The following is a 140,325-nucleotide window of genomic DNA, read 5'->3' as shown; positions in this document are numbered from 1 at the left end:
AAAAAAAAAGGATAAAAATTTATAGAAAAAGAAGGATGGAAATGAAATTGCATTGTTAACTGCAAAAAAAATTATAAGTTGCACTACTTAAGATGTAAACTGCAGCTTTAAGATGAAAATTACACTTTTTAAACGAAAATTACACTATTTGGGAGATATTTACACTGTTTCTCCTCTTATTGCACTCTTTTAGATATAAATTGTATCCATTAAGATGAAAGTTATACTCTTTAAACGAAAGACATACCACCGCACCAATCGTAAAGCAGATGGTGGTTGCGTGATCTTATTTACATACTTGTATGTTTTGAAATTAGTAACATTGTAATGCTTACAAAGCAATTTCCTATAATTTTATAACTTATGTAATGTAATGGCCAATTTGCATAAAAAATCCACTTATTTTGGACTTTTGCAAAACTGGACCACCTTTTTCGATTTTGCAGATTCGGTCCGCTTTTTCAGCAAACTGACCAAAATACCCTTATACCTTTTTCTCTTTCCTCTTTCTCTGCCCTCTTCGTTTCTCTCGTTCTTTTTTCTTTCTCTTCCCAGAGAGCGGCGGAGACGGAGCGGAGGCACCCTTATACCTTTTTCTCTCTCCTCTTTTTCTCTTGTTCTTTTTTCCTTTCTCTTCCCAGAGAGCTGCAGAGACAGAGCGGAGGCGGCCTGCTTCGATTTTGTCTGGCGCATCCTTACTCTTACCCGCACACCCCCATCTTCCTCCCCTCCGATCCCGCCAAGGTCGCGCCGCGACTCTTTTTTTTTTTTTTTTTTTTTACCTCTCCGACTCTCCTACACTGTCTCCGACGACGACGCCTCTCTTGCCCTTCTCTGCCCTTCTCGTCCTCTCCCTCTCTCTCCTCCTTTGCCGCCTCCGACGATGATGCATCTTCGCCGGCGCCGACGCCGACACCGTGGAGGTCACTGCGGCACTGCAGCCTCGGAGCGGGGGTCCTTAGCGACATCGTCGCCAGCGCTGTAACCATTGGCAGAGAGGGGTGACCAAAAAAATAATAAAAGAAGCAAGAAAAAAAAATAAAGATAAAAACTTATAGAAAAAAAAAGGATAAAGATGAAATTCCACCGTTAACTGTAAAAAAAATTATAAGTTGCATTACTTAAAATGTAAACTACAGTTTTAAGATGAAAAATTACACTCTTTAGAAAATATTTACACTATTTTTTTCTTATTGCACTCTTTCAGATGTAAACTGCATCCATTAAGATGAAAGTTACACTCTTTAAACGAAAGTTGCAATGTTTCTCCTCTTGTTGCACCATTTTTTCTCTTGTTATACTATTTTTATCTTAAACTGCACCCCTTTAAGAGATATTTATACTGTTTCTCCTCTTGTTGCACTGTTTCTCCTCTTGTTGCACCATTTCTCCTCCTGTTACACTATTTTTATCTTAAACTGCACCTTTTAAGAGATATTTATACTGTTTCTCCTCTTGTTGCACTATTTTTTCTCTTGTTGCACTATTTCTCCTCTTGTGTAACAAGGGAAACAGTATAACAAGAGAAAAAACAGTGCAACAAGAGTAGAAACAGTATAAATATCTCTTAAAGGGGTGCAATTTAAGATAAAAAATAGTGTAACAGGAGGAGAAATAATGCAACAAGAGAAAAAATAGTGCAACAAGAGGAGAAAGAGTATAAATATCTCTTAAAGGGTTGCAGTTTAAGATAAAAAATAATATAACAAGAGAAGAAATTGTGCAACAAGAGGAGAAACAGTATAATTTTCGTTTAAAAAGTGTAACTTTCATCTTAATGGATGCAGTTTACATCTGAAAGAGTGCAATAAGAAGAGAAATAGTGTAAATATCTCTCAAAAAGTATAATTTTTATTTAAAGAGTGTAATTTTTATCTTAAAGCTGCAGTTTACATCTTAAGTAGTGCAACTTATAATTTTTTTTGCAGATACAATTTCATCTTCATCATTTTTTTTATATAATTTTTTATCTTTATTTTTTTTTCTGTTTTTTCTATAATTTTTTTTTGTTACCCTCTTTGCCAACAGCCACAGCGCCGGCGACGACGCCACTAAGGACCCCCCGTTTCGAGGCTGCAGTGCCGCAGTGACCTCCACGGTGTCGGTGTCAGCGCCGGCAAAAATGTATCGTCGTCGGAGGCGACAGAGAAGGAGGAAGAGGGAGAGGCGAGAAGGGCAGGGAAGAGCGAGACTCATAACCATAAGTTCCTCACCATCGTGTCTCATGCGCCTGACCTCGACGCTTGAGGCGTGCGGATTGAGTCGCGGGAGCGAAACGCGTGGGAGGCGAGACGCTCGGCTATACTCATAGGGGACAAGTTGGGGAGAACTTGTAATGTCCTTGCGGCTAGTGATAGAGGCAATAAGGCATTCGGTTATGAAGCACTCTCGAGGAGAGATCGGTTGGCAAGACGGGATGCACCTAGCTTGGTGGCCAACCTCGATATTGGGGTTGCTCGTTGGGAACTCGAGGAGTCCGACGAGGGGTTCGATTACAGGCAAATGGTCGGCTGTAAGTCTCGCGGAGAAGCAAGCTTTGCAAAATGCTTGGATTGGTATTCCGTTGTTAAGTCTGGGAGACTTGTCCGTGGAGAGGACTCAAGAAGGCTGGCTCGAGTGTGCGACACTTGAGCGCCGTGCGGGAATTTTCAAGGCGAAAAAGTTAACCCCGTGGCATTGTCGTCGGAGACGGTGGAGGAGAGTCGGGGAAGAAAAGAAAAGAAAAAAATAAAAAAAAAGTCGCGGCGCGGCCTTGGCGGGGTCGGAGGCGAGGAAGGTAGGGGGGTGCGTGGACGAGGGCAAGGGCGAGAGCATGAGGGTGAGAGGCGAGTCGGACTGTTTTCGCCTCCGCCTCTGCCTTCGTTATTTTTTTCGGCAAGAAAAAAAAAAAGAACGAGAGAAACAAAGAGGAGAGAGAAAGATGAAAGAGAACAAAAATAAGGGTATTTTGTCAGTTTACTGAAAAAACGGACCGAATCTGTAAAAATAAAAAAGATGGCCAGTTTTGTAAAAGCCCAAAATAAGTGGATTTTTTATGCAAATTGGCCCAAAAAAAAATAAAACCGATTCGCTAAAATCCCGGGTACCAAACCCCTTCGTCTTTGTTCCTCGTTTCTCTCCGCATTAAACCCTAAAACCCCCTCCCCGCTCCCAAAACCCTAGCCACCACCTCGCTCGGCGTCCACCACCATCTCCTCCCGGCGCGGCGGCGGCCTCGGCGGCGGCGGCGGTGGCGGCGGCGCTCCTTTATCCCGGCTACTTCCTCTTCGATCCGTTTCAACGCGAGGAAATGGGCTAGAGAGGAAGAGGAAGCTCGATGGAAGGAGAGAGATAAGACGTAGGAGGTCGCATCGATCGGGACGAGCCCTAATTTGATCTCTGAAGCTTCGAAATTAAGGTAATTTATGTTTTAAATTTATGGAAACATACATCTCCGTTATGTAGTAGAATCCATTCCACAAGTAGGGAGGGTTTCAATTAGGGTTTAAACTTGTTTTTTGTATATATTAAATTTCTCTATTTTTTTTTTGTGTCTTGTGTATGCCATACAATGCATTGGAAGAGAATAATCACACTATGTTGGTTTGAAACGTGTTGCTGTTTTTTGTTGATATGTTCATATTTTGCGCTAATTTGATCTCCGAAGCTTCGGAATTAAGGTAATTTAGGGTTCAAATTTATAGAAACATACATCTCTGTTATGTAGAATTCATTCCACAAGTAGTGAGGGATTCAATTAGGGTTTAAATTTGTTTTCTTTTTTATATTAAAATTCTCCCTTTTTTTCTGGTGTCTTGTGTATGCCATACAATGCATTGGAAGAGAATAATCAGACTATGTTGGTTTGAAACTGGAAAATTTTATGTTTCTGTTGATATATTCGGATTTCGCAGCAATGCACCTTATATCTTTAGTTTTCTTTGCAGGTTTTGGCTTAGTGTTCCTTTTGAGCATCATGCAGGTTGGAAATGTCAGTTGTATTGGGCAAAGATTTGCTCCTGCTAGATGCAGTAGTTCGCAAGAAAAGAAGCCTCGCCGTCGGCGGACGAAAGAGGAGAGACGAGCAATGGTCGAGTCTTTTATAACCAAGTAATCAACTCTCTGAAAATTAAGCTCAGCTTGGTTTCAGCAGTTGCTTTTTCCATGCTTATCTTCCTTTTTGTATCTCCTTGATGTTGAGTTTTGTTCCTTGAATCTAGAAATTTGAACAAGCTTATGAGTTCAGTTTTACACGCCTTAGGTTAAGCGAAGAACTTTTCGGCAATCCTGATAAATCATGATAGTTTGGGAAAACTAATTTTCACATTGTTCAAGAATCTAATGTGACGCCCCAACTTCCCCGGGAGTCACCCATCCTGGGACTACTTCCGTCCTAGCACGCTTAATTCTCTTAACCTCTTAGGCCTAGCCACCACCCAAAATGCTTAAGCCTAGTTAAGAGTTTTTAGCCTTATTATATCTTATATCTTATATATAGGAATATCTGGGATCTCACATTCTCCTCCCCCTTAAGCTCTGACGTCCTTATCAGGCTCAAACTCATAGGTATCAGGCAATGTGATACTCATCTCGTTAGCCTAAACCGACATTGTGGTGAGCTGCGCTCACCCACAACAGTCAATAGTATGAGAGTCTTGCTCTCTCCATTGTATAACCCTGGCTCAACCGAGACTCATCTCACACTTTCGGCTGATAATTGGCTTTGATACTAAATGTGACGCCCAAACTTCCCAAGAGGTCACCCATCCTAGGACTACTCTTGTCCTAACACGCTTAATTAAAAAGGTCCCTCTTGAAAAATGGGAATTTCTTTACGGACCGTGCTGGAAAGTGGAAACCAACTAAAGATCTGACATAAAGCACAATGCATCAGTAGACGTTAAGTATCCAATGACCGAATACCTTTTTTCGGCACAATAAATTTGAATCATATCCACTTCTTAATTTCTCTCTGTACACTTGTTGAACCCAATCACGAGAACACTTTAGATCATGACTTAATGTTGACATTATTCTATTATCATTTCATATTCTAGAGATTTCTGTAGGATTTATTGTGCATAGGAACTTTGTTCAGGTACCGCGGCTTAAACAATGGGAATTTTCCTTCACTTAACCTCACGCATAAGGAAGTTGGTGGGTCCTTTTACACAATTCGCGAGATCGTGAGAGATATTATTCAGGAAAATAAAGTGCTGGGCCCTGGCAGTTTGAGTTTAAAAACACTGAATCTGGAAGATTGCGAAGATCCTCCAGTTTCATTATCTGAATTTTCCAGTGTGGGGGAAATATATCATAACAACGTGGAAGTCTCACCAGTGGCCGGCCAGCATCAAAATGAAGACAGCTATGAACTAGTAGATTTCAATAGCCAGAAAAAAATTGCATTGTATCCAAATGTTTTAACCCTTGCGCAAGTTTCTTTTGGTAAATCATCCGATCAATTACAGATGGGCATTACTAAGCATGCAGACCAATACGGTAGTTTAGCGGATGCAGTGTGTAAGGACACAAACCTTGGAAAACCAACTGTGTGGACCGATGACAATTTGGGAGCGCTTGAATTAAATAATTTTGAAACTCAGGGTTGTTTGCAGAACGACAAAACAGACAAGGCCGAGCAGAAACTTCCTTCGGTTTATTCCACATGTGATGCCCACCAAAAAAGAGCAACGGTTCTGAATGATGATGACCTTGGAAATGGAATTCACATGATGGTGGAAGGAGCAAAGCTCTCTGCAAAAAGCAGTGATGTATCTCAGACTAATAGAAGAGACGATGACATGATTGCTGTAGCGAATGCATCCGATCCGTTGATCAACGATTCGTCCTCTCAGTTTTCTTTTCCTGCCTCTTCTACTGAGACTAGTAGCCCAGACTTACGTCTCAGGGAAACTGAAAGTTTTTGCAGCTCAAAGAAAGTATTTGAAATGCAAGAATCAGCAGAGAAGGTTGAAGTACCCTCCATGTCTGCCAATGGGGATGCCATCATAAATAGATTCGAGTCTAGCGGCATTCGTTCTTCCAGTTTAGCCGATGAGGAAGCAAAAGAACAAACAGCTTCGTTGTCACAACAATTTGTACCTCCATCTGGAGCAACGATGACTAAGGTGAAACGAGATTTAGTTTCCACATATTTTTCTGTAGTTGGTATTGGTATCAAGAAGGGGTAATGAAGTTTTTACTATTACAATGCCATTCCTGTGTATGTTGTCACAGTAATTTCCTTTCTCTATAAATAGGCAGCTGAGTGTAAGTTGGCCAAATCAAGTTCGTCTACTTTAAAGGACGCACATGTGACAGAAGGCAAAGCCGGGCATGAAGATATTTCCAGCAGTACATCTGAGATTAGCAGGTAAGAACTTGTTTTCACAATCCGTGCGACAAGATTTATATAACTAATACTTTATAGCCGAATGCTGACTAAAAATTAGACGGTTAATAGCTTTGACATGTTATCATAAATTGATGGAGAATGAGCAGGCGATATTGTACTTTGAGAAGCACCAGAAGCTTTGTGCTTCCAACTTTTCACGTTGATCTGTGTTTTGAGACGGTTCCGTGCCGCGTGTCTGTATTACTTATGGTTCGGTTTGGTTTTATTTATTTATTTTTTTTTTTACGAAAATCCAAATTAACCAGATTTATTTGCCAACATCAGACTTTAGATAGACTAAATAAAACCCAACCTGGGCTGGGCACCGACTGGCCAAAGTTCTTCTTTATTTAAGATGTTGATCCTACCCAGGTTTTGCTTAGGCCTAATCTGACTTATATACCGGTATTAACACCCATTGATTGCATATCCAATGTCGGAGTCCCTTTGCTGCTATTGTATCAAAAGTACCTTATTTGACCGTCATTTTTGTTCAGAATAAAACTTTTTTAGTCCATGAACCCCATGATCTTCGAGAATTCTGCGTAATCGGTTGATCAATCTCAGTGAAAGTTGCACTCTTTGCACCTTAGGGCCCGTTTGTTTTGGTGTAAGTGGAGTGATGGAACTCAAGTTCCATCACTTCCGTTATTTGTTTTGGTGTAAGTGAAAAATATAATGTAACTCAAGTTACGTTAGAACTCCACTTCACCTACTCTCGACTTCCGGCTCTAAAGTACCGAACTCGACTTCCACCACACTCAACCTTCTCTAAACAATTTATTAAACAGTAAAACCTAAACTCTACTTTCTTTATAATGGGTTAGAATTATCTTATTTATAATAAATTAAGATTATCTTTAAATAATAATAAAAAATTTAATTATATAACAGGTTAAATTTTATAGTGATAAATTTATTACTATATTTAGGAGATAATGGATCCACTTACTTATATCAAAACAAACAACAGAACTCAAAAAACTAATTTTACCAGCACCAAGTTACATCAAAACAAACAGTAGAAGTGATTGAATTTAACTTTTAGTGGTACGAGTTACGTCAAAACAAACAACAGAAAAATAATCACACTTTAGGGAAACTCAAACACCACTATACTTGACTTACGTTGAATCTACAAATTCGTCAATCCAAACGCCCCCTTATTGTTTGAAAAATGTCACCTTAAATCACCTTTGCTGCTATTGTATCAAAAGTACCTTATTTGACCTGCTTTTTTGCTCGGAATAAAACTTTTTTGGTCCATAAACCCCATGATCTTCGAGAACTCTGCGTAATCGGTCGATCAATCTCAGTGAAAGTTGCACTCTTTGCGCCTTATTGTTTGAGAAATGTCGCCTTATTGTTTGAGAAATGTCACCTTGAATCACGAAGTAGGAACTTGGTTTATTGCGGTAAAATTCCGGTTTTGAATTGTTCTGACTCGTGAAGTTTTATATTACCGTTGCAGGAGTAAAATAGCCGACAAAGAACGGAGCGAAGCGAACCCTTTTTGGGCTGCAATGAAGGCAGTGGTCGACGCTTTCGTCAAATTTTGGACGGAGTGAGCAAATCTTCTCGAGAAACAATCACGCGGCTGACGGTGAAGCTCTCGCCGAACTATGTCCAACCGACAACCTATCGAGAATGTGATTAAAAACTTTAAGCTGTGTATTTTAATCTCTGTTATTCGCAGTTTAATGCCGCGTCTATTTCTTCGTATGTTTACTTCCTGTTGTAATTAATCGGTGTTTCGGACTGTTTTTGTTACTGTGCTTCATCTTTGGACTGTGTTTGAGAATGAAATGTATTGTGTTCATGAAAGGATATGTTGATTTTTCACCAGATCTGAGAAGCTTGGATTTCCATAAATTGTGGCCCCTTGATATTGTGCAATGGATTCTCATTTTTACTGCTTCAAAAAAGATAAAAAATGCATAGAGACCCCCTCAACTATGGGTCTTTCCAAACTGACACCTCAACCCTTTTATTTTTATAATTAATTTAGAGATTTTTTCAAATACATTGGGGTTCTCTGGTCTCATTAAATTTAAGGGTAAACTTTAAATATCATTCATGTGGTTTTGCATTTTTTCATTTTAGTACCTTGTGATTTAAACTGTATTAAGTTAGTGTTTCGTGGTTTTATTTTTATCTTTTCGTCAGCTTTTTTATTAATATTTTATTAAATTATATACAAAATACTTTAGATATTCTACTTAGATTTATCGAATATTCATTTTAGTACTTTTTAGTTTTAACTTTATCATTGATTTAACGAAAAAAAATTAGCGAAATCGATAATAAAAAGATAAAAATGAAATCATAGAGCACTAAATTGATACACTTTAAAGTGAGAAAGTGTGAAACCATTGTAGTGGTATTTGAAGGTTTTTTCAAATTTAATGACTTTAATTATTTTTTAGCAAATAAAATTAAATCAATTAACGGTTAATAATTAAGAGTCGTCACATTTGATAGAACATTTAGCCTAATTAGGCATAAAAATGCAATTTTTTTTTTAAAAAAAAAAAAAAAAAACCGGTGAGAGGTCACAATCAAAAGGAAAAAATAAAAGCTGAGGGGTTTTTTTCAGAATAGTCTATGGTCGAGGAGTCTCCATGCATTTTAACCAGGTTTAGATAACCCTTTCATTTTTGTACTCGTATTTGTAAATAATATATAGTTAAAGGGGTTCCTGTAAATTTTGTCCAATATCCGTGCTTCCCTGTGATACAGTACTTCATTGTACTACTACTCTGTCCCGGGAAAGCTTCAAAACCCTAAACCCTCGTCGCCCTAAATCCTCTGCATCTTCGCGACGATGCACGCGGGAGCCACGGCGGCGGAGCGCCTCCTGGGGGTAGCGCCGCCGCCGACGAGGCCTGGCGCTCGGGCCGCCGAACCGCCTCTCGTTCCCAGGGGTGGAGGCGGCGGTGGGAAGGGGGAGGACGAGAAGGATGCGGAGGTTGAGCATCGCGTGCTCTAATGGCGGAGGAGGAGGAGGAGGAGGAGGTAAGGGGTTGACGTATAAGGACGCCGGAGTTGACATCGACGCCGGGGCGGAGCTGGTGAAGAGGATCGCCAAGATGGCGCCGGGGATCGGAGGGTTCGGTGGCCTCTACCCTTGGGGTATTGCTCCATCTCTCTATTTGTTTGAAATCTTTTTATTTTTGTTGTCTTTTCCGTAGTAAATTTGGAATTTTGAAGTGTCTCCTACATGTTTTGTGGCCAAAAGAAGGATTTTTAGGGTTTTTTTTGGGGTAAGAAAGTATAAAACGTATGTAAGTTTAAGCGAGATTTGAAAAAATTTGATTTTGCAGTGTAGCCTTGTAGTATTTTTGAATCAGGTTAAGTTACAACATTGAAAACTAAATTAACGATGAAGTTTCATTCTATTGAGGCCCTAAATCTCTCTTCTTCTTTTTTTTCAATTGGGTTAGTTTGTGAAACTCAGTGTTGTTTTCGTAACAAAAGGACGAGGAGAGGTCAATTGATTACTAATTTATGTTTTGGAGATGACATGAAAGATGAATTGTGATTTTATATATTTAATTTTGGTTCTTTTATTGTTGATGTAATCAAAGTTTATGTTATGAAATGCAATTTACAGTTGAAATGACATACAATAAAGTAATGAAATTTTACTATCATTACAGTTATTTCTCCTTGAACAGGTGATGATTACCTTGTTGCCGGCACCGACGGTGTCGGTACAAAACTAAAGCTTGCATTTGAAACCGGAATCCACGATACCATCGGGATTGATCTGGTATAAACCGCAACTTTCTAAGTTAATTATTTTGTCATATTTTCTCAGATAATCATTAGTTTCTTATGCTTCTTGAAAGGTCGCTATGAGTGTTAACGACATTGTTACATCCGGAGCAAGACCCTTGTTCTTTCTCGATTACTTCGCTACTAGTCGTCTCGATGTTGATCTTGCTGAGAAGGTATTAGAAAATATTAGTTGTTTTTTTTTTTTTCATTACTGTATCTGCGATGGTTTTGGAATGTAGGTTTGGTTATTTTGAATTAATGGATTTCCAACGTAATCTTTTAGGTGATAAAGGGGATTGTTGATGGATGCCAACAGTCCGATTGCGTTCTTCTTGGAGGGGAGGTAATGCTTATAATCCTTTTGACCGAATAATTACGCTTGGTTTGACGATAGTCTATGATTACGTTGAAGAGACTATTGCCCTTGCAAAGCACTTAAGGGCCGCTAGGCTATATATTAGTTGTTTTTTTTTTCTTTGAGGTATGAAAAGATGTCAGTAATCTCAATTTGTAAGGATGTAATGAATCACCCCGTAGGTGGAAATATACATTCTCTTTAATACTGTGATTATAAGATTCTTGTAGTGCACAAAATGCTAAACTCTTACGCTATAATCAACATCGAAAACCCCCATTAAGCACAAAGACTTATGAAACTGCAATGCAACTTGTTCTGACATCTAGACAGGTCCTTAGGGTTGGTTTTGCTTTGCCAAGTTGAAATAGTTCCACAACACTAAACGCCAGATTGTGTTCTTAAAGATGCCGAGTTTGAAGCCAATACTATTGGAATATGCAAGTTCTCCGTCTCCTTCCTCGCAGAATCAAGAGAAATAGAAGTTTCCCCCTTACGAATTCAAATTTGGCATTCTTACTATTGAAAAGTCCATTCAGCCTAATGAATATGACCAAATGATTAGCAAGGCTGAACGAAATCATCAATGAGAATGCTGAGCATCAATAAACCCTAATCCAGCAGCTCTCATCTCCAAGTATGTTTCACTTTGATTACGAGTTGATGGCTTCTGCCGAGAACCGACCAGGATGCTTTTGATCCTGTCTTACATTTTTGCATCGAGTCCGAAAAGAAGAAAGAATCTTTCTACTAGGGCTTTGTATGATGGGATTTGGTTTAGCCTAAAACGCCTTTTATATGGCGGAACTTATCTTGCCAATAGATTGCATGAAATAAATGTTTTTTTTTTTTCTTTTAAGAGTTCTCTTGTTTTCCTATTCTTAAACATTTGCTTTCTACAGACAGCAGAGATGCCTGATTTCTACGCTGAGGGTGAGTACGACCTCAGCGGTTTTGCTGTTGGTGCTGTGAAGAAGGACGCAGTCATTGATGGGAAGAACATCGTGGCTGGAGATGCCCTCATTGGCCTTCCATCCAGCGGCGTCCATTCTAATGGATTCTCTCTTGTCAGAAGGTTGTTACTTCTTTATTCGCTCGCAGCTTTATATTTTGTTGAATCTATTGAACAATCTGGCATTCAGACATAAATTAGTCAAAACGCTTTGTTTTAACAAACAGAAGTTAATTTCTCTCTTTAGTTGGTACCAAGTACATTAATATTTGTTCATTCCTCCCTGCAAAGTCATCTGTTTCAACATTTTAAGTGTCCGTCGGCACGGGCCGTATCCACCGTGCTATACTGTGCCAACAAGATATCGGCACGATACAGACCCCGTGCCGATGGTACAACTCAAAACTCTCTATTCTTTAAATTAATAAGTAATTTTTTCAATAAAGCTCAAAAGATGTGATAAAAAGACATAATAAATAGTTAGAATATTTTGTTGCTAAAGAAAATAAATATTTCATGCTATTATATGTCGGCACACAAGAATTTTTTTTGACCGGCACGCATCGGCACGGCTCAGCACGCACCGTGCTGTACCGTGCCGGCAAGTTTCCGGCACGACCCCGTGCCACGGCACCTAAATCTTTGATCTGTTTACATGTATACCCCTGTAAAATCTTCATTTTCATACATACCCTCGAAATTGCATTCTTTTTTTTTCTCCAGTTCAAAAGAGGAAGCTGGTTGTATAGTAGACTTTTTTTTTTGTGCGTATTAATTATGTGAGAAATGGACTTTTGAAGGGCATGAGGAAAATTCCTTACTTGCAGGGGTAGGGGTATATATTTTATTTATTTATATTCATCAATAAATCACTTATATCTGGGGTGTTACATACATAGCTGAATTTTATAAAACGTATTATATCTTTTCCAACTGTGCTTGCCTTTACAGGGTTTTGGCAAAGAGTGGTCTATCTTTGCATGATCAACTTCCTGGAAACAATGGAAAACCATTAACAGTAGGCGAAGCTTTAATGGCGCCGACCGTCATCTATGTTAAGCAGGTTGGACTTTGTATTTATTGTTTATTTTCTTTGGATTTTGGTGAGGTGCTTTGACTTTGTTGGATAACATAAATTATAGGTGCTTGACATCATTAGCAAGGGTGGTGTTAAAGGAATAGCCCACATTACCGGTGGTGGTTTTACAGATAATATTCCGAGAGTATTTCCTTCGGGCCTTGGAGCGAAGATCTTTACAAATTCTTGGGAAGTCCCTTTAGTCTTCAAATGGATACAGGAGGTAATAACCAGCTCAAGTAATCACCTGGGAAGTTATTATCCCTAAAATTAAGTGCACTTGCGCAACTTTCCATCTTATTAGTTAGGCAAAAATGTAAACAACAGAAAAAAAAAAACCTATAGGTCATTTCGAAGCAGGTCCCATACTACTACTATTGTTTTGTTTTTGATTTTCTATTTAAATCCCTCGGCTAAGTTGTTCTTCAATTAAGAAATTCCATCGGGTGCTGCCAGAACACAGCAATTGCCATCAAAGAATTGAGAAATATATCATAAATCAACAAAATTTTCTATTTAGTGTATGAAATATTCCAAAAAAAATGGTGAGTCACAACAATTTTTTTTCTGAAATCAAATGTTGTATTATTTTGGGGAGATTAAATTCAAAACCCAATGTTCATGGACATGTTGGATAGTTAATATCTTTAAGGGACAGAGGTGGTTGTGACATTTCGCATAATTGTTTATCCCTGAAGCCATATACAATTACATATACATATGCATGTTGCCGATTTATACTTCCTAGCTAAAAACGTGCAAAACTTATCGGAACTGTGGCCTGTTTTGTGACAAATCAAACTTTTGAAAGTTTTGATTTTGCTTCCTAATCTTTTAATTTATTAAACTAGAGCCATTTGATAGCTTTTCCACTGGCGTGCCGTCATTGATAAAGTCACATCAAAATCTTTTCAAATTTATTTCATGGATGATGATTTAAAATCCTAGGTAGCAAAATGAGAAATTTTAATGTTTTTATATATTGCGGATCAGTTCCGGTATGAATAATTTGCTCGACTAACCACAACAAGTTACTCAGGCTGGAGGAATTGACGATTCCGAGATGCGGCGAACCTTTAACATGGGCATCGGGATGGTTCTCGTCGTCAGTCCCGAGGCTGCAACTAGAATACTTGCAGAGCACCAGGGATCTAATTCCACATATAAAATCGGTGAGATCATAGCTGGGGAGGGAGTCGTATATGCGTAAGAAGCATATGCATAATACTTAGTCATGTATGAGTTTTGTGTGATTGAGGCCATTTCCTGATATTAATGTCAGAGTTGAGTGTTCTGCTAACATTGTGAAAATAAGAAATTAAAAGTTATCTATAACATCGAAATAAAAAATTCGCGCTTTATATTTATTATAGTTAATGGTTTGAGGCTTCTCTTTTCAACTTGTAATGAAAATTTGGGGTGCTTGCAGTTATTTACAATGTCTCTTTCCATGTGCTTGTATTCAATTGAAGGGCTGCTGATTTGTGATTGTGTATTCTGATCCACTTCCTCACTGCATTCACAACATGTATGAGTTAGGGATTCTCTGTTGTATCATATTATTGCATCTTTGTTATAAATATATTTTATTTACATGGTTTCTCTTGTAACTTTTGCTTAAGCTTGATTTCCAATGTTTGCTTGTTAAAAAATCATTGTTTGATTGTTTTCTGATGCTTAGTAAATGAGCATCATTAATTTGTTGCCACCATTTCTTTTGAACATTAAAATCCAGCACATCTGATCTGTGACGGCCCTACCCGTTAGTAATATTAACTCGTTGGGTTCAAATCACTGGCCCAAAAGTCTTAAGTCTAGTTATTATTACTATTGTGTTCATTATTTATAAATTCATCACATTCTTTCATATTATTTGATGCGGGACTATTGAGATGTCGCATGCTTCTTTCATTTAAGCCCTGACGTCCTCGTCTGTCCGGCCTAATCACACACATAGCCTCATATTTATCAGACGATATGAGATCTATCTCACACTTCTGACTGGAGAGGGAAGACGAGGTGGCACCATAAAATTGCAGAGTAAAAGACTTTGAAAATAACTCTGAAAATGGGATCCATTTTCTGAAAATATAAGGAAGGTGTGAACACATTATTATTATTAGGGAAAACTTCAAAAAAACACCCCTGTGGTTTCATAGTTTCTCACTTTGCCCCCCCTGTGGTTTAAAATATATCAACTTGCCCCCCTATGGTTTCTTTTTTCTCTTTTTCTTATCAATTACATTATTCTTTTTTTTCTTAAATCAGTGAAAAAGTTAAAATTAAAGGGTACTAAAGTAAATATTTGATAAATCTAGATGGGTATCTGAAGTTTTTTTTGTATATAATTTAATAAAATATTAACGAAAAAGCTACCGAAAAGATAAAAACGAAACCACAGGAGGGTAATTTGATACATTTTAAACCACAGGAGGGCAAAGTGAGAACTACGTAACCACAGGGGGGGTTTTTGAAGTAGTTTTTTATTATTATTATTATAAGATGGTGGATGGAAAGGCGAGGAGGTGGCGACGCATAACAACAGAATAAAAACTCTGAAAGTGAAACGTGTTTCTTCAAAATAAGAAGAGCACGTCATGTCAACTCAGGATTGAGTTTTAATATAGTTTTATTATTATAGAGTTTTATAGATTAAATATAGTTTTATTATAGAGTTTTATAGATTAAAGGGCTTTTTTTGCAAATAGCCCCCTTACAAAAAAAAATTTTAAATTTGGCCCCGTCAAAAATTTATTTGCAAAAATGGCCCTGGCCCCGCCACGCAAGCGCCACGTCAGCGCCACGCGGGCGGGCTGGGCCAGATGGTTAAGTTGAACACGATGAACCATTCACCGTGTTCAATACAAAGTTTTTGTATTGGACACGGTGAATGATTCACCGTGTCCAATCAAAATAGTTAAGATCGAAATATTTGTATTGGACACCGTGAACCATTCACCGTGTCCAATACAAATAATTGCACACGGTGAATGATTCACCATGTCTAATACAAATACCTTCAACTTAGCCATTGTTGGAATATTTGTATTGGACACGGTGAACCATTCACCGTGTTCAATACAAAAATCCTGTATTGAACACGGTGAATGGTTCGCCGTGTTCAACTTAAACACCTGGGCCCGCCCTGCCCGCGTGGCGCTGACGTGGCGCTGACGTGGCAGGGGCAGGGCCATTTTTGCAAATAATTTTTGAACGGGGCTAGTTTTGCAAATAAAATTTGTCAGGGGGCTATTTGCAAAAAAAGCCCTAGATTAAAAGTGAAACTTATTTTTCCAAAATAAGGAGGGCATGTCATGTCATCTCAACATTGACCTTTAATATAGTTTTATTTTATTATTGGGTCAATTTCATTTGTGCCCCTCTAAACTTTAAAAATATCATAGATACCCCTATAAATTTAATTATATCACAATTACCCCTACAAATACTTATTATTTTTCAAATATACCCTTACCCTTACTATTCATCTCTTTATAGATTCATCTCTCTATAGAATGAAAAAATATTTAGATTATCATAAATATAGTCAAAATGTCCATTTTGCTCTTAACTTTTAAAATTTTTTACAAAAGTATTTTAGCATGATATATTTATTTTAAAATATTAAAATAAACAGTAAAATATATCATTTTACCGCTGTGTGGTTTATAAAATAAGATATTAAAATAAGATACTTTATATCATTTATTTTAAAATTCGAGATGCCAAAGCACATAAATTTGTACTAGTTCAAATAACTTAATTCACATCATGTATATATATTTAAGGTATATTTTGAATAAATTGTTTAACCTTATTTTAAGGAGTCAATTGATACTTTAAACAATTTTTTGCTAAATTTTTTTCAATTGATTTTTTTATTTTTTAGCTTAACTTGTCAGGATTGTATATTTTTTTTTAATTGACAAAAAACTTATCTCTAAATGTAGGTTATTTATAAATTTAAAAGAGTGTTTATAAAAGTATAAATGATTTTATAGTCAATTAAATATTTTAAGATGGTAATGACAATAAGGGCAAAGTTGGAATTTTATTTGTTGTTTATTCAAAATTGATAATAAATTAGTGTAAAGATTATTTTTGGAAGTTTCTCTCTTTTTAAAGGTTATTTATGATATTTCAATTTTTATAGGGGCATTCATAATATTAGACTTATTTGGAAGGGTTTTTTTTGCAAATAGCCCCTTCACAAAATTTTATTTTAAAATTGGCCCTGTCAAAAATTTATTTACAAAAATAGTCCTGCCCCTGCCACGCAAGCACCACGTCAGCGCCACGCGAGCGGGGCAGGAGTTTAAGTTGAACACGGTGAATGGTTTACAGTGTCCAATACAAATATCATATTGGACACGGTGAACCATTCACCGTGTTCAATACTAATACACCCTTAGCCAAAAAATGACTAAGTCCGAGTTAATTGTATTGGACACGGTGTCGGTGAATGACACGTCAGCGCCACGCGGGCGAGGTAGGAGTTTAAGTTGAACACGGTGAATGATTCACAGTGTCCAATACAAATATCATATTGGACACGGTGAACCATTCACCGTGTTCAATACTAATACACCCTTAGCCAAAAAATGACTAAGTCCGAGTTAATTGTATTGAACACGGTGAATGACATGTCAGCGCCACGCGGGCGAGGCAGGAGTTTAAGTTGAACACGGTGAATGATTCACAGTGTCCAATACAAATATCATATTGGACACGGTGAACCATTCACCGTGAACCATTCACCATGTTCATATTGGACACGATGAATCATTCACCGTGTCCAATACAATTAACTCGGACTTAGTCATTTTTTAGCTAAGGGTGTATAGTATTGAACACGGTGAATGGTTCACCGTGTCCAATATGATATTTGTATTGGACACGGTAAACCATTCACCGTGTTCAACTTAAACTCCTGCCCCGCCCGTGTGGCGCTGACGTGGCGCTTGCTTGGCAGGAGGATGGCCATTTTTACAAATAAATTTTTGACAAGGCCAATTTTAAAATAAAATTTTATCAGGGGGCTATTTGCAAAAAAAAGTCCTATTTGGAAGGATAGTGATGAAATTTTCCCTTTATTATTTATAGAAGATTTATAAATGATATTTGTCATGCATCAAACTTTGCCACATGTAGTATCTGGACTTAAAAATTTTGCAAGATAAAATAATGTAAAAAAAGATTTGCTGGTGACTCTGAAATTTGCATCTTTCAGACTTTGACATGATGGAAAGTGAATGAGACAATCTGAGGTTGCAACTTGGAACTGTTCTCATCAAATAACTTTAATGAGTTTTGTATCAATTTGTTTACTTCAGCAAAGCTACAACTTGGGGGTAGTACTTTATCCTTGAGACATTTTATAAAACATAGATGCTTTGTATTGCATATATATTCAATTGCTTTGATCTAATATATTAATAAATAGGGGCAATTACTTATATATTCCTGAAAAATTTTTGATTTTTCGATTTACCCCTCTTAAAAGGCTAATATTGAAATATCCTTTCTACGTTCCAATCTATTTCTAATATACTCCTAAAGTTAAAATCTGTTAATTAATTATGTTATTTCTGTAAAATTATTATTTTGCCCTTTCAAATATCTCTTCCATTATCATTGATTTTTTTATTTGGCCTTAAAGTCAGGGGCACAAAAAGTATTTTAACTTTTGGTCTTTTCCAATATACCCCTCTACCGTCACCAATATTTCTTATTTGCCCTAAGTTAAGGACAACATTGGCATTTTAATTTTTTTTAACTGTGGTAGATATTTAACTCACGTTTAACCTAAGTTAACTTAATAGAAGATAACTGCAGGGGTATTTTGCAATAACGGTGGAACATATGAGGGGTATTTTAGAAAAAAAAAAAAAGTAGGAGTAAATCGAATATTTTCAAATATATGAGGAGTATATAAGTAATTATCCCTAATAAATATATATATATAAGGTTTAGGAATACCATTCTCTAGGAATTTAAAAATTGAAAAAAAAGGGTTTTAATTCGTGGCCTCTCATGGTGGCAGAATCTAATCTAATATTTTATTCAGGTATCAAAACAGTTGAGACCGAATATAATATTTTATTCTTGATATTTAATTATGATTATGCATCAAAATAGAAAAAAAAAAAGAAAGAAAAACTACACTGAACTAGGTGATTAAAACTTACAATCATGATTAATTGTATAAAGCATTCTATAAACATATCGAACAGCAGATATCTTTTTATAAAGTTCGACTTTTTATATTTATTTATGTAAAAATTTTAACTATTTCAAATATACCCTCTACTGTTATGATCCGTTTGAAAAATATTGTTAACTAGAGATAAAATGACTAACCATAGTTGGGAATTTTTCGAAGGACATCTCTGTATAATTCTAATAGTTGCGGCTTTTGGATAGATATATTTATGATGATAGAAATATCATTTCACTTATCTTTTATTAAAAAATAAATAATATTCTAACTGTAATAAATTAGAGAGGCAAATATGAATATCGCTGAACTTTTGCAGAAATAAATATGAAAAATTAAACTTTGTAGGGATATATTTGCTATACGATACTGTATGAAATTAACGCTACAATCAAATATAGGGAGTAAGGTTCAATGTGGGGATAATATAGGGACTATGAATACATTTTTCCTTACCCTAATATAATGTAATTTAATATAATACTGGGATAATATAGGGACTATTCATGCTTTTTTACGTTGCCCTAACGTAGGGACTTCATTGTAATATGGTGATAGTACAGGGACTATGCATACATATTTTAACCAAATAAATCGTGATTCGTGCCCGCGGAGGATCCTCTCAATCGATTCCCCGAATCCCCCCCCCCATTTTTGTTCTCTTCTCGCCTCCTCTCCCCCTCACCCTTTGCGCCTCCCCAACGCTGGAGAGAGAGAGAGAGAGAGAGAGAGAGAGAGAGAGAGGAATTGAGCGAGGAGGAGGAGGAGAAGGGGGTGGTGAGAGGAGGAGGAGGAGGAGGACGAGGGGGACGAGGACGATGAAGTACGTGTTGATCACGGGCGGGGTGGTGAGCGGGCTCGGGAAGGGCGTCACCGCGAGCAGCATCGGCGTCGTCCTCAAATCCTGTGGCCTCCGCGTCACCTCCATCAAAATCGGTTTCCCTCTCCCCCTCCCTCTTCCTCCGCCCCAACCCCCCTCTCTGATCGGTTGCGTGTTGGGTTTTTCTTTTTCCCCCTTGTGGAGATGTTTCGTCGGGTTTTGGAAGTAGTAGTTGTTTTTTGATTCCGTGGTTTTGTTTGGTTTGTATTTGTGGGTTCTTTCCTAAATGTGAAAGATTGGTTTTTGTGGTTGATTCCGAGCGGAGATGTTTCGTGGGGTTTTGGAAGCAGTAGTTGTGTGCTTCCATGGTTTTGTTCAGTTTGGATTAATGGGTTCTTTCCCAAATGTGTTATTGGCTCCTTTTATTTGAGAAAGATTGGTTTTTGTTGGTTTATCTCTGTGTGGAGATGTTTAGTCGGGTTTTGGAAGTAGGAGCTGTGTGATTCCATGGTTTTGTTCAGTTTGGATTAATGGGTTCTTTCCTCAATGTGTTATTGCCTGATTTTATTTGAGAAAGATTGGTTTTTGTTGGTTTATTCCTGTGTGGTGATGTTTAGTGGGGTTTTGGAAGTATGAGTTGTGTGATTCCATGGTTTTGTTCTGTTCGGATTAATGGGTTCTTTCCCAAATGTGTTATTGGTTCCTTTTCTCTGAGAAAGATTGGTTTTTGTTGGTTTATTCCGGTGTGGAGATGTTTAGTATGGTTTTGGTAGTAGTAGTAGTTGTTGTTTTTGATTCCATGGTTTTGTTTAGTTTGGACCTTTTTCCTTGAGAAAGATTGGTTTTTATGGTTGCTGTTTCGGCGCAGGGATGTTTTATGGGATTTGGAATTATGAATAGCAATGCTTAGTGGTAATTTTTGGGTTCCATTTTATTTGGATTAGTAAGCTGTAATCTAGTACTAGTTTGCTTGATGGGTGTTGGTATTGAATAGGGAAGAACTAGTTATGCTTGGGGTTGTCATCTGGTAATCTTTATTGAGACTTTGGTTCCAATTTTATTTGTGTTTATGAGTTGTGCCCCCACTGTGTTATCTTGTGACTTTATTCTATGTGTGTGGGTTCATGATATTTCTTCTGAATTTGCTTCACTAGATGCTTGATGGGTTCTGATATTGACTGGGACAAAAAGTAAATTTGCTGCTTAATTGTACTCTGTTCATGCTATTGGGGTTTTGGTCTCATTTTATCAGGGATTCTATTTGGGTTTATGAGTTGTGTTCACTAGATAAGAAATGGGCTTTTGATTGAATGGGGGAAGTAGTTTTGCTTAGTTGTGATATACACCTACTACTGATATACACCTACTACTGGGGTCTTGGTAGTTTGTTTACAAGTGAAACTTTTTTGACCTCAATTTATTTGGGTGAATGAGTTGCATCCCAGTGTGATTTTCCTGGTTTTCCTTAATCTGTGTTTTTTAAACTTTCATTACCAATTGTTTTTAATGTGTTTTTTTTTTTGTTAGGATTGTGAATAAGCTTCTTTCTTGCTCATATTTTGTTGAGTTTTGTCTAATGGCCAATATTTTGGGAAAAAGGGCAACAATTTGTGCTTTTCTTTCTATTGATGGGTGGGTGTTTCTCAATTATTTTCTTTTTATTGCTTCTTCTTGAGTAACAGCTTCTTCCATGTATCTTTGATAGTTTCTGAAAGGTGTCCATTCTTGTGGTTATCCTGTGATTTGTATTTTGTTTTTGTTTTTTTGATAACAACAAAAAAATATATTTGTTTTTACCTTCTTGTCTCTTAGAGCTCTTTGTGTCTTCTTCAATATCTGCTATTGTTCTTGTCTTGTCTAGGAAGCTGAAGCATTTTTACCTGTTCACTGGTACTTTTCATTTCCTTTTCACAGAGAGATTTTTTAATTGCCTGTTCTTTGTAGTGTCTGGTCTTTTTGAGGCTTCTGATATGCTTGTGTCTAGATGGTTTTTATTGTTTCTTTATACCTTTTTTTTGGTTTTACCTTGGAGAATTTTCTGAAAGTGACTTATTTGGCTGTTTCCTTAAGGTCTTTTAGTCCTTTTGGAATTTATCTTTTTTTTTTTAGCTTTAATAGGGATAGTGACATTGTTTACATTTTTCTCCTTACTAAAGTTTTTAAATAGGAGATGACTAATACTCCTTAAGCTAGTAAGTTATCATCTTTTCTTGTGCAGAGAAACCCTTGGACAATTGTCATGAAGCTCCTAAAATTCTATTCCAACTTATATTTGGTTTTGTGGTATATCTGCTTACAATTACCATGGAGTTCTTAAATTTTTGTACTATTCCAACTCGAATCTCTTTAAGGTATAAAACATTTAGTTTTGTAAATTGAATAAAAAACAAGCCCAAAGAAAAACTTCAGACGGTAAATATAGAGATGCATGGCACCTGTAGCATCTATTTTGCAGAGATCTCTTAGTATTGCCTCTTTTTTCGCTTCCTCTTGTTTCTCTCTCTTTTTTAGTAATGAGAGCATGATTGTTTTTTACCTTTTAATTTGTTCTAACATTTTTTGTAGCCTTTTCTCCTATGCACTGCATTCACACTTTTGAATTTGGAGTTTGATATTTGCTGATATGAATATCTTTGCCTACTGTTGCAGACCCATACTTAAACACGGATGCTGGAACGATGTCTCCTTTTGAGCATGGGGAGGTTTTTGTTCTTGATGACGGCGGAGAGGTTCTCCATTCATCCTTCATTTTTGGTCAAATTTAGTTTCCATTATATTTTGAGCCTTAATTTGTCTTGTAGCTTCTCTTAATATACACATTTGTTATATTTATAGTTATTTTGTACCTACTCTCTAAATTCAGGATTGAGCCCGTTCCCCTCTTTTTTGATTGATGATTTTGCTTAAAAAATACTATATAACTCTACCCTTATTAGATCAAGTTTATAATTGTTCTATTTCTATAATTTTGTTCCTATACTGAGTACATATGCACGTGCTCGCGTATTAATGCTAGAACATATGAGATATGCATGCCCACACATAGTGACAGAAGTACATACATGCATGCATGGATATTGATTAGTGAGTAAGTCTAGGCTACACTTGAAAGGACTTGGATCTGAATCCTCTCAAGTTGAAAGCAATTTATATATACCGCCAACTGTCGTCTAGAGTATTCGAGCCTACTAGAAAACAAAATTCATGTCTTTGGGGATGCTTTTTACATACATCACATGGTCTCAAAATTGACAAATTAAATAGCTCATATTAGGTTCAATGGTTAATAATTCAATTCGTCAAAAAATTGACAGAAATATTCTAGAATGTCTACATCAGGATAGTGTCTCATTTCAGTTAAGATGCTTGCTTGTATTTACATTCTCTTTTCCCATTTTTATTACTTTTTTTTTCCACTTTATGTGGTGTCTACATTTGCTGATGACTTATGGGAATTCGTACAGGTTGACTTGGATTTAGGAAATTACGAGCGCTTCTTAGATGTCACACTTACTAGAGAAAACAACATTACCACTGGAAAGATATATCAGGCAAGTAGTGTAATCTACTCTCAAGCACTCCCTCTGTAGTAAATTATATATTTATATCTGACTTAGAGAAATGTATGTTGTATTTTTTTTTTCTTCAGTCTGTTATTGAGAAGGAGAGGAGGGGCGATTATCTTGGAAAAACCGTGCAGGTAATATTATCTATATATTTATGTATGCCTAGAAGCTCTGAATATTGTCATCTAGCCAGTTGTTTTCCTTAGACAAAATCAATGTTCTAATTTTCTTTTGTTGACTGTTTATAATATTAGTCATGGTATCTTTTGAAATTTCATGTATTTTGCCTGTTTATTGAGGGATCAAATATTTTACCTAACAAGCAAGCATGCTAAAATATTGTAACGTATAATCTTTTTCTGAGAATCATAGGTATCAAACGTGATTTAAATGCTACTGATTTCAGCTCACATGAGTAATTAGTATTTAGTAACTAAAAGTCAAACAAGTCCTATACATTGATGAATAGTTTTTCGTTCTGTCCCGATAATTGTAAAGTATCCAAGCTTTCATGACCTTTTGTTTGGTTTCTGTGTCGATTTATGCTACATGTAATGTTAAAAGGTACTGATTTTCAGTGTAAAGTTCACATTGTTGAGTTTAAATTTTAAGAATATGAAGGCTATGAAATTAATTTTGTATGTCTATGGACATATTGACCAAAGATTTACTCGAAATTCTGTTTATTTGATCTTTAATTGGCTTTTGCTAATAGTAATCTATCTCAGGTTGTTCCTCACATAACAGATGCCATAAAGAATTGGATTGAGTCAGTATCTTCTATTCCAGTGGATGGAGGAACTGGGCCAGCTGATGTGTGTGTAATTGAGTTGGGTGGAACTGTAGGTATGTTTAATTTAACATCTTTATCTGATTTGTATACTTCTGCCAGGGTTTGATTTGTCTGTAATATTCTTCCAAGTTACAATAACTTGTTTTTGTAATTTCAGGTGATATTGAATCAATGCCATTCATTGAAGCTTTACGTCAGCTGTCATTTTCTGTTGGTAAGCTAGGTGCATGCTAACATGAGCAGTCATCTTGCTTTCCCCTGCCCCCGAGCCAATTAACAGAAAAATAACGACACAGAAGATGGCAATTGAGCTTTCTCATTATGTGTTTTCCTAGATTCTGACAAAGACTTAAAATTCGTAAGCTTATAGAATATAAATAGGATAGCTCATGTTTTATTATCGCACTAATTTCACTACTAAAGACAGCTTTACATATATTCTGCTATTGACTGAGGTTTAATTGTCGCATAAGCAGTGGACAGCATTGGCTAACATTTGAAAGCTCGTTGTAGCTATACTTGTTTGCGTATCTAATAAGTGCTTGTATTACTTTCACAGGTAAGGAGAACTTTTGCCTGATACATGTGAGCCTTGTCCCAGTGCTTGGTGTTGTTGGTGAGCAAGTAAATATTCCTTCTTTAACTTTGGTTGATGAATAAATAGTGAATATGACCTTAGCTATGTGATCAATTTCCCTTAAATTGATGGAAAGTTAATTTATTTCCCCTCAGAGTATTCTCCCTAGAAAACGTAGTCCTGTACTATTGGGTATTTCAATTTAATGCCTGTATTTTTCACTTAAACACTTCAGTCCCTGAACTTTGTCGTATATTGTTGTTTCACTCTAGTCCACGAAAAGAATCGGACCACACTTTTTTTTTTGTTAAACTTTGATTAAAAGCGTACTGAAACTAGAAAAATCATTCTACAAGAGAAGAGGTAAAATCGTCATTTTACAGGAAAATTTTATTTTTGATTGTCAAGGATGTAATTGCAATACATGAGAAGGTTCGGGGACTAAAGAATTCAAGTGAAATGTTCAGAGGGTAAACTACAACATTGGGATGGTACAGAGACTATTTGTGCATCTTATCTAGCAAAAGAAATCTAAATTCAGTTCAATGCAAAAATTATAACTCGCATTAGGATCAAGAATTTGGCTTAACTATATTTAGTGCTCAAGTGTTTGTTCTTCTTTCCTTTTGCAGAAAACGAAGCCAACACAGCATAGTGTGCGAGAACTGAGGGCATTAGGTTTGACTCCTGATCTGCTGGCATGCCGGTCTGCACAGGTATGCACTTTGGTTTGGCTAAGAAAATGGCTTGCCTGTTGTTTGGGACTTTGATTTTGCTAATGCTTGTTGATTTTTCTTATATCTCTACATGTAAGGTCTCGCCAAGTTATGTGCTTACTGTTAAGTATATGTTGAAGCCTTTTCTATTTGTTTAATTTAAACTGGATCAGATCATCAGGAAATTTTTCTTTTCTTGCGTTTACTTGTACTCTGAACTTCGATAGCTTTCATCAGATCAACCAGAAATTCTACCATAAAATGCAAGCTAGTATACAATTCATTCCTTTTCTTTTGGGTTGTGATTATCGTCAATATATCTTTTTGCATACATGAAAAGAATTACTCCTCTGGGAGTTCTCTTTTTTTTGTTTTCTGCAGATTATGATCTTCACAAAAAGTATTCTCTTGTTAAGAATCAAGAATTACTCCTCTTATATGAAATTACTCGAAAGTCAAAAGTTTTCTCCAGTTGCTAATCCCTTTTTAGTGCTCTTTCCTTAATTACTTGGAAAATCTACGGAGGCTTATCCAGTGCCCTTTTTAGTGCTCTTTCCTTAATTACTTGGAAAATCCTTTAAAAGATGAGTTTAATATTTCATCAAATTTTCAGCCTTTAATCGGAAGCACTAAGGAGAAACTTTCGCAATTTTGCCATGTCCCGGTAAGCTTTCGTGCTTAATTTTTGAATATTTATTTGAACACATTTCTTTATTGAATGCAATTTTTTACTATAAATAAATTATCCTACTTGTATCTTACAGGTTGCTAATATTCTAAACATTCACGATGTTCCAAACATCTGGCACGTCCCGCTTCAGCTTCAAGTAAGCTCAAAATTTTTGGCTCAAACCTCAATCTAGGATTTTCATCGACTAATGTGTAGATGTTGATTGACTTGCATTTTTTGCAGAAACAAAATGCTCATGAGGCTATACTGAAGCAGTTGAATCTTGTCAGGCAAGATATACAATTTAGATGTAGTCCATTTTATCTGTTGACGTGTTCTTAAAACCTACGGGGGCTTTTGCATGTATTTTCTTGCAAAAGCATCTATTTACATGTGCAAACCCTCCGTAATCCAAATATTTATGTATTCTCGTTGCAAGTTTAGTTTCTTACGGAAAGAAAATAAAATCTTTATCTTAGGGAATAATCCAATTTATAGAGGTAAGTTTGTTGAGTTAGAGGAGGTTTTCTAAAGAGGGCTATTTTTAGTTCAAGGGCATACACGAGAGCAAATACGCTTTTGAAGAGGTAGAATGCTACTACCTTGATGATGGGGCATTCATATTGACGATGTTGATTTTGTTTTTATTTTTTATTTTTTCCTCACATGTAAATGTTTTGACACTATAAAGCAATGTAGGCACACTAATTAATATTCTTTCTCTTCTTTTTTTTTTTTTCCAGCAAGGCTTCTCCACCTGAGTTGAGAGAGTGGACGGAGATGGCCGAGTCATATGAGAATCTCACAACCTCAGTTGGTCTTCTTATCTACACCTCATGCCGTCAAATGGCTTGATTTTCCTATAATTAAATTATGTAAACAAAGGCGCTTAAATTGTGTGCAGGTTAAAATTGCTTTGGTTGGAAAGTATACTGGTCTAACAGATTCTTATTTATCTGTAGTCAAGGTACTTTTGCTGTCTAAATTCATGCTTTGATTTATCCTGTGGTAATTTGTTATCTCATCTTATTTTACTACGTGAATATTTATCTCTTTCTCTTTGCACAATAGACCTGATATTCATAATACTGAACGTCGTATATAAGCACAGTTTATCTTATCTGTTAATATTTGATCTGACAATTGTTGTGGTTAACAACTTCAAGCATTTGATTATCATCTAAGTTCTGGTATGTACCAAATTACCGTAAATTTAGTTCATTCGGGTCCCTTGGGTTTGTAGCTTCTCAAAAAATGAAAGCTGAACCCAACCAAATCACTATTAAAACCAAACCAGATCAAGTGAAATGAGCCAGTGGTGTTTTGGATCAAGTACTGCTCGGTACTCACCTCTTGGTAACATTATGAATTCGGCCTATCTATTTTTTTCAAGTTGACTCTGTTCAGACACATTTTAAGCTTTACGAAAATGCAATTAGTTATATCTCAAATTCAAAAGCTATTTGGTGTTTCACCAGCTGTTTAACTCCACTGAGATACATTTGCTACTTTTCTGTACTTACATTCGCAACTTTTTTGTAACTATTAATACACTTACCTTTGTTTGACTTTATGTATGTATACTTTTGTCCTATTATACATCAATTTGGTGTTTGAAGCTTCTTTTTTTTTTTTTTTTGTTGCAATGAAGTTTTTTTGTATACTTTGCTACAGGCCCTTCTGCATGCATGTGTAGCCTGCTCAATGCGGCCATCAATCCAGTGGATCGCTGCTTCAGACCTTGAAGATGAAAGTGCAAGAACGGTAAAGTAATTTCTATCTTCGGGAAAGAGTTTTGAGGGTAAATGTATGAACTGTAATTTGGTCCCACCTGAACAGATGTAACTCCTGAAGTGATCTAAGTTACTTGCAATGCAATCCTCGTCTTGTGTTAATTCACCATCTCCTATTATTTGTTTACTTACACGCACGTATCTGGCACATGTTAGAGATTGTGTGGAAACACAGAGCATGAAAGACGTTGTGAGAAGTTAGGCAGGTTCAGAGACTTTTCTGTTTACGTGAAAAATTGTGGACCAAATTACTGGTTGAAAGTTCGGCGATTATCATGCATTTCACCTCTCGGTTGTTTTAATGTTGCTTATGAATTGTGGCTTACCTGGTACAATATTTTCTCATACAGACACCAGAGGCACATGCTGTGGCTTGGGAAACCCTTAGAGTAAGAAATCATGGATAGATTTCTTTGGTTGAAGCAGTTTGAATAGAAGTTCTTCTAATTTTAAATTTTGGCTTCTAAGAGGAATTTCAGTCTGACTATTAATGATTTAAATTGTCAGAGTTCCTCATGCATTTTGATACCTGGTGGGTTTGGTGACCGTGGAGTGCCTGGAATGATATTGGCTGCGAAATATGCTAGAGAGAATAAAGTCCCTTATCTTGGCATTTGCTTGGGAATGCAGATATCTGTGATTGAAATAGCTCGATCTGTATGTACGCTTCCTTTTGTACCATATGTCCGCTTTTAAGTCCTCTCTCTCTCTCTCTCTCTCTCTCTCTCTCTCATTTATGTGACACTTTATCAGATCTTGGGTGTGGAAAGAGCTAATAGCGAAGAGTTCGACTCTGAAGCGCCAGAACTTGTCATTATGTACATGCCTGAGGTTTGTTTTCTGAGCATCTCCATGTGAGATAAGGATTATGGAAACTTCAGTCCCGTGGTTTTATTTATGTTCTCTTTCAGGTTTCGAAAACGCACATGGGAAGCACAATGAGATTAGGATGTCGGAGAACCTTTTTTCGCCATCCTCGTTGTCTTACTTCGAAACTGTATGGAACTCGAGAACCCTCTCTTATGTATTTGATTCACGTAGTTCATCATTCGAAGATGTTGATGGATTGCGTCTGTTTTGCTTAATCGTCATGAATACTTGTTGGTATCTTAGTTTTTCTAATCCTGAGGAACTTGTACTATTGCTAGATATGGAAATGCTAAATTTGTGGATGAGCGCCATCGTCACAGATATGAGGTTAGTAAGAAATGTCAAGTTGGCTGCAAAAATAGTATATGTAATTTCCGTTCATTTTGATTCATCTGTGTGGATGTAATTTTCTTCTTTTTTTTTTTCATACAATATATCAGAGAGCCACCAAATTGATAGTAGCATCTTCATAAGTTGGAAAAAAATTAAGCAATAGATTCTAGAAGTCCTATTAAATTCACTTACGGATGCGTCATCTCTGACTTAAAAGTTGAAGATGAACTTGTTACCTCACCCTCCTTTCCTAAGTTCTCCTTTTAACTATCGTAGCTATTTTTTGGAGTGATTTGCCTTTTTTTTTTGGCAATAGGTGAATCCTGATTTTGTTGAGAAGTTGGAAACTTCAGGCCTACAGTTTGTAGGAAGTGATGAAAGTGGAGATAGAATGGAGGTATTGTGCTTGTAATTTAGTGGCAGTTAATACCATTTGAAAATTCTGTTCATCTCATTCTATGTTACCATCTTCGAGTAGGTTATAGAGCTACTGAGTCATCCTTATTACATCGGTGTTCAGTTCCACCCTGAATTCAAATCAAGACCTCGGAAGCCTTCTGCTTTGTTCTTGGGTAACTTTTTTGCAATGATTTTTCGTGCTATTTAGTCCTCTAGTAAGCCCTGTTATATTCTGTCCTTTTCTTTTATTAACGTGCTTAAAGTAATCTTTTGCTATTCTTTTTTTTTTTTAATCGAAATTTCAACGGATTTAACAATTGAATTGGTTCTTGTGTAGTGGTACTCTTTTTTGAGTTTTTTTGGGCAACAGATATATATCTCAACAAGTTTATAGTTTTTAAAAATTAGCTTCTGTTGCCGCTTGTGAAAACTCGTCGATTTCGAGCTATCTTATTGCCTCACCAGTTCATCTCTAAGAAGCATATATTTTAAATATGAATGATCGAGTATCTGTTGATCGCGGCTTCTCTAACAACTTTTCTACTTCAGAAGCAGAAGCACGCGAAGCGTACATTATATTATTCCTAATTTCCTATATCACAATGCAGATAAACGAAGATTAATTACCATTTCTATTATGTGATAAGAACAATGAGATCTATTTTCCGACTTTGCACTGCAGGTCTGATATTGGCGGCAACAGGTCAACTGGAAGCCTATCTAAAAAGTCACTCCGATGCTAATTCGTACGCTCCTCAATGACTTCTGGTTGCCCTTCTTTTTTCAGATAAAGTAGTTATTGCATTTCAAGGTTCTCTCTACGTTCACCGAAGTGTGATTGTTAGTCCTCTCAGTTTTGACGAAAATTCTGACGGGCACCTAATTCTTCAAGATCGATGTTTCATTTGAACTCCACTATATTTTCATTTTAAAAGTAATAATTATTGTCAACTTTTTGAACAGAACCTGACAGAAGTTGATCAGGGATGCGTTAGTCGAGGGGCTTCAACACGAAAGCTTAATTCCGGTTTGTTCCTGAAGTAGTAAGAGATATCTACGACGAGTGTCCGCCGCTCGAAGTACCAATTTTGTTTAGCCGTTGTCTTTACGGGATCTAATTTCATCTTTTTCTCGGAGTGGTTCCTGAACTGGAAATGCTTTTTTTCGACATTTGAGATCTCCATTTGTTGGCTAAGATTTTTTTTTTTGGCTCGACTGCGGATACTTTGTTGTATCCGTGATCTGCAGTATACGATACATGCTTTATCAACTAAAGCATCAGCTGAAAACAGCATCAGATGGTATTCCGATTTCCGAATGCGAATTGGAATTGTAATGCTTTTATTCAAATTATTATTCAGATGTGAAAGACATTCACATACTTTGAGGATTTTTTTTCCTTGTTTCTTCATTTTGATGCTTTTTATTACAGCAATTCAGAAAACCACTTGTCACTTTGTGCTTCCCCATCATCAATCTATCGAAATGAAAAGCAATGTTTGTAGTGTACTGTTAATAGCTTATTCGAACCAATTCCCTCGTAGTTTTGTACTACAGGAGAAGTAAAAGTTAGATGCTGATTTATTCTTAGATCTGCGAAACTCTTTCGTCTTTTCTTTTGTGGCAGCGAAATTCTGTTGGTGTTTTTAAGAGCAGATACAAAGCCAAAAAAAATTGTTGCTATTGAATGAGTGCTTACATTATTGGCTATAATCTGGGAATTTCTTACAGAGTAATTTGCTTTTATGAGCAGAGTTTATGCATTTGAACATATATATTGTAACATATGAGAAAATTGCAAATAATTGGTACAGTTTGTAGATCTCCTCATGTACATCAAGTTTTGGAATTGGTGCACCAAAAAAAAAACAAAATCAAAGAATATGGTTTTATAATTTTTGTGCTTGTGTAATAGAACAGATAGCAAAACCTAATAAAACTAACCATTGTTTCTTAGCTAAGATTACTCCGTTTTTTTCGCGTTGTTTTGTTGTCTTTTCTGCATCGAAAGCTCGCGCTGCAGCCTGACCTGCAGATAGAACTTGGCTATGAATTCATCCGCCTTCCGATCGACGCTGCCATCTTCGTGTTTCGATTGGCATTCGTAGTTTTCTTTGTCATACTCCAAATACAATGCGTCGCTGTTCTTATCGTCGTCGTCGTCGTCGTCATCGTATTTGTACTCAAAATGTTCTTCGTCGTCAGAATCAACTGCTGGATTGATGCAACGAAACTTGGACTTAAACATCTTGAGCTGAAAGGTGGGGGTCTCGGCAAACGATAACTCGCACTCCCTGTAATGCAGCTCATCGTATCGGAGCATCGAGGAACTGCGGCCGCCTTGAAGGCTCCTAAGCCGGTTACAAACAACGCGGAGATCGGCCACAAGCCTACGGTTCAAGGCACCGCCTTTTCGCGCCCACAGCAATGCCTTGCGCAGCAAACACCACAACCGCTGCGCCAACATCGTCGTCGCCGTCGTCGTTGTGGCCGCCATTTCTAGTAGTGATAGAGAATGGAGAAGTAATGTGTAATGAAAGAGTTGGGGTGTGAAATGTAGTTGTGTAGAGATAGAGAACAAAGTTTGCAGTTTGTGAGTGTGGAGATGCAGGAAAAAGATGTGGGCATTTTATAGGGAGTAAGTTGAGACTTTGTCTTTGAGAGAGAATGATGGGTTGGATTTTATGTAGTTAGGGTTGTCATTTATGTTTTTTTTTAAAAAATAATCAAATGGTGTGTGTACTGTGATGGGAGAGGTGTACACGGTTTGTAGAGAGAGAGAGAGAGAGAGAAAGAGAGAGAGAGAGAGAGAAGGGAGCATCACATGTGCTTTGAGAGAAGGAAAAGAAAAGGAAAAGAAATAAAAAAATTTGCCCTTCAACTTGGAGGAGTTTTACACATAACTAATCTTATTTTTATTGAAAGCAAAAAATATTATTAAAGAATTAATTGTAACTAGCACAGCTAGTTAAAAACTTAGTGATTGACATCTGAGATCTCAAATTTGAAATTTACTTGCTTCACATTTCTAACAAGGTCTATGAATGAAGCAGGTAGCTTGCTCTCTCTCTCTCTCTCCCTCTCTATCTCTCTATCTCTCTATCTCTATAAAAAAGAATTATAGAAAACCTCCCAACTGTAGGATATTTTGAAATGTGCTTTTGAACTTTATTTCTTTCGATTGACATTTGTTCAATCTGTATTTATATTAAATTTAAATTATTTTATTCGGTTGTGTTGAGAATTTTGTCAAATGTGTTGGTATTTTTGTCAAATTTTACGATTGTATCTACTTGTCAGTATGAATATTGTTGATAATTAAAATCAATATCTCATTTAATAGACTAAAACTACTCAAATCAAAACATATTAAAGTTAGGAGTTTATTCTTGTTATTTTCTTAATAATGTTTGTGAATGCATCTAATAGTATTTCACTTGTGTTAATGCTGGTTTTGCATTATTTACCTAATCTAATCTAATTAGGAAGTGTAGTGTAAATAATCCAAGGGCATTTTGGGAAATGAAATGTACTAGTGCACATGGGTAGTCACACTAGAGGTTCCTTTTTTCTTTTTTTTTTTCCTTCCTTTTGTGAACTACTTGGTGCTTTCCTCTTAAGAAAGCAGCCCTAGAGAGAGAGAGAGAGAGAGAGAGAGAGAGAGAGAGAGGATCCAATGTTTTCTTCATTGCTATGGGTACCTTAAAATGTAGCCCAAAAATGCACTTGATGTACTGACTGTTTCTAGCGCAAGTGGCAAAAGACTTGATGGCTGGTACCTGAGGTTCCATGTTCAAATCCTAAATGATTCTTATTTCCAGCTAAATTTATTTCTAAATAAAATAAACGAAACGGGTAGCGTATTACCTATCTCAAAAAAGAAGAAGCAAATTCACACGTTCTCCCGCAGAGTGGCACTTCTGCGCACGAACGAGTTTTAATATTTCACCTCGTATGATTTTTCTTCAAGCTGACTGATCAACTGTACTCTATGGTACATTTTAGGGCATCCATAGTGTTGGACCAAATCATTCATCTAACATCTTCCAGCTGTTTGTGGGGTTGGGGATCTTTAACTTGGGAGCTTCCAAATAAAACCGCGTTGAGGTACACAGATTCAACTTTTACTGCTCTACACACAAACTCATTATTTGTTATAGTACCAAAAAAAAAAAAAAGTGGGGGAGAATTTCAAATACCATTCATATGATTAACCACTTTCTCGCTTTAGTATTTTATAATTTAAAACGTATCAATTTAGTACTCTATAGTTTTATTTTTTTATTTTTATTTTTTCTTCCATTAATTTTTTTTTTATTAAATTAGTGACAAAGTTAAAATTAAAAAGTACTAAAGTGAATATTCGATAAACCTAGGTGGGGTATCTGAAGTTTTTTTTGTATATAATTTAACGAAATGTTAATGCACGAGCTGACAAAAAGAGAAAAATAAAACCACAGAGTACTAAAGTGAGAAAATATGAAACCACAGGAATGGTATAGAAGTTTACCTTAAAAAGAAAAAAGAAAAAAGAAAAAAAAAAGAGTGCTTGGTAGTGATATTAAGCTGTGTTTTCTCTGTCAAATGGAGTGCTTGGTTGTAATCCTAACCAGCTGTAGTAAGATAGTAATGAGAAAATTCCCCCCCAAAAAAACAAAAAAAAAAGAAGAAGAAAAAAGTTGGACCCGCAATCAAAATTGAGCTAAGATGGAACCTTCCTTGCGTTGATTTTAGAAAAAACTTCAAAAACCCCTCTTGTGGTTTCAATTTTTTTCACTTTAGTACCCTGTGATTTAAAATGTATCAAGTTAGTACCCTGTGGTTTCTCACTTTATCGCTTTAATACCCTGTGGTTTAAAGTGTATCAAGTTAGTACCCTGTGGTTTTGCACTTTATCACTTTAGTACCCTATGATTTTAATTTTGCATCAAGTTAGTATCCTGTGGTTTTTTAAATCACAGGATACTAAAGTGATAAAGTGTGAAACCACAGGGTACTAACTTGATACACTTTAGACCATAAGGTACTAAAGTGATAAAGTGAAAAACCACAGGGTACTAACTTGATACACTTTAAACCACAGGGTACTAAAATAAAAAAGTGTGAAACCACAGGGGGGGTTTTGAAGTTTTCCTTTGATTTTATGGATCAATGGGCCTTTCATCGCTTATGTATTCTATGCGCAATGCAATTGCATTCGAAGTGTAATTTTGTTTAAAAAAGATTTATTCTTAGGGGTACATTTGATTCAATATAAATATAAAATTAGTGCAATTAAACATGTATATGAGAGTGAGGTTGGTATGCTTCTGGAAGCACGGAGCCCTCCGTGCTTTCAAGTCGTTTTCGATGTTGGGATTTTCGAATCGACGATCGGCTCTGTTAGACTTGATCTAGAGTATTTAAAGTACCTGAAAAATAAATTTCACAATTTTTTTATATTAGTTGCCTAGTAATCAAAAGGGCTCAAAATCAACAGCTAAAAATAAAAATATTACAAAATATGATGATATGACATTAAAATTTTAGATCAAAGATATTTATCTTATTTTATATAATATAAAAAAAAATTTTATCAAAATTTCACGTGATTTGAATATTTTTACACCGTTAAACTTGCTCACCACGGCCATTAAAATTATTGCTTTTGAGTCCCTTCGATCACTAGGCAAATGATATCGAAAAATCACAAAATTTATTTTCTAAATACTCTAAATGCTCTAGATCAAATCTAACGGAGTCGATCGTCGATTCGAAAGTCACAACATCGAAAAAGATTTGGAAGCACAGAGGACTCCGTGCTTTCAGAAGCATACCAGCCTCACTCATGTATATAACTTAATATAAAACAATTACAACATATCTATCTTAGTATGCAATTGAGAGTGTTGTAATTATTAACTTTTTTTTTTTGTTTATTTGGTTGCATGCAATTAGAAACTGTTCTTACCCATTTTATCATTTTACAAAAGAGATGACAAGATTATCTTTAATTATTGATTTTTTTTAGGTGATATTGGATTTGTAAGATTAACCCTTACGAAAAATTACACTCTTCGTGCGATAATTTTTGGTTAGTAAATATAACAAATAAATACCATAACCTAAGTTAGAATACTATCAATAGCACCGAGCTATTGGTGCTATTAGATTTTCGGCCCTTGGATGAAAAATCATACGGTTAGGATAATATGGGCTCTCTAGGGTTGAGTGAGTTATTGGTTTAATAATATAATCTAACGGGTGAAAATAGTCAACGGGTGAAAATATTCAAATGGTTAAATCTAACGGCTGAAAACTTGACAGCACCAAACACTTGGTGCTATCAATAGCATCCCAGCCGGACTCTAAATACCACTGATTATAAAGGTATTTATGGAGCAATTCACAAGACACATTGTTAGTTAACTAATTCTTGAATAATAATTGTAATTGATTTTAAATTAGATTTCCCAAGTTTTATTTCCATTGCAAATGTTTCATAGTAGTTAAGGTTCTCTTCTCTCTCCTCTCCCCTCTTTCTCCACATATGACAATGCTAATTTTATATTAAAAGCTTAATTTTAAAGTAATACTCCAAACCATGTAAAATTACAATGTGAGAGAGAGAGAGAGAGAGAGAGAGAGAGAGAGAGAGAGAGAGAACCATTCAACACACTACTATTCCAAGAATCTTGGTTGCAACCACAACCTCAACCACCACCTACTCTTCCTCCCCAACCCAAATAGAGAGAAACTACATAAATTTTTAACTTTCCATTTACACCCTCCCATCCTCTCCTATTCTATGGTAATGCCATCACACCTCTAACTCCCATTCCTTCAATCAAGATGGGGATGTCAATACGGGTCGGATTCGGAACGAATTTTCAAAAACCCGAACCCCATCCAGACAAATTTAAAAAGTCATTTCCAAAATGGAAACCGACCAAACAACCGAACCAGAAACAATTATTTCATGTCACCATATTTCAAAACGTATTATATTAAATATACCCGAATATATTACAGGCAAAATTCATACTCGAATTCAAATCTGTTGAGTTTTCGTTGGTTATACTCGTACCTGAACCACGTCCATTTAGCATCAGATAAACCCGTCCCGTTCGGGTTTCGGTTCAGATAAAATTGCAGGTATCCGTACCGATTAACATCCCCAAATCAACACCACCAAAACCAACCAACCAATGGCCCAATGGGTATTCCTGTCATTTCAAAATTTGAAACCTTGAATATTCTCCACATACTCTCAACTAAATATGCATGCTTCCAACCCCAAACCTCTCATGCATGTATGTGGTTCCTCATCTTAAAGCCTCTATATATATAAACTCTTCCTCCTATTGAATCTTAAGATTACCTTTCCCACCAAGGCTAGGAGAATTCCATCCCTCCTCTTCTTTCTCCTCTATGGAGAAAGAAGAGAGAGATGGCGCCAATAACACCACTGCCATCCTTGCAGTCGCCACTACCGACGTTACGAACAAAGCTTGCTCTCTCCGACCACCAGCCGGCAAGAAGAGAGGCACCCTAAGCCTTATTAGGGCTGCCCTCTTTATGGTCCGCGGCTGCTCATCCGGCAAGAAAAAGTTTATGAATGCTGAAGCCCCAGGCTCCCCCTCTGCCGCCGAGGCAGGGTGGAAAACACTGGTCAGCGGCATGCGCCCCCTCCACGTCCCTCAACTCGAGTATTATCCATCCAATCCGCTTCTGCTGCCGCCGCCGCCGCCCGTAGGGCACGAGTCGTACCACGACGTCTCCCTTCCGCCAGCATCGCCAGCACACTCGACCTCGTCTGGCGAGATGAGCCGCTATGCTTCTGCTGAGGATCTTCAGGCGCTCGACAAGAATGACGATGACCTTAACAGTGATGAGGCTACGGACGATGGCAGTGGAGGGCCAAATGCGATCGACGTTCAAGCGGAAGACTTTATTGCAAAATTCTACGAGCAAATGCGGCTCCAACGCATGGAGTCCTTCAACCATAACACAATGTGATGATCAAACAAGGACTCTAATCATAACACAATGTGATGATCAAACAGGGTTTACATGTTAAGGGGAGAAATTTCAAATTATTAAGAAATACAATCTCTATTTTATGTAACTTATTCTTTTGCTCTTCGTTTATACTTTCGCAACTTAAAAACACAAAGATATCTAGGAGTATAAATACATTAGGACATGATGTATGAATGCAAGAACACTACAAAGACATTTTAGCGGTCCCTTTCTTGTACTTTTACAAAAAGATTTGAATCATTCATTTTGTCTGATATATATCTCTGAACCACATTTGTTAACAAAATATTAGGATCACTTAATAAAACAAAGGAATTAATTAAACGCGACACTAAATAAGATAGCAAAGAGCCGAATTAATCTTATTTAAAAAAGATTGAAAGACCTGGTAGATGCTTCCTCAATTTGCGGGCTCGATGACATAATCCTTTGAGTGGTATAGAGATGCACGGCCTTTCCCTGTGATGGATCTCTTTTGTTGCAGGGTCCACCATCAGTTTGATGTCGACTTCCAAAAATTCTGGTAATGTAACTTCCATAGTTTCAGTATGAATTTTACCATCTTCAAACTTAGAGAGAGAGAGAGAGAGAGAGAGAGAGAGAGAGAGTAATTTAAGGATTGATCAAAGATTGTACCTGATCCTTCAGGGATGGTGTATATGAATGCGAGAGTCGAGTGTATTAACTTATTCCGTCATTTTTATGCAGTTATCGCAGGGGCTAGGACCATCTCTGCATCTCTGCCTATCAAATTGCTCTCCAAAGTGTGATAGAAGAGTTTTTCTACGACATTCAGTCTGAAACATTGGCATAAAACTAAGTTAACACTCCAAAAAAGAAATGTAGCATTCGCCGCATGACAACACATTAGCAAGAAAGAAAATAGTTCAAAAATGAGAATGCAACAAAGCTTAACTTATTAGTGATGCTTTTTTTTTTTTTCCTACAAAAAAAAAAACGAGAGCACAACAAATGAAATATCTTCCAAATGAAAAATACCTTAAGTTCACAATATTCTCGCATTTTCTTCGCTTGATCCATGGCCATCTTGAAACTTTCGCTCTTGAAGCTACCGGCATTCCTTAACATGCATACAACTCGACTAAAATCTTTTTTCTGGTATAGAGCAACACACGATGCTGGGCGACCATCTCTTCCTGCCCTTCCTGACTCCTGGTAGTAGCTTTCGATTGATTTCGACAAAGTATTGTGGATAACGAAACGCTGCAAAGTTTAAATATCAAGTTAGGTCAGGGCATAAAAATTCATAAAGGAGCTTTCACAAATTTATCACATACATATCATCATTTACAACATAAATGCCATCTTTCGAAGTGAAGTTTCCTACAAAAATGCCCTCAATTATTTTTTTTTTTACAAGGGTAATCCATAACTAATAGACTTTTGAAAGGCACATATTCAGGTTTTGCATGGATATACATGTAAATCAATAATTTTGCAGGTGTATATATGTAAAAAATCTTGTATAAGAATTGCGACAGGCTCACCACATCTGCTTTGTCGATCCCCATGCCAAATGCTATGGTGGCACAAACAACATGAGCCTCTCCGTTGCGCCATTTCTTTTGAACAGAAACTCTCTGACGAGCCGCTAAACCAGCATGGTAGTATACAGTCTTTATCTTACACTTCTCATTTAAGTACTTTGCAACATCGACACACTCACTCTTCGAGAGACAGTATACAATACCACACATGTTCCCAAAGTGATCTTTTATCAATTGGCCTAACTGTTTCATAGAATCTTTGCTTTTACCAACAACTTCATATTTTAAGTTCGGTCGATCAAAGCTTGTCTCCAGCACTAGAGCAGTAGGGATTCTCAGAGTTTTTATTATGTCCTGCATAAATAAGAAGATCGAGAGTTACGGCTTTTGTCATGTTATAGAAAGAAAAAAGGTAAATTGCACTAGGTGCCCTCGAACTTTTAACATGGCTTTAGTTTGGTCGCAACCATTCAGTTGTTCGCGTTTGGTTATGTAGCCTTTAAATTTTGCTGCAGTTTTACACATTCAGTTAAATTCCTCCATAAAATTCGAAAGAAGTATCCAAATAATCGTCTATTGACTTCTCAAATAGAGATTACATGAGTACTTCCATCTAATCGGATTGAGGAAATTAATAAGGATAAGATTGCATCGAAATGAAACGGTTATAATTGTGCAACAGAAAGTTTGAAGACCACAACGAAACCACCGCATGCAATTTGCTGCGAATAGAAACAAATACAAACATATAACTACCTCGCGGACAAATTTAGTTGCTGTTGCAGTTAAAGCCATAACAGGCACTCCAGGGAAATTCTGCTTCAGGCATCCCAGTCCTCTGTAGTCTGGACGGAAATCGTGGCCCCATTGGCTGGAAACAGAACAATAAGCGAATTAGATATGTAATTTAAAATAGATGGCATTTTAAGTAGAAATATATACCAACTGCAAGAAGTTACCTTACACAATGTGCTTCATCAACTACAAATCTTGCAAGCAGACCCTGTCAAACATTCATGCTTAGGTTATTCTTTTTTTCTGAAGTGCAAGACCTAGACGTACAAGAGCAAATTGCACTAGGGTTCCCAGCCTTTTTAGGAGGTTTTGGCTTGGTTGCCAATCTTTCAATTAACACAAATGAGCTCTAACCTTTGCATATTGTTGCAATCTTACCCTTCTCATTATGCAAGTTCAATATCATTTGCGTGGTCTAGAGAACAAGCGTCTTAATATGACCGGAAATTTGAAGTTCAATTATACGAATAAGATTGAAATGAATTGAAGTCAATTGTAATAGTTGAGAAGTCGAGCACCTAACTGAATCTACACTAAAAGGTTCTTTCGTTTCCCTGAGTGCAAATTATGCAAAAGGTTGAGGATCCTCTCATGCAATTAACCCAATTTAGAAAACAAAGATAAGGAGTCTGCGACATAAAATAATAAAAATATAAAGGGTAAACTTCAATTTGCCCCCTGCGGTTTAACGTGTTTTCACTTTGCCATTCTATGGTTCAAAATATTGCAATTAACTATGTTGTGGTTTTATTTTTGTTTCACTGAAAAAAACCTGTCATCAAATAGGGTAGCAAAGTAAAATTTTTCGAAAATCATAGGATGGTACCTTGTTTAATGATAGGTTCTTACACTGAAACAAAAATAAAACCACAGAATAGTTAAGTGTAACTTTTTGAATCACGGGACAACAAAGTGAAAACACGTTAAACCACAGGATAGCTGAGTGTAACTTTGGAAACACAAGACGGCAACATGAACATGAGCAAATCCAGAGTGGGGTAAATTAAAGTTTACCCAAACATAAATAATACATCTACCTTCTGGTGTAAGCATCTCAGTACATCAAGAAATGACGAGTTTCCAGCAGCTCTTTCTGGAGTTACATATAGAAGTTTGCATGATGGCTTACCATTCCTGACAATAGGCAAATGTGAAAAATAGGAATAAAAAAGTTAGTCATTTGAGAATTTTCCAATATTTTATTGTCGAATTCTAAGCTATAGTTGGCAGATAGCAGAATTTTTGCAATCTATGGACCTCCATGTTTTGATTAGCAACTGAAAAAGAAAGTAAGAAGCAACTCTTTTTTTAGCTTCTTTGTTTATCTAAAGAAGACGCCCTTCATCTGTCCACGGAACATTGCAAACTAACCAACAATAACAAGGATGGAGATGTCCATCCTCAATGCATTTAATCGCATAGAAGGTAAGTTAAAAAAGAAGGGCGGTACCAAGAGAGGCCTTATTTTACTCGTATTTACTCTTTTTTTTCAAAAAAAAAAAAAGGTTTAGAGACCCCTGAACCACTGTGATTGATGAATCCGTATGTCATTTTTAAGATGATGTCAAATTAATATAGTTGCTAGATAAACATGCTAGATATTTGCACATGAAAAAGAGTTCACCTAACACTAATAAAATAACAACAAAAAAAAACTATTAAGACCTAGTAATAGGCTTATCAATCACACCCAATGAAATAAGTACAATGTAGAACACAGTTGCCAAGTGCTTTCACCTTAGTTCTCGGATGACTGCAGCTGCCTGAGAAGCAGTTTGCTGAGAGTTCAAGAAAGTTGCAGGTATACCATACTTTAAATTAAGCGTGATGATTTGATCCTGGATAAGTGATAGGAGTGGACATATCACGACGGTAACGCCTGGGTGCAGAGTTGCTGGGAGCTGTAAATTGCATGATGATTAATTAAGACTAGCTGTCAGGCTGCTGTCAAAAGGAAATTGACTTAACACAGATACACAATGTAGATGAATTCAGAATACAGCACCCAACTAAAAAAATACAGAGATAGGTGCAGTTGTCAAATATAAGGTGACTGCCTTATTTTGAGTCCATGGATCTAAAGAAAGCTCTTCAACAAACACAGGTGAAACTATAAGATAGACCAGACATGACAAAATATTTAGATCTGACTTTCAAAGTACACGTCAAAGAAAGAATCACGTGAAGTAGAAGCCTGAAGCTCACATGTAAAATGGGAGAAGTACAAACCTGGTAACACAGACTTTTTCCCCCACCAGTGGGCATAAGAATAAAACAGTCTTTGTTCTCCATTGCTGCAACGCAAGCTTGATATTGCAGAGACCGAAAACTCTTATTACCAAATATCACAATATTTGCTAACTCGATGTCATCCATTTCCTGAAGCTCCTGGTAGCTTAAAGTTTCATTTTGTGACTCTTCCAAGCAAATCTCTACATCAGGAGATGATCTAACTGACTTAACTTTATTAATGCCTCCCTGCGCCTCCAGAAATTGAAAAATGTCAGATTCAAAAAGATGATAAACATCTTTTCGGACTGTAACATGTTTTATCAAAACTATGTCCTGCTTTCAGTAAATAGTTTCAAGTACAATAGTATAATTTGCTACTAAAAGTTCCTTCTCGGGCAATATTTCATGCACCAAATCACCAAAGCAAGATAATATGGAAGATTTATTAATGTAACAAAAGAATATCAAAAATGGCTTCGTCTTGTTTAGGAACTATGTTATTAGGACTACCCCCAACAATAGATCATAGTTGCACACTAACCATTAGTTGTTTTCGTGTAGAAACCGAAGGTCACCTATATCCACATTGTACACAGTATATTTTAATTTATTTAAATATCAGTTACTTGCACTGTGTGAAATGATGAGAAGCATACAAACCATGGAAACTGAAGAACTATCACTGCCGACTTGAATCGGGACCAATCTTACTCATGACCAAAACTCTATAAACGACAAAGAGCCAATACATTGCTCAAGGATTTAAGTGCCCATTAGCACAACCCATGGCCCCCATGCGTACCATGCCAGCAAGATATCGACACAATACAACCCTTGTGCCAAATGGCCGGGCTCAAAACCCTTTTTCTTTGAAATTAGCAATAAGAATATATTGGTGTCAAAGAAAATATATGTTTCATGCCATAGTGTGTCGACACGCATGTAATTTTGTGAATGACACACATCAGTACGTATGGCACACGCCGTGCTGTCAAGTGCTTGATACGACCCCATGCCACAATACTTAAATCCTTGATGTTGCTCTTCAAAACCCATAGAAAGAAAAAGCTCAAAAAGAGAAATAAATGAAAGTAGCTTACAGTCGGCTTTGAAGAGTTTGTACCCTTCCCTTGAGAGGCTGTTTTATGTTTATTCTTGCTGCTGTCGAAGGAATTACGACGGCGAAAATCGTTTTGGCTCAACACTTCCACGTCAGAATCATCAGAAGTAGAACTTAGCTGCTGCAAATATTTTTCGCCATGTTGTCTAGATGAGTCTCCTTTACTACTGTCATAGCATTCGGAGATAGTTGCATCCCCTGATATATCTTTTGCTAGAATATTATTTAATGTCCCGCAAGCTTCAGTTTCAATAGCTTGCAAGTCATCCCAGTCTTCACTGTCTTGCATGGCATCAGCTAGTGCGCCAAGGAAATCATCCCCGCAATGTTCCACAGTTACAAAATCAGAACCATCCTCTCCTACAACGAGAGAGAGAGAGAGAGAGAGAGAGAGAGAGAGAGAGAGAGAGAGAATTATTACAAAATAAATTAATTAAGCCATTAAATTTGAAAGAATCACTTGCGAATCTAACAAAATTACTGATTTAATTGACTAAAATCACTCAAGTCAGAGGACAAGAAAATCAAATTATAAGGACCTGCTGATCAAAAAATAAAAATTGCGGGTGCCATTTCAAAATGGCCTATAGTTGATGGGGGTCTACATACATTTTGACCTATAAATTAAAACCTTTTTTTTTCAAGAATTATAGGCTAAGAAGTGATCAAAGCCACTAAATTTGATGAACCTGCCAACAAATTTAGTAACAGGTGCAATTTAATTGATCAAAATCCCTCAAGTAAGTAAATTTTAAGGAGCTGACAATAATAACAAAAAATCAAATTTGAGAGGGCCATTTCATAAGCGTTTACCTACAAATTGAAGCGTTTTTAAATATATAGATAAAAAGTTATCAAAGCAACTAAATTTGCTGGAACGACCAATAAATTTAATGAAATTTGCAATTTAATTGACCACAATCACACTCAATTAGCCACAAAAGAAAGAGCTGCCAATAAAGGGAGAAAAAAAAATTAGAGGGCCATTTCAAAATGGCCTATAGTTGAGGGTTTCACAATACATTTTCACCTACAAATTGAATTTTTTTTCAAAAAAATATTTACACGCTAAAAAATGATTAAAGCTGTTCAATTTGATGGAATCACCAATAAATTTAATAAATTACCCAATTGAACTGACCAAAATCAGAATAATAAGAAAAAATAAAACATATTTAAAGCAGCTTCTAATAAAAAAAGTTGAAATTAAGTGTGCCATTTGAGGGTTTTCTCCATGCATTTTTACCTACAAATTGAAACTTTTTTAAAATTTATAGGCTCAAAAGTGATTAAAGCTATAAAATTTGATGGAATCGACAGTGTCTATAATAATTTAGCCAATTTGAGTTACCAAAATCACTCAAATCAATCAAAAAAAGGGACAAATTTTAAGCGCTTCCAATAAAAAAATAAAAAATCGAAATTGAGGGGACCATTTCAAAACGGCCTATAGTTGAGGGTTTTTCCATATATTTTCACCTAAAAAAGGAACGACAAGTTCAACACATTACAGGGGGAGATAGCAATCCAAAACCCAAAACCCTAACAAAAATTAGGAAGAAAGGGGGGAAATGGACAGGGTTTTGGGAGCTAGGGTTTCGATTGGTCGGGATCGGAACACGAGCTACGAACTCACCGTAGAGATCGACGAGCCGATCCAAGCACTGCTTCGCGATCTCCTCCTCGAACCCGAACTCCACCGCCAAGCTCAGGAGCCGCGCTCGCTCCATCTCCCTCCTCTCCATCCCCCTCTCTCTCTCTCTCTCTCTAGATCTCTAGAACTCTCTTTTCTCTCTCTAAAGCTCTCTCTCTCTCTCTACATGTTATGATGTTGGTGGTGCTCTGTGCGCGGGAAAGGGGAAACTCGACCCGCGCCGTGAACCGTGGAGATAGCTGCGTGAACCAGGCCCACCACGTCAGCCGTGGACCGTTTCTTCCTCGTTACAAATTATTATTACCGCTGTAAAAAGAAAATAATTTCTCTATAAAAATTATTCACCAAAATAGGCCCCCAAAAATAAAAGAAAAACTTTAAATACCATTTCTATGGTTTCCACTTTCTCAATTTAGTACCCTACAATTTAAAATGTATCACTTTCATACTCTGCAATTTTATTTTTCTCTTTTTGTTACCCACTTCACTAAATTTTTTTATTAAATAAGTGACAAAGTTAAAATTAAATATAATAAAGTAAATATTCGATAAACTATAAATGAGATAACTGAAATTTCTTGTATATAATTTAACAAAAAGTTAACGGGTACTGACGAAAAATAAAATAAAATTACAGTGTATTAAATTGATACATTTTAAACCACATAATAGCACTGACGACAGATCCTCGATCCGACGTTCCCAGTCTTATACGGCGAGTCCCTCCACTCGAACTCCCGCTTTCATAGTGTTCGGCGAGTTCCTCCACTCGAACTCCCGCTTCCATTGTAATGGCCAGGCGTGGTCGAGCCAAGGACGGGGCCAGTGGCTAGCAATACGGAGTGAGACCGATTCGTTTGTATGGGACCTTATGAGGCGAACCTACATGGCAAAGCGAGGGTCGAGTGGACGGTCGAGAAGCACGGTTTGGACTTGTTGGAACATGAGTGAATTTTTACTAGACAGATTCGAGACGGATTAATTTTTTTTTATTTTTCTCAATATTCGGCCGTCACCTAATGCATCTAGGGCGGATCAGGGCAGAAGCTCCACCAAGCCGGATCCACTAATCAGAACTCCAATACCTACATATTCATTGCATCCAAGATCAAATTCCTGCTGTCTCTGTCCATTACATGAATGCCAGTTTCGTCCGGCTAGAGCTTTGGTATCAAAAGTACTATTTTATCAAAGATTCGAGAAAAAGCAATAAATTTAAACCCTACAGTTATAATCTAATAAAATTAAATTTTAGAAAAATATTTTGAATATTAAAGAAATAAATTTTGAAAATTTTAATAGTAGTAAGAGGTATATAAGCAAGAGCTCCTATCTTTAAAATCGGAGCTCCGAGTTTTTCACTTTCAAGTGCTCCGTCTCAGCTGCTTTTCGGAATAGAGAAGCTGCTCGGTACGAGTCTCTTCACGAGCAAAATGCTACATATCTCAAAAGAAGAGCAACTCACAAGAACAACTTAGAAAATATTTATAAGTAAATAAAATATGAACACACCGAACGCACCGTCCATCCGCTTTGAGATGTTCTCATAACAGGTTTTACATGACTGACAAGTAGTTTACATGGTGGCAGTCTTTCAGAAATTCTGCAGAGAAGCAAAAGACTTTGCTAAACTAAAGCATAGCATGAAGATCCTGAAAGAAGAAGAAACAAAAAACCATGAACTCAACAACAACTCTGCGCCGTCCGTCGCGTAAAAAGTAGGGGGAAAGAAAAAAAGAAAAATTAGGGTTCCTGCCCACCACCAGCTGGACCTACAAGAACACCCTGAGCCGAACCCTCTCGCGTCTCGCCCTCATCCTTCGCCTCGTTGCCATCAGGCCCCCTCTTGATCTTGATCTTATACTTCGCCTCGAACTCCGCGACCTCCCGCTTCTTCCGCTCGAGCGCCTCGTTGAGCCGAGCGATGACCTCCTGGAGCCCCTCTCTGTTGCGCTGGACTGCGGGGAGGACTTCTCTGATCGTCCGCTCGACCAGGACGCCCCCGACCATCCGGTAGCACCGCCTCGACGGATCCAGCGGCTGGATCGCGCCGATCACGAGAGCGTGCTCGCTGACCTCCATCTCCAGCTCGGTGATTTTCGAGTACAGTTGGTTGATCTCCGAGCGCATCGCAGCGTACATGTTTGCTATCGCTTGCTCATTCGCGGTCTCATTGTTGGCCATTTTCCTGAGGAAGCAGCGAGTAACTACTAACGCAAAGCATTAAAACCAAAACAAAAACGCCAAAATAGTAGATATACAATGCAAACATATACAACGCGGAAAACCACTAGACCATTAAGTCCTTAAAAATATTACAAGTTGTATTATCTTTATTACAATATGGCAAGTAATTTTCCTGTGCTTGCTTCGATTGTGAGCCACATGAAGATGCGAGCTGTTTAGATAGGCACTGATTGTTCTCTATCAATATGATCACCCAATAGATGGTTTATCGCTAAGTTGATCGAGTTATTACAAGTCTCAGGAAGAAAAGTTAGCAGAGGAAAGAACAAAACTTTGTTCTGAAGCATCGAAGTTGAACTCGAGGTCGAAAGAATATCAAATTCCATTTATTTCTTAGAGCCAGAGAAAACAACTTAAAAGTAGGCCTAAAAATAATGCCCAAAATTAATTGATCTCGATGAACATGTTCACAACCCGAGCCCGAATGGCCTTCAAAGCAACCTACTCAACAAAATCCAAATCTTGTGTTTGGCTATCTACCTTACATTTCACCATAGTAAATTATTCCACTCGCAGGGCACAGATTTTTTTTTATTATTTTTACAATTTACTTCGAAAGGTAGCGCCGTTCAAATGAACAACAACAAATGTATTGGCCGGAGACGTACTCTACTCAGAAAGGTATAGTTGTGTACATATTATTGAACAAAGCAAAAAAATACATTTTTACAGCTTATGCAGCATAAATATTGAATTCTTCCATAAACTGGCAATCATATTATTCGAGAAAATGCTTTATCACCGGTGAATGAAATTTACCCATTCTCCACCCTAAGGATAATACACGAAGGAATTCAAAACATTTAGATGGAAAAGTACAGAGAATAAAAAGATATCTCAGCAGTTTATAACCCTAAGATAGCAAGATATATATATGTCAAAAAACGCCAGTGGACACTCCTCAAGCATGTATGCTTTTCGGGTTTTCCTAATCCTTCGAATTTGGTTATCTTTCAATGTTTTCCCTTTTTCTGAGTTGAAAGAATCTAGCATAGTAATATCAAATAGCTCATACGGTACGTAATATAAACTCAGAAAATATGCATGCAAGACATGAGAAACAGCATGTAGTAACAAGATCAAAATTTCAGTCCTATAACAATGAATGTGTAAAATCAATCAGACTACTGCGTTTATGACAAGATATAAATTAAGCCATCAAAAAATCACCGAATATTTATTTGATTTGTCAAAAGCAAATCAATCAGACAATTGTCTTTATGAAAGCAGACATATTGCAACATCAAAAAAATCACCTAGATTTGATAGTAACCAGCTGAATCAAATGGAATAGAATTTATGCTCCTTTATAAACTGAGGTATATCAAAACCTCCAGAGCTATATTCAAGAATCAAGACCCGACGACATAGCTGCAGCATACCAAATCCACAAGCAAAGGTTCTTCGCTAGTGAATTTGATTTTACTACCTAACCTTACAACATATTTGATTTAACTACCTCACCATTAGAACTTGATAAAATATTCTGTAACCTACCGGAATACCCCATCGGGAGAACTTAAGTTCTAAGAGAACTTCACGCGATTTTCTAAAATTAGATGTAACAAAAGCTTAGATAGTGAAATCAACATTTTCAGAGTTCAGGTAACCATTACACAACAGATCGCGAATGGTCTCTGCCTTTTCTACCAAACATTTACTTTATTTGTCATCGGATGGCGTATGCAACGACATACATATTGCGACATCAAGAAAACTCTTTGATAGTAGTAAACATTCCATGGGATGGCACCAAATCCCCACACAAGAACAAAGTTCATTAAACTAAGTTACATATCAAAATCAATAAAGAGATCTTCATCAATCGAAACACAAAATACTAATCAAAATCTAAAGTTAATATAAACAAGTTAGTAATTATAAGCCCATCCATTAAAAGAAAGGTACTTTACATGCATATTGCCAAAATCATACAGTAAGAAACCCTACTAAATTACAAAACAAATAACAGGAGATTTATATATGTAGGCTCTGCACAAAGAGTGTTGTAATAACCAGTTTATCTTACTAACCAAACCCTAGAACTCTTTTCATCACTTAAAGCTTCAATACATAGAATTAATACCAAATAATAGAACAAAAATACTAAATAAGTGGGAAATCTGAAAAATATACCGTGAAAATGAAGACCCAATCGACATAATTCCACAACAAGCTTTGATTCCATAAGGCAAAATCCTTTAAAAATTGGAAATTTGCACAACAAAAAAAAATAGCGTACATAATAAGGACTCTATCAATCTAATTACACAAACAAGCTCCAACTCCATAAGGCAAAATCCTTTAAAATTTGGAAAATTTCCAAAACAGCGTGGAAATGAAGACCCTAGCGATCTAGTTACACAACAAGCTTCGAAGCTACTACCAAAGTACTACGATTGAAACTGAACAAGGAACGAGGACTAAAAGAGAGAGAGAGATCTCACTTTGGAGATGAAGGGACCTGCTAGGGTTCCGGCGGGGGGCGGCGGCGGCGGCGGCGGCGGAGGAGGAGGAGGAAGAGGAGGAGGAGGGGTCGAGGGTTTACAAAAAAAAAAAAAAAAGACGAAAAAATAATTCGCTTCGATGGTAAAAATGTATGGATAGTCCCTGCACTATCCTATTTTTGTGAATTGGTTCCCGTAATATATTAATATTGCTCTTTTTTTATTTAAACACTTAGGTCCTTAACTTTTCACAAGTTAACATTTAAGTCCCCGATAGCCAAAAAAAGAAAATTTGGTTTCTGTAATTTATTTCGCTTTTAATTTAGGATAATACTTTGGTTCTTAATTTTTCACAATTACGTTATTTGAGTCCCCACTAGCTTAAAAAATAAGAAAAAAATAAACTTGTACACCGGTAAATAATTTAAATCTTTTCACAAAATTTTCTTTAGCTTTAGTATTAAAAAAAGGATTAAATGCATACAGGTCCCTGCAAACATATTGAATTATAAATATATTACTACAAAATTCAACTTTTATATGTTGTTTCTATAAAAATTCTAATATTTTCAAATATGTCTCTCCAGTCTGTTACCGTTAAAGAATTGTTTATATTTTAACAACAAATAAGTGAAATATCAATTTTGCCATCACAGATATGACCCTTCAAAAGTCACAACAGTATAATATAAGAAGGATTAAAATGTCAAATTATCTCATAAACTAATCAGAATTAAGTATTTAACCTATGGTTAACTAAATTTTTTTAACGAATTCTAACGGTATGGAGATATTTGAAAATATTAAGATTTTTATAGGGGCAATATATGAAAGTTAAACTTTGTAGGATAATATTTATAATTTACTGTATTTGCAGGAATCTGTATATAATTAACCCTAAAAAAAAAATGATCAGACAAGAGAGTGCACAGATAGCATTGCTCAAAAAATAAAAGGGTTAATTGCATCGTTGTTGCAATTAAATCCTCGTTATTTTTCACTGAAGAGGTTAGTGTGGATTGTAAACACTAACCAAATATTTCAAAAGCACGTGCTAATAGAAAAGACACACCCATCATATTTAAGAGTTCAACCACAGCAGCGTTCACGGGCTTCGACCTGATTCAACTCATCTAAATATTAGGTCTACTGTTGGACCTCTTGCCGTGAAGTCTATTGTGTACCGCTTCCACACTCAACTTATTAGGCTCACCTAATTGAACTTATTAATCTTCTGAGTCTCTTGTCGTGGGACAGAAAGTTAGACTTATATAACCAACAGTTAGGTCAACTCGTCGACTCATATGGACCATAGTTATGGTCCAGTAATTCCTGATCAATCTCAACACTAATTTTTTTTAAAAAAAAAATTATAAAAGAGGGGAAATAATATTGACAGGCATACGAAAAAAGATGTTACAATCAAAGCAAAAAAAAAAAAAGAAAAAAGGTAAAGGCTAGAAATCAATAGTGCCATTAATTCTAAAAAATTAAGAATTTGACTAAGAAAAATATCAAAATTAAGGATTAATTGTTGAACTAATCCAAAATAAAAGTGCAAATTTTATTTTCAAAATAGCTAAAATGTCGAGCATGTCAAGTCTAGGGACTAAATTGCTAATGGTACGGGTCCCACATGAGAGCATCAGAGGGCGCCTGCGCGACACGTGGCGAGACCTCAGCCGTCCCTTTTCCGGCCGGGGCTCACGCGGTGCGGGGCCCACACACGGTGTAAAGAAAAGGCTTTGTTGGCCCCACTTTTTTTTTGTGGAAAACTTCAAAAAACCCCCTGTAGTTTCGACGTTTCTCAATTTACTCCTCTGTGGTTTAAAATGTATCAAGTTGTCTCTCTGTGGTTTTTTTTTTTTCTTTTTCTTATCAACTTAATTATTTTTTTTTAAATCAGTGATAAAATTAAAATTAAAGGATACTAAAGTGAATATTTGATAAATCTAGATAGGTATCTGAAGTTTTTTTGTATATAATTTAATAAAATATTAACTAAAAAGCTACCGAAAAGATAAAAACGGAACCACAGGGGGCAAATTGATACACTTTAAATCATAGGGTACTGAAGTGAAAAACTACGAAACCACAAAGGGATTTTTGAAGTTTTCCCCTTTTTTTATAAGGGTTTTATTCATATACCATTCATGTGATTTCGTACTTTCTTACTTTAATACCATGTGGTTTAAAGCATCCGAACGCCACATGCACCGCCCTCGACCCCTGATTTTTTTTTTTAAGGGTAAACTTCAAATACCACTACGGTGGTTTCGCACTTTCTCATTTTAGTACCCTATAATTTAAAGTGTATCAAGTTAGTACCTCCTCCGTTAATATTTCGTTAAATTATATACAAAAAACTTCATATGCCCCACCTACGTTTATCGAATATTCACTTTAATACCTTTAGTTTTAACTTTGTTCCTGATTTAACGAAAAAAATTAGTAAAATAAATAATAATAATAAAAAATAAAATTACAAAGTGCTAAATTGATACACTTTAAATAACATGATACTAAAGTGAGAAAGTGCAAAACCACGGGCGTGATATTTGAAGTTTTTCTTTTTTTTTTTATTGTTGTAATATTAGGATGTAATTAGGTAAGCTAGATCTATAATACTCAGGGGTCCTATATAAAATAGTAAAAATATAAAAAAAAATACAAATATTTTTTTTTAAAAAAATAACATTTGGACATAAAATAACCCGAAAAAATGGTGCGATTGCTTTATTAAAAACAGAGAGACGGAATAATTCTCGACCATTAATATACTCAAGTTTTAATTTGTTGATGTTAATTTTCGACCATAAATACTCAATAATGTCCGCATAATACAATTATAAGAAAAAAAGACCCCTATCGAAAAAAAAAAAAATGCTTGATTCAAAAAAAATTAGTATAATTTATATATTTAAATATCAGATTTTTTTGTATAATATAATATTATATTATATATATAGAGAGAGAGAGAGAGAGAGAGCTAGGCTACTATACTATCTATATAGTACCGAGCTCCGTACTATAGTATTGTTTTCGATCTTAGGGCGTTCAAATCAATGATCCACACCGTAAACTGATCTAGGTATTTAAAGTTTCTAGAAATAAAATTTATATTTTTCGACAGAGTTTACTTATGATCAAACTATTTCAAAATTGTCAATTTTCAATGGCTATTATGACAAGTTTAGAGTTTAACGGTGTAGAAGAATCTAAATTTCTTCAAATTTGATAGAAAATACTTTAAACTATATAGATTAAGGTTAACATTCTTGATCTGAATTAAAGTCCTATACTCAAATTTTAAAGATTATTCAATTTTCACCGTCTATTTTTATATAATTATTTACTAAGTACGATAATCGAAAAAAACTAAAATTTTATTCCTAAGACATTCATATACCCTAGATCATATTTAACGGTGTGGATCGTTGATTTGAAGCCCTAAGATCGAAAATAAACACTATAGTACCGGAGCTCGTACTCTATATATATATAATAGAGCAGCTGATACGTTTCTGGAAGTATAGAGCCTTTCGTGCTTCCAATGTTTTTGATGTTGGGACTTTCGAATCAACGATCGGTTCCGTTAAACATGATCTAAAATATTTGAGTAGCTAGAAAATAAATTTTGTGATTTTTCGATATCATTTGCCTAAGTACGAAGTGGCTCAAAATCAACGGCTGAAAATAAAAATCTTACAAAATATGATGAACGACATATAAATTTTAGATAAAAATATTAATCTTGTTTTATATAGTATAAAAAATATTTCTATCAAAATTTTACGTGATTTGGATATTTCTACACCGTTAAACTTGCAAACGGCTCATCAGGTCATTAAAATTTTGATTTTGAGCCTCTTCGATCACTAAGTAAATGTATCAAAAAATCACAAAAATTTTATTTTCTAGTATTTCAAATACTTAGATCAAGTTTAACGGAGCCGATCGTCAATTCAAAACTCCAACATCGAAAATGACTTGGAAGCACGAAGGCTCCCCACTTCAAAGCATACCAGCTCACTCTATATATATATATAGAGCTAGCTACTATACTATCTATAGTACCAGCTCCGGCTACTATAGTGTTGGTTTCGATCTTAGGGCGTTCAAATCAACGATCCACACCGTTAAAACTGATTTAGGTATTTAAAATTTTAGAAGTAAAATTTTATATTTTTTTTGACATAGTTTACTTTAATGATCAAACTATTTCAAAATTGGTCAATTTTCAATGGCTATTATGACGAGTTTGGAGTTTAACGCGTGTAGAAGAATCTAATTTCTTCAAATTTGATAGAAAATACCTTAAACTATATAGATTAAGTTAACATTCTTGATCTTGAATTTAAAAGTCCTATACTCAAATTTTAAAGATTATTCAATTTCCACCGTTCAATTTGCTATATTATTTACTAAGTAAACGATATCGAAATAAACTAAAATTTTATTCTAAGAAATTATATACCCTAGATCATATTTAACGGTGTGGATCGTTGATTGAACGCCCTAAGATCGAAAACAAACACTATAGTACGGAGCTCGTACTATAGATAGTATGTAGCCTAATTTTATATATTAAAATTTTAATGTCATATTATCATATTTTGTAAGATTTTATTTTCAGCCGTTGATTTTAAGCCCTTTCGTTCCTAGGCAAAGATATCGTAAAATCATAAAATTTATATTTCTAGGACTTCAAATACTCTAGATCAAGTTTAACGGAGCCGATCGACGATTCGAAAGTCGCAATATCAAAATGAGCTAGAAGCACGGAAGGCTCCGTCTTGCTCCGATAGCATAGTAGCCTTATATATATATTATTATATATATATAAATAAAGAGAGAGAGAGAGAGAGAGAGAGAGAGAGAGAGAGAGAGAAGAGAGAGAGAGAGAGCGAGCGAGCTGATTGTTTTGGAAGTATAGAGCCTTTCATGCTTCCAAGTCGTTTTGTTATGTTGGACTTTCGAATCGACAATCGGCTCCGTTAAACTTGATCTAAAATATTTGAAGTAGCTAGAAAATAAATTTGTGATTTTTCAATATCATTTTGCCTTAATGATCGAAGTGGCTCAAAATCACAGGCTAAAAATAAAAATCTTACAAAATATGATGAACGACATTAAAATTTTAGATAAAAATATTAATCTTGTTTATATCGTATAAATGTTCTATCAAAATTTACGTGATTTGGGATATTTCTAACACCGTTAAACTTGTAAACGATTCATCACGGTCATTAAAATTATTAATTTGAGCCTCTTCGATCATAGGTAAATGATTCGAAAATACACAAAATTTATTTTCTAGGTATTTCCAAATACCCTAGATCAAGTTTAAGCGGAGCCGATCGTCGATTCGAAAGTTTCAACATCGAAAAACAACTTGAAGCACGGAAGCTCCACGCTTTCAGAAGCATACCAGCTCACTCCATTATAATTATATATATAATATATATATATATATATATATATATAGAGTGAGGCTACTATGCTTATCGGAAGCACGGAGCCTTCCGTGTTCCACTGCTTTTCGTGTTGCGCACTTTCGAATCGTCGATCGGCCCCGCTAAACTTGATTCTAGAGTATTTGGAGTACCTAAAAATAAATTTATTATTTTCGATATCATTTGCCTAGTGATTGAATGAGCTCAAAATCAACAAATTTCAATGGCGTAGTGAGCCGTTGCAAGTTTAACGGTGTAGAAATATCCAAATCACGTGAAATTTTGATAGAAATTTTTTTATACTATATAAAATGAGATCAATATCTTTGATTAAATTTTAATGTCATTTATTATATTTTGTAAGATTTTTTTTCAGCGTTGATTTTGAGCCCCTTCGTTCACTAGGCAAATGATACCGTAAAATCATCAAATTATTTTCTAGGTACTTCAAATACTCTAGATCAAGTTTAACGGAGGCCGATCGACGATTCGAAAGTCGCAACATCAAAAACGAGCTGGAAGCACGGAAGGCTCCGTGCTTCCGATAGGATAGTAGTCTCACTCTATATATATATATATATATATATATATATATGGCACACGGTGCACCGGGTGCATCCAAAAGAGTTTCTAAAGACCGAGCCGAGTAGGCTCGGATCCCGAGCCTAACATTTTTGAATTTGTCGACCGTTGGAGAGGGTCAGCAATCGTGTACATGGAACGAGTCTTTATTGGCGGTTCTTTTTTTTAAAAAAAAAAATGTTTTATGATAATTTTCCTTTATTTTATAACAATTAAAAACTCCATTATTTATTTTATTAAATAAAATAATTGTTCAATTACAATGGTTGCTATTGCACTTTAGATCATGTCTCATTTATACTTGTGAATTAAAAATTACGTTAATTACCTTCCCATATATTTCCGTAATTTTAAATAGATTTAAAATTTAAAATAATCTGCAATTTACTATCTTGTCAGGTTCCCTTCCGTCGACAAAATTCACCGGATGCTTTTAAACTCTTGTCATACTTTTATCTAACAAATCGATTCTAATAAGAAATTTAACGACTCGACTTACTGATACTAATAACTCTTCCGACTCGAACTAGCTACCGGCTCAAAATACTTAAGTCAGTTATGAGTATCAAAGTTCCTGGTCCTTATATTTTGATCACTATTTTTTTTTATACGATATGAAATTATCGAGGCGTGACAATGAATCCCCTTTGAGCAGACATATAAAATTGTGGAAAAACTTCAAATACCACCTCTGTGGTTTCATACTTTCACACTTTAGTATCATGTGATTTAAAGTGTATCAATTTAGTGTCATGTGGTTTCATTTTTATTTTTTTATTATCGGTTCTACTAATTTTTTTTTATTACATCAGTGACAAAGTTAAAGCTAAAGGGTACTAAAGTGAATATTCGATAAACCTAAGTGGAATATCTGAAGTTTTTTGTTAATAATTTAACGAAATATTAACGAAGAAACTGGCGAAAAGATAAAAATGAAACCACACGATGCTAACTTAATACACTTTAAACCACAGAGTACTAAAGTGCGAAAATACGAAACCATATGGATGGTATCTGAAATTTATCCTAAAATTATATATTTGAATAATTTATTATTACAATTGTGAATGTAAAGCACTTGTAAAGTTTGTAGCAAGAAACCACCAACTAATGCTCCTACTACTACTATCACAAGCAACTCCCCATCATTATTACACCTTCTAAGTAACATCTATTTTATTATATTTTTTTTTTTATGGTTGGGAGTATCCTTAATTGCCAAATAATATATTAGTGTACACATAAGAAGTTGAATTTATGTGATCAATCAATAGATTGTGTCTTTAATCTATTGTAGTGGTTATTTTGTAATGATGGATTTTTACATCTTTTTCACTCCTTTCATTTTAAGTCACCTATCAATGTAAAACAAATTAAGTAGCTTTGAAACCACGTAAAAAAATCTTTAGCAATATTAGAGCTATGCTTACTTTATTTGTTGGCGAATTTGTTTGGCTGAATGTAGTTGTAAATGTTGTCCAATTAGCAATTTAATAAATTGAAAGATAATAATTATAGTTTTATCCAATCCACTTGATTCTATAAAGTTGAAACTACCGCAAAATACTGATGTTGTGTTTAACTGTCTGTAAGTAAAAATTGCGTGTATAAATCAATTTAGTTAGTGCAAAACACGCTTATCACAAAAGATGACATGACCAACCACTTAGAATGATGTAAAATGTAATTTTGATTTATGTTTCCATCTACAAAATTTGGGAGGAAATTTTAAGAATTTTCATTCTTAGAGCTTTTCAAATATGGATTCTTTTCTTTTTTTTTTGAGATATAGATAACACGCCACCCGCTTCGTTTTATTTTATTTAGAAATAAACTTAGCTGGAAATATGAATCAACTAGGATTAGAACTTAGGACCTTAAGTATCAACCACCAAACCCTTTGCCACTTGCTTTAGGGACGGTCGGTTTCAAATATGAATTCTTCGGAGAATGTTTGTTTCATCAAAAGTAAAAGTGGGTGAACTTATTTTCAGCAATAAATGCTCATTTTTATTATTTGATTTGTCTTGATTGATTAAATTCCTTCCTAACTCTATTTTTTCAAGGTAAGTATCATAAGGGATCTTGTTTTAAGTAATAATTTTTATCTGAAATCTAGTTCAACTGAAAATTATTTTCAACCTAACAATGAATTACATATAAACTAACATTCTCACAATATTCAAACACACATTTCCCAATAAAAACACCATGTAACATGAAAATTTCTTGAGAAGTTATCATGATCCTTTTCTATATAGCTTTTTTCCCTTATTGGCTAATCATAACATAAAATAGAAACTTATTTTTTAAGTTTGCTTCTTTTTCACAATTTCAAGAGGTCCATAATTAAATGCCTCCTTAATTTCCAAAATGTTTCTTTGGAATTGGTAATGAAGGTAAAAAACAAACAATAAAAAAAGCAAAAGATATTTTACCAACCATAATATTATACCAAGTTTGGTCCATAGATCATGGTGCAACTTTTTTCATAATTGAATTATGATACATTTATTAGTTACAATAAAGTGGGTGCACATTAAATAATAATTCAAAAATGTTATAATACTATTTTTTTCATAGAAATTATGATATATTTATTTTAGTTATTAGAAAGTGGATGCACTATTAAATAATAAGTAATTTGATAGTGTTTTAAAGCAAGTAATAAATTTATTTATTAAAATGGGGCAAATTAAAAAAAATTAATTATGAAAAAGAAAAAGCTAAGATCATTAATAAAAGCACTTAAAGCAAAAGCACCCAAAAGGGTGCCAAAGTAGAACCCCACAATGAATGAAGACCCTTTTTCTAAATAAGGTATATTTAAGGCATTAAGCCTCAATTACTCTACCTACTTAATAACTTTCCAAAATAAGCCATGCTACCTAAAGGTCATATGTTTTGTCAAATTTTAAAAAAATACTAAAAATTTTAAAAAGATTTTATGTCTTAGGATGAGGGAGTTTAAGATTTATAATCATCATTTGGTGAATCAGTAGTATTTATCATCCAAAATTAGCAAGAAAAATGCTATTTTTGACTTTATTTAAGATGTGTATTTTGATACCTCACCCATCTTTCTTAATATAAGATATGCTTTTTTTTTTTTTTGGATGTATGGATAGCATTGCTCCCTATCCAAGAGCTCATATGTTTTATCAATTTTTGTAAATATAAAAAATTTTTAAAAAAATTTTACATACTAGTATTAGAGGGTATAAAATTTATACTTTTATTTTGGTGAGTCAGTAACGTTTATCTTTCAAAATTAGTTTGAAAAATGCTATCTATACAATTCATTCAGGATGTGCACCTGACACCCCACCTATCTGTCTGGGATATAATACATACATTTTTTTCAGATGTGTGGATAGCAATGCTCAATGAGCACTACTATTTTTATACATGAAATTAATGTATAAATCTTATACTTTTTTTATCTAAGAGCCCGTAACGGATCCTTGACATTGTCTTATCATTTTTTTTTTTTTTTTTACATTCAAAACTCAAAAAAAAAGATTTATAAATTGGGGTATATATCATACACCTCTTTTTGGGTGTACAAGTAGTATTTTTCTTATTCAATTAGTCCATGCACAATTTCACACTTCAGACCTTGTACTTCTTGTCTGTTCTATTTTACTCCCCATCTTAGTTCCTCATCGTAATTGACTTTCTTAATTATTGTAATCAAATTTCACAAACCAATTAAACTTATTAAATATTAATATCTCGTTAATATGAAAATGATGTGACACTATTGTGATTGATGATACAATAATAGTGGGTTCGGACTCCAAAAATTACTATAATTTGAATCCGAACAGGAAGGATATATACTAAAAGTGAATATAATTTTGGATACAAGTATAAAAACCGAAAATTGGATGGAAACGTATCAGATATGGATTTTGTCTGAACCTGATCAAACCCGAACTCAAACACAAATCCAATTCGAACCTGGATATATATATGTGAATGTTAGATATTATATTAAAATTTATATTTTAAAGATTTAAATTTTAATATAATATATTTTAAAATATGGTAAAAAATTAACCGTTTCGGGCTCGATTTTTACCCAAAAAATCGTATGTAGCTTACGTAAGTTTTGTGTATTTTTACCAAGAAAAGGTAAACTTCAAATGGTACCACTGTAATTTCGCACTTTCTCACTTTAGTACCTTATGGTTTAAAATATATCAATTTAGTACCATGTGATTTTTATTTTCTCTTTTCATGAACTCTTCCATTAACATTTCGTTAAATTATATACAAAAAAACATTAGATACTCCACCCAGGGTTATTGAATATTCATTTTAGTATCTTCTAGTTTTAATTTTATCACTAATTTAACGAAAAAAATTTAATAGAGTAGATAATAAAAAGAAAAAAATAAAATTATAAATTGATACATTTTAAATCATAAGGTACTAAAATAAAAAAAAAGTGCGAAGCCACACAGATGTGGTATTTGAAATTTTCCCAAAAGAAAATCAGAGTTGAGAGGGTATTACAAAATAGCCAATAGTTGAGGGTTCATCGTACAATTTTTCATCCCAAAATTAAAAAATAATAAAAGCGAGAGGCTCGGAGTAAGGCTCGGACCATTCCCCTCTCTCTCTAAATCCCTCTCTCTCTCTCTCTCCTCTTTTTCGTAGCGCCCACACACTCAAATCCTCTCCCCCTCTCTCTCTCTCTCTCTCTCTCTCTCTCTCTCATCGAAATCCCATTTTTGTCAGGGGATTCGAGCTCCTGCGAGGTCGATCGGGGAATTTCTAGGGTTCCAATTGGTGGAAATTGGGGGAGGAGATGGCGACGGAGGGGGTGTTCTCGATCGAGGTGGCGTCGGTGGTGGAGGACGTGCTGAAGCAGCACGGGGCGCGGCTCAGCGACGGCGATTTGGCCTCGAGGAAGGCCGAGGAGGCGGGTGTGTTAGGGTTTCCGATTTTTCCACGAATTCTTTTTTTCGCAATTTTTCGGCGTCGAAATCAGATTTTTCCGTGAATTTTTCGGTATTTTTCGTGAATGTTGCATGATTTTTTTTGGCTGAATCGCGAGGATCTTTGTAGCATTAAAATTTTTTATTTTAGTAACAAATTTATCAATAATATGTTTTATTTGAGTGCCTCTTATCAGAATTTAACGGATTTTTTAATATATTTTTCCACGATTTTTTTTCCAATTTTTCGATGTAAAATCTGTTTTTTGCATGAATTTTTTCGCAACTTTTCGTGATTTTTGCATGATTTTTTTTGGTTGAAAATGTATGGACCTAACTAAGCTATGTCACACTTTGGAAAAGGTATTTGAGCTTTAAGAATTTTAATTTTATGAATAAAATTAGTGATAATATGTTCGATTTAGTGCTTTTTATCGGAATTTAACTTTGTTTTTTTATTTTTGTTATAGAATATTTTTTTAATCTACAGAGTAATATTTTGGTACTCAAACATTTTATAAATTTTGTAATATATAAAACCGGAAACTTCCAATAAATTTTGATAGAATATTTTGAAAATTTTACTAAATTCAAAAGAAATATACTACTAGGTGATAAAAAAATTTCCTTTTCTCTTTGTTTTTTTGGTAAGTTTTTCGGAGTAAAAATTTGATTTTTATCAACGAGGATATGTTTTATATGAGAGTTCCTTCTTCTTTTTTTAATTTTATTTTCTTCTCTTTCTCTGATAGATTTTTTTCCCCTTTTTTCTGTGAAATTTCTCGAGTTGTTTCTAATTTTTTTTCATGAATAACATTTTAATATCTTTGTGATCTTACTTAAATATGTATTGGTGAAATTGGTTGGAGTTATACAGGAAGAATTTTTGTTGTTTTTTAGTAAAAATTGGATTTTTATCACCTTTGTTATGAATCGATTATTTTGTTACGAAAATTTCTTATTTTATTTATTTTCCTAATTTCCAATATCTTTTTGCTAAATGAATTTGTGTTGGGACGTAATTTGATGCTAATTAATGGCCTCTATAGTCCCACATTGTTTTAATTTCTTTTTCTCTTTAGTATACAAATATTTATATATATACATATATATTTTCAGTTCCAAATAAGAGGGTACCTTATGTGTGAGTTTTTACATTGATACTCTTCTTTTAATTCCCAGCGAGTAATCGAGATTATTTAATATCTTTTTTAACATTTCGAATCCAACTTTATTGAGAATTATGGGTAAAACAAATACAAAGAATTAATTCCCTTTTTTTTCTTGTATATTATTCTATTTGATTGATTCAGCTGCGAGGAGATACGAGGCCGCCGGATGGCTGAGGAGGACGGTCGGGATGGTGGCTGCAAGAGATTTGCCCGAGGAGCCCTCCGAGGAGGAATTCAGGCTCGGCTTAAGAAACGGGATTGTTCTCTGCAATGCACTCAATAAAGTCCAACCCGGCGCCGTGCCGAAGGTTGGTTTTCTTTTTCTCCAGTTTCTGTTCGACTAGAACGCCAACAATCCCCTCTAGATATATGGTAGTTCGTAGTTTACCCTCCTCGACGATCAAAACCTACCGATAACATGCTCGATTTTTTGTAACCAATGTTGTATCATGAAAGGTTCCTTGGCCTGCTAGTGTGTGCGAATAATTCTCTTACTTGATGATTGTTTTCTAGGTGGTAGAAGTTCCGGCGGATTCAGTACTTCCCCCCGACGGGGCGGCTTTGTCGGCATATCAATACTTTGAGAATGTGAGGAACTTTCTTGTTGCCCTCGAGGACTTAGGCCTACCTACATTTGAGGCTTCTGATCTTGAAAAGGTGGGATCGTTTGTTTAACTTCAGTCCCATTGGCAAAAAAAAAAAGCTCAAAATTTGTCTACCGCGCTTTGTCTAAATTGAACTTTTGATCTTAGGGAGTTACTTATATTGTCGTTAAAAAATGCAAATCTCTACCTTTTCTCATGACTTATCTAATCTCGTCCATTCCAAAGATATACCGTTTTCGGTAAATTGGATACTTGGGGATCCAATCCCATCGATATTAGAGGCTTTTCATTTCAATCAAGCTAAGCAAATTCAAATTTGACCTTGTCCACCGCATTTTGTTGTGCAAATTTAAGAATGTTGGTGTTAAGAGGATTCATCAAGAAACAGGGTTCTCTAGCCTTTCTAGTAAAATTCTCCTACGAGCCCTTATATTTTCTTGTTAGTGAAAATTAAAAAAGTTGCACTTTGATGCCTTTCGTCCCTCTGAATGTTTAATTATATTTTGATTGGTTTTGTAGGGAGGGAAGGGTGTTCGAGTTGTGAATTGTGTCCTCGCTCTTAAATCCTTCGGCGAAAACAAGCAAATGGGCCGGCAAAGCTCGTGGAAATATGGGGGGATATTAAAACCAGCTACCACAGGGAAACATTTTGTAAGGAAAAATTCCGAACCCTTCATGAATTCCTTATTTAGAACCCAGTCGGGCGAGCGGTTTCATGATGGCTTATCGGCGGAGCAAAACTTAAGTGTTGATTTCTCCGTTGAATCTACTGAAATGGTTGGTAAGCTGAATCAGAATTTTCTTTTCCCTCCTACAATTTATCACGACTTATTATGCTAATCAATCTTTTCGTTTTCTTGTATGTAGACAACCTCTCAGTCTTTAAACATGCTTGTGCGGACGATTTTATCAGATAGGAAGCCAGAAGAAGTTCCAGTGGTGAGACTTCTGAGATTAAGAATTTCGTTAAGGACTTTATTGAACGTGATCATGATTATGATCTATGAATACGAGGGAATTGACGCTATAATTTTGTGCAGCTTGTGGAGTCGATGTTAAGTAAAGTTATGCAGGAATTCGAGCGTCGAATTGCAAGCCAAAATGAGTTGGTATGCTCTACCCTTTGCTTGCCTTACATATAATACTGCGGCGTGCGTAGTCATGTAGAGCTTAATTCTCTAATGCAATTTTATATTAATTTTCTTACTTTTAGCATGGTATGGTTCTATACACAATAAACTGGGTTATATGGCATTTTTGTTTTCCCTACTAAACCAAATACAATAAATTGACCCCTCATTTTTTTTTTTTTTTTTTTTTTTGACAACTGGATCGTCATAAAAGCTGCATTCAGGCTGTTTGACTTTGATGTTTAAAAACTTTACAGGTGAAGACAACTTTGAAGGACACTAATGATGTTAAGTCCGTTTTCAGACCGAACGATTCGACGGAGCTTCCATCTGTCGTTACTGATAATGAGGTACATTTGCATCTTAGTCCTTAATATGAATCCTTCATCAGAAATTCTTTTCTCCGATGCTCGTTGTGTTATTCTTTGGGGAGGGGCAGGAATATTGAAGACTCGTCTATGATTGCCTATCATGTTATAGTTTACGCAAAATTTCACAGAGACTTCTGCGGTATAGCCCAATTGCGCTAGCTTGAATTTGTTGCTCCAATTTGCTGTTAGGACTTGCTGTCAAACTTGAGCACATAACAATCACGCAACTCGTTTTACTATTATAAATTTAAAGAATCAATGAGACTAAAGTGTTAAACCCTTTTTGATTGTTATTTGCTCTTAACTAGTTCCGACATCCAAATAGACCCTCAGGCCTTGTAGTTTGGATGTCGGAATAAGCCATTCTTGGATAACATATTTAGTATGAAATTTTCTTGTCTGATTGGAGTTTATGAGTTTGATCTTTTGCTCCTTGAGAGATCTTAATATTCATGATTTGGTATGATAACATATTTCACCTATAAGAAGATTTATGTTATTTCGAAAAAAATGAGCTGAAGGTGGAGAATGCTACTCCATTCTTGACGTTTCCGCGCATTTCTCATCTACCAAACACTACAAGCTTCTCGAGTAAATTAGAGACATATACAGAATAAGATATTCATGCATCCAAATAGAGACTTAATGTTTCAATGAGCCATCAATTGTCATGTGCTTAATAACGGCAATGAAGTGTTACACATTGCACTACAGGGCGATAAAGTCTAATCATGATATGCGACGGAGTATCTCAAAACAATTCCTTACATTTTTATGCACAAATGGAAAATATTGACTAAATACCTTTTATGAATTTTGATCAAGTGTGTAACTTATAAATCATTATGTATCAGGTGGACAAGGAAGAGGAAATTTCTAGCGATTTGGAAAAAGAGGACATTGGCATGGGTCTCAAAACTGGAGAGATATCAAACGACAATCATCTAAAGCAACAGCTAATTGTCAACCGACAACAAAAAGAGATTGAAGTAATATTATATATTTTAGTAATCCCTAAAAAAATTTTAGTCTAATGGCTATTTGGCATCAACTTATTTAATATTTCGCACCCCTCGTATTGTAGGAATTAAGACATGCCCTTCGTGCTACTAAATCTGGTATAGAGTATATGAAAATACAGTACTCCGACGAATTTGCCAACCTTGGTAAGATTATTTTTAGCTCTTTTTTATTACAATGGTTTTCTTTTTCGCTGAAACAACAGTTTACATTAATCTTTTCTACTAGGTAAGCATTTCCATGTCCTTTCTCATGCTGCTTCTGGGTATCACAAAGTTCTTGAGGAAAATAGAAAGTTGTACAACCAAATCCAGGATCTTAGAGGTAAGACGACGAACTCTTTCACCCTCCATTATTTTATTTTTATTTTCCTTCTATTTGAAAAAAGATCCTTCAAATTATATCCCTATTGGATTAAGTTATGTTTCTTGCCTATTAGGAAATATTAGAGTATATTGCCGTGTAAGGCCCTTTTTGCCTGGACAAACATGCAATGCGAGCACAATCGGTCGAATTGATGACGGCACCATCACCATCATCACCCCTGCGAAGTATAGCAAAGAAGGGCGTAAATCGTTTACCTTCAATAAAGTGTTTGGACCATCGGCCACTCAAGGTGAGTGGCTAAGTATTTTCCTACTTCACATTTTCCTTTTTCCTTCCTAAGATTTATTAGAGATTTACGAATACATCCTTGCAAAATAACTTATATACATATGCCCTGCAAGACTGCAGTGCCTGAATTCCGATATACGCCGTCCATAAACTTATTATATGTATCACTTTGTACTCACAAAAACTGCCCAAATTATATAAGCTAACGGCATTTGTGTACAGGAAATTTAGACTAAATTATAAATTTGAATTATTTTTATGTATGCATGTGTTTTTTTCTTCTTGATGAGTAAAAAATATTGCTTTGTAATAATAAGCTCTCTTTTCAATTTGTGCAGAAGAGGTTTTCTCAGACACTCAACCTCTGATTCGATCCGTTCTTGATGGGTATAATGTATGCATTTTTGCATATGGTCAAACAGGATCAGGAAAGACTCATACGATGGTGAGAAAAATTTTTGATAAATTTCTATCTGTCCTTTAAGGTTTGATCAAACTTTGAATACATTTTGACTTCCAAATGGAATTGAACATTTTCTTTTTTACTTTTTTGCTTTTCCTTCTTTTTTTTTGGGTGTTCTACTGTGCAGAGTGGGCCAAACGAGTTAACAGAGCAAAGTCTCGGAGTTAATTATAGGGCATTGAACGATCTATTTTACCTTTCAGAGCAGAGAAGAGACACGTTTTGTTATGAGATCACCGTTCAAATGATTGAGATTTATAATGAGCAAGTGAGAGATCTCCTCGCAAGTGACGGAGTTACCAAAAGATATCCTTTTCTTAAACTGTCCTTAGTTTTCTCTATAATTTTATCAACTAGTGCTGTGACAGAGCTACATATTTTTTCGGTAGTGGATGCGAGTTTGATAACCTTAACAAGTAAAAACATTAGAGATTCGGAATAGTTCGCAAAAAGGACTCGCCGTGCCAGATGCTAGCATGGTCCCAGTTACGTCGACTTCGGAGGTTATTGAGTTGATGAACTTAGGTCAAAGGAATCGTGTGGTCAGTGCTACGGCAATGAACGACCGCAGTAGTCGCTCTCACAGGTTCATATTCAAAATCTGCCTCTTCTACTTTAGATAGTAAATTGTGTAGGGTGTTTTGTGGAAAAATAACCCACATATATACTCTCTTCTTCTCTTTTTTTTTCCAGTTTTGCAACTTTAACACACTTCATCATTATTTGGTAGTTCGCATATTATGGGCCCTGGATTCCGGGCAAGGATACTTTTGTCGAAAGCACACAATTCAAAGTTTACCAAATTTGCAAAATCAATAGAAATAGTGGATTTTGTTATGGAAAAACATCCGAATTAAAACAAAATCACTTCCATTTACTTGCAGCTGCTTAACCGTTCACGTTCAAGGAAGAGATTTAACTTCCGGAGCTGTTCTGCGCGGATGCATGCATCTAGTCGATTTGGCGGGTAGTGAGAGAGTCGACAAGTCGGAGGTCCGAGGAGACAGGTTAAAAGAGGCGCAGCACATAAACAAATCACTCTCGGCTCTCGGAGATGTAATAGCTTCTCTCGCCCAGAAAAACTCGCATGTTCCGTATAGGAATAGTAAACTCACGCAGCTATTACAAGACTCACTTGGTAAGAAATACTTTTCCAATCTTTATTTTCAAAAATGAATTTCTATTCTGGACGGAATGTGAACTTCGAAAATATATTAGAATGTCTAGGGATTTAGGTGTCTAAGTGGATAGTTAAAGGACTACTTACACAATATCGCGGTAGTTCGTAACCATTGATACATTTTTACCCTATTATGTTTTTGAAAGGTTATAATTTTGGTTTCAATGTTCAGGAGGGCAAGCTAAAACATTAATGTTTGTTCACATAAGCCCCGAGATGGACGCCATTGGCGAGACCCTAAGCACTCTTAAGTTTGCAGAGCGTGTCGCGACCGTTGAGCTTGGCGCGGCCCGGTTGAATAAAGAAAACGGAGAAGTTAAAGAGCTCAAAGAACAGGTTTTCATAAGAAATTCATATTTAGTGTTAAATTTAGTTGCTTTTAGTGTTTTAAAATATGAAAATGGTAATCTTTTCTATGTTCCAGATAATTAGTCTTAAGGCGGCGTTAGCTAGGCAAAATGAAGAACATGGGCATCATCTTCGAAGTACAATGTCTAGCCCGGATATATTCAAGACGAGATCCGGTGAAGGTTCTCCTGGAAACCCTAACCCTCGACAGCCAATGGAAGATGTCGGTAATATAGAGGTAATGTATCGATACAACTGTTATGTCCAGTGTTAACTTACTTGGTACAATCTAATTTTTAACTTTTGTTTTCTTTTTATTTCTATGAAGATGCGGGGCAATGGAATTCTGGTCCCAAAGAAGCCAAACTATGATCTGGAAGAGCTATTAACGGCGAATGATGACAAAGAAGTAGGGGATTGGGTGGACAAAATTGTCATGGATAAGCTCGAAAATGATAGGGACTTGGATTCCTTGAGAGAATGGGAAGGGGATAATGTGCAGTTGCCGAGCTTATTCTACCAGAGATATTCTCCCGATATGAGGGTTTATTCGGATCAGCAAAGAAGTGGTGCTGAATCTGTCGCGACTGATGATTCAGACGATCTAGATATCGCGACGAGCGATTCTTCGGAACAAGATATGATGTTGCAATTCAATGTTCCGAAGGTCACAAGCACGAGCAATGGGGTTGCACCGAGGACTAAGAAGCCTCAGTCGAAGGCCATGAAGATTCCAGATAACAGGTGATTTTTACTGAAATGATGAAATTAGGTGCACTAGGTGATAGTTGAGAATTCGGAAATGAATTAGGTTTGATAAAGAATATAGTTATCGAAGTTGGACCATGATTCCAAATTCTTCCTCTGAATTTCAAATTTCTTCCATGAAATTTGTCCTGCGTAAAGGATTTAAGCATCCATCGGCATGGGCCACGCCCATTGTGCTGTACCATGCTAACAAGCTATTGGCATGCTACAACACTTGTGCTGATGGCACGGTTTAAAATTCTCTTTTATGTGAAATTAGCTAGTAATTACCTCAATAAAGTGCATAAAATTTGATAAAAATATATTATAAGCACTTAGAATATATTAGTAGTGCTAAAGAAAATAATTATTTCATGTCATATTGTATAAGCACAGCTAATTTTGTGACCGGCACATCCTAGCAAAGTATGACATGACACACAGTGTCTCGTATCGTACCAGTAACTTCTCGGCACGACCCTATGTCACGACGCATAAAGAAAAATGCACATTAGCATGGTGTCTTTGGAGTACTTAGGTGACATGACTAACATTTTAGGTTCGGTTTTGAACGGCAATGGTAACTGGTTCTTTTCAGATGATAGACCAACAGAAAGACTTAAATTGTTAAGCGGGACAAACTTCAAGGACTAAATTGTCAAAATTGAAACTTTTAGATGCAATTGACATAGGTTACAAACTTCAACAAAATAAATTAATATATACCTTTCAATAGTGTATTAGTACAATGCAAAGAACAATTTTGACGGCAATTAACTATTCGTTATTGTTCTTCAGGATTTCCTTCTGTTTATATTCATGTAATGTAGATAATGAGTCTCATGGAGGAAATTGCACTAGTACCCCTCAAAAGTCCCACAATTTTGTAAATCCCCTCCAAAAGTTTGCTTCGAATAAATATGTATGTTAGTGTGGCATGCATGGTATCGAAAACTTTCAAATCAACTTAAAATTTAAGGTGCATTTTGAAGATTAGTGCTGATAGTTTTTTTTTTTTTTAATTGGTATATTTCAATCTGTTTTTCAATTATTCAGGAGTACAAATCATGTTCAAAATCTGTCCCCGTCTCCGTCACGCAAAATACCGAACGTTCCGGTCCAGAAGTCACGGCAGAACGGAAGGCCGCCTTCTTCGAACGGCATCGACGGAAAGAGAACGGCAAGTGGAAAATCGGGAAGCTCGAAGTAGAATGAATAACTAACGGCGCAGATTGATGTGGATTTCGGCGCGAAGAGATTGAGAAAAACTATTTCTCTCACTGCTGGTGAGTTGCAATTATTTCAATTCGTTTTCCTCGACATTTATCTACGATTTCTCGAAGGGCTCTACGAAGATAATATTAGAGATGGTTAACTCTTCTTCTTCTTCTTCTTCTTCTTTACATCTTTTTGAATGATCAAGTGCAAAATAGGAATTTCTTATACCTCTATTATATGTTCATCCTTGTTACACACACTATAGAAAAGAAGAGAGAGAAAGAGAGAGAGAAGAATATAGGCCTATAATTTTTTTATGGGTCTTGTGAATAGAGGAAAAAGAAAAGAAAAAAAAAAAAAGATACATTTTTTTTATTATTATTATCTTTATTCTTTGTGCCCTGTTGCTCTTTTTATCATTTAGTTTGTTGAGAAATCTTTTTAGGCATTATATTTCATTCAATAGTTCATGTAATTCTCTGCTTTATATAGTGAGGGACTTTGATTGTAAAGGAGACATTTTTTTAAAAATTGTATTCAATTATTTCACTTCTTTAAGTGCAGCTTCAAAGATTATATCATGAAATTAGTATTAACCCTCTGTGGTTTATAGTATAGCAATTTTTTTTTTTTTTTTTGGTTATAGTTGTTATTGAGTAATGCTAGAATACTTTTAGAAGTAAACGGGGCCGGCTACTTCCCCGAGTTGTTTCCAACGATAGGATTTCTGAATCGACGATTGGCTTTGTTAAATATGTTCGGAGTTATTTAAACTTCTTAGAAAGTAATTTATGATTTTATAATAGCATTTGTTTAGTGATCAAGTGGTGTGAAATTTATTTTATATTATTATCCATTAAAGATTGTTAATTTTTGAGCCATTTGAGAGGGCTACGCAAATGATATCGAATAATTATGAAATTTAAGATCTAAATAATTCAAATATCTTAGATCGTGTTTAACAGTACTGGCCATCGAATCGAATGCTCTATTGCCAAGAATGATACGGAAGTAAACGGCTTCACTTACTTCTAGAAGTATTCTAGCCCAGTTTACTGTCACTCTGATTTTCCGTAATACTTTTGAACGGCTATGATAGAGTGAAAAGTATTACGAACGGCTACGATATAGTGGAATCGACTTATTTAGATTTCCTTGCTTGTAGAAAACTCAGATCGTGATCGTCTAGTATCGAATCGAAATGCTGTTTGAGCCGTTGGATCTTGATCAAATAGTGAGTTGATCGCACAGAACCGTTGGATCTGATCGCAGACATGCTGGAATCTGAGCCATCAGATCGAAGTGAAACTACTGGATGAGATCAGGGCCGACAGATCCCGATCAGTGTGTGGCGTGCGACGTATACCCAATTCGGTCGGTCCCTTCGACTTCTCGCTACAGCAGAACATTCTCAGTTGCATTTACAATGCTTTTGTTCAATCTCCAGTCAAGCTGAACAAGTCCTCAGGGCGAGTTTGCTAAGTCGTAAAGCGGCGGCAGTTCGCACCGCGCTTCGCCTAGTAACTCGCGCCTGTTACAGTCTGCCCTCACCTCTATCCTCCAACTTTCCTCATTTTTTATCCAAACACAGCAACCCACAACCACAAAACACAAACACAGCCCCGCGTTAGCTGAAGCGTTAATCCGCCTGAAAGAAAGAAACAGATACGAAAATTTCACGCACTGGGCTGTAGAAAACATACATCTAATTTACAAGCATCATTACAACCTGAAGCCACTTGAGACAACTGACACTTAAAGACATTCTTGAAAAGCTCTTGATGCAACATCACAACCATCCATCCATCTATAACATATCCATAGCCTAAATGAGAAGTCATTTAGAGATCAAAGGAATGCTCAACATTAAGAAAAGAAAAAGACGAGTGCCGATGTACTAAACATGGAAACATAATTATGATCACAAGTTTCAATCATTTTTGGTAGTTCTAGGGTTTTTGTTGTTGTTGTTGTTGTTGTTGTTGTTGTTCATATGCACAAATAACCTTACTAAATGAGGAATACAACAATAGTCCCAATACTATATATATATATATATATATATATAAATATAAATACTATTACTTCCAATTTGGTCCAAATACAAAAATATACATAGTAACTTCTATAGTATCTCTCTCTCTCCCTGCCTGTCTCCACTTCCCTCCCTCCCTCCCTCCCTCCCTCGGGCAAAGCCGCCAACTCGCGATGCTGGCAGTCGCAGCTCCTTGCCGTCCGTTTTTCATGATCTCTCCGGTCAGACTGTCAAAGCAGCAGCCGCCATGGTTGAGAGGTGTACCGCCCCATCCTCCTCATAAGGAGTCTTCGAATATTGTGGATAAAACGAGACCGTGCGCGAACTGGCTCCTCCGAGCTCTCTCCTCCTGATCTTCGTCCGGTACGGATGGCTCGACGCTGCGAGGTAAGAGGCACTTAGAAGGTCAGGTGCAGTCTTGTGCACATTTAAATTGACAAATTGAATCAAAAGCGTAGAAAGATGAATTTGTGGTTGCGATTCGCCGTGCATTCTATGGAAAGAGTATGCATTGAGTTTACAATTACAATAGATGCTTGCTATTTCAAACATACAAAATAAAAGGCGGCATTGAACATGTCCTTCCAGCAACAGGTTCCTTATTGTGAATAAAGAACGGAGCAGATAATCAAGATTACCAAATCAAATATAAAATTATATATAAAAAAAGACGGAATATCGATTTCTTCCTACAGATTCCTCCCTGGGGAGAAAGAATGTAGAACAAAAATGAATTTACCAACTCAAATATAATAATACAAAATAAAGCTGAGCAATCCCAAGGAGAACAGCCAAGCCATCTAAATCTTTGAATCACTTTTATCTCCTCTTTTAGCTGCATGTTCTATGAAACATCAGAACTTCTCCACCACTACATACTTTTTAGATTTATTATGTTGTGAAAATTGGTAATTGTTATTTTTTTTATCATTTTTTTATCCACTGCCTCACATCGGGCAGGACTCCGCGAACTCTTTGGTTTTCCTAAATCAATCAATCATGTTCCCAATGTTACCGCTAATTCTTATCCTCTAGTGCCTAAGAATCAATTCGATTACAACTAATTCCTTTTGATATCTGCTCTTGCCGCTAAGGCCCAAGATATGAGTGGCAATTCGGTGTCACTGTCAGTCTATTGAAAGGCCATAAGAAAGCCTCTTATTTCTATTACCAGCTACTACCGAAGATGCAACCAGTCGCTAAACTCACAGCAAAATTTCACTTAATGTTGCGCAATTGATGCACCGAACTTCAGTAATAACGAGGCTCAGCTGTCAAACAAAGCTAAATCTCCTGACAAGGAGACAACGTGGCAGTGTTGTTTCCAGAAAGAAAGAGGGAAAATTTGTAGAACGGTTCACTTCTTTTCATCTACATTCTCTGTCTGTTCCAATAAAATCCCTTTATAGAAAAGAGAAGTTGGTAGCCGAAGGACAAGCAGAAAAGGTCATAAGCCTTATAGATCCCAAATGGACTCTCAAGCATCTTGTTGATAGCCCACCAAATTTTAGCTTTTCCGCACCTGGGAGAAATCCTATATGTTTACTATAACTTGCATAAAGAGTTATTACTCGGTATTGGTTTCTTGTGACAGTACATAACACCATCTCATGCCGTCACTAATACCAACAACATGTTATACACTCCAACCTGGGTAATTAATCACCAATTAACATTTTAGACTAGCTCAAGCTTTAATTATAGGTGTGATAAATATTATGAACAGTGATGCACTTATAAGATTAGCAAATCGATCATACCGTTCGACTTCTTTCTCCTCTAAAGAGATGGAGTCCACGCTCCTTTCGTCCAAGGGCTCACACTGTACATCGCTTGACAAATCAACAGCTGGTAAATTACTAATAAATGACGACAGCAGCGGATCAGGTGTTGTATTGGAGGAAGAAACTGGATAAGGGGATCCGCCAAAAAAGGAATGCAAATTCCCCTCACGTAGATCCTTTCTCAAAATGGAAAGTGTAGAGTGCGACCCTGGTGAACCTCTTCGGGGTTTCCTCCTTTTCTGCATGTAAGTTCTGATTAAGGAATTCAAGGGCGCAGCCCCATGAGATATAGCTAAGTAAATATTCTTGATGAACTGATGTTTCGGATCATCCATGCAAAACCATCTAAATCCATATAAGAAGCACTGTAAAATCCAAATTCTGTATTGCAGACTTGGAAGCGCAAATTCATGCAAAAATGCATTTGCATGTTAAGTTAGGGAGATGGTTTTCAGTTAGAAAAGTGTTTTTAAGGAGGAATGTTTCTAAAAGTGCAAGTGTATAAAAGAGAATTAGCTTTCAAGTGGCATATATTTATACCTCTCATAATTTTGATTACATATCAACTTATAGCGAATGGTTGTCTATGATCATTGCAACCATAGGACCAGCATAAATGTAATACTACCAAAGTTTAACAAGAAAGGATATCTTGAAGTAATTCCCATGCTGCGTGGTTATGTGCCCAACCAAATCCATCCCGACTCGAGCCGCACAGACAGGACAAATCTGCAAAAGAAAGAATTCCAACAATAAGCGACAATTAACAAAATCGAGGAAGCATCAGCTGTAGATTTGCTAGTGTCCCCAGATTCTTGGCTTACAGGTTTGCAATAGGGTAAAAAGGACACAAATCATGGAAAGTTTCCCTGTCGCATCATAAAATAACAATCAAGGCCCAAATTATAAAAAAATTTCTTGTCATTTCGTAAAATAGTGATCCATGCAACAAAGAGTAAGAATATAAAGATGCTCTAAAGTCTAAACAACAAATGATGTAATTAGGCAAGTACCCACAACCCAAAAACCAAAAACCAACCGATTTAGGTGCATAAAAAAAAAAAAACATTTTTAGTAGTCAAAGTATGAAATGAAGCATAAGAGTGCAAAAACCATATTCCATTGAATCAGATAAGAATGAGAGATTAAATAGCTCATGCATCATAGGAAACTAATTGCCAAACTTCAGAACAAATTCAAAAAAAAACAAGCATTACACTTGTTGTATAAAATTTTACAATGCTGAATACGTAGCAAATAAGAAGAACAAACACCCCATACTCTGTGCTCTCTAATCCTAACCTAAACAAACCTAAACAACATGATGATTATACATGTAAGTTGTCATGATGATTATACATATAAGTTTTCTTTGCATTGTCAAAAAGGGAGAAGTCACATCAAAAGCAACTTATCGAGTACAATAAGTGATGAAGTGCATATCACTCCTGTTTTTTTAGAATTTTCCAGTGCTGATAAAGCAGCAGATAAATAAGAACCAATGTAAAAATAGCTTAAAATCTAGTTTCCTGGAATTGGAATAAAGGCCCAGCTATTTTAAATTTCAATCCTCCCTTTAAACAACATGATTACTATAAACACGAGTTTTGTTGACATTGTTAGAAAGGGAAAAGCCACACCAAAAGCAACTCATCAAGCACAACAATAAATGGAGCGCAAAATAGGAGGAGTTCCTAAACAACCAGTTTCTAATGCAAGCAAATAACGGTTTTCCGATGCCGACGAAAATAGGAAACTGCAGGCAAATTAGAGAAAAATAATCCAAAAACCCACTTTCAGTAGAAGAATAGTGAGCTAATACACCAAACTATCAAGAAAACTAGATAAAAATCCCATTTTCCCGACAAAAACCCTAAAAGGTACAAGTTTTATGAAGTTATCGCAGGAAATAACAATCCATAAAGGAATTTAGGCGAGAAACGAGATCAATTACCCCATTTTTGGCCTCGACGGGGTGCTCGTCGTCGATGTGGCAACATAGCCCTACAATATCAAAATCCTCGGAGCAGAACGGGCAAAGGAACTCCGCCTTCAGGTCCTCCTCCGCGACGTCGATCTCCTCAAACCCTAAAAGCAGATCTGAACACAACCCGAACCCCAAAACCCCCCCGGATCGATCAGACCCAAAAAGCCAACCAATCAACCCCTAAAACCAAACAAACAACCCCCGAAATCGTCGCAAAAAGAAAAAAAAAAAAACAGAAAAACAGAAAAATCTACCGAATTCTTCGAATCCGTTACCGAATCGCGATTGCAGCGCGGATGGGTGGCGCCTCGACGCGGCCGAGATGCGGCTCCACGAATCCGACTCCATGTCTCCTCCAACCCCGCCTCCACCAAATCAAAGCAATCCAAAGAGAAAAAGAGAGAGAGAGAGAGAGAGAGAGGTGAAACCCTAGAGAGAGAGAGAGAGAGAGAGAGAGAGAGGAGTGGTCTCTTCTCTGTATATATATATAGAGAGAGAGAGAGAGAGAGCGAGCGAAAGAGCGAAGCAATTGCTTCGAGTGGAAGGGAGAGAGAAAGAGAGAGAGAGAGAGAGGAGAGAGAGAGAGATGGGACATTTTGCATGAACCCGGTGCATTGTGAACCACACCTCTCCTCACTAAGTTAAAAATATAATTTTTTTTTTTACATTACCATAAACAATAAATTAATTAATATATATATATGGCAGGGAGATTATCTCTTCTGCCGTCCATTGTGTGGAACAGTAAAATAAATCTCAAGATTGTGTGACCAGACAAAAAAAATCTTATATTTATGTTTATTCTCAACAATATTTTGAAAAAAAAAGGACAGCATAATGATATTGGTCGAAATCAGGTCGAGACGTTTATTATGCGGACAGCAAAAACGAGAATTTCTAGATTGCGTGAACGGCGGATGGAAAAGTCTTATGTTGCCGAACATTCTCACTATTTTTTTGTAGGACAGCAGTATAATGCTATTGGCCGAAATGAGGTCAAAATGTTCGTTATGCGGACAGCAAAATGAATCCTTAGATTACGTGAACGACAAATGAAAAAGTTTTATATTTCTGCCTGTTGTCACCATTTTCTTTTTTTGAAAAAGGACAGCATAATGCTATTGGTCGAAATTAAGGTCGAGACATTATTATACTGACAGTAAAACAAATCTCAAGATTACGTAAACAACAAATGGAAAGGTTCTTACAGTGCTATCCATTCTCACCATTTTTTTTCGATAAAAGACAGCATAATGCTATTGGTCGAAATAACGTCGAGACGTCTGTTATGCGGACAGCAAAGAGATGTTATGCGGACAGCAAAATGAATCTCAAGATTGCGTAAACGGCGAATGGAATAGTCTTATATTGCCGACCATTCTCACCCAATGTTTCGTTTGAAAAATGATAGCATAATATTATTAAGTGGAAATAAAGTTGAGGCAATAAAATGTAGTGGCATGTTTCTCTATTTTAGATAGAATTAATCTATCTGATTTAACATTTTGAGACAAATACAATATAATATCGCGTAAAAAAATAATTAAAAATCAAGGCCTATTCTAACCTCGGTACCTGCAAATTTTAATTAGACGTAAACTTAGAAAATAAATAAATAAATAAAGAGAAAAAATTATGCATTTTGAATGTCAGTTTTTTCTTTCTTCAATAGAGTAAATTTTTTATATCTTATGTAGTTGATTTGTGAATCCAATTAAAATCTAAGTACTAGATTTTAAAATTTACCTGTTTTATGTATAAATTCTTTCAACGTTGTTTAAAAAACTATAAAACTCGGTGCCTATATAATTCAAATAACTTAAATTAAGTTTAATAATGCTAATTATTAATTCAGATGTTTCACCATTATAAATAACGTGAGGAATTTAACTCTCGTCGCATTCCTAATTTTTATATCATTAATTTTTGGGACTACTTACTACTTAGGCTTAATTTGCGATTCTGTTTTCAAAAAAAATTCGAGTTAATATTTTTAAAAACTCTAAAAAAAATTTTGAAATTACTTTCAAAAATTATAATAACACCGTAGAAGCTTTCGAATTTTAAAACTTTTAAAATTTTATAAATAAATAGGCTCTTCATGTAATGTAGACCACATTTATTGATTAAATTTTTTAATTTTAAAATAAAAAATATCAATTATTAAATTATATATGTAAAGCGGTGCATAAAGTTAATGTGTACACCAGGTGCACACAATAATTTCCAGAGCGGGAGTGTACGGAGTTAAAAAGTGGGTCTTTTTTTTTTTTTTTTAAGGGCCGTAGAATAATGGGTGGTTGGTGTTCGCGTGGCGCCACGTGTCGGATTTTGAGTGGTTGAGAGAGATGTTTTATGTTCGGTGTCCGTTTACACCCATAGAAGATTTTATGCGGAAACGGTAAAAAAAGTGAAAAAAAAAGGGGTAATGTTAGCACTTTATTTTGTTGGCTAAATTATACAAAATTTTTATCAATTTTTTTTTTCTATCTTAAAAATTTATATTTTACCCCTTAAAATATAAAAAATATTTATTTTAACCCCACCATCAGTATTTCTTTTTATTCTATTTTTTATATCAAAAATATTCCTAAAACTCTCATTTCCTTACCGACGTGCTCGGCCACGCTGTCTCACCCTCACCCACCCCTATGTCCATTCCCACACACATGTTCTCGCCCACCTCCGCCGCCTCGCCCATCTCTCCGTCCACACCCATGCCCATTTCGATCTTTCTCCCTACAGTCGCCGAAATAGAAGAGCGACGAGGGTGTTGGAAAAACAGGAGAGCAGGTGGAGGAAACAAAGTCAGAGCTGGGATCAAGAAAAGCGCAAAGAACGGAGGAGGAGAGGCTGCGGATGAGAAAGACAGGCTTCAGATTGGAAGGAGACGAAAATGTGAGAGGCAATTTGGTCATTTTGTCACAGGGTACCCACTGTGAACATATTTTATTTTTTAGCAGAGCAAAATATAGGTTTATATATGACACGAGAGAAAAGTACAAAATCGGATATTGACAGGATGATTTTTGTAATTTAGCCTATTTTGATATATATCTATGGATAAATTTGTTAAATATAATTATTATTTAATGGCAAAATTTCACAATATTTACTAAATTTTTTTTTTAACTTAAATTAAATTACGAGAAGGGAACATTAATATATCTAACCACTTCCACTGGATGTATATTATATATTTAATATCATATCATTTGTAAAAATTATTTTTACATATAATAATAGTAAAAAAAAATCCTCTTACACAACATAAACAGGCCAATTAAATTTGTTTTTAGTATATTCATCGATAGTAAAATTAGTTATTGCTAATTTTTAATATTAGCCTTCTAAAAAGAATAAATTAGAAAGTTAAAATTTTTTTAAAAGTATATAAGCAATTGCCCCTAATTTAAATATGAGTATATATATATATTTTTTTTGTGGAGAGGTAGTGTTATATATATACCGTGTGGTAGAAAAATATTCTATTTATTTTTGTAAAATAAATATATATCTTTCATTTTAATTGCTTTTTGGAATAATATCTAACATGTTTTTTAAAACTTTAAAAATATTTTTTTATCTCTGGAGTACCAAAATATTTTAAATATATTTAAGAATTTCTTTAAATATTCCTATTTTTTCTATGATTTACTAGCATAATTAGATTTTAAAANGAAAAGAAAGAAAAAAGAACGAGAAAAAAAAAAGAGGTGAGAGAAAGAGGAAAGAGAAAAATGTATAAGGATATTTTGGTCAGTTTGCTGAAAAAGCGGACCGAATCTACAAAAACGAAAAAGGTGGACCGATTTTGCAAAAGCCCAAAATAAGTGGATTTTTTATGCAAAAAGGCCTTTTTTTGCTCTACCTTTTTTATAGTTTTAAAATTTAAAAATATTTTATTTATTCGTAGAGAACCAAACTACTCTTATTAATTTTTTTAAAAATTCTTCAAATACTTTCATCTTTTTTAAAAATTTATTAATAAAATTAAATTTTAGAATAGTATTTGGATAATTTTAAAATAAAATTTACAAATTTTGAATATTAATAAAGGGTAAAGAAGCAAAATCCCCGGCCCTTAAAATAGCCCGCATAGTGATTTCTATGCGCCTGCTTCCAAATAAAACCCCCATACTAAATTTTTGACACGTGGACCAATAGCATATTTCTTTAAAATATATTTTTTTAAAAAATATATTTTTCGTGGTGATGGGACCTTGTCCTCAATCTTGTGGAGCAAGTAACCTAGGCATATTTCTTTTTATTATTATTATTATTATTATTTTTATTTTATTTTATTTTATTTTATTTTATTTTATTTTTTTATTTTTTTGGATCATGACTTTTTGGTACAGTGTCGGAAATGCGTGTAATTTGTGGAGCAAGTAACATCTAATTTAACGGATCAAAAATTTCTAGGAAATTTTACAGATAACCCCCATTGCTTATGATAATTTTAAAAGACACCTTTGTAATTTGTTTTAGAATATTGGATAAGCGATTAATTAGACCGTCGAACGGATCGATTTTGGGCCTTTTGGCGTGATTTTTTTTATAAAATTCGAAACTAAACCCGTAGAATAAATCGTAGTTCGTATTTGAATCCTAGTAGAAATAAAAATTCATAATTAAAACTCTAACAGCAAAAAACTGAACCTGATTATGTAATATACTAAATATCAACCTAAGTTATTATTATAATTATTAAAATAAATATATAAAAATATATTTTATATATACATATTTAAAATAAACTTTTGGGGCAATTGCCTATATACCCCTGCAAAGTTTTCGGTTTTCTTATTTACCCCTCTTAGAAGGCTAATATTGAAAATACCCTTCTTATGTTCCAAGTTTTTCTCTGAAAAATTACCATTTTGCCCATTCCAATATACCCTTGTACAGTAACAAACTTTTCTTATATACCCTTCATATAACAAATACTTTTCTTATTTGCCCTTCAGCCGGATCCGGAGCAGAGGGCGTGCATGGGTCCGATGGCGCTGCGGCCCTCTTGCTCCCGGCACCAGCCAAGGCAGCGGAGAAGGAGAAGGACGACGAGATCGGAGAAAGATGGGATCGTCGCTGCGGCCCTCTTGCTCCCGGCGCCGGCCAAGGCGGCGGAGGAGGAGGACGACGTCGACGACGAGAGCAATGGTGGAAGAGGACGACGAGAGCGACGAGAGGGGTGGTGTTGGAGGTGGAGGTGTGGGAGGTGGTGGTGGTCTGGGAGGAGATGAAGCGAGGTGGAGGCGGAGGAGCCGGCTAGTGGTGGCGGAGGAGCCGGCCGGTGGTGGCGACCAAGTTGAGGAAGAAAGAGAGGATAATCTTAGGAATTAGTATAATAAGGTAGGGGCAAAATATGTATTTTGTTTAGATTTTAACTCTAGTATAGATTTAACCCATGTTTAACCCGAGTTAAGCTAACAGGGGATAACTGCGGGGGTATTTTGGAATAACGGTAGAACATATGAGGGACATTTTAGAAAGAAAAAAAAAGAGGGTAGATCGAATATTTTCGAATACATGAAGGGTATATAGGCAATTATCCCTAAACTTTTATATCTGTTTGGTTTCGGGTTCAAGCAAAAACCATAACCAACATATTAACTGCCGAATTTTAAATTTATGTCCCTATTTTCGAAACTATTCCTATTTGGCTTCAATTTGAACTGTCTTACTCGGATTTGGATTCAAAGTAAAAAAATTGTATATTCATATCCAGTAACATCGTACTATCGACAGTGCCTGTTAAAAAAAATATTTGAAATGGCGTAATTTTAATTCAGCTATAAATAAAAACTTTATAGTATTATAAAATATCGAAAAATAATTCACTGTCTAGCGATTAATTCTCTCAAAAGAAATCTAAAGCCATCGTCTGTGAAAAAATTTAAAATACAGCTCATTGCTATATGATATATTTTTTCGATCATTTTTGATTGATTATTGAATTTTTTTACACGTACATCAGTCTAAATGCTCGGTAAGTTCCGAAAATTTCTTTTGAAATGATTATATGGTGTATTATTTCTGTTTTTCGAATTATTTTTGAAAAGCAAAAATACTAGTTTTTCATGAAATCTAAAAATTTTTAAAAAAATCAAATTTTTTAAAAACAAAATGAACGAAAAACTAAAACAAAATTCGTAAATTTTTTTTCTAAAAAGTTTTTTTCATGCTTTTTCTAGGAACTAATAACCAAAAGAAAATGTGTTGTACAACATTAGCATATAACACGGGGTGTTATTTGTAAATTTTCCTGCGTAAAGCTGCTTGCTGCTTTGGGATTCGTGTCGAATCCGGGCATCACGTGCGGGACCCTGCGGTCGGCAGGGGTGCCACGTGCGAGAGTTGGGGGGAGGGAGAGATTCTCCCGCTGGCCAATGGGAGCGCGACTTTTATCCCGCGTGGGCCCCACTTTACTTTTGTGATCTTCGCGCTACACCGGGTTTACGGGATGCCCTGATAAGACATTTGGCATATCTACGCCCGTAGACCGGGTCTATCCACACTAAAAAGAAATAGTTTTTTTTTTTTTTTTTTTCTTTCTTTTAGCTTAATGCTCCTGGCACGAGTTGTTAGATACAACAATCACGGATCTCAATTGTGACTAAATCCGACTAGACCTAACCTGGCTTACAATCACAGTGCAGATGTTAACCCACTTAAACCAATAATCCCCTCTCTCCAGGCACTTGAATAAATTCGTAGCATACAAAAATCGAATTTGTGACTTGTTTTGATATCGCTTTATCGAATTGTTGGCGTTAATTATTAATTTCAGAAACTTGAGTTGTTAAAAATACGCAACTAACTAACTTAAATTGTATAGGCACATTCTCCACGGGTCTCGATTGTGACTCGGCCCAACTAGTCTCTTGCCTCTTCGAACATGACTCGACCTAATCTGACTTTTCGCGATTTCGAATGTAACTCGGCTTAACCCAACCTCCTACCATAATGTAGAATGCTCGCTCATTTAAACCAACCGAAGCCGCTTTAGAGAGGGTGAGATTAAATATTCAAAAATAGCGTACACGAGGATCGAATCTCTGACCTTCTGATAACGTTCGATCACACCAATGTGTAGTCGAGCTGGTGCCAAAAAAGGGCCAAATATCATGTCACTAAACTCTACAAGGGCTTTTTAAGAGTTATACGCACCGAAATCATAAGAAATATATAATAACTAATAAAATTATAAAATTTGACAAAATTTCTAAATTATTTGACTATGAAAATTTAAATAAAGAAAAAAATAGAATGTAAAGAATTGTCAATAAAGACAAAATAAAGTTATGGGAATTGTATGATAAAAAAAAATATACTGAGAACACAATCTTATTTTTTTTTATTGACAATGAATATTTTTTAGGGCAAACTTTAAATATTACCCCTGTAATTTCGTATTTTCTCACTTTAGTATTTCGTAGTTTAAAGTGTATTAATTTAGTACCCTGTGATTTTTTTTTTTTTTGTCAGCTCATCCGTTAACATTTCGTTAAATTATATATAAAAAATTTTAGATACCCTCCCTAGATTTATCGAATATTCATTTTAATATCTTTTAGTTTTATATTTGTCACTGATTTAACGAAAAAAAAATAGTAAAAAGGATAATAAAAAGAAAAAACGAAACCACATGTATTAAATCGATACACTTTAAACCACAGGGTACCAAAGTGAGAAAGTGCGAAATTACAGGAGTAGTATTTGAAGTTTTTCCTTTTTTTTATTGAATCATTCTAATTAGATAATTAAAAGTTCTATTAGATTTAATAGCTCTTTAGCTATTACATTGAACAAATTAATTTTATTAAGTAATATTTGTCATCCTTTATTAATTTTTCTTTCTATTTTTATTAATTTTATTTTTAATTTATTAATTTTGTTACTAATAAAATGGAGTACATGTTTAATTTAATTTGATTAAGTAATTTGATATCCATGTATTAATTTTTAGTTTGTACTATTTCCATTACAAAAGAATCTAAATACAATTGAATTTGATTTAGTTTAATTTGTAATTTTGATGTCTATTTGTTTGACAAATTTATTATTTTTATTATTCATTTTATCAAATTTGACAAAATTACTATAGATTATAATAAATGACTAACTTATAGAAAACCCTCTTATAAATATTCGTTTTTTCACTTTTCCTTTTTTATTTTCAAAAATCTGCATTTCACCCTCTCAACATTTCAAGTTGTTACCGACTGTCCTTAGCGCAAATGGTAAAGTGTTTGGTGGTTGGTATCCGAGATCCTAAGTTCGAATTCTAGTTGATTCGCATTTTCAGCTAAGTTTATTTCTAAAAAAAATTAATGGAGTGCCCCCATCCGTCAGGGTTCCATCATTATTCTGTCTATTTCTTATAATTTATATCGAAAATATCCTTCGAAATAACAACAATATATTAATTTTTTTTTTTTATAGAAAAAAGTAAGAATAATTTGGTCATTTTGCCCTCCCCATTAACACTATATCCCCTGAAAATATTTTTACTTTTTTTTTTTTTTTTGAGAGATAGGTTGCACGCTACCCGCTTCGTTTATTTCATTTAGAAATAAGCTTAGCAAGAAATGTGAATCAAGTAGGATTCAAACTTGGGTCTCGGGTACAGATCATTCTATCTATTTGGCAAATTAATATAACAAGCGGATAAATCAATGTGTGTGACTTAATATTAGTTGAAATTTTGGCAAATTAATATTTGCTTTCATTTTTTCTACAATTTTTATTGCATCAACTTTTAATTTGGAAACACATACATTATCTAATGCTCCTTCCCCTCAAAAAATGAAATAAAATAAAATAAAAATTACACTCATTTGAAATTTTGTAATTTATAAATAATACAAAATATTAAAGAATAAAATGCTCTCGTAGCTCAGTTGGTTAGAGCACCCGTTTAGTAAGCGGGAGGTCTTGAGTTCGACTCTCAACGAGAGCAAAATTTACAAAAAATAATAATAATAAAATTTTAAATTAATTATCATTACACTGTGTATAATTAACAAATAATAAAATTATTTAAGTTATAATAAAGATAATATAGATTGTGATAGTTTGATTTTTATGGATTTTATGTTAACAAATACTAATTACTATTTCTATAACTTTATTTACTGTTAATTTTATAGTAATTTGTCAAATGTTACTATGTAGTATTTATGATTTTCAACATTATTTTTAGATATTTTTGTATTCTTAAAATTAACCAAATTACTACAAATTGCCTACATTAATTTTGCTATTTTGACAAAAAAAATTTAACAATATATAATTAGTCTAATAGGAACAAAAAATTAGCCACTCAAGAGAGAATTCTTTTTCTTTTTCTTTTTTTTTTAGAGATAAAAGCTCATGTTCATTTTAGGGATTTTTGATGAATGATTTTGTAGTGTAACAAAATATTTTGAATTATCGGGCATTTGAATTTTAATGCAGTAACAGATGATAGATTTCATAATACGAGGATGGAATGGTTCTCAAAAAAATTTTATTCGATTGTTAAGAAACAAAAAATTTACGGGATAAGGATATGGATATGGGTATGGGTCATTACTTTTTCGTTGTTTTTGACACTTGTATGTCGGAATTATGAGTGGTAAAAGTTTTAGGTTTGAATCGAAATCAGGTCGAACAATCGTTAGAGATAATAAATATTCTTTGTGTTCAGTCCAGTCTCAACCTTCGCTTACATTTCGGACAATACATTTTGTTTAGATTCGGATCTGATTTAAAATTAAATATTGGGATCTACACAGATGGACCTGATTTTGAGCCAAAATTTAGAAAAAAATAAAAAAAGCTTTTAGTTTAAAATTAAATTCAAAATTTGTATATTTAAAACAAAAATATTGTTATCTTAGAGATGTTCCATATATCCTTTTAAAATAAATTATTTAAAAATAAAAATAACTAAATATATTTTAACTTTACTATTTAAAACCGTTAGCGTGAAAATCTCCATATCTAATTCGAATTTTAATCTGAACAAAATATTTTGTTTGGATCAAGTTTTTCTAAATGAATTCATTGTCCTGATCTGATTATTTTTCGGGTAAAATTGAGTTGGCAAATCGTATAGAGATGCATATTTTGCCACTCCTCGCGGCGATAATCCCTATAATGAAATCGACCACTCCATCATCCATCACGTACATTGCTCGAATCTCAAAACAGTGATCAAGGGCGTTACAAACTCCCCCTGTTTAGGGCGTTACAAGCTCCCCCTGTTTAGACCCTGATGTCCTCGTCGGGTCTAAACCAGATCACAGACATACCAGTACCAATTGCAACGACCCGACCGCTAGTAATAATAACTCGTTGGGCCAAACCACCGGCCCAAAATGCTGAAGCCAAGTTATTATTACTAGCGTGTAGGTCTCATATAAACTGATCGAAATCCGTATCCGATCTGATGTGGGACTATTGGGTCAGTATCCCATTCGATGTGGGACTATTGGGGGCGTTTTGTCTTGCAACTATCCAACCCGCTAGCAATAATAACTCGTTGGGCCCAAACAATCGGCCAAAAATACTTAAGCCCAGTTATGATTACAAACGTGTAGGTCTCATATAAACTGATTGAAATCAGTATTCCATCCGATGTGGGACTATTGGGGGCGTTACAATCTGGACGACGAAACAAAAATTTTGTTTGACGTTCCTCACGGGTGTAATCTTATTTTGGCACTCCTTGCGGGAATAATCCCCAGAATGAAATCAATTACTTCGTCATTTATCACGTACATTGCTCGAATCGCGAAACAGTGATGAGGATTAGATTAGACAATCTTATAATCTTTACGGCGAAACACAAATTTTGTTCGACATTCCTTACGAGGATAATCCCTAAAATGAAATCGATCACTTCATCATCCACCACATTCATTGTTCGAATCGCAAAACAGTAATTTATTTGGAATAAAAAAGAATACATTAAATATTTCAGAAGTTTTGAGGGGTATATAGGTAATTATACCTATTTTTTATATAATTTACAACATCTAATCTAATCTCTCCACGTTACATAAAAGTACAAGAATTTTTTAAAATATTATTTAAATGTATAATTACCATATTGTATCCCTTATTGGACTCTAATGAGGTTTCTAAGGGTGTGGTGTATGAGATATATTCATGCACCCGGTGCACCGAATAATTTAAGGCGGTGACGGGAAACATAAACCCGAACAAAGAGAATGGCGAAAACAGATCGAAGAAAACAAAGAAAAAAAGAAAAAAAAGGGGGAAAAAAAAAAGCGAAGGAGAAGGTGATGAAGCTCCCATGGAGGAACCTCGTCGCGAGGGGGCTTCGATCGACGAAGCGCTCCTTGAAACCCTATCCGCCCCCTCGACCCGTGTCCTCCTCTTCCTCCTCTTCTACGTTTGCGACCTCGTCGTCGATCCCCTTCTATGGCCGAAACCCTAACCCTAATCCCCTCGCTCGCTCTCGTCTCGGCTCGTTCCAACCCTCGAGGTCGGCCCCATGGATCGGATCCCAAGGTAGGGTTCTTTCCCCCCTTTTCTGTTTAAAATTTTATGTTTTTAGTTACTTGGATGCTTATTTTTCTGTGACTTTTATGTTTAAGTTTATTTTATTTTATTTTATTTTTTGGGTTGAAGAGTTTGGAGATTGGTGAATGAATAACATGCAATATAAATTTACAATATTGTTGTGTGATTATTGTATCTTAGCGAGTGACATATAAAATATACTTGAGATAGTTGATTAATTCATGTTTTGTACTCAATTTACTCTGCTTTTTTTTTTTTTGGTTTCAGTAGCTCTAAGTTAGCGATTAATTCGTAGAAGTACGTGCAAAAATCGAAGCTTTGTGTATTGTTATCTTGCCATGGGAATTTAGCTGAACCAAGTCATAGATATTCTTTGACATGTAGGTTAAACTCAGCAAGGTTGGAGGGTTTCAATTTCAATTTTATAAATATTTTTTAATAGATGATTCAGAATAAAATTCTGAAAAAACTTAGGAGTAAGCGGGTAAACGTAAATGCTAGAGAAATATATGGGACGCAATGATTTTGATATAATAGTTGTCGTTCTTAGTGTGAAAGAAAACAAAGGAAACAAAGAAAACAATGAGGCAATAAGTAATTTGTTTATTGATGAATAATTGTTAAAATAATATCCTTATCTATTTCCAATGTTTTGTCGATGTAATTAATTAAGCAACAGAAATTGTTGGCCAATTGAAATTCTCTGAAATGCCGGAGTTCTTTAAGAATGAATCTAAGAAGAGCTTGCGATAAAGAAAGCCAACTTATGTTCATTTCATTTCTTGTATCTAATCATATACCATGTTAAACATACGAAACTTTGGACTCACGCGTGTTCATCATAACACTGTTTTGAACAGGGCAGAAGAGGAGCATGTTCATCCAAACACAGTCCACGCCCAACCCACTGTCTCTCATGTTCTATCCAGGAAAGCCGGTTATGGAAGTTGGAAGCGCGGACTTCCCGAATGCTCGTACCGCGATGAATTCGCCCTTAGCCAAGTCGTTATTTGGCATTGATGGTATGGTCCGTTTGTCTTTTTATTGATGCCTTAGACTTTTACATTCCTAAGCCATAAATTTAGGTGAATACTTCTTTTGCGCTGAAAATCAGCCTTTCTTGAAGAGAATGGAGATCGATATAACATTGTTCTTACTTTGCATTTTGGTTATATGCCTTTTCTTTCAATTCTTTTGCAATGTATTATTTGAATGATTTGTCTTTATTGCAATAAACTACATCACGGGTGCTTTAGATATTGATTATTGCGAAATAAGCCTTTTTTGGTGACTTCGTTGCTTGATAACTATAGAAATTGTTCGTGTCAAAAAAAAGGGAAAGCATAATGACATCTTGAAGGAGTGTGGAAGTTCAAGAAACCCACAACAACATACCCTGAAAGAAGTCGTTGTAGTCTTTTCTTTTTTTTTAATTCTTTTAATTTTTTTCGTTTCCCACTATGTTACTCAGTTTTAAGACTACAGGAGTAAAGAGCTTCATGCCATAGATTAGGATGAAAAAAAGAGTTTTTCATCTCTCTCCTCTCTTTCCTTTCCATCTCTTCCGCGTCTTAACAAGCTTTTCACAGCTTAATATGATTGCATTTGAGCCAATTGAGCTGAATAGTATATGCCAGTTTTCCGGAGCTGCTTCAGTACCTTAACAAACTTTTATCTGAGCTCGAGTGGAGCTTTTAAGTGGTACTTAGCGTCATTTTGTGCACCAAGGCTAGACAGTTTTTGTTTTCTTTCGATATGGTGAAGTACTGAAGTTTATTATTTTAAGAATCTCTGGGTTTTTTGATTTTTTTGATTTTTTTTCGAATCCCCCAAATCAAATTTGTGATCTTACGTAATGCTAGAGTTAGAAAGCCATGTTCAGTTAGGGCAGAAAAAAGCTGAGAGGATGGTCATTCAGATGGAATCGTGGGAACGGGTTTTGCTGATGAAAAAGGTGGGCTATTTTCTTTTTCCATGGAAGAGAAACAATTTTTCTTTCTGCAAAACAGAGTTAGGTAGTAGGTCCAAATTTCTTCCATCCTATACGATGATGTTATTCCGTTCGAAGGTATTTGAATAGTTTACTGAAATTGCATCGGATTTTAGTAATTTGGTTGCAAAATTTGAGTAGCCTTAGCAAGAGCACGAAAATCGACACCGTAAAGCCTTAAATACCGGTTATTCTATTCACTGCCTTTCAATCGGCCTTTTTTGATGCTACTTGAAACTGAGCGACTAGCTTCATTGGAGTTTCAGCCAGTTTCCTTCGCTCCCATGCAAGTTTGTATGAAGTTTGTGTACTTTCAAGCCCTTTTACTTGTTTTTGGATCGTAAATAGTTTCAATTTTGATGTATTTCTTTGTGTAGTTTATTGGAATTGGATCATAAATAGTCTCGGTTTTCATCCATTTCATTACTAAGAATAGCATCAAATAAATGATACATCCCCTCGATAATGTTTTCATCCTGTATTCTTAAACTTTTATTCATTTTAGCACGCGTGACAGTGTCTTATTCTTGATAATCAATAAACTGTGCAATTTATTATTTTCTATTCCTTAAGAACCCACTTTCTCATGGGTTCAATCAATATGCCCTCCTATCTTTGTCGATCAGCCCCCGATATCTGTTTTCTTGTCTAGTTAATTTAGCCTTTAATTTATATGGTAATGGAAAAAAAGTTGAATATAAGTCGGCTAAGTTTTGCGTGCTGTTTATGCAGGAGTCACAAGAGTGTTCTTCGGGTCAGATTTTGTAACAGTTACCAAGTCGGATGAAGCTTCCTGGGATCTTCTAAAGCCGGAAGTTTTTGCGGCGATAATGGATTTCTACTCATCTGGAAAACCGCTTTTTCTAGATTCGAATGCTGCAGCTTCCATGGACACAGCAATTCACGAGGTTTTCTTATAATTAATCAATCTCAATATCTTTGATAAGATTCTCTATAGGATACGTGCCGTAAAAGGATCTCCCGGTACAGAGAAGTAACAAACTGTAATAACCCAGCTTACTAGTACTAATAACTCCTCGGGCCTAAATCACTGGCCCAAAATGCTTAAGTCTAGTTATTAGTATTAGAGTTTTCGGTTCTTGTATTTAGAATTATAATCCCATTCTGATCCAATGTGGGACTATTGGGATGTCGCAGGCATTCCTTTTTTAACCCGCGGCCGTGATGTCCTCGTCAGGTCCCATTCTCTAGCCGAGATCGGCAGGCGATGTGAGACCAATTTCACACTTCTTACTAGTAATAGTAACCGGCTCTGATACTAAATGTACGACCCGACCAACTTGCTAATTACTTGTTGGGTCCAAACCGCATGATCAAAATACTTAAGCCTAATTATTATTTCTTGCCCCTCTAGTGAAGTTGCGAAAGTTGATGATTCGTTCATGTTTTGCAGGACGATTCTGAGATAGTTGCCATGATCAAAGAATTACTCGAAACCCGAATCCGGCCTGCAGTACAAGACGATGGTGGAGACATTGAATACCGTGGATTTGATCCGTAACTCTCTCTTTCTCTCTCTCTCTCTCTAACATTTGTAAAGCTTGGTATTCTAGTTATTAGTTAAAATTATATCTTATTTGACTATACTGTTCTGCTTTATCAGGGAAACTGGAATAGTGAAGCTAAGGATGCAGGGAGCGTGCAGCGGCTGTCCGAGCTCGTCTGTCACTTTGAAGTCTGGCATCGAGAACATGCTCATGCATTATGTGCCCGAGGTAACAACTCAATAAGTTATACTACTATTCCAACATATACATTCATAATAGTAGCTCCATTTACCCTTCACCATCCCCGCAGCCTCCCCCATTTCACTAAGCTTTGCTCTCGATGATTCCATTTCGTTGGAAAGTATAATAAGTAACTCTTTTTGTTCTGCGCGTGTCGTTTATCGACAGGTCAAAGGAGTAGAACAGGAGCTTGATAGTGTGGATGAGGAGGCTTCGTTGTCGAGCCAGATGGAATAAGAAGAATAAAGGGGGGCAAAAAAGAATAAGAAGAGAAAATTCGTAAGGCGACGCTCGAAGTATATGGCGACTAAAGATGCTTCAGTTGCCCGATTTCATTTCAACCGAGGGTTTTTTGCGTTCTCGGAGCTGTAATTCAATCTCAATAGTAAACTTGTAGATCGCGCATTTTGTTTTAACATATGGTTGAGCAGCTTCTTGTTTTATATATATACATAACTTGTGCTGTGAAAGGAAATAAATTACTGTGATTTCTTTTGTTCTTGGCATTTGTAATGACTAATAAGTTAATAGTTGGTCATTTTGCACAAAAGTTCCACTATTTTCTGTTTCCGCATTGTTGATCCATTCTTGTTTGTTCTTACGACTTTGCATCGAAATTTTCTATAACTAAAGTTTGGGTGTAAATTATTTTTTTGTCGAAAATTTTCGTACCAACACATGTAATTCGACAAAAGTGGTTCGATTATTCTTGCGGCGAGTGGAAAGAAGAGTACTAAAGTGATACATTTTAAACAATCAGGTATTAAATTGAAAAAATGTTAAATTATATGGGGGTATTTGAAGTTATCCAATAGAATTATTATGCTGGTATATTTTGCTTATTAGTTAATTAATAATATTATTATTATTAATAATTTTCATGTTGAAATCTTTATGGGCTAGTAAATACCTACTTTTTAATTTTTTCTCTCCGATTTTTTAGAAACTTATATTTTACCTCCTCAAAATTTCAAATTGATGTACTTATCCGCTTCCGTCAGGGTTTCGTTACTGTTCTGTCTATTTTGTATAATTTATATAAAAATATTTGTTACGACAACAGAAATATATTAAAAAATTATATTTTTTCCTCTATAACTTATATGAGGGCAATTTCGTCTACTTCGCCCTCTCGATTAACACCGAAAATATTTTCCTCCACAGCTCTATCGCTGTTCCGTTTATTTGGTGTATTTTGCGCTCTCCAATAATGCTGTAACCCCCCAAATATTTTTGAAATTTTGAGGACACAAAATGTAGTTTTCGAAAAGTTAGAAAAAAAAAATTGGGAGATTTTTTAATATTTTAACCCACTTTATTTCTATGGCATTATTACATGATTTGGTCTTTATTATTATTATTATTGTTATTTTTATGGGGCTTTTAATACCAAATATTGCTTGATACGTAACGCAATGTAATGGAATATGTAATGTAATGTAATATCATAATCATAATAATAATCATAGTAATAACTAATAACTAGTTTTAGACCGGGCTGTAGCAATTCCGGTCCGGTCCGGTTCAGTTGAACCGGGCGTTCGAGGCTTTTAAGGGAGTCCTCTTCGCTTGGACGGACCCGCTGACCCCTCCCCCCCGCTCTTCTCTCTCTCTCTCTCTCTCTCTCTCTCTCTCTCTACATCTCTCGCTTTCTCTCTCTACATCTCTCGCTTTCTCTCTCTACACACCTCTCTTTCTCTCTCCTCGACCCCTACCTTCTCTCTGCGTTCGCTCTCCTTGCGACTCCTCCTCGCCCATTTCGATTCGCGAATGGCGCACAAGGTGTTTGCTCTAATGCCCCAATGAGCGTGTCATTTGTTAATCCCAATGGCTTTTGATTAGGTTTCTTTGTGGGGGGACAAAATCTTTGGTTTTGGAGTTTTCTGCCGGAAATTTCATCTGGGTTGTTGTGATTTTTCATGAATTGAAGGTGATTTTTTTTTTTTGGGTTTTGTGTGAGTGATTTGTCGAAGAAAAGGTCGGATTTTTATTGTGCGGGGAAAAGATTGGAGAGAGAGAGAGAGAGAGAGAGAGAGAGAGAGAGAGAGAGAGAGGTGCAAAAGAGGGATTTTTGGTAAGGCAATTTGGGGGGATTGTTTCTTTTCTTTTTTGTTTGGTGAACAATTTTCTCAAATAAAGGTGGGATTTTTATTGTGAGGGGAAAGGTTTGAAGGAGAGAGAGAGAGAGAGAGGAGGAAAGAGAGGGATTTCTTTTATTAGGGTAATAATTTCCAACCGGATTGTGTGGTTTTTCATGAAGGGGGTGATGAAATTTTCATTTGGGTGAATGATTTTCCGAAGAAAGTTGTGATTTTTAATGTGTGAGGCATAAATAGGATCAAAATAGGGATTTTTTTTTTTTATAAGGCATTTGTGGGGGAACTATTACTTGGAATAGTAACAGGATGGGTAGGGTTAAATTGAAGATAAAGAAACTGGAGAATAGCAGTGGTAGGCAGGTTACTTACTCGAAAAGAAGAGCTGGTATATTGAAGAAGGCCAAGGAATTGTCGATATTGTGCGATATCGACCTTGTTCTTCTCATGTTCTCGCCGACGGGCAAGCCTACGTTATGCGTCGGCGACCGAAGGTATCATTATTGGTTTACGTTATGCCTCTTCGACACACCTTTTGAACGGCTCTCGCATTTCATTCGTCATCTTAGTGTTAATGTAGTAGTGTAAAAATGCCATCTTATATGTGCTTTGCTGAGATTTTCTTTATTCTATAAGGCTCCTCGTATTGTCTTGCCCTTTTGAATCTTTTGTTTCCATTGCATCGTCACCGTACAAGATAGTTATATTGTTCTCTAAAAGAACTATCCGTGGTTGCGAAATAAAATTAGTTAAGTCAACTAGTCTGGGGCCATTTTGTCATCATATGATCATCTTTTTGATTCCTTAGTTGCTCTCTTTCCAATTCGAGTTTAATGAAATGAGTAAAAACCATTAGTTTCCTAGAGAACTGCTTAGGATCATTATTCAGTTAGAAGATGCATGATCACTCCTCTTCAAACTTTTCTCGTGAAAATAACTCATTGCTTATAGCTGTAACCTTTTTACTCAGCTTATAGTGTAGAATTTATTTCTTTCCATTTCGAGTTTAATGAAATGAGTTATAACTAAGAGTTATAGGGCTATAACTCTTAGTTGCTCTCTTTCCAATTCGAGTTTAATGAAATGAGTAAAAACCATTAGTTTCCTAGAGAACTGCTTAGGATTCTTATTCAGTTAGAAGATGCATGATCACTCCTCTTCGAACTTTTCTTGTAAAAATAATTCGTAGCTTATAGCTATAACCTTTTTACTCAGCTTATAGTGTAGAATTTATTTCTTTCCATTTCGAGTTTAATGAAATGAGTTATAACTAAGAGTTGTAGAGCTATAACTCTTAGTTGCTTTCTTTCCAACTCGAGTTTAATGAAATGAGTAAAAACCATTAGTTTCCTAGAGAACTGCTTAGGATTCTTATTCAGTTAGAAGATGCATGATCACTCCTCTTCGAACTTTTCTCGTAAAAATAACTCATAGCTTACAGCTATAACTTTTTACTCAGCTTATAGTGTAGAATTTATTTCTTATTGTGTTCGCCTATTCTTATTTGTGCTTCTTTTCCTATACTTTTCTGTTGAGACTATATTTCCCGTCTGTAAGTTCGATATAGCTCCTTAATTAGTTTTCATTCATCTGTATTTGCTTTATCGACAGCAATATCGAGGAAGTCATATCAAAGTATGCTCAGTTAACTCCACAGGAAAGAGCTAAGAGGTATTTTATAACAATTCCTTTGATCCATTTACTTTTAATTTGATCTTATCCAATCTCTTTAACATATGTTCTTCTTAAATTTTGAGCAGGAAACTGGAGAGCCTCGAGGTATGTCCACTTCCAGATACGACACTTTCTTCAAAGTGTTCTTTTGCTTATCAATTTTCAAGTATGATTGTTAGCAATAAGCCGTTATCTGAGCATACAAATTTTTTGGCAATAGGCATTAAAGAAGACATTCAAGAAACTGGACCATGATGTCAATATTCAAGAATTCTTGGGTTGTAGGTAAGGAATCCTCTTTCGATTGCTAAGATGTCGGGCATTCAATTCCAGGATTCTGATACTCTTTTTTTTTTTTCTCTTCCTTTTTCTTCTGCACCTTATTACAGCAGCCAAACAGTTGAGGTACCAATTCAAGGATCGCTTTTTTTTTGAGGGGGGGAAAAATAGCTCCTCTCTTAAGTACTCTTCGAGAAACTAGTGCATGCACCTGGCGGTCCACATCAGCCTTAGCACTGCACCATTGCAGGCATTCATTTCATCTCATACTTCAATTCCTACCACCTAGAGAATTACTACATTTTTTTGTTTTAGAATTACAGTGGTTTGGGTGATTGGGTAGATAATATGAGAGGAGATGACCTGGTAAGGGTTGTGGTACACAGGCTGACGTGGCGCACCAGATGCATGCGTATCTTCTCGTGCTGTGTCTTTTCCTTGCTTAATATGTGTTTTGTCTTGTACAGGAATTGACCAGCCACTTACAGTCGCTTCAAGCTCAACTATCTGATGTAGAAAAGAGGTTGAGGTAATAGTTCGACGTTAAACCACAGTTTTTTTTTCCCCCCCTCTCTCCCTAAGCATTTTATTTACTTTTCTTACATGTTTGAGGTTGAGTTGTCAAGATAGAAAATCTACCTTGCTGGTTTAAATTATGCAGTATGAACTTGTCGGACTTAACCAATAACATTGAAGCTTTCCCTTTTATTTTGAATGATCTCTGCATGAGGGTAATGCGGCAGCAGCATTGTGTTGTGTGCTGCGATCACGGCGCGGTGCTTAAAACATTCATTAAGAAAGAATGTTACTTCCGTTATTACTCATTGCCGTTTCAAGCTATTTATGCCCTAGATAACGTTGACTTTTGCCTTTCAGTTACTGGAGCGATCCTGAGAAGGTCGATAACATAGACCACATTAGAGCTATGGAACAATCTCTCAATGAATCCCTCGGTCGAATTCGAGTCCATAAGGTACATCTTTTTTTGACATTGTCAATGTTCTCTGTTCTTCTCCTCTTAAGTTAGTTTTCACCAATTCTTCCTGAGACACAAATTTATAGATGCCATTCGGAAGTCGGATATCTTAAAACTGCCCTCGTATTAAGTGCCCCGGAAAATTCACTTGGGGTCTTCATAGACACCATCTAGAAAGCGTATTTTTGAGTATTTATGCATCTTTACGGAGCCGTCGGGTGTAGCTGAGTTTTCATATTTTTGAGGGGCACCTAGGTTGAAATTAATCCTTCCTTTTGGACGTGTTTTACGGGATTTTGTAAACGAAAATATATGGATTCTGAACAAAATGGCACCTTTTTTTCTTTTTTCTTTGACAGGAAAATGTCGGAAAGCAAATTATGTCTCTACAATGTACTGGCCAGGTGACGCAACTCCTTTTTCTGACTTATAAATGTTTACTCATTTTGGCTGTCTCTTCCATCTTTATTTTTTTTTTATCTGCTAGCTAATGACGATGTATACTTATTGTAGTTCCAGAACGACATGCACTTACCTATGGGATTTAGCGTCGATCACGGCCCCTCACCTGTGTCGTGGATCCATAATGGCGACGTTCAACAAATGATGCTCCCTGAAGATCCTAGTCTGTTGTCTCAGAGGTAATTAGGGAAATCTACCATGCTTAGGCTATTTCTTGTATTAAAAGAAACTAATATCGGGAATATCTGATGAGAATCTGTGTTTGAGGCTTAGCATATCTTCCATTACTCCTATTCCCTGATACTCAAGTTAGCGGTCGGTTCTTCGATTTACAATACTTATATGTTAAAATCAACCTTATTTTAGTTGCAATAACCTGATTTTTTTTGGGGGGGTTCAAAATTTCTCCATTTAAAGCAAATTTGCATCAAATTAATCATGAATAACTTAGTTTGAAAACTATTTCCATCAAAACTTTCTGATATAAAATTTGTTTGTCTTGTAGAGATATCGGATGCTCGACAGACACTTCGCTTCAAAGTTACCCCGGCTACTATATGACGGGTAAGCAAACGGAGAGCAACGAACAAATACCGGCCGACAATTCCCTGCACGACTTCAGCCAAAACGCGTGCTTGAGGCTAAATCTGGGAGGCCACTTTCCATACCAGTCCTACGACCCTAACTTATTCACCGACAAGCCATTCAAGCCCGACGAGGAGAATAATAATCTATGCAATAGTGGTATTGATTGCCAAGTTAATCACTATGACCCCCCAAGGCCGGCTTACGATGCAAGCTTCCAGAGTTGGGCCTCGACGTCTGGGACGTGCGACATTGGCTTATTCGACGAGCAGTCGTACACCCAAGTAAGTTCGTTTCGAGTACGCAATCGAGCCAGTTTGCACAACTGCAATAAATGAGAATGGTCATAGACTTTTTTGTCTAATATTCCTCCATTTCGATTAATTCATACGCCGTTAGCACGAAAGATAAACCCCTCAGCACTGAAACAATCAATTTAAGGGTAACTTTGTAGTCCATGTTCTGAGCTCTAATTCCTTCTCTTTTTCTCTTTTGCAGCAACCAAACTAGACTCTCGCCGATTTTATGTCCATCGAAAACTCGTAAGGAATAGTTCGGCCATGTTCGCCTTCGAAGTTTTTTTTTTTTTTTTTTTTTTTTTTTTTTTCCCTTCTAAAGAAGCTGACATTCTCCAACAGATGTTAACATGGTTTCTTCTCCCAGTTAATTCATTGGATTCCACATGTGAATCATTCTCATACTATACTAAATGTATATTCAGATGATGACTTGTATAGTAAAAAAAGAAGAAGAAGAAGAAGAAGAAAAATCTCCTTGTAGAGTGAAAAATCCATAGTGGTCAATTATCTATACCAGTATTGTATGATCACTTTGTATTATTCCTCTTGTAAATTGTGTATTCTCATCATATTCCAATTCCAATTTGCTTGAGTTATTATAGTTTTGTGCATCATGAAGAGTCATTTTCAACCTCTTTCTCTCTCTCTCTCTCTCCAATTGTGTTATTGGATCTTATGATTTTTTTTTTTTTTTTTTGGGTCTGGAGTTTTTGGCAGAAGTATTATTTGAGTATAGCTGATGAGAGGTATAATTCAGCTGGAGTCGATTATTTTTAGTTAAAGAATAATTGATTATACTACTCTGGTTGTAACGTGTACGATGATCTGTCAAATGTTAGGGTTCGAGCCTGTGTGTGCTAAAATTTGAGGCCATAAGTCCCTGGCTTTAGGTTTTAGTTATATGTAAGCGGGTTATGCAAATTAAACCCTAAAGGCAAACTATTTTATAAATTAATTTAAATAGATTTAATTTAAATTTGATTTGAACTGATTATTTAAATTGAATGCAAATAAGCTAATTAAAGATAAAATTACAGAACAGTTAAGTGTAATTTTATGAATCATAGGGTGGTAAAGTAAAATTGAGCCAAATCATAGAGGGGCAAATTGAAGTTTATCCTAAATTAAAAAAAATTAAATAAGGTGAAAATGTATGTAGGCCCCTCACTTTCATTTGACACCCCCTCAACTCTTTAACTTTTTTTTTTTTTTTTTTTAATGAATCAAGTGATTTTAGACAACAAAACTAGGGATTTTATTAAATACTTTGTTAAATTTATCAANGTGTTATTGGATCTTATGATTTTTTTTTTTTTTTGGGTCTGGAGTTTTTGGCAGAAGTATTATTTGAGTAGTGCTGATCAGAGGTATAATTCAACTGGAGTCGATTATTTTTAGTTAAGAATAATTGATTATACTACTCTGGTTGTAATGTGTACGGTGATCTGTCAAATGTCAGGGTTCCGTCAAATGTCAGGGTTCGAGCCTCTGTGTGTGCTAAAATTTGAGGCCATAAGTCCCTGGCTTTAGGTTTTAGTTATGTGTAAGCGGGTTATGCAAATTAAATCCTAAAGGCAAACTATTTTATAAATTAATTTAAATAGATTTAATTTAAATTTGATTTGAACTGATTATTTAAATTGAATGCAAATAAGCTAATTAAAGATAAAATTACAGAACAGTTAAGTGTAATTTTATGAATCATAGGGTGGTAAAATAAAATTGAGCCAAATCATAGAGGGGCAAATTGAAGTTTATCCTAAATAAAAAAAAATTAAATAAGGTGAAAATGTATGTAGGCCCCCTCAACTGTAGACGATTCTTAAACAGACCCCTCCACTTTCATTTGACAACCCCTCAACTCTTTAATTTTTTTTTTTTTTTTTTTTTAATGAATCAAGTGATTTTAGACAACAAAACTAGGGATTTTATTAAATACTTTGTTAAATTTATCAAATTTAATAACTTCCATCACTTTTTAATAAATAAAGGCTAAATTACAGAAAACCCCTTTGTAATAACCCCTTTTTCACTTTTCCTTCCTGACATTTAAAAACCTACACTTTGCCCCCCTATAAAATAAAAAATGTGCACTTCACCCCCTACCATTAGGGTTCCGTTAAAAAATATATATTTATGCCGAAAATACCCCTCCGCCATCTCCCTGTTGCTTCGCCTCCCTCCGGCTCGCCACCTTGCCGCCGCCTCGCCGCCTCGCCGCTTAGCCGCCTCGCCGTCCTCCACTGCCTCGCCCTCACCCACATCCCTTTCGCCGTCCTCCGCCGCCTCGCCTTCGCCTTCTTTGCCCTTCTCCTACTGTCGCCCACCTCGGTTTTCTTCTACTGTCGCCGAAATCGAGAGCGGCGAGGGTACAGGAGGAGAAGGGGAGCAGGTGGAGAAGGAAATGGAGAGAAATCACGCACGATTGAGATGGGAATCGCGGCCGAACGAAGGGGCGGCTGAGGAAGATGGGGAAGAAGACGACAATGGTGAGGGGCAAAATGGTCATGTTACACACCGTAACCCCCCTGTGAACATTTTTCATTTTACAGGGGGGCAAAGTGTAGGTTTTTAAATGTCAGGGGGAAAAAGTGAAAAATCGGATTATTACAAGAGAGTTTTCTGTAATTTAGCCATAAATAAAACTAGACAAATTACAGGGAGCAAATTAAGATGTTACATTTAATTAAATTTTTAACTTAATTAATTATAAAAAATCACCCAAACTTTCATATATTTGCACGTAGAAACATTTATTTCAAAATTTTCATCTTCCTCATCCAAACTTTTAAAATTTTATTGTTTATATTCCATTAATATAAAGTGAATAGTCGAAAAATAATAAAAAACGCATGCCGCAAAAATAAAAGTTCCTTTTTTTATGCAAAATTTAATCTAATAAAGAAATTAAATCATAACATTTGAGTTTTAAAAAATAAATATAATATCTATGATCGATTTTAAAGTTTCAATGGTAAATATAAATTTTTTTAAAATTTAAATGGCTAGTTTTTGTAAATGGGTAAAAGTTCGAGTGGTTTTGTTGCAATTAAATTCAATTAGAAAGAGATAAAATAGTACATAATTTATCTAAACTGGACTTTTTTGAGTTTGGTACCAACTTTTCAAAATTTTAATTTTGCTACCCAATTTTTTAATTACTTTGATTTAAATCAATTAACAACACTTTAATTTCGAAATTTGAGTGCGTCGATTTATTGTAAAATTTATTAAAGTAAGTAATTAGTTTAAAATTTTGAGGCCTAAGTACTTAAATCAAATAATTTGAAAGATTGGATACTCGATTTAAAATGATCCACAGTTCTTATAACTTCTGCATATTTTCTAGGGATGTCAATGCGTATGGATACCCAAAATTTTATCCGAACTCGAATGAAACGGATATATCCGATGAAATGGATATGGATTCAGATATGAATATCAAAAATAGAAACCTGACGGATATGGATTCGAATATGGATTTTGACTGTATCCGATCCGAACCCGAACCCGACCCGAACCTGAATTTATTTTACATTATATATAATATGTATATAAAAATTTGATACTATATTTGAATTTGTATTTTAAAAATTTAGATTTAATATAATATATTTTGAAATATTGAAAAAAATTTAATTGTTTCGGGTTCAAATTTTCGGGTTCGGGTTCGGGTTCGGGTTCAGGTTCGGGTTTCGGATTTTTCGTCGGGTTCGGGTTTGGATATGGATTTTTAAAATCCGTCGGGTTCGGGTTCGGGTTCGGATCTCGGGTCTTGGGTTTGGAGTTGGGTTCGGGTTTGGATTTTTGAAAATCCGCCATGAATCCGCCCCATTGACATCTCTAATATTTGGACATTTTTTGTATTTAGCCCCTGGCAAATTTTTATTTTAAAATTAGCCCCGTCAAAATTTAATTTGCAAAAATGTCCCTGAGCTTGCCACGCAGGCGCCACGTCAGCGCCACGCGGGCATTGAACACGGTGAATCATTCACCGTGTTCAAACACGGTGAACCATTCACCATGTTTAGTACGTATTTTTTGTATATTGAAAAAAGGAATAGGGAGTAGGGATGTCAATAGGTATGGATATCCGAAATATTATCCGAATCCAAACCCATATAAATTATATATATATACATAATTTATTTTTATTTATTTATACAATATATAAAATATTTAATAATTTTTATTTCTTAGATCTTCATCCAACAGTATAGATTTTTAAAACCCGTTTGGTCGGATATGGATATGGGTATGAATTTTTAAAATCCGTCGGGTTCGGATTCGGGTTTTGATTTTAATTTGATTTTCGGGTTCGGGTTTGGATTTTTGAAAAAGAGAAGGAAAGAAATACAAATTTCCTATTCCTCTTTATACGTACTAAACACGGTGAACCATTTACCATGTTTAGACACGGTGAATACCATTCACCGTGTTTAGATAAGGTGAATGGTTCATCGTGTTTAACTTAACTACCACTCTCAAACCCCGCCCGCGTGGCGCTTGTGTGGTGCCTGTGTGGCAGGCCTAGGGCGATTTTTGTAAATTAAATTTTAATAAGGCTATTTTTAAAATAAAAATTTGCCAGGTGCTAAATGCAAAAAAAGCCCTTTTCCCTTTAAAAGAATTGAGGGGTCTTCTTACAAAATTGCCCCCTCCAACTCCAAGAGCAACGTCGTAGCTCGTTGGCGAATATTAGGGTTAGGGTTAGGGTTAGGGTTAGGGTTTTCGCCTGGAAGGGGAAAGGGTGGTGCTCGAAGGGGAAAGGCGGTGCGACGATGCCATTTACGGGAGCTTCCAACACCAGCTCTGGTTCCTTTCCGAGCGAGTACAACGCAAAGGACTCGAGAACTTGGAGCAAACTAGGGTTAGGGTTAGGGTTAGCGTTTTTGCCGAAAATGGAAGTGATGGGAATAAAATGGGAGTCGGGGTGGGGCGGAAGTGGGGAGACGAAGTGGATGCTGGGTTTCAGGTAATATCATTTCTCACCTCTCTCTTTTCTCAATTTTTTGGCTTAAAATTCTTATTTTTTATGTATTACCTAGATTTTTTTTTTTCCGATTTTAATTTTGTTACATTGATCTGGTAAATATATCTTGGAATTTGAGGAATTTAATTATATAGATTGACGTAAGGACCAATTAAAACTTTGGATTTGTAGGGAAAAATTCACAAATTTGCTAGTTTAAGTTTCCGAGTTTGATTATGATGTAGGACCAATTAAACCCTTTTTTTTTCAAAAAAAATTAAGGTTTAAGTTGGCTTTTGTTTGGTTACCACATAGATGGAATCATAGTTTTTCATCAAAATTCTTAGTTCAATTAATGCGTTAATTAGATTTAATTTATGTTTCAGAATCTGATAATAAAGATGTGAGGACCAGTTTGAACTTTGGTGACATTTCTTAGTTGTTGGTATAAATAATTTGATATATATATATATATATTTTTTCAATTTGTTTGGTTTTTTTTGTTCATAATTAGAGATCTATATGTAAGAATTAATTAAAACTTAGGTGGCATAGTTTACGTTTGCGTAGTTTATGTATATTTGTATAGTTTATGTTCCGAGTTCGATATTGATGTAGGGGCCAAGAAAAACTAAGAAGCCATTTTCTTAATTATTTATGGGAAGTTTTAAGTTTAATTTTGTTGTAGGATCTAGATGTGAGGACTAACTGAAACTTGGAACACATTTTGGAACTTTGGATTTATAGTGGGAAAATCCGCAATTTCCAATCTTTGCAAGGTTATGCTATGTGTTTGCCTAGTTCAAGTTTGCGAGTTTGATTATAGACGTAGGTCTGGATCGTAAGCGCTGGCCAACTATTCAAAAGTACGCGCTGATAGGAAGGGCACACTCATCGCACTTAAGGGCTCAATCACAGCGCTCACGGGCTTTGACCTGACTCAATCCATCTGGACCCCAGGTCTATTGTTGGGCCTTTTGCTGTTAAGTCTATTGCGGATCAGAGCTCCACTTAACTTATTGGGTTCATCCAACTCAACTTATTAATCTTCTGGGTCTATTATTACCGGGCAGTAAGTGGGACCTATTTTAGTCAATAATAAATAGCCAACGGTAGGACCGATTAAAACTTAGGAAGACATTTTCCTAATTATCAGTTGTAATAAATATTTTTTTCTTTTTGGTGTACGGGCCAAATATAACTTGGAAGATGTTGTGAACTTGATACATTCCCCCAGTTTTAGTTTTTGTATGCTTATGTAATCATTAATTGGTAATTGCAAGCTAACTGTTTTGGGGTTGCAGGGATTTGCTTTTTAGTCGAGTGTTTCGGTTTCTAATTTATGGCGTCGAAGAGGAATCTGGAGGTGCGGAAGGATTGGTCGGTTGATCCCCTCCGTGTGAGGAGGATTCGGAAGGAGTGGAAGGATTTGCTGATTGATCCCCCCGGTTCTTGCAGTGCAGGTTAGTTTTTAGGTAAAAGTGTATGGGTATCTCGACTTCTAAAATTTTGATGCTTTCAAACTACCTAATGTTATAATATGTTTGATTAGCATGCGTCGATCAAAATTTACCAGTAATTTTTAAGTTCTTTTGGTAGAATATTACGTAATCTTATGAAGTATTCTGCTATATGATGGGTAAGTTTTTTAATCTAACTTCGCGCGCTAGTTCTTGAGTTTGCTTTCTTCATTGTAACTGTTATTACTAGTCTCACTTGGTAAATGAAAAGCAAAATTTCCAGCTTATGAAGGATTTTGATTTGTTTTTTTGATGTAGGTCCTGTTACTGACGACGACCTGTTTATCTGGCAAGGGTGCATAATAGGACCTGACAATAGCCCCTTCGCTGGCGGTATTTTTCTTGTGGATATGCACTTCCCGCCTGATTATCCGTTCATGCCACCGAAGGTAGCGGTTGTCATTTTAGCTTTCGTACGATTACGCGCTTTAATAGCTTCTTGCGATCATTTGGGCATCAATTTTTTGGTTCTGATTTCGGATTTTGCTTTACTAAACACATAACACGTAGCTTATGCTGTGGGCATGGGCTTGATTCTCGTCGGTGATGGTTTATTGCGACAATTTGGTGGAACTGCCGGCGTAAGTACGTTGTATCGTAGGCAATATTTGTTGGTTCGGCATAAGCACAGATTGTAAACACCGTCTGCAGATAATTGAATGCCTCAATTGTATTCTCTACCGTATTTAAGAGTTGAAGTAACAGTTATCTTTAAAAATAGACGAAAAGCTCCCAAATATATGCAAACGCGAAAGATAATAGGCAACCAAAAAAAAGAAGGAAAAAAAAAAAAAAATCTGAAGGCAAAGACCTTATGTCAAAAACAAGAAAATGTGATAGTTAAGTGGCTTAAGAAAATCATTCGTCGAATTAAATCGTACTTTCTTTGCTAGGTCTTGTTGTAGGGCTTTGCATATCAGATCATGCTATTAATGAACTTCTTTGTGGCAACATGTTTTTCGGCGCAACTACAATTTCATCTCGTTTTCCAGGTCGTTTTCCGCACTAAAGTTTTTCACCCGAATATCGATAGCGAAGGGAACATCAAGGTTGACATCCTCGAGAATCAGTGGAGCCCTGCTCTGACTCTCTCTAGGGTGAGATTCTCTTTTTGATTCTCTTCGAATTTTGTACCATTTTCATTTTCGGTCCCAGTCCACATTTACTGTTAGTGGAAACAAAAAATATTTTACTAGCACTGCCACCCTCGATCTTTTCTCATGTTTCATTCGTTACCGTCCTTCAAGTGGCGGCATTTTCTCTGACTAGGGAATCGGATGGTTGGGTGAAAGTTTGAGATTAGTCGAGGGGTGTTGGATAAAAAATTCGGAAGACAAATACACTAGTTTTCTATGAAATCCGGAAAAAAAACCTTTTTTAGGGAAAGTAGGGTTTTTAGGAACCAAACAGACGGAAAATGATTTTCGAGCCAGAAAACTGTTATCTGGGATATTTTCTGGAGAAACGAATGGTGTGAAAACCCGAATACTTTTTCTTACTAAAATATAATAAATGTGGTTTAAAATTTGAAACCTCAGGTTCTACTATCCATCGGCTCGCTTCTGACGGACCCGAATCCCGACGATCCCTTGGTTCCGGAGATTGCCCACATGTACAAGACCGACCGAGCCAAGTATGAGTCGACCGCGCGGTCGTGGACGCAGGAGCACGCCATGGTGTAGAAGTAGCTCGACGCTTTACATACCCATATATGTTGCTCCTTTAATAGAAAAAAATGAGAACTATAGTCGTGTTTCGTATTCCTTTTCATTTGCGGTGAATTTATGTAAGAACTTGGAAAGGAACAAACATTCGGACTCTTACTTGTTTGTGTTTCGCAAGAGCTTTTCTTAAACTTTTATTGCTCAGCCACTGAAGAGGCTGCATTGCGAAGCAGCGGCTACGGCCCGTCGATTCGAGCTGTAACTTTTTTTTGGCTTTCTGCTACTCTCAGATGAACTGTAAAATGAGTTTTCTGTGGAAATTCTCAGTAAAGCGAAACAAACAAGCAGAAAACTGTTTTTCAGTTCAATTTGTGAGCCCTGCAGCAAGAACTTTTTGCTTTCTGCTACTCTCAGATGAACTGGGAAGTGAGTTTCCTGTAGAAATCTCAATGCAGAACTGAACAACAGATTCAACATTTTGCAGCTAATTTCGAAACTTAAAATCAGAATCTCTAACATCTGAAATCTAAAACTATCTGAATCTGAACAACAATTAGAACACATTACATGATTAAGTTTGCAGAAAAACAAGCAGAAATGACCACATACATGAAGCAGATCTTCATGTAGATAGATAGATCATCAACAAATCCAAAAAAAAAAGAGTACAAAACAAGTGTATATAACAAACATGAAATGCTTTTTTACTGCTGCTGCTGTTTTCTACTGCTGTTTTGCTGATCATGGAAACTGGAAATTCATGTAGTCCTTTCTCACACCTGCAGGAGGGCTAATGTAGACCCAAAGGAGGGAAATAACAATCGAAATCAGCCCCGACCACACGAACACGATCGTCGGCACCTTCCCGCGCCGCCCCATGAGCCCTTTCGCGAAGGGGTAGAGGTGGCACAGCACCCAGAAGCTGAAGAACACCCCTCCGAGCAGCTTGCTCCACTGCGGGAACTCGCTGTACATGGTCCTGGCCACGGCCATCGCGATCGCGATCGCGTTGATCATCACGATCGTGATCGGGGGCACCATCAGGAAGCTCCACTTCACGACGTAGAGCTCCGCGAAGGCGTCGTCGTTCTCATCCGCCGCGGGCTTCGATGTCAGCGTGAAGGATATGTCGACCCCCGCGATCACTTTTAGCAGCCCCTGCAGGACCGCGGCCGGGTGCGCGCTCGTCCCGCCGATCACCCAGAACTGCTCGTTGCGCCACCACTCGTGCAGCGTAATCCCCGACCACTTGATCTCGAGCAACGCGAGCAAGCACAGCGTGACCGTTATCGCCAGTAGAAAGATCAGGAAAGTGATGCTCAGTGATTGAACTATGAACTGGCCGCTGAAGAGGGAAACCGCGGGGAGGACGCAGTAGACCAGAAGAAAGATCGACGTGAACGGATACATGCCGACGTTGAAGTAAGCCACCCTTTGCAGGAACTTCATCCTTCGGGACGCGAAGAGCGCGTTGTTCCGCGAGAAGAAGATCTCGACCGAGCCCGTGGCCCAGCGGAGCACCTGATGCAGCCGATCGGTTAGGTTGATCGGGGCGGTCCCGCGGAAGGCGTCTCTCTTCGTGACGCAGTACACCGAGCGCCACCCGCGGTTGTGCATCCTGTACCCGGTGACCACGTCCTCGGTGACCGACCCGTAGATCCACCCGACGCGGCGGCCCCACTCGGTCTTGTCCTCGTAGAAGCACGAGATCACGCTGATGGCCTCCGCGACGGTCGCGGCGTCCAGCGGCTCCCGCGGGACCGCCAGCGCGCCCGCGGGCCGGCCGTGGCGGACCCCCGGCAGGTCCTGGAGCAGCCTCCCTTGGTACTCCGCCACCGGTATCGACGCCAGCAGAATCGCCGAGCTCCCGAATCTCTTCGGCAGAAGTGCGGCAGACGATTCGACATCCCCGTCTTCGCTCTCGACGTCGCCGATCTGCGGCAGCACGATTTCGTCGACGCGGTCACTCTTCTTCCCCATCGTCGGCTTCCGCGAGAAGAGCTTGATCTTCTTCCGACCGAACCAACCGCGGTGCTCCGTGGCGCGCGGAGGGCTAAACCCGTAGAGCGCGGTCCGACGGAACACGCAACCGGTGCCGACATACATCGGGCCTTGCAGACCGTCCATGGCTCGCATCGTGACGTCGAAGAACACCAAGTTATGGTTTGCGTACCGATCGTTCGGATCAATCCCCTCGAACCTCTGCGGGAACTGAACATAGCAAATCCGGTCGCCGCCTCGGTCGAGCATGAAGCACATGCCCTCGCGGAGAGCCAAGGAGTTGTAAATGTAGTGATCACAATCTAAATTCAGGATGAAGGGGCCGTTCGACATGATCGCGCTCGTCCGGACGAGCGCGTTCATAGCTCCGGCCTTCTTGTTGTGATCGTACCCGGGCCTCTTCTCGCGCGAGACGTAGACCAGCATCGGCAGCCTTATGTCCACGCCGGACGTGTTGATGAGGTTGTTCTCGTCCGCTTCGGCGCCGATTTCGGGTTCGGAGCTCGGGGGAGCAAGCATTGCCTGTTGGTATCAGCATGGAAAAATAGAATCAACATTCTGAATCAGGACTCAATTTTTGTAGCAAAGTTAAGATCAACAAGACTCTGAATTGCGGTTTCGTATTCGATTCACAGGGAAATTTGGTTTTGAATTCGAAAAATTTGATACATTGTAGATGGATCAAACTACCTGAATGATTCCTGCATGATCAGCCCTTGAATGATCTGCATCAGGTGAAAGCCAAGTCCCAGGCCAGTGAGACCCATCACTCATCCAAGTTGCCTTCGCAACTCTAATCGGCTCCGACGAAGGTGAGGCGGCGAAGTTCCCCGCGATCTGCTGCTGCTTCTGCCGCGCGCGCAGCTCCTCGTGCGCGTTGTACGCGTCCGACCGCCTCCGAATCGACTCGGGCAGCGAGTTGATCCGCACCTTGAATTCGTCGTACTCTCTCTTCACCTTGCGCCTCTCCCGCACAAAGTCGAGCCTCACCTTGTTCTTCAGGAAGTCGCGCTTCTGCCCGAAGTAGGCGTCGGGGTTGCGCGGCTCGATGTCGTGCTTGCGGCAGAAGGGGACCCAGATCCTTGCGAAGCTGGCGGTCTCCGCCAAGGCCTCGAAGGTGAGGAGCGAGCCCCCGTCGTCGGATAAGTAGCAAGAGAGCTTCTCGACGGGGTAGTCGACCGCGAGGATCGAGAGGACGGTGTTGGCGGTGACGAGGGGGGGCTCCTTGTCCGGGTCGGCGGTGGAGACGAACACGTCGACGCCCGGGAGGTCGGACCGGCCCTTGGGGTTGCGGGCGCTGGGGGACTCGAACCGGTCCCTGAGCACCGCCAGGTCGGCGGCCCGGTTCACCGGGCAGAGCTTCGGGAGCTGGTCCAGGAGCCACGAGAAGGCGAACCACGTCTCGCAGGCGATCGACAGCCCCCACAGCCACACCGCCTCGCGGTTCGGGTGCCGCATCCGCCACATGAGGAAGAAGCCGAGCGCGACGAGCCGGATAACAATCAACAACCTGAAGAAGAAGATCAGATAGAAAATGAAACTCTTTTACTAGTTCAGATCCAGAGAAACTTCTCAAATTGAAGCAAAGTTCATAATCATTCTGAGAATCATGCTCCATTTTGAAATGCAATTCTTAAAATCTGTTGATAAGAATGAGCAAAATTTCACCGAATTCGACAAAATTTTTCTGAAACGATTCTATCTTTAGAAATTCTTTTCTGATCAGAGTACCTGTAGGGGCTGAGAATTGCTTGCGAGACCCCGACCTTCCGCGTGAGCGGCCGCCGACACTTGCCGCCGAAATTGGGCGGCTCTTCGAACCCCTTAAACCCCGCGCCCGCGCCGCCGCAGTGCCCGCCGTTGTCTTTGGGCCACACCGCGTTCCCGTAGCCGTACGTCCCCTTCGTCTCGAACAACCACCGGCTGTGATCGAAATCCGACGGGCCCTTGCTACCGCCGCCACCGCCGTTGGGGATCTTCGTCGAGCACATCATCGACAACTTCCCCGCGCCCCCTCCGCCCCTCAAATCCTTCATCGACGCCAACGGCAGCGCCGCCGCCGCCTCCTCCTCCTCGATCTCCTCTTCGTCCTCGTCACTTAGAGTGTTGTAAAGCTCCTTACAACCCGGGCAATGTCCGCCGCCATCGACGCACTCCTCGTAGCACTCCTTGCATATCGCAAACCCGCATTCGCACGGGGGGTTCGAGAAGGCGGGGCCGTCGCAGCCCCTCATCTTGCAGAGCGGCAACACGGCGGAGCCGCGGGGGTGGGGCGGGGAGGGGCGGTCGACGACGTGGCCCCGGGTGACGCAATTGAACCCCCCTGTGAAGATCGTCCCCGAGATGTAGCTCCGATCTGGTGGGGGATCCTCGGGTCCCGACGACGCGTGGCGGTCGGGGGTCGGGGGGATGTGGACGGTGTAGCGGACGAATTCGGAGGAGCTCACCGTCGCGGCATCAGCGTCAACATCGGCCTCGGCCTCGGCCTCGGCTTTCGAGGCGGAAAGGTACCTCCTTGCACACATAGAAGGGGAGTTGGGGTTGAGGGAGCGGCGGGGGATCGGGCTCGCGAGGCCGATGCTCCGCCGCAGAGCGCCGCCGCTGCCGCCGCCGCCGTCGCCTCCGCCGCCGTCGGTTGCGGAGACGGTGATGGTGACCGGAGAAGCAGCCGGGGAAGAGCTTCTCCTAGCCATGGCGTTTTTGCTGCTAAAAGAAGCAATTTTGCGCTACAAGGAGCGATTTTTATGGCTTGTGATTGGTGCTCAAATGGGGAAATTGAAGAGGAAATTGGAAAAAAAAAATTGATTTTTACATGTTGTTGTTGTTGTTGAGGGGTTTTGAAGGGGACAAATGGAGTTTTTGGAACGTTGGATGGGATTTGAATTTTTGACACCAACGGTTGGGTTTGACTTTTCCTTTTTTCTTTTTTTTTTTTACCCTTTTTTTTTCTTCGTTTTTGTGAAAAGGTAGGGGAAATATTCGAATCACAACGGTCGAGTAATCTGGGCCGTCCATAGAGAGGAATGGATGCGACGATTTTAACGATTTTTGAATCTCAACGGTCGGTTGCTGCCTCATTAATGAGGGTGGGAAAAAATAGCCGTTGCGTCCGAGTAATTTATAAAATAATGGTTGCGTGAACCCGGTCCACCACGTCTCCTGTAGACCATTCTCGAATCTACAAAATGTGGAACTTTTAGTTAAAGTGAGCTTCATATGATTTTTTTTTTTTTTTTTTTAAATCGTTGTTCGTTTAATCGAAAGGCAATAGCTTCATATGAGTATCTCAATTTTTTTATTTATTTTATTAAAAATTTTTACACTTATTATCATATAAAAGGATGAGGAAAAGTTAGCCAGTTAATATTTTTTGGACCTGTTTGAGATGATGGCAAATTATAGGGTGATATTCAATATAATTTTTAATACTGTGAGGTAATTGAGACTAGGGCTAAAGTGTAAGAATTTTTTTTTTAATAATTTAGCCCTAGATTTTAAAAATTAAGAATTTTAGTAATTTTATTTTATTTTTCTTAGTAGGGTATATGAATTGGCATTCGAATTTGCACAACATAATCTTAGGTACTAAAATTTCATGTGAAGTAAATTTCATAATTTTTCATATTATTTATCGAGTGATTAAGTGGTTAAATCTAGCAAATTTTTAAATGTCAATATCTTTTGATTTCTAAATTAATGGTGTAAAAGTAATTAATTTTTTTTATAAAAGGCTTTTAAATTATCTATGGACTAGGTTTTGCAATTCTAATGTTGATTTTAAGAATTTTATCCTTTATTTTATTTTTATAAGGTCCATCAATTTAATCATTCATTTTAGTGCCATCGAATTGGACAATAGAACTTAATAACACAAAATCTATATAATTTAAGCAGAAAAAAAATTATACTAAATTAAAATATCACGCGTGTTGGTTTAAAACACGCGTGTTGGTTTAAAGAGGCTAGCATCCTGTTATATATATAGTGGGAGGCCAGGTTGGATCAAGTTATGTTCGAAATTATGGGAGATCGGGTTGGGCTGAGTCATGTTTAAAGTGATGCGAGATTGGTTGGGTTTAGTCATAATTTAGATTTGTGGATACTGTGTCTGTACGCTCAAATGAATTGATTGTATATTGTTTCTAATTCGAGCTTTTACGATTAATGATTAGCGTCAACGATCCGACAACACGTCTTGCATTTCAAGCACCAAAATGCTATTTATCCAATGAAATATCTTTTTTTTTTTTGAGAAAGAGGTAGACGAGCTACCTGCTTCATTCATTGATAAGTGAGCTAGGCAAATAGTATGGAAGCAGCCAGGGCTTCCGGGGCAAAAGAAAAGCAAGAAGAGGAACAAAACAAGAAAAGAAGAAATCAGAGAAAAAGAAACCAAGAAAATACCAAAGGAAAACCAAAAATAGGAAAAAAGGAGAAAGGATTAAAAACGGTGGTGCGCGGAGGGTAACGTCGGAGAATTAGGCCACAAATTTGTAAGAAGAAAAGCCCGCTCCAGAGCTCGGGTGGCATTAGGAGACGTTGTTCTGAAAATGAGATTGTTTCTTTCCGTCCAGACAACCCACCAAGTAGTCACCAGGGAGGTTAAGGCCTTGGTTCTTTGAACTGTGCCGATAATTGTTGTTGAAGAGGTCCAAAGTGCCCGGACACAGTCAATATCGTCGGCGTGTACCCCCGCCTTAAAGAGTAAGAATCGCGTGAAGATGCAGTTGGAGAAGAGATGATTGCAGGTTTCCAAGGCAAAAGCACAGTAAATGCAGTGGTCGTCGATCTGCATCCCACGAGTAAGCAGTCTGTCAGTGGTGGGTAGTCTCTTACGGAGTAAGATCCACATGAATACTTTGATTTTGGTCGGGATTTTTAAGGTCCATATATGATGGAACACCGTGTCCTTGAGACCGGTGTTGTCAATGAATGTGTAGAGGGATTTGACGGAGAATAATTGGTTAGGTGCTCACCGCCATCTGGGTTGGTCCGGGCAGTTCCTGGGGCAGAAGCAAAGGAGCAGTTCTTTGAATTGTGCAAATTGTGTACGGTTGGTGTTGGGTCGGCGCGTCGCGAAACCTCTGCAGATAAAGCGCCATCTCCATCCGTTAGAGTTCCAACATTGCGAAACCCTGACCTCCTTATTCCTAATGTTAGCAAAGATGGTTGGGAATAAGGTACTTAGCGGGGCTTCTCCAATCCAGATATCTGTCCACATCCTGATGGTGGTACCGTCACCTAGGTTGAAAGATAATCCGCACTTGAACAAATGTCTGCAGCGGAGAACGCTTTTCCACCACTGGGAGAACGGGACAAAGGCTGAACCCTCACGCAACGGCCTACGTCTAGTGTAATAGAGGCATCTTATCAATTTGCACCAGAGTAGGTGTGGCTTATAAAAGAAGCGCCACCACCATTTAGATAGGAGGGCCTGATTCATGGACTCCAAATCTTTGATCCCTAGCCCGCCATCGTCCTTGTTTCTGCATACGGTTCTCCAATTGACGAAGCAGGCGCCCCCGGAAACAACAGAGCATCCTCTCCAGAAGAAGGCTCTTCTCAAAGATTCAATACGGTGCAGAACCCATCATGGGGCTTTAAAGGTGGAGAGGTAGAAGAGTGGCAGGCTGGTAAGGACAGAATTGACCAGGGTCAGTCTTCCTCCTTGTGAGAGGAGTTTAGCTTTCCAACCATTGATTCTTGCTTCGATACGATTGACTATCTGATCCCAGTCTTCCTTTCGAATCTGCTTGTTGTAGAGAGGGATGCCCAGGTATCGAAACGGTAGGCTTCCAGCTTTGCATCCTAAGATGGAAGCTAGTCTGACACCTTTACTTGGGTTGGGGCCAAGGTAGTAAAGTTCCGATTTGTCCTTGTTGATCCTGAGCCCAGAGACCCATTCGAACAGTTTCAAGATAAATAGAAGGTTACGTATAATGCGTTTCGTGGGCTCGCAAAAGAAAATAGTGTCGTCGGCGTATTGGATGAGTGTGGTCTCGCATTCCGGTGTCGGCCCGATGCCGACAATTAGGTTGTTCCCCCTAGCTACTTCCGTCATCCTAGCTAGGCAGTCAGCCACTAGTAGAAAAAGGTAGGGGGAGAGGGGGTCCCCTTGCCGAAGGCCCTTTCTAGCTTTAAGCCAAGGGGTACACTGTTCGATCCAGGCCCTCCATTTATCACTGAAGCCTAGCCAACGTAAAATACTTTGAAGAAAAGACCATCGACGTTGTCGAATGCTTTTTCGAAATCTGCCTTAATGCTTACGCATTCCTTGCCAGTTTTTGAGCACCAATTCACGAGTTCAGATGCAGTAACGAAAGAATCTAACATAAGACGGTCTTTTAGGAAAGCTGATTGTGAATGGGAGATGATGGACGGTAGAACACTCGCTAATCTGTTGGCAAGGACTTTGGAGATAATTTTCTGGATGCCGTTAATAAGGCTGATCGGTCGAAAGTCATTGACCTTGCGTGCTCCGTCCTTTTTGGGAATAAGGCACACGAAGGAGTAGTCAACCGGGCCAGTTGAAAGCAGGTTATTCTGGAGATCAACGAAGACGTTGAAAATGTCCCTCTTGATTGATTCCCAGAAGGTTTGGAAGAAAAGAAGTGGGAAGCCATCTGGCCCAGGGGCTTTATCACTGCCAAGCTGAAAGGTGGCTGTCTTAACCTCTTCCAGGGTAAACGAGGTCGTGAGGAGATCCGGGTTGGGAAGTCTGTTGGAGCTGTAAAGGCCAGACCAGTTTTCGGGCGGTGTGTGTTGCTCATCCGCCTGCCCAAACAACTGTTGAAATTTTTGGAAGAAATATGATCTCTTGTGCTCTTCGTTCGAGATTTGCCGCCCACAATCATCTTCAATGACATCAATCGTGTTCAAACGTGTCCTTCCATTTGCCACCGCATGGAAGAATTTGGTGTTACAATCGCCTTCCCTTAACCAACGTTGGTTAGATCTAGTTTTCCACATGATTTCTTCCTCTAATAGGATGCGTTGCAAATTGGTTTTCAGGCGAGTTCGCTTGTCCACCATTTCGTCAGGTAAACTCATATGTTCCTCAAGCCGGTCTATGGCTTGGAGTTCGTCTAGCAAAGCCTTTTTGGTGTTGGAGATGCTGTAGAAGCTCGTCTTGCACCATTCTTTGATGCGTGCTCTGCAGTGCCGAAGTTTGGCGGATATAGTTAGGATTGCAGAGCGCTTGGGGGGAACTTCATTCCACCAGATGGGGACGTTGGTGATGAAATCCTCCTTGGTGAGCCAAACCTTTTCGAACCGGAATCTAGGCGGGGGGCGTTGAGATTTCGTGGAGAGGATAATTGGGGTGTGGTCGGAGGTGATGCGGGGGAGGGTTTTGACTTTACACAGCGGAAAGGATTGGTCCCATTCCGTGGATACGAGGAATCTGTCGAGTTTGGCCAAGGTGGGAGGGCGTTGCATGTTTGACCAAGTAAAGTCTTGGTTGGCAAGAAGTAGATCGATAACAGCGAGGTTGTTGATGAGATCAGTGAACATGGTCATAGCCCTCGAACTCCACAGATTTCCTCTTCTTTCAGATTGGTTTTTGGTGAAGTTAAAGTCACCGTAGATGACCCAGTTGTCGGTGCATGACTCTTTAAGAGAGATAAGCTCGGTGCAGAAGTCTTCCTTGCCGTCCCAGGATGGAGGCCCGTAAACATTCGTGAGGTGGAAGCCTTTACCACTGGCGAGGTGGGTTAGGTAAAGCGTGATAGAGCGATCGCGCACTATAGCCTCGCCGCAAGAGAAGAGATTGGAGTTCCAGCAAGTAATTAGACCACCGGAGGCCCCGATTGCCGGGATGAAGTGGCATTTGTCGAAGTTGGATCCGCAAAAAGACCGAAGGAAAGATCGAGACACCGAATCCACTTTAGATTCTTGGAAGCATAAAACGGACCCAAAGAGGGAGGACACAACAAATTTGACACTACGATGCTTAACCGGATCGTTTAGACCACGAACATTCCAGCTGAGAATACGAAATATCAAAACAGGACAGGAACCCAAAACGCTACTAAACAGAGCAGGAAACAGAAAATACACGACACAAAGACATCTTAGACTTCCACACGCAGGAACTTGCTGAGCTCCGCTGCGTCGGCGTCCGGAATCGTAGTACAAACTATATTGAGGTGACCAACACATCACTCAACCACCTCTTTATTACACTACAATAACAGCTACTGCATTTTGGAACTCCAACAAAAGTGCTTATGCTTAAAGCTTAAGCTCCAGGGTTTGCTAGCAGGTACTCTTCCACTCCTCTGAACAGCATGAAGGGCCCTTGTATGAGCTTCTTCTCCTCCTCGGCGCCGAGGGGCTCGTCGTCGACGGTGTCGTACTCGACCTTGAGCCTGACCACGCAGGTTTCGACGTCGCCGGTCGACTCAAACTTGAACTCAAAGGTCTGCGACTTGATCTTCTCGCTGACGCCGCCTTCGAGTACTTCGTACTTGAAAACATGGTTTGATTCGTCGAGCATCACCAATCGGCGCTTAACGTAGATCACTATCTTTGCAGCTGCATAGAAACTAAGATGCAAGTGAGATTCGAACTCAGAATTTTCTGACGTGACATTTAACAAGAACTAATTAATATTGATATTGAATTAACCACTTGATGATAATTTTTAACAAGAACTAATTAATTAATAATGATTACGGGTGTCAACTAAACTATATGGACGAAGGAAAAGTTAAAGAATTGTAAGATTCTTAATGTTGGATAATAATAATCGTGTCCTTAATTAGGTGCTTAATTTGATAATTGAATTATTACTGCAGCGTAGTACTATTCTAAATTATCCATGACAAAAAGAAACCATATACATTTCCCGATGCAACCTATATATTATTATACATTTTCATTTAAAAACGATCGATGGACTAGTTTGAACAATTAATCTCCCCTCTGATCTGTCTCACAAATTTATTGTCGTTAATTTGACCAAAAAAATTAGATAAAAAGTGATTCAAAAATATATATATTTAACAACTTGTATATATTATATTAGATTCACTGAGCGCCAATAAATGCGAATAAATTCACAAGTTGCAAGTAAGCAAATTTTGAAAATTTAAGAAATTCTTTTAATAATAAAAGATCTAAAAGATAAATGTCAAATTTGACCATTTGAGTAAAGCCCGTTGGCAATTTGGATATCATGCGCTATAATAAAAACGGTCTATAGCGACACTTTTAAATATAGGTACATGTCAAAAAAATGCTGCTAGCTAAAATTACCGACACTTTTAAAAAGTGTTGCTATATGTGGGGTCGCTAGGTATATAGTGACAGTTAAAGAGTGTCGCTATAACCTAAAAGAGTGCTGCTAACTTACCAACGCTTATTTAAGCATTTAGCAACCGTCGAAACTCTATCTCGTTGGCTGCGGTGGCGGAGGAGGACGACAGGAAAGACTTTTCGTCTAGAATTTTAGTGAATTGAGTGAAGAGAGAAGAAAAGATGGTAATTGATTTTTCTTTTTTTTTTTTCTGTTGTGAATCACGGCAAATGGACTGGGGTGTGGATTGAGTTGAGTAATCTTTTATTTTTTATAGATTGGGCTTTATATTTAGACATTAGATGGATATTTTTTTAAGTTTTAGCATAAATGGGACACTTTAAGAATAAAAGTGTCCCAAACATGTGTACCTAACTAATCTCTGTTGTAGTTGTAACTATATTTGTTAGATTTTGATTTAAAATTTAAAATTAAAATTTATAACTTTAAATTTTTAAATTTGAGATTTAAAAATATAGATTTTAATTTTGAATTTTTTAATTGTAAAAGTTATCTATTTAAATTTAAAATTTTAAATATAAAATAAAAAAAAAATTAAATTCAAATATGATAATTATATTTGGAGCCTAGCTCTTCGTCTCCTACTAACCTGGGGTGAAGGCGATCTTCTTGACGGTGCCGGGGCCGCCGTCCCCCTCGACGATCTCCGCGCTCGCGACGTGGTCGGGCACCATCTTCGGCAGGTGGACGTGGTCGTCGCGAAGCACCTTCCACAGGCGGTCGAGCCCGACGGCGAATTTCGCTTCGTCGCTTACGCATCCTGCAACCATGTTGGAGAACTGATAGCAGCTCTGCAGCAGCAGCAGAAAAGTAGCAGTGCAGCAAAGAAGAAGAATGAATAAGGGATCAGTTTTTGAAGAGCTTTTATAGACACAGAGAGAGCAAGGGCATTTTGGTAAATTAACATGAAAGAGAGATCTTCTGGGTAGGGATGAAAAAGGAGTGAGCTACTACTAGTTTGGCATCTTTTGGACTAGGTCAAATTGTTTTTTGGACTTAATACAATTAATAGTCACGGAAAATTTCAAATACTACCTCTATGTCGTTTCGTGTTTTCTCACTTTACTAGCATATAATTTAAAATAGGGGTAATTATTTATAAACCTCTGAAAAGTTTCCGACTTTTCGATTTACCCCTCTTAGAAGGCTAATATTGAAAATACTCTTTCTACATTCCAACCTATTTCTAATATACTTCTAGAGTTAAAATCTGTTAATTAACTCTGTTATTTCAATAAAATTACTATTTTACCCTTTCAAATATATCCTTTCACCATCACTGACTTTCTTATTTGCTCTTAAAGTTAGGGGCACAAAAAGTATTTTTACTTTTGGTCTTTTCCAATATACTCCTCTACTGTCACCAACATTTCTTATTTGCCCTTAAGTTAAGAGCAAAATTGGTATTTTAATTTTTTTTAACTGTGGTAGATATTTAACTCACGTTTGACCCAAATTAATTTAACAAGAGATAACTACGGGGGTATTTTGCAATAACGGTAGAACATATGACTATATGAGGGATATTTTAGAAAGAAAAAAAAAAGAGAATAAATCAGATATTTTCAAACGTATGAGGGGTATATAGGCAATTATCCCTTTAAAATATATCATCTTAATATCCTGTGGTTTTTTTTTTTGTTATTCCCTACACTAATTTTTTCGTTAAATCAGTGACAAAGTTAAAACCACAGGGTACTAAAGTGAATACTCGATAAATCATAGATGGGGCATTTAAAATTTTTTATATATAATTTAAAATAGAGTTAATAAAGGTACTGACGAAAAGAAAAAAAATAAAACCACAGGATACTAAAATAATATACTTAACCATAGAAGTGGTACTGCAGTCGTTTTTTGTATTCTAATAAACGAAATCTGTGTGATTAATGCACCGATAGACGGTCTTTTACGGCAGTCTTACCAATGGCTCACTTGCGATGCAACTTATCAATCGAAGACTGAAAGTCAACTTGCGTTAATTTAGTTTTTAAACTATAATTTATTATAATTTCTATCTCGAACTTAATCTTATTTAATTAGCTGACTGAATATTAATGTGTCAGTAATGTGAAAGTTATAAAACGGTATTGTGATCGATGATGCGACAACGATTATACCTGTTGGCATTCGGTTAAATCGAATCGGGTACGCCCATAAGCGGGTTCGATCCGACGGATATTATGTTATCTAATTGGATTAGGATTAATCTCGCTTTCAAATTGGAAAGCTAATTAGAGATAAATCTAATCATATTAGGATAACAATTAATAACCGATTTGGCTTTATCTCCAACGCCATTAGAATTTTAGAATTCTTTATAAATATGCGGGCGATCCCACATAACGAAAGATACACGGAAAGAACGGAAAAAGAAAGAATAAGAAAATAATAGAGAGAAACCACATCCTCCATTGACCTATTATTCTAGAGGGACTTGCACGGTGGATTTGCGATCGCGCTCGTTTGTAGTTCGATCCACCGCGAGTTTGGAGCGTGAGAAGACATTCAAGGACGATCCGAGGACACGTGAATCAATCTAAACGATCCGGGCTCATCGCGTTGTTGCGCGAATTGCTTCCGCAAAAGGTACGAACCGAATACTTCCGCTGCGTTCTACAATACCGTCGCATTATTTTCGCATATTCGAAACTTTATTATAGGAATAATAAATGCAAAATCTAGCTTCTTTTTTTTTTTTTTTGTCATCCAAGAGTCCCTGATTACTTGGGAAAAGCTTCTAGAAGCAATTTAGAAGCAATTAAACCATTTCATATCATAGGAAAAGTCTCAATGTTGATTTAGTATTCTCTCTTGCTTCTCAAGAAACTCTTATTAAATCACTGTCACCACCATTGTGGGAAGCTTCTTGTAGGTTTCCAAACATGAAAAAAAAAAGGGGTTTTTTTGATCTTTAATTATTTATCATCTTTAATATTTTATATGGTTGGTGCTTTTTAGTTTTATAAAATATTAAAATAATAAAAAATAAAAATATATTTTGATGTGGTTAGGTACCTAGGAGGATGAAGAGATTTGAAGTTTTTAACTTAGGGACTGTTTGGCAATCATTGTAAAATAAATCGAAGTTTTATCTCGCATTGTATTTAATATTTTGAAAAACTCTATACTTCGTAAAAAAATTATTTTGTTTTTCATTATTTGAATTGTCTATTAAAAAAATACTCTGTTTTACTTCTTATATAAAATAAAATTTAAAAAATTGTACTAAGCAAAACGAATACCTTTTCTCGCTGCTTCTCTCCTAAACCTTTTCGTTTGAGCAAAAAAAAAAGAAAAAAAAATAGAGAAAATTAAATGAGGAAGCAATAAGCGTTCGACATGGACGAAGCAATATGTGTCGTGGATGAATAGGGATGGAGAAATTCTAATTACGGATTCGAAACTAGCATGAAGGAGAAAGAGGAAGAGGAAGTAGACGAGAGTTTTGATTGAGAGAAGAAGATATAATATAAGAAGGGTAAAAATATTAATTTACCATATTGACTAACTAAGGTTAAGTATTTTACCTATGGTTAACTAAATTTTACTAACGGATCCTAACGACAATGGCATATTTAAAAATATTAAAACTTTTGTATGAATAATATAAAAAAGTTGAACTTCAGAGAGTTGTATGCAATTAACCCTTTTTTAGAGAGGTCTAATCAATTTTTTTTATTCCAAAATTACTCTTATAAAGTTTTTTTTTTTTTTTCTTTATTGAACTTTTCAAACAGGTCAACTAAAGAGAAAGAGTTTTTTTTGAAAACAGAGTAATTTGGCCTATTACTCTATATTAGAGAGTTTGCCAAATAGGCCCTTAAATTACAAAAAAAAAAAATGCATTTTTTTTATTATTGCTTTTGATTTCAACATTTATTGTCGAAACAAATAGATCTATATTGGTATGTAAAAATAATAAGCTAATACATACCAATACCCAGGATCATAAACAGAATAATATATAATTCACAGAATGCTATAGAGAAAAAATTCTTGATCAATTTGAGGAAGCGAGAAGCCCGATTGCGATATGAAGACCACCAACCGAACCTTAGGTAATCTGATTTCTTCTCCTATCTGAAGGATTCTCTCGTATAGTATCGAACAAATGATAACTCTTCACCAGCATGCACGTGAGAAGGTTGCAGTACCAATATCTTCTTTATATAGAGTCTAGATTAACTTTCCATCAAAATATAATTAGGATTCTATATATGAAAAAGAGATAACATATAATATATCAAGCAGTCTAGATGGTGTAGACACAACAATTGGGATATAACATTTTAGGCTAGTGGATTGGGCCCAACAAATTATTGGGTCGAGAAGTGTGAAAGCGAAGTATTATGCAGGGCAACGCGCTACGTCACGCGTTTAGTGGGAGCCACTTCTTGAACCTGCAGGAGCTGGTCTATGTGTGTAATTGTGATTAAACATGCAGGAGTCCATCTCTAGAATCTCATATCGCTTGGTAAATCCGGTCTATGTGTGTAATTGCGATTGAACCCGACGAGGACTTCCAGATTCAAAGTGGAGGAGTCTATAACATCACAAGGCTTGAAAATAATCCCACACCGAATAGATATGGCTAGATGTGACAGTATACAACTTTTTGAACCATAAGGTGACAAAGTAAAAATATGTTAAACTGTAGGGGAGGGGGGGATAAATTGAAGTTTAACCAATAAAATATTGGTTCCACCACCTGCACCAACCTGCCATTACCTGTTGTTACTTAATTTGCCAACCTATCATGTGGAGTGGTCCATCAACAAAAATACCAAAAGCAACAACTATACATGGTGGATGCTCTGGTGCTTATATATATATATATATAACAACAACAACATGGCATATTGGCATGAGCTCATTCTTAGGGCATAACATGTTGATGATGACAAATTAAGCCAGCAAGAAGAAGAAGAAGAAGCCAAGGAGGAGACAAGCAGAAGCTCTTCTACCAACCTAATAATAATTGAGTGTTTTTTTTTGTGTGTTCTTTTGCATGTTCACCCTTGGAGTTCGCAAAATTGCGCAATTTGTTCAGTAAAGTTGGTATTTACATGCGTATTTCTATAAACCTTTGCTATACGTACGCACTCATAACATACGAAATTGAGGTAATCTACACAGAATAATCTTGCTATCTATGGCGCTATACCCACGCCTCGGTCAAGTACAGCTCCAGTCATAGTTGGCGCTGCAAAATAGAGGGTGAGAACTAAAAAAAGTTTCTAGTAGGTTCGGCCGCCGGCTGCCGACCTCGCCAATCTACATATGGAAATGTATATACCTCGGGATGATTGAATATTGTAATAGTTAGGTTTAAATTTTTCGCTCTTGTGATATGCCCTCGTGCAGAACTGTATTATATTATTTTTTCTGTGTGAAATTCAATCTATTTGTTTTGTTTACACATTGAGAAAAAACTCTGTTCGTTCAGCGATCTATGTACGTGTCCGAACCGACCAAAATCTTATACTTTATCGAGCTTTTTTTTTTCCCTTCTTTTGCATATTTACCCTTGCAATTTTGCACACATTTTTAAGTTGGTTTTTGGGGTTGTCTATGCAAAAAAATAAAACAAAAAGGTTAGCTTCATAAAAAGTTAGCTTTATATGCGTATCACAAGAAGCCCAAAATTTTGCGTAGAAACATCTAGTAAGTCACGCACATACAAATAATTAACATTTTTACGAACACGCGTGTAAATACCAACTTTGTAGGGATAACTTTGTAAATATCTACATAATGTTGGTTTTTGTGTGCGTGTTCCTGAAAACCTTGCTTATTTGCTCTCATATCCTATAAAGAGGCTCTAATTTTTTAGGTAGATACCAAAACGCAAATACCAACTTTGCAGGGGTACTTATGCAAAAAAGCAAAACCCTAATTTAATTTAATTTAAAGAATCTAAACACCCACTTATTTTAATAAGGTAAAACCATACAAAACTAACGTGAACTACGGATGTTTTGATTTCACTATTCAACATTTTAAAATTTTAATTTAACTGCAAAATTTTTTAATTTTTTAAAATTTGAGTTAATCAACGGTATTTTCACTCTCAGGAAATCTTAATATAAGAACGTTTTTTAAACGACACTCGCGGGAATCATTCCCAAGCGTCCCGACAATATAGCAAATACTGACAGTTCAAAAAGTATTGTCATATAAACCTTTTACTATATCAAATCAATTTATTAAATGATAAATTTTACTATTAACGGCCAATTTGCATAAAAAATCCACTTATTTTGGGCTTTTGCAAAACCGGGCCACCTTTTTCGTTTTTGTAAATTCGGTCCGCTTTTTCAGCAAACTGACCAAAATACTCTTATTACTTTTTCTCTTTCCTCTTCCTCTCTTCTCTTCGTNGTGTGTTCTTTTGCATGTTCACCCTTGGAGTTCGCAAAATTGCGCAATTTGTTCAGTAAAGTTGGTATTTACATGCGTATTTCTATAAACCTTTGCTATACGTACGCACTCATAACATACGAAATTGAGGTAATCTACACAGGATAATCTTGCTATCTATAGCGCTATACCCACGCCTCGGTCAGGTACAGCTCCAATCATAGTTGGCGCTGCAAAATAGAGGGTGAGAACTAAAAAAAGTTTCCAGTAGATTCGGCCGCCGGCTGCCGACCTCGTCAATCTACATATGGAAATGTATATACCTCGGGATGATTGAATGTTGTAATAGTTAGGTTTAAATTTGTCGCTCTTGTGATATGCCCTCGTGCAGAACTGTATTATATTATTTTTTCTGTGTGAAATTCAATCTATTTGTTTTGTTTACACATTGAGAAAAAACTCTGTCCGTTCAGCGATCTATGTACGTGTCTGAACCGACCAAAATATTATACTTTATTGAGCTTTATTTTTTTCCCCTTCTTTTGCATATTTACCCTTGCAATTTTGCACACATTTTTAAGTTGGTTTTTGGGGTTGTCTATGCAAAAAAATAAAACAAAAAGGTTAGCTTCATAAAAAGTTAGCTTTATATGCGTATCACAAGAAGCCCTAAATTTTGCGTAGAAACGTCTAGTAAGTCACGCACATACAAATAATTAACATTTTTACGAATACGTGTGTAAATACCAACTTTGTAGGGATAGCTTTGTAAATATCTACGAATACGCGTGAAAACCTTGCTTATTTGCTCTCATATCCTATAAAGAGGCTCTAATTTTTTAGGTAGATACCAAAATGCAAATACCAACTTTGCGGGGGTACTTATGCAAAAAAGCAAAACCCTAATTTAATTTAATTTAAAGAATCTAAACACCCACTTATTTTAATCAGGTAAAACCATACAAAACTAACGTGAACTATGGATATTTTGATTTCACTATTCAATCTTTTAAAATTTTAATTTAATTGCAAAATTTTTTAATTTTTTAAAATTTGAGTTAATCAACGGTATTTTCACTCTCAGAAAATTTTAATATAAGAACGTTTTTTAGACGACACTCGGGGGAATCATTCCCAAGCGTCCCGATAATATAGCAAATACCGATACTTCAAAAAGTACCGTCATATAAACCCTTTATTATATCTAATCAATTTATTAAATGATAAATTTTACTATTATTTTTAATTATTCGACGCTTTAAAGCGCTAGATGCTTTAAAGCGTCAGAATAAATTTTACTAGCGTTTGGCATAAGCATTGGTATACACGTGACGACTCTTCATTTGTCGACACTTTTAAATGCGACGCTAGATTATATTGAGTTGCTCTTAAGCATCATTATATATAAAATAAATAAATAAATAAAAAATAAACGAAGCGGGTACGCGGGTAGCGTGCTACCTATCTCTAAAAAAAAAATATATAGAAAAAAAGAGAATTTTTAAATATTAATTTTCTCCAAGTGTTTGACTTTAAATAATTTCTAGCAATTATAAATTTATTAAAATAAGTAATTAACTTAAAAAGTCGAAACGTCACTGAGTAACTCAAATCAAATAAATTAAAATGTCAGATAGTAAAATCTAAATTTTAAAATTTCAAATAGCCGATTCAAAATGATCTATAGCTTAGAGAGTTCCAATTCCTGCAACTTACAAATTCATCAAAATAAATAATTAACTTAAATTTTAAAGCCAAAGTGTCAATAACACACCCAAATAAAAAATAAAAAATAAAAAATTTGAACAGTAAAATTAAATTTTTGAAAATTTGAATTAGCCGATTCAAAATAATCCGTAGTTCAGATAAGTTCCGTACGTTTTTACCTTTTAATAATAACAAGAAGCCATGTGGTAGACATTTTAAGCAAACTCATAAGACCCCATTAACAATTAACTAATAAAGATAAAAATAATCACCAACTTTTAAATATAAAGCATTAGATAGTAGGATATACAAGAGACCAATCAATCATAACCCTCTTCTTACAAAGATTGAATGAAGAAATTGAAGCTGTACAAGCAAGCACATTCTTCGCCCCCCCCCTCGCGCAANCGGGTTCTTCGTAATGGTGTAATGGTGCACCATTACACTATTAATGGTGTAATGGTGAAATCGCGCGGCGGTGGTCGGGCTCGGGGTCGGCGCGGGGGAGGAAGTAGAGCTTCCCCGGCTTGAGCAGGGCGTCGGGGTCGAGCGGTCGGGCTCGTAGTCCGACGCGCAGCCTTCCTCGGGTAACTAGTAGGAACGCGCGGCGCCGGCGCCGGTTGAGCCCTCGCGGCGGTGGTCGGGCTCGAGGTCGGCGCGGGGGAGGTCGACGAGGAAGTAGAGCTTCCCCGGCTTGAGCGGGGCGTCGGGGTCGAGCGGTCGGGCTCCGTGGCGAGGCCGGAAGTCGCCGTGCACGCCCCGTGCTCTTACAGGAAGAAAAAGAAGAAGAAGAAGAAGAGGGGAAAAAAAAAAAAAGCTCCAGCAGGAGGAAGAAGAAGAAGAAGAAAAAGAAAAAGAGAAAAAAAAATTGCTCCTGCAGGAAGAAGAAGAAGAAGAAGAGCCCGCCTGGCGGTGCTCCGGCTGTCGCTTTTTTTTTCGGCGAAAAAAAAAAAAAGAACGAGAGAACAAAGATGAAAGAGAGAGGAAAGAGAAAAAGTAATAAGGGTATTTTGGTCAGTTTGCTAAAAAAACGGACCGAATTTGCAAAAACGAAAAAGGTGGCCCGATTTTGCAAAAGCCCAAAATAAGTAGATTTTTTATGCAAATTGGCCTTAACTATTCGACGTTTTAAAGCGCTAGATGCTTTAAAGCGTCAGAATAAATTTTACCGGCGTTTGGCATAAGCATTGGTATACATGTGGCGACTCTTCATTTGTCGACACTTTTAAATGCGATGCTAGATTATATTGAGTTGCTCTTAAGCATCATTATATATAGAAAAAAAAAAGAATTTTTAAATATTAATTTTCATGCAGTGTTTGACTTTAAGTAATTTCTAGCAATTATGAATTTATTAAAGTAATAACTTAAAAAGTCGAAACGTCACTGACTAACTCAAATCAAATAAATTAAAATGTCAGATAATAAAATCTAAATTTTAAAATTTCAAATAGCCGATTCAAAATGATCTATAGCTTAGAGAGTTCCAATTCCCGCAACTTACAAATTCATCAAAATAAATAATTAACTTAAATTTTAAAACCAAAGTGTCAATAACACACCCAAATAGAAAATAAAAAATAAAAAAATTGAACAGTAAAATCAAATTTTTGAAAATTTGAATTAGCCGATTCAAAATAATCTGTAGTTCAGATAAGTTCCGTACGTTTTTACCTTTTAATAATAACAAGAAGCCATGTGGTAGACATTTTAAGCAAACTCATAAGACCCCATTAACAATTAACTAATAAAGATAAAGATAATCACCAACTTTTAAATATAAAGCATTCGATAGTAGGATATACAAGAGACCAATCAATCATAATCCTCAACCAAACAAAAAATAATAATAATAATAGCAAATGCCAAATTTATCAATGAATTGTCTCCATTTTCATTACTATCGAATGCTTTATATTTAAAAGTTGGTGATTATCTTTATCTATAAAGCATTAGATAGTAGGATATACAAGAGACCAATCAATCATAATCCTCAACCAAACAAAAAATAATAATAATAATAGCAAATGCCAAATTTATCAATGAATTGTCTCCATTTTCATTACTACCAACAAAACATAAAAAAAAAAAAAAAAAAAAAAAAAAAAAAAAAACCTCTTCTTACAAAGATTGAATGAAGAAATTGAAGCTGTACAAGCAAGCACATTCTTCGCCCCCCCCCTCGCGCAATTTTCCTCCTTTTTTTCTCTTTTTTATCCTTCGTTTCTGCGCCCGAGAGTATCGAAGCAAAACTGATGCATCAAAAGGAATTCAATGTTTTATTATCCAAAAGAATTTCGGCATGGATTGGTGGCAGAAGCTGTAAAAAATACGCCGCGAATTACGCTACGGCGAGAGCATTGTAATGATCATCAAGTGCAAAGCACGTCGAAGAGTTCGTCGAAGGGCTTTGGAGCTGCGAACACGGCTTGGGGAATACTAGTTCGGAGTACCCGGATACGTCGGAGCATGACCAAGAGCTCGAAGGATCGGAGTTTACCGTAAAATTGAGATCGGAGAGGCAGAGAGCCGTGAAGGGATCGTTTTCGATGCCCGAAAAGTTCCCCGCGACCGAGATGTTGCTCCCGACGATGCTCTTGAGCGTGATCTTCCTGATTATCGGGATCTCCGAGGGGTCGTAGTGGTCGTCGGGGTGCCCGCCGCTGTGCCCGTCGAATCGAATCGCCTCGCGAACATTTTCGAGCACCGAGTTCGAGATCACGGTCTTTTCGACGAAGCCGCCGCGGCCTAGGGTTGTTCTGAAGCTTACGCCGGTCGACGAGTTGTAAATGTAGAGCTGCTCGGCGCGGACGTCGGAGATCCCTCCCGACATCTCGCTCCCGAATGCGAGGGCCGCGCCGGCGGCGCTCTGGAGCGCCACCTTCGTGATTTGGATCTCGGTGGTGGGGCGGGCGTAGGAGATCCCGTACCCGTCCCAGCCGCTCTTTAGAGCGATCGCGTCGTGCCCGACGCTGATGCTGCAGTCCTCGATGCACATGTTCGAAGACGAATCTGAAAGTCGCGACATCATCTCTTTATTTAACAAAATTTTAGGTTAAAACGCCGAGATGAGCTACTCAGTAGTTCACCGAAGTCGCGAATTCAATAGCGAAGAGATGGCGAAAGCAACTATCGACAAATGAAGTTAAAAAGACGCGAACCGAATTCTGACCTGGAACTATTCCGTCAGTAAACGGAGAATCGGGCGAAGTTTGGATCGTAATGTTCTGAACGATTACGTTGCTACAAAAACAGCAAGCAAATGCGCGTATCAACATTTCGAAACCCCAACTACACTAAATCTTTCTCGGCGAAATGAAACATTATGTGGCAGATTGAAGTTCGTCAGACGGCGCACCTGCAGTAGACCGGATGGATGCTCCACGCGGGGGAGTTCAAGAAAGAGAGGTTCGATATCACGATGTCCTGCGAATCCGTGAACTCGACGAGATGAGGGCGGCTGTAGTTCAACTTACGGGAACGGAACCACTCCCACCAGATAGAACCCTGCCCGTCGATAACTCCATTGTTGCCTATTCGCGAGGCGTAAGAAAGTGAAGATGCAATGTTGAAACATCGAAATCTATAAAAACCTCTCTCGAATTTATAGGTTTCCGTCAAGCGAGCGACGAGTTTGTACCTGTTATGACTACGTCGGTCAAGTTGTGGCCGTTTATCAAGCTGCGGTGTCGCCCGCCAGGGAGGTCGATTCCTTGTCCGTACGACGGCAGTGGGTCGACAATAGGCCACTGAGATGATTCCTGCGAGGAACAAACAAATAGTGATAATAATAATAATAATAATAATACTTCACGGAAAATAATCGAAGAACAATCATTTTAACCCTATGCTTTACTAATTCAAGATTATGTTACAAAACGCAGTATCATCGGAGGTTTGCGACAGTAAAAGTAGCGATATTATACATAGTGACAACAAAAACAGTAATTAAAATGGCACAAGAAGTCATAATATTATGTGTTAGTAATCGTGTCGTGTATCGACCATGAATGATTAGAATTAAACTGTTCGATGGAATGGCAGTGCATAAGATCAGTCGTTTTCTTTGCTGTCGCAATAATTGAAGAGAACTGTGCTGTGGAAGGTTGGAAGATCAAATTATTGATGAGTCACTACTGTGCGTAAAAAGATCGCAGTGAAGTAACACTAAAAACATTTCAAGTAGTGGAAACAAAAAAGGATTCCTCGCAATCTCTACGCAAATTTCATTAGCATTCGACAAACTCAGTATCAAATTCGCGAAACATAAAAGCATGTCAACTCAATCTTATCTTATACACTTGGAACAGCAAATTAGAAATATGAAACTGTTGATGCGGAATTAAGTCGACAAGCTCAGTTTCAAATTTGCAAAGCATAAAAGCATGAATAGCAAATTAGAAATACTAAACTATAGTTGTGGAATTCGGTCGACAAACTCAGTATCAAATTTGCGAAACATAAAAGCATGTAGACTCACTCAATCTTATACACTTTGAATAGCAAATTAGAAATATGAAACTATTGACGCGAATTCGGTCGACAAACTCAGTATCAAATCAGCGAAACATAAAAGCATGTCAACTCGATCTTAGATTATACACTTTGAATAGCAAATTAGAGATGCGGAACTATTGATATGAATTCAGTTGAACATAAAAAGCATGAATAGCAAATTAGAAATACGAAACTACAGATGTGGAATTCGATCGACAAACTCGGTATCAAATTTGCGAAACATAAAAGGCATGTCAACTCAATCTTATGCACTTTGAATAGCAAATTAGAGATGTGAAACTGTTGATGTGTGGGATTCGGCGATATTCGAATACCTGAGTCCCGATTATGACGGCGCCTTTCTCCAAGAAGAGAGTGAGGTGGCTTGTGAGATTGAAGCTCCCCGTAAGCCATTCCCCTTTCGGAACATACAACTGCGCGCCGCCCTTGTCGGCGAACGAGCGGAGATAGAAGACGGCGTTTTGGAACGCGACCGAGTTCAAGGTCTCGCCGTCGCCCACCGCGCCGAACTCGGTGATCGTCACGCTGTGCGGCCGAGGATTTAGCCCCTGCTTGTATGTGCATTGCCCCTCACTTCCTCCACTGCCCTTGACCACAACATTGAAGACCCCCAAAACCAATAGAGGAAGCACCTAAACAAGCAATTAAAGCAAGATTCACAAAAAGTGAATGTGAATTATTATCAATTGAAGCTGATCAAAGGGAAGTGGTAGTAATTTTACTGTGAATTCTTTTCTTTAACAAATTAGTTGTTGGAAATTCAGATTAAATGCAGAAAAAAGAAGATAAGAACAATGAAATAACACTGAAAAATGTGTAGCAGAGTTTAAAAAAGACAAATTTTAAGTAAATAAGTTAGTTGATTTTAGTAAGAAAACAACACAATTTATAGAGAGGGAACAAGTTCAAAATAATAAACCAAATTAAAAACCAAAAAGACACAGATCAAGAATCTCTTGGAAAAGGTACTTAGATCTCAAAAAAAGAAAAAAAAAGGAGAGAGAAAAGAACAGTAAAAAAAACACATGTGAATGGGAACAACACAGGGACAAATTGAAACTTTTCCAAGCATCAAATAAAAAAAAAAATAACAAGACCCAGTTCACAAAACAACATATTGAGGAGGAAAATTGGCTCCTTTATCAAAAAAAAAATTTGCAGGAAAAAATTCCACAAAATTGTGTTACTAACCAATAAAAAAAAGAGTACTCAATAGCCTCTCCATTAAATCAAAAAATTAAAAAGAGACCCAATTCACAAAACAGCAAAACAAGCAGGAAAAATGGTTCCTTTATCAAAAAAATTGCAGGAAAATTCTACAAAAATTGTGTTTAAATAAAATAGACTCGAATCAGAAAACAGCATAATAAGCAGGAAAAATGGCTCAGTTATCAAAAAAAATTGCAGGAAAATTCCACAAAAATTGTCTCTACTAACCAAGAGAAAAACCCCAATTAACAAAACAGCATAATAAGCAGGAAAAATGGCTCATTTATCAAAAAAATTGCAGGAAAATTCCACAACAATTGTCTTTGCTAACCAAGAGAAAAACCCCAATTAACAAAGCAGCATAATAAGCAGGAAAAATGGCTCATTTATTAAAAAAAAAAAAAATTGCAGGAAAATTCCACAAAAATTGTGTTTACTAACCAAGAGAAAACGTACTTACTAGCCTCTTCATGAGCATCCACCCCCCTTGGGAGCAAGGGGAGAAAAATAGGAAAACAATTTTTTTAAAAAAAGGAGCAATAACACCACCAACCAATCCAAGAGAGGGGAGAGTGAGGAGAAGATGCAGAGTAATGATTGGGGAATTAGAGAGAGAGAGAGAGAGAGAGAATATGAAGTGGTGAGAGAGAGAGAGAGAGAGAGAGAGAGAGAGAGGTGGAAGAGGAAGAGGAGGAGAAACAATAACTATGGAGGTGTTGAGTTTATACTTAAAAAAAAAAAAAAAAAAAAAAAAAAAAACTAATAATGGAGAGAGAGAGGGAGATTTTATGGAGAGCCCCTCAACTATAGGATATTTGATGTAGATCCCTGAGCTTGACTTTTCCTTGGGTTAATTGCTTTTGTACCCCTGAAAAAAGATAAAATTGCATGTCCATCCTAAAAAGATTTATTTATGGCTAAAATTTAGAAATGTTTTATCCATTGGCCTTTTATTTCTGGCTTTAAAAAAAAAACCTATATTTTGTCCTCCGCAAAATTTTAAAAATATTTTTCGAGGATCGTGTCATTAAATGACTAAATTGTTCTTACTTGTTTTAGTGAAAAAATATTTCTTTTGATATACTTATATTATTTTCAAAGATTTTTTTTTCGGAAAAGAGTATAAAAAATAGATTGATGAGCATTGACGAAGGGGATCTAAGTGTATCAGTTTAAAACTTTGAGGTAGTAAAATATAAATTTATAAAAATAATTTCTATATTTTAGAATATATATTGTAATTATTATTATATTATATATTTATAGAGCATAATTTGTGAATATATATTAGTTGACTTTTTATAGTTGATTTTTTTTTTGTAAATTATAAATTCAAAGAAAAATTTAGAAAAAACTACTATTTTTTTCAACATAATAATAATTCTCCAAATGATAAAAGTTTAACGGTCAATTGACGATAGTCAAATTATAGAGATAAATTTATAAATTTTAAAATTTTAAAGGAATATATTTAATAGTTAAAATTTTGCAGCTATAAATTCTAAAATTATTCTTTTCTTTAATGGCTCCCTTCTCAATTTCTAGTTTGTTATAATTAGAGTTACTAAAAATAGTTAATTAAGTAAAATTTTCTAAAATTTAAGAGTTTAATTAGCCATTAGTTGTTAATTATTTTAGTTTTAATTGATAAAAAAAAGTAAAATTAGTTAATTTGACAAAATTGTCAATCAATTTGACAAAATTAGTGATGTATTTGGCCAAAACCACTCGATTTTTTATTAAAAATATTAAAGTGGTAACAATTAGTAAAGAAATTCTAGGTGCTTATTCTCAAATAGGCACCTCAACTTTATTTTTTTTTTAATTTGAGATACTCTTGGCTTTTATTTTTTCTAATTGAATTTTTCTACTTTGTTGAGTTAAAAATTTTAAAAAATTTAATTACTTTTTAGCTATTAGTCATAATTAAAATAATTAAATTTGATGTAATTCTTAATCTATTTGACTAAAATTATCTAGTTCTAAAATATCAGAAACTTAAAGAGGTTTCAACAAAAAAGAAAATTGGAGTTAATTGCATGCAGCTCCCTGTAAACATATCAAATAACGAACACACCCTATAAAATTCAGCTTTTCATATTTATTTCTGCAACAGTTCTAACATTTTCAAATATACCCTGTTATTAGAATCCATTAGAAAAATATAGTTAACCACAAGTAAAGTACTTAACCCTAATTAGTGAATAAGATTAATTGACCTTTTTACTCCTCTTATATTATTTGTGATGGCATAAAGAAAGAAGATGACCTTTGCAAATTTTTTAAAGAATATTTTTTCATAATTCTAGCAGTTGAGACTTTTGCTTATTATTCTCCCTCATTATTATTGAGGGACATATTTGTGATAGCAAAAAATATTATTTCACTTTTTCTCTGTTAAAAAATAAACAGTACTTTAACGGTAACAAACTAGAGGGACAAATATGAATATCATTGGACCTTTGCAGAGATAAATATGAAAAATTAAACTTTTTAAGGATATATTTGCTATTCGATATGTTTACAGGGAGTTGTACGAAATTTAACCCCAAAAAATTAAAAGTTGAGGGAGCAAATTCAGAATAGCCTATAGTTGAGGGTGGTCTCCATACTTTTTTTTTTAGCAAGAGAAAAAAAGTTTACATAAATTATGTTATGTGCACCTAAGAATTGGACTTGTGGTGGGTCCCACATCAACCAATCATGATGAGGGGTTGTTAATTTGTGTCTCGTTTTTGGTCCCTTTTGTAATGTGGGGTTTTAGTTTGTATCCATTGGATGCTTTTGGGGCAATTTTTTAACCTTAAAAATAAATAAATAAATAAATAAATATATATATATATATATATATATATATATATATATATATATATATATATATATATATATATATATATTATTTATGGAATTATTAGAAAATTTTGGAAATATTTTATTTCAAGAAAACAAAAAAAGGGTGGGAGCTAAATTATGGAAACTAAAGGGACCATGCCATTAATGGAGGATAAAAATGAATGTGGAAACAATATTAGCATCTTGTTGCTTAGTAAAATAAAAAATTTAAAAAACTTTTAAAAATAAAAAAGCTAGTAAAAATTAGGTTAAATTCCAAAAGTATAAGTGTAACAAAAAGTCCAAATTGAAGATATTTTAATTTACAATTTTGTACTGATGTATTAGATCAGCTATATTCGAAACAGTATTTTTTCACAGAAATTCTGGTCGAGTCCAGTACGACAAAATATGTGGCTGCGAAATTTAAAAACTGTGCTGATAACTGTTAGCATAATTTGATAAAAGAATTATTTTTAAAAATAAAAAAGTAATATTAAAAATTAAATTTTTATAGAAACTAATTAGACTTGTGAAATTAATTTTCAAAATTGTTCTCAAAAAGGGAAAGAAATAGCCAAATATGCAAATACCCCACATTTTAGATGTTGGGGAAGAGAACAATTATGGCACATGCATGGATGTAAATTCCACATTTTATAAGGAAAGGTATCTTGAAAAAAAAAAAAAATGGAGATATTAAATGCTTAGTTGCCCCCCACAAATTTTTTTTAAGGCTAAATTATATAATTCCAACATTTAAAAATTTATATTTTACCTCCTTAAAATTTTAAAAATATTTTCCAAAGAGTACGATATTAATAAAGAGAGCAAAATAACTAAATTATCTTTATTTTTCTATAAAAAATAATTTTTAGTGTATTTCTTCTTTTTTTAGCATATTTTCGGTATAAATTATAAAAAATAAACGGAATAGTTATAGAACCTGATGGAGAGAGGCTAAATGCAACAACTTGAAGTGTTGAGGGAGTAAAATACAGATTTTTGAAAGTTGGGAGGAAAAGTGAAAAAGCGGATAGTTATAAAGAGATTTATGTAATTTAGCATTTTTTTAATGTATATTAGGGGTTATTTGGTTCCTTGAAAAATCATGAAAAATATTTTTTCTTTAGTTTTCAAAATTAACATTTCATAAAATCTAAAATAAAAAAAAAACTTTTTTAGAAAAATGTTTTGTTTTGAAAACCAAAGAGATGGAGTTGTATTTCTCTAGCCAAAAACTATTTTTTAAGATATTTTCGAGAGAACAAAAATTTTCTTATTGTTGTGTTCGCATATATAACAATTTGAATGATATAACAATTTGGGAGACTCATAGTGATGTTTAAAGGAGATTCGAGTTTGACAACATAAGATGGGAAACTAATATCGTGTATAAATCGACAGATTTATTAAGTTCGATCATTATTTACCGACTGAATTTGATAGAATTAAATAAATTTGAATTATGTTTCTGATAACTACATTTGTCGCTATCACTTTCGAACATAGAAGAGCAATATTTTGGGTGATTCTCAAGCTATGTCCATGGAGATTCAAACAATATATAGCGTGACGCTATTGAGAAATATAAGCAAATTAAATTTATTGATGTTGGTAGCCGAATTTCCTTCTCTTTAACCCTGTCAAAGATCCTCCTAGGGGAACGTGTCGGGATGGAAACGGCTTATGGTACTGACCCTCGAAGTTCGCGCCCTTCGACTAGATCAAGCGATTCGGCTGATGAGGGATCGGATTAGTCGGGTTCGAAAACATTTACTATAGAATCAGTTAGGCTAGATTGAGCCGAATGTACAGAAAACACAAGATCTGGGGTCGGCTGATGAGCCGAATGGATGGAATATATAGTAACTGGTCGGCCGAAAGAGCCGAATGGAAGAAAACACAGTGATTGGTCGGCTGAAAGAGCCGAATGCCTTCATATATTAATAAAGTAGAGTGTACCCGAAGGGCATACAGACTCTGAAAATCTAGATTACAATAGAGTGTGCCCGTGGGGTATACAGACTCTAGAGATCTAACTTAAAAATTATTTCTAGAAAAGCAGTAAATGCGGGTAAAAAAGATTACATATAGACTACTCCTAGAAAACGATAAATGCAGAAAAGGAAAGTATTGAAAATGCTGTGGTCTTCTCGTTCAGGGGAGAGAAAGACCCCTATTGCAGGCTTCGAAATTACTATTTATAGTAATATCAACCCACATTATTAGTTTGTTGAAAGTAGTTGGGGGAGTGGTTGTAACCATGATCGTGGAAGTTATGCCCCACTTCTCAACCGTTCTCACCTAAACGCTCTCAACCTTCAGGCGCCTTATTGCCGACTCCTGGTGTACCACGTGTTCTTATTTTCTTGGCTCATACGTGAGTTAGATCGGCATGTTAGTTTTAATTTTGGCATCAACAATTGAATTAGATCAAATTTGATTGGATTTAATAAATCTGATCTCTTCTTTCCACAATTATATCCCTCAATATAACTTTAAGCGGTTTTCAAGAAGACAAATTCATTGACTCCGATCACTATTTGCTAGCTGAATTTGACCAGATTAAATAAAGTTAAACTACTATTTTCATAATTTACATTCGTCAATATAATTTTTCAGTATGTAGGAGTAACATATTTGGAGACTCGTAGTGTTGCTAAATGATTTTGATCATTATCGGGTGACAAAATTTAATCAGATTAAATAAATCTGATCTGTCTTTCTCATTATTACTTTCGATATCATTTTTTCAACCTATCATGGCAACATTTAAGGGGCTTGATATTTATGTTTGTGTAGTGGGAGTTTTGTGGAATTAATGTGGTTGGGAGGAGAGAGGTAGATGAAAATAGGGATGTTTACGGGTCAGATTGGGAGCGAATTTGTAAAAATTCGAAGTTAAACCCGAATCCAAACCCGAAATCCGAATCCGACGGATTTTAAAAATCCACATCCGAATCGGAGTCTGAATCCGAACTCGACCAAAAATCCGAAACTTGAACCCAAAACAAATATTTCTTTTTTCAATATTTGAAAATAAATTTTAAAAATACAAATTCACATATAACGTCAAATATTTATATATATTATATATAATATAAAATAAATTTGGGTTTGGGTTGAGTTCGGTTCCGGTTCGGGTTTAGGTCGGGTACAGTCAAAATTCATATCCGAATCCGCATCCGTCGGATTTTTATTTTTTATATTCATATTCGATACTATATCCGTTTATTGTATCCACGTGTTACTTGGGCATGGGGGAACCTGCGGGCGAGTTATTGTGTCCGCGGGTTACTTGGGCATGGATAAAATTTACCCGCAAATTTTTGGGTAGCCAAAATTTTTATCCATACCGTGGGTATGGTATGCGGATTACCCGCAATTTTTTTTGCTCTTATATTTTTTAAATACAAAACATATATATATATATAAATTTTAAAAGCGTAATATAACTCATTATTTAAAATTTTATAACATAAAATAAAAATATTTAAAATTTTAAAGCAAAAATATTTCATAATATAAGAGACACACAATAAAAAATTAGAATTAAAATTTTTAAGATGGATAAATAAGAAAAATAAATATATTAATTAAGAAAAAATATATTTTGTAACTAAAAAATATATGTGCGGGTACCTGTGGGTATCCGGGAGTTACTCAAAATGTCTTCAGCTTAATCGGTACCCACCGATTTTATCCATAATTTTTTGGGTTGGAAAAATTTGTACTTATACTTATAAATTTGCGGGTAACTCACGGACACCTGCGGATTTGGATCGAGATATCTAGGCCTAGTTTAGCATCGAGTAAATTTGCTCCGTTCATATTCGGATTCTGATATCTGTATCCATCGACATCCCTAGTTATGCGTGGAATTTTGTGGACATCACTGTGGGTGCAAATTAGAGAGAGAAATGAAAAAAGAGAGAGAAATGAAGAGAGAGAGAGAGAGAGAGAGTGTGTGTGTGTGTGAGGGGGGAGAGAGGAGGGGTGCATGGGGCTGCGTGTCCCATGTGGGTTGCCAGGGAGGATGTGGGACCCACAATCCCCCATTCAATCAATCATACTCAAGCCAATGCTAGCCTGGCCTCACTCACCTCTCTCTCTCTCTCTCTCTCTCTCTCTCTCTCTCTCTCTCTCTCTAGAAAACACACACTCTCTCTCTCTCTCCTCTAATTTGACAAAACATTGTATTGCAACAACTACATCTACCACATCACATCTACATTCTCTCTCTCATATGAATTTTTGAGAATTTTAATGTAAAAAAAGAATTTTTTTTTTTTACATATAAATCCTTGTAGTCTTTCAAAATTATATAGAAGCCTCTCTTTAATGCCCAACTTTGAATTTTTTTTAAAAAAATTCAAATACCACTCCTATGGTTTCACACTTTCTCACTTTAGTACCCTATAGTTTAAAGTATATCAATTTAGTACCCTGCGGTTTTATTTTTCTCTTTTCGTCAGCTCTTCCATTAACATTTTATTAAATTATATATAAAAAAAATTTTAGATACCTCACTTAGGTTTATTAAATTTTCACTTTAATACTTTTAGTTTTCACTTTATCGCTTATTTAATAAAAAAATTAGTGGAGGAGATAATAAAAAGAGAAAAATAAAACCACGGGGTACTAAATTGATATACTTTAAACTATAGAGTAATAAAGTGAGAAAGCGCAAAACCACAGTATATGTATTTGAATTTTTTCCTTAAAAAAATTATAAAATTAAGTTCAGCTATCGCCAATTAAATTTGATTATCTAATTTTAAAAATTTTGATTTTACTATCTGACCTCTTAGTTTAATTGATTTGAGCCAATTAGTGAATCCTTAACTTTAAAGTTTGAATGTCTCGTTTAAATTTACAGATTTAGTTAATATATTTTATATAATTTATGTAACTATAAATTAATTAAAACAAGTAATTGACTTAAATTTTGTATCTAAAAATCATCAAATCAATTAAACCGAACAAATTGAAATATTGGGTATTAAAATTAAATTTTGAAAGTTGGATGGTTGAATCAAAATGGTTTATAAGATAAATTTTATTTTTCGAATGAGACCCCTTAACTTTTGTTTTTTCAATAAGTGATTTAATCAAAAAGTTAAAACTTTATCATATTTATTAGTAATTTCCTTAAATTTAACAACATTAGTGACTATTTAGCAACAAAATTAGACTAATTAATGATTAACAACTAATAGAGTCATTAAATCTAACAAAATTTGTACTACTTAATTAAGTATAAAAATTCAAATAAAAATTCAACTTTGGTATGACATTTGGAATTGATTCTCATCAGAAAAGTTTTTTTTTTTTCAAATATGAAATTCTTATTTATAAAAAAAAATGAATACAAAACCCTAAACTATAACTTGCCCAAATTTAAGATCCCTCAATTATAGCTTTTGAAATTGCAACCCTAGCCTTTTTTTAAAAAAAAAAATATTGACTCATCCCAATATTTTATTGACTTTTTTGGAATTATACTAGCTAGAAATTAAATTAAAAATCTTATTTTAAGTATGAGATTACTTTTTACTTATTTGTTTCATGTTCATTTATAGTAGCTAAGAAAGTTATTAATTTTAATAAAATTCTCAATTCATATAATAAACAAATTTGAAATAAAATGGACCAAAATTAAGAAATGTTTATCAAAAAAAAAAATGGCGTATAGTTGGGACAAATTTTTAGGTCAAAATTGGTTCAGATAACAGTGTAGAGAATACTTATTTTGTTCAGATCTGATTTAAAGTCGAATCCTAAGCATTTTGCAATTATGCATGGAACCACACACGCAATAGCAGTATCTAAGAAGTATCGCTATCTGTGGCGCAAATTAAAAATCATGACAAATGCGTGGCCAAACACTCACAGTATATTTTGTTCAAAATCAGATCGAGTTATAAAACGAATGTCCAAATCTAGTCCAATTGTAATTGATTTAATGAAGTTAGAAAAAATAGAAAACCATTGTATTAAAATTTATAAATTTGTAATTTTATGCTTTTCAAAATATTAAAAATATTATAATTTTAGAAAAACTTTATTATACATCATGGTCAAAATTTTGTATTCAAAATTGTGGCCTTTTTTTTTTTAAATCCTGGGCCCACACGACAACCCATGATCTTCGAGTCTGAGATTGCCACGTGGAAGTCAGTGTGGGGCCCACAGAGCCAGGCCCCATTGTACGCGGTTTGCCACGTGTATGAATGAGGAGGGGCCACGTGTACTGCCTCCATGTGGCCGGCTCTTTTGGGTCCCCACCGCGTAAAGGGACACAAAGGTTTGACCACCGCGTCCGTTGACCAATTTAAAATTTAAAATTTATAATTTGTGAAGTGGAGTTAATTAAAAATTTGAAATTTTTAGATATATTTGTTTAATTATCTCGACAAAAAATGCAAAAAAAAAAAAAAATCTGTGAGACGTGTTTGAGCAAGACGCACTCCCTCCGTCAAAATAAGATAGCCTTAGTTCGAATCTCAAAGCATTATTATTGATATTTAACCACAGTAGAGATTGAATCTAAATAAGACGCATTTGATAGTATTTTTTTTGGTTTTTTCCCCCATTCATTTAGGTATGACAAAATGTGACACGACCTAATTGAATGATTGAGTCTGATGTGACAAAAAAAAAAAAAATTTAAACACGAAATTTCGTTTATAAAATCAGGTTTGGTTTCAGGTCCGGGTTTGAATCTGGCACCTAAAATTCAAACAAAACCAGTTATTCTCTTTCGTAATTGACATCACCGGGTAAGGAGAAAGTCAATTACGGTATTTTGAAAAAATGGAATTCAGAGTGAATCTAATTTATAGTGAACTGAATAATAAAAGTAGAGGTTTGGTTTTTTGTCCGGGTCCGAATCTGACCACTAAAATTCAAACAAAACGAGTTATTCGCTCTCGTAATTTATAGCGAATTGAATAATAAAAGTAGATATTTACGATAGTGAGCAACTTCACGTCCGTCTACTTTTGGTGATCCAATATTAATAAATGTTATGTAACTATTATTTACTGAAAGTCATTTTCAGCATGAAAATCAATTACGGACAAACAAACAAAAAAATCAAGCGCTTACTGAACTCCAAATTCTTTGCCCTTTATTCTTTTTTGGATTTTTTTGCTAGCAAAAGGGTTTTTGAATTGAATTTGTCAAAGCATTCACACACAAATCATGTCACTAGCAAATTGCAAATGGACTTCACTAGTAACACCTTTGGCTTTTGCTTAAAATGTATTTTGTAATTTGTGTCGAAATAGTTTATTGGAGGGGTCTAGTCTCCCTTACCAAGTCAACTAATCTCCCTTTCAAAAAAAGAAAAAAAAAGAAAAAAAAAGAAAAAAAAAGAAACCGACCGTCCCTAAAGCAAGTGGCAAAGGACTTGGTGGTTGGTACCCGAGACCGAAGTTCGAATTCTAGTTGATTCACACTTCCAGCTAAAATTTATTTCTAAATAAAATAAACGAAGCGGGTAGCATGCTACCTATCTCTCAAAAAAAAAAAGAAAAAAAATTAAGATATTAATTTACTATTTCAAAGATTTCCCTCGTACATTTTA

The 140,325-nt window shown here is 36.2% G+C and overlaps 15 protein-coding genes and 1 non-coding gene across 23 annotated transcripts; 9 read left to right on the top strand and 7 right to left on the bottom strand.

Annotated features, from left to right (window-relative positions):
- On the top strand, positions 3,076-8,221 carry LOC109719336. Its single transcript, XM_020245937.1, has 5 exons — positions 3,076-3,397; positions 3,927-4,089; positions 5,078-6,110; positions 6,243-6,355; positions 7,848-8,221. The coding sequence occupies exons 2-5, from the start codon at positions 3,956-3,958 to the stop codon at positions 7,942-7,944; spliced, it is 1,377 nt and encodes a 458-aa protein (XP_020101526.1). The 5' UTR covers positions 3,076-3,397; positions 3,927-3,955; the 3' UTR covers positions 7,945-8,221.
- LOC109719338 (phosphoribosylformylglycinamidine cyclo-ligase, chloroplastic/mitochondrial) lies at positions 9,265-13,973 on the top strand. The gene is made up of 8 exons (XM_020245938.1): positions 9,265-9,508; positions 10,054-10,148; positions 10,228-10,329; positions 10,440-10,499; positions 11,414-11,586; positions 12,415-12,526; positions 12,606-12,764; positions 13,581-13,973. The coding sequence occupies exons 1-8, from the start codon at positions 9,337-9,339 to the stop codon at positions 13,749-13,751; spliced, it is 1,044 nt and encodes a 347-aa protein (XP_020101527.1). The 5' UTR covers positions 9,265-9,336; the 3' UTR covers positions 13,752-13,973.
- On the top strand, positions 19,397-30,744 carry LOC109719470 (CTP synthase). The gene is made up of 23 exons (XM_020246180.1): positions 19,397-19,694; positions 22,228-22,307; positions 23,043-23,129; positions 23,228-23,278; positions 23,873-23,990; positions 24,095-24,151; positions 24,497-24,561; positions 25,147-25,230; positions 25,844-25,894; positions 25,995-26,057; positions 26,144-26,190; positions 26,644-26,713; positions 26,805-26,867; positions 27,575-27,664; positions 28,044-28,082; positions 28,201-28,350; positions 28,447-28,524; positions 28,605-28,690; positions 28,842-28,890; positions 29,213-29,293; positions 29,375-29,468; positions 29,978-30,106; positions 30,259-30,744. Exons 1-22 carry the CDS (start codon positions 19,577-19,579, stop codon positions 30,055-30,057), a joined length of 1,701 nt encoding a protein of 566 aa, XP_020101769.1. The 5' UTR covers positions 19,397-19,576; the 3' UTR covers positions 30,058-30,106; positions 30,259-30,744.
- On the bottom strand, positions 30,955-31,951 carry LOC109719471. The gene has a single exon (XM_020246181.1). The coding sequence runs from the start codon at positions 31,790-31,792 to the stop codon at positions 31,259-31,261; it is 534 nt and encodes a 177-aa protein (XP_020101770.1). The 5' UTR covers positions 31,793-31,951; the 3' UTR covers positions 30,955-31,258.
- On the bottom strand, positions 34,655-44,769 carry LOC109719116 (ATP-dependent DNA helicase Q-like 1). 2 transcript variants are annotated; one of them, XM_020245650.1, is made up of 12 exons: positions 44,609-44,769; positions 42,953-43,332; positions 41,850-42,098; positions 41,358-41,521; positions 40,658-40,754; positions 39,785-39,828; positions 39,582-39,696; positions 38,826-39,179; positions 38,317-38,541; positions 37,954-38,114; positions 37,703-37,837; positions 34,655-34,706 (listed from the first exon to the last, which is right to left on the bottom strand). In XM_020245650.1, exons 1-10 carry the CDS (start codon positions 44,715-44,717, stop codon positions 38,004-38,006), a joined length of 1,848 nt encoding a protein of 615 aa, XP_020101239.1. In that variant the 5' UTR covers positions 44,718-44,769; the 3' UTR covers positions 34,655-34,706; positions 37,703-37,837; positions 37,954-38,003. The 2 variants fall into 2 exon arrangements, with proteins under 2 accessions (XP_020101239.1, XP_020101238.1); XM_020245649.1 differs by lacking the exon at positions 34,655-34,706 and having other exon boundaries at positions 37,488-37,837.
- On the top strand, positions 36,578-37,402 carry LOC109719117. Its single transcript, XM_020245651.1, has one exon. The coding sequence runs from the start codon at positions 36,706-36,708 to the stop codon at positions 37,291-37,293; it is 588 nt and encodes a 195-aa protein (XP_020101240.1). The 5' UTR covers positions 36,578-36,705; the 3' UTR covers positions 37,294-37,402.
- LOC109719020 (probable prefoldin subunit 2) lies at positions 46,088-49,419 on the bottom strand. 2 transcript variants are annotated; one of them, XM_020245510.1, is made up of 2 exons: positions 49,321-49,413; positions 46,088-46,833 (listed from the first exon to the last, which is right to left on the bottom strand). In XM_020245510.1, exon 2 carries the CDS (start codon positions 46,808-46,810, stop codon positions 46,370-46,372), a length of 441 nt encoding a protein of 146 aa, XP_020101099.1. In that variant the 5' UTR covers positions 46,811-46,833; positions 49,321-49,413; the 3' UTR covers positions 46,088-46,369. The 2 variants fall into 2 exon arrangements, with proteins under 2 accessions (XP_020101099.1, XP_020101098.1); XM_020245509.1 differs by having other exon boundaries at positions 46,093-46,814; positions 49,321-49,419.
- On the top strand, positions 60,035-69,685 carry LOC109719142 (kinesin-like protein KIN-14P). The gene is made up of 19 exons (XM_020245674.1): positions 60,035-60,292; positions 61,618-61,784; positions 61,990-62,133; positions 62,601-62,858; positions 62,949-63,020; positions 63,122-63,190; positions 63,469-63,561; positions 64,437-64,571; positions 64,667-64,748; positions 64,831-64,926; positions 65,042-65,218; positions 65,556-65,662; positions 65,808-65,986; positions 66,105-66,266; positions 66,565-66,818; positions 67,033-67,196; positions 67,285-67,446; positions 67,537-67,952; positions 69,012-69,685. Exons 1-19 carry the CDS (start codon positions 60,175-60,177, stop codon positions 69,163-69,165), a joined length of 3,009 nt encoding a protein of 1,002 aa, XP_020101263.1. The 5' UTR covers positions 60,035-60,174; the 3' UTR covers positions 69,166-69,685.
- Positions 71,072-75,434, bottom strand: LOC109719574 (protein DEHYDRATION-INDUCED 19 homolog 2-like). 2 transcript variants are annotated; one of them, XM_020246337.1, is made up of 5 exons: positions 75,234-75,434; positions 74,947-75,092; positions 73,644-73,721; positions 72,969-73,237; positions 71,072-71,588 (listed from the first exon to the last, which is right to left on the bottom strand). In XM_020246337.1, exons 1-5 carry the CDS (start codon positions 75,325-75,327, stop codon positions 71,486-71,488), a joined length of 690 nt encoding a protein of 229 aa, XP_020101926.1. In that variant the 5' UTR covers positions 75,328-75,434; the 3' UTR covers positions 71,072-71,485. The 2 variants fall into 2 exon arrangements, with proteins under 2 accessions (XP_020101926.1, XP_020101927.1); XM_020246338.1 differs by having other exon boundaries at positions 71,078-71,588; positions 75,255-75,433.
- Positions 83,871-83,944, top strand: TRNAT-AGU. The gene has a single exon. It is a non-coding gene; the product is annotated as a tRNA-Thr (tRNA).
- LOC109719040 (nifU-like protein 4, mitochondrial) lies at positions 86,202-90,756 on the top strand. The gene is made up of 6 exons (XM_020245533.1): positions 86,202-86,505; positions 87,378-87,539; positions 89,240-89,415; positions 89,922-90,025; positions 90,132-90,243; positions 90,424-90,756. The coding sequence occupies exons 1-6, from the start codon at positions 86,202-86,204 to the stop codon at positions 90,490-90,492; spliced, it is 927 nt and encodes a 308-aa protein (XP_020101122.1). The 3' UTR covers positions 90,493-90,756.
- Positions 91,908-97,227, top strand: LOC109719304 (agamous-like MADS-box protein AGL30). 3 transcript variants are annotated; one of them, XM_020245880.1, is made up of 11 exons: positions 91,908-92,845; positions 93,963-94,022; positions 94,112-94,130; positions 94,246-94,310; positions 94,415-94,430; positions 94,772-94,833; positions 95,181-95,277; positions 95,640-95,684; positions 95,800-95,921; positions 96,248-96,611; positions 96,826-97,227. In XM_020245880.1, the coding sequence occupies exons 1-11, from the start codon at positions 92,661-92,663 to the stop codon at positions 96,835-96,837; spliced, it is 1,047 nt and encodes a 348-aa protein (XP_020101469.1). In that variant the 5' UTR covers positions 91,908-92,660; the 3' UTR covers positions 96,838-97,227. The 3 variants fall into 3 exon arrangements, with proteins under 3 accessions (XP_020101469.1, XP_020101468.1, XP_020101467.1); XM_020245879.1 differs by having other exon boundaries at positions 91,909-92,845; positions 94,418-94,430; positions 95,794-95,921; XM_020245878.1 differs by having other exon boundaries at positions 91,909-92,845; positions 95,794-95,921.
- On the top strand, positions 101,309-105,150 carry LOC109719305 (ubiquitin-conjugating enzyme E2-17 kDa-like). Its single transcript, XM_020245881.1, has 5 exons — positions 101,309-101,601; positions 102,903-103,061; positions 103,377-103,507; positions 104,111-104,215; positions 104,657-105,150. The coding sequence occupies exons 2-5, from the start codon at positions 102,941-102,943 to the stop codon at positions 104,798-104,800; spliced, it is 501 nt and encodes a 166-aa protein (XP_020101470.1). The 5' UTR covers positions 101,309-101,601; positions 102,903-102,940; the 3' UTR covers positions 104,801-105,150.
- LOC109719303 (cellulose synthase-like protein D4) lies at positions 105,303-109,974 on the bottom strand. The gene is made up of 3 exons (XM_020245876.1): positions 108,515-109,974; positions 107,474-108,293; positions 105,303-107,305 (listed from the first exon to the last, which is right to left on the bottom strand). Exons 1-3 carry the CDS (start codon positions 109,474-109,476, stop codon positions 105,524-105,526), a joined length of 3,564 nt encoding a protein of 1,187 aa, XP_020101465.1. The 5' UTR covers positions 109,477-109,974; the 3' UTR covers positions 105,303-105,523.
- Positions 114,782-116,932, bottom strand: LOC109719306 (major pollen allergen Bet v 1-G-like). Its single transcript, XM_020245882.1, has 2 exons — positions 116,692-116,932; positions 114,782-115,318 (listed from the first exon to the last, which is right to left on the bottom strand). The coding sequence occupies exons 1-2, from the start codon at positions 116,870-116,872 to the stop codon at positions 115,023-115,025; spliced, it is 477 nt and encodes a 158-aa protein (XP_020101471.1). The 5' UTR covers positions 116,873-116,932; the 3' UTR covers positions 114,782-115,022.
- On the bottom strand, positions 124,500-130,576 carry LOC109719521 (probable polygalacturonase). Of its 3 annotated transcripts, XM_020246261.1 has the most exons (8): positions 130,360-130,576; positions 129,005-129,322; positions 127,813-127,933; positions 127,531-127,705; positions 127,345-127,415; positions 126,673-127,184; positions 126,354-126,424; positions 124,500-124,570 (listed from the first exon to the last, which is right to left on the bottom strand). In XM_020246261.1, exons 1-7 carry the CDS (start codon positions 130,375-130,377, stop codon positions 126,386-126,388), a joined length of 1,254 nt encoding a protein of 417 aa, XP_020101850.1. In that variant the 5' UTR covers positions 130,378-130,576; the 3' UTR covers positions 124,500-124,570; positions 126,354-126,385. The 3 variants fall into 3 exon arrangements, with proteins under 3 accessions (XP_020101850.1, XP_020101849.1, XP_020101848.1); XM_020246260.1 differs by lacking the exon at positions 124,500-124,570 and having other exon boundaries at positions 126,166-126,424; XM_020246259.1 differs by lacking the exon at positions 124,500-124,570 and having other exon boundaries at positions 126,166-127,184; positions 130,360-130,573.

This window comes from Ananas comosus, linkage group 13 (genome assembly GCF_001540865.1).
Source record: "Ananas comosus cultivar F153 linkage group 13, ASM154086v1, whole genome shotgun sequence".
In the NCBI taxonomy this organism is placed as follows: domain Eukaryota; kingdom Viridiplantae; phylum Streptophyta; class Magnoliopsida; order Poales; family Bromeliaceae; genus Ananas; species Ananas comosus.
Note: the sequence above shows the minus strand (reverse complement) of the source record. Positions and strands in the feature narration are given on the sequence as shown.

Coding starts and splice junctions, on each gene's coding strand:
- LOC109719336 (XM_020245937.1), top strand. CDS start 3,956: ATGCAGGTTGGAAATGTCAGTTGTATTGGGCAAAGATTTGCTCCTGCT. Junction 4,090..5,077: donor GTCGAGTCTTTTATAACCAA/GTAATCAACTCT, acceptor AACTTTGTTCAG/GTACCGCGGCTTAAACAATG. Junction 6,111..6,242: donor CTGGAGCAACGATGACTAAG/GTGAAACGAGAT, acceptor CTCTATAAATAG/GCAGCTGAGTGTAAGTTGGC.
- LOC109719338 (XM_020245938.1), top strand. CDS start 9,337: ATGCGGAGGTTGAGCATCGCGTGCTCTAATGGCGGAGGAGGAGGAGGA. Junction 10,149..10,227: donor ATACCATCGGGATTGATCTG/GTATAAACCGCA, acceptor GCTTCTTGAAAG/GTCGCTATGAGTGTTAACGA. Junction 12,527..12,605: donor CCGTCATCTATGTTAAGCAG/GTTGGACTTTGT, acceptor CATAAATTATAG/GTGCTTGACATCATTAGCAA.
- LOC109719470 (XM_020246180.1), top strand. CDS start 19,577: ATGAAGTACGTGTTGATCACGGGCGGGGTGGTGAGCGGGCTCGGGAAG. Junction 26,191..26,643: donor AAGCAGTTGAATCTTGTCAG/GCAAGATATACA, acceptor TTTTTTTTCCAG/CAAGGCTTCTCCACCTGAGT. Junction 29,294..29,374: donor AAAGTGGAGATAGAATGGAG/GTATTGTGCTTG, acceptor ATCTTCGAGTAG/GTTATAGAGCTACTGAGTCA.
- LOC109719471 (XM_020246181.1), bottom strand. CDS start 31,792: ATGGCGGCCACAACGACGACGGCGACGACGATGTTGGCGCAGCGGTTG.
- LOC109719117 (XM_020245651.1), top strand. CDS start 36,706: ATGGAGAAAGAAGAGAGAGATGGCGCCAATAACACCACTGCCATCCTT.
- LOC109719116 (XM_020245650.1), bottom strand. CDS start 44,717: ATGGAGAGGAGGGAGATGGAGCGAGCGCGGCTCCTGAGCTTGGCGGTG. Junction 39,829..40,657: donor TGAGATGCTTACACCAGAAG/GTAGATGTATTA, acceptor AATGTTTGACAG/GGTCTGCTTGCAAGATTTGT. Junction 38,542..38,825: donor GGATCGACAAAGCAGATGTG/GTGAGCCTGTCG, acceptor TAAACTTTGCAG/CGTTTCGTTATCCACAATAC.
- LOC109719020 (XM_020245509.1), bottom strand. CDS start 46,810: ATGGCCAACAATGAGACCGCGAATGAGCAAGCGATAGCAAACATGTAC.
- LOC109719142 (XM_020245674.1), top strand. CDS start 60,175: ATGGCGACGGAGGGGGTGTTCTCGATCGAGGTGGCGTCGGTGGTGGAG. Junction 62,134..62,600: donor AGGCTTCTGATCTTGAAAAG/GTGGGATCGTTT, acceptor TTGGTTTTGTAG/GGAGGGAAGGGTGTTCGAGT. Junction 66,819..67,032: donor GCTATTACAAGACTCACTTG/GTAAGAAATACT, acceptor TTCAATGTTCAG/GAGGGCAAGCTAAAACATTA.
- LOC109719574 (XM_020246337.1), bottom strand. CDS start 75,327: ATGGAGTCGGATTCGTGGAGCCGCATCTCGGCCGCGTCGAGGCGCCAC. Junction 73,722..74,946: donor CCGTCGAGGCCAAAAATGGG/GTAATTGATCTC, acceptor TTTCTTTTGCAG/ATTTGTCCTGTCTGTGCGGC. Junction 73,238..73,643: donor AGCATGGGAATTACTTCAAG/ATATCCTTTCTT, acceptor ATCAGAACTTAC/ATGCAGAAAAGGAGGAAACC.
- LOC109719040 (XM_020245533.1), top strand. CDS start 86,202: ATGGCGAAAACAGATCGAAGAAAACAAAGAAAAAAAGAAAAAAAAGGG. Junction 86,506..87,377: donor CCCATGGATCGGATCCCAAG/GTAGGGTTCTTT, acceptor TGTTTTGAACAG/GGCAGAAGAGGAGCATGTTC. Junction 90,026..90,131: donor GAATACCGTGGATTTGATCC/GTAACTCTCTCT, acceptor CTGCTTTATCAG/GGAAACTGGAATAGTGAAGC.
- LOC109719304 (XM_020245878.1), top strand. CDS start 92,661: ATGGGTAGGGTTAAATTGAAGATAAAGAAACTGGAGAATAGCAGTGGT. Junction 95,278..95,639: donor GTCGAATTCGAGTCCATAAG/GTACATCTTTTT, acceptor TTTCTTTGACAG/GAAAATGTCGGAAAGCAAAT. Junction 95,685..95,793: donor CTCTACAATGTACTGGCCAG/GTGACGCAACTC, acceptor TACTTATTGTAG/TTCCAGAACGACATGCACTT.
- LOC109719305 (XM_020245881.1), top strand. CDS start 102,941: ATGGCGTCGAAGAGGAATCTGGAGGTGCGGAAGGATTGGTCGGTTGAT. Junction 103,062..103,376: donor CCCCGGTTCTTGCAGTGCAG/GTTAGTTTTTAG, acceptor TTTTTGATGTAG/GTCCTGTTACTGACGACGAC. Junction 103,508..104,110: donor ATCCGTTCATGCCACCGAAG/GTAGCGGTTGTC, acceptor CTCGTTTTCCAG/GTCGTTTTCCGCACTAAAGT.
- LOC109719303 (XM_020245876.1), bottom strand. CDS start 109,476: ATGGCTAGGAGAAGCTCTTCCCCGGCTGCTTCTCCGGTCACCATCACC. Junction 108,294..108,514: donor GCAATTCTCAGCCCCTACAG/GTACTCTGATCA, acceptor CTTCTTCTTCAG/GTTGTTGATTGTTATCCGGC. Junction 107,306..107,473: donor ATCATGCAGGAATCATTCAG/GTAGTTTGATCC, acceptor TGATACCAACAG/GCAATGCTTGCTCCCCCGAG.
- LOC109719306 (XM_020245882.1), bottom strand. CDS start 116,872: ATGGTTGCAGGATGCGTAAGCGACGAAGCGAAATTCGCCGTCGGGCTC. Junction 115,319..116,691: donor GAAGATCGCCTTCACCCCAG/GTTAGTAGGAGA, acceptor GTTTCTATGCAG/CTGCAAAGATAGTGATCTAC.
- LOC109719521 (XM_020246259.1), bottom strand. Junction 127,934..129,004: donor CCGTCATAATCGGGACTCAG/GTATTCGAATAT, acceptor TGTTCCTCGCAG/GAATCATCTCAGTGGCCTAT. Junction 127,416..127,530: donor ATCCATCCGGTCTACTGCAG/GTGCGCCGTCTG, acceptor CTGTTTTTGTAG/CAACGTAATCGTTCAGAACA.